General features: G+C 38.0%; 1 long non-coding RNA gene across 2 annotated transcripts; it reads right to left on the reverse strand.

Moving 5' to 3' along the window:
- Positions 1–12,431: 12,431 nt before the first annotated feature.
- On the reverse strand, positions 12,432–102,071 carry LOC140595291 (uncharacterized). Of its 2 annotated transcripts, none has more exons than XR_011996789.1 (4): positions 101,989–102,071; positions 75,023–75,200; positions 23,522–23,614; positions 12,432–12,558 (listed from the first exon to the last, which is right to left on the reverse strand). It is a non-coding gene; the product is annotated as an uncharacterized lncRNA (long non-coding RNA). The 2 variants fall into 2 exon arrangements; XR_011996788.1 differs by having other exon boundaries at positions 23,522–23,617.
- Positions 102,072–144,179: the final 42,108 nt, after the last annotated feature.

Consider the following 144,179-nt stretch of genomic DNA (forward strand, 5'->3'; position numbering starts at 1 on the left):
ACCATCTGCAAATTATTTTCTGGCTCTCTAACTAACTTTGTGGCATTATCAATGATGCAATCTTTTGAAATTACTTCTTTTTTGTGACCTTTAGCATCTTCTGAGGTAATAAACCTGATATGTTTATGAATCACAGAATTTATCTCCAATACTCTCCAATTTGACTTTTTAAAATGTTGAGGGTAAACTCTGTATTCTTGCTAGCCAAACACATTACACTTTGAGACTCTGGTATATTCTCTTAAAGTCTTTGTCTTTCCAAACTGAATAATACTATTTCTTAGTCTGTTCTCATAAAGAAGTTCCTTGTCCCATTTAATAGCTCTTCTCTGGTTGTCTCCATGCCAGTTCTTGGTTTTCTTGACCTATAATGACCAAATGATACTCATGACTCCAGGTGTGGGTAAACCATGTTTCCATGGATGAGATGGATTAAATTTTCTGCTCTGTTCCCAATACTCTTTCTGATGATGATCAGTGTTCTGTAGCCTTCTCAGCCACAAGAGCACATTGTGCTGATTTCTTAAAGTCTGCAGTATGACTCTTTTCTGAGTCATAATTGTTCAGATTATTTTGAGAGTAAGGTACACTTCTGTCCTTTGTTTACCTAACTTCTGTTGCTGCTGAAACACTCAGTAATTACCAGGGATCTTTGAAATTACTGTAGGAAAACCTCAAGCTATTGATCCCAGATTTATTTTCGCCTGTACAATGTTCCTATTTTAATTGAATCATTTTTTCCATTACTAGCATTTGGTTTTCTAAAGGAGTGAGGTTTCACAGTAGGAAACACTTTATAGATGGCCTGGAAGTCAAAACTTTTTCAGAGTTCATATATTAAATTCACTTGTACCCCATTGTTATTTTGCTCTCCATAGCATCATATGTATAATGTGTCCATTAAGTATATACATACATAAATATTGTATGTTTAATGTTCCAGTGAAGACAGGAATGGGAGGCAGAAAAATGAGATTTTGTTCAAATGAAGTCTGATCAGGGCAACATTAAATTCTTTATTGCTGAAAACCTCAGCATCTCCATTCACAAGTCAAAGAAGTTAACTCTGTTGACATTGTGAAATTAAGAGCATGATACCTATGGGCTATTTGGAGATCTTTGAGAATAAGGAACCATTTAGATTTGATTTATGACAATATCAAAGGAATGGGGCAGATGAAGTTTACATACTAGTTAAGGCACTATCATATACTAGTTAACAGAAAGGCTCCCTGGGTTCAGACTTAAGTTAAACTCTGACTCCACCTCATATAGGCACAATGACCTTGGGTTGAACTTTTAAAGTCTATTATCCATCTGTATTTTGGAGATAATGATAATACAGGCATACTTCATGTTATTGCACTTCACTTTATTGTGCTTTTAAAAACTGCATTTTTTTTTACAAATTGAAGATTTGTTGCAGCGCTGGGTTGAGTCTGTTGGCACCATTTTCCCAATAGTATTTACTCACTTTGTGTCTTTGTGTCACATTTTGGCAATTCTCACAATATTTTCACCCTTTTCAGTATTATATTTGCTAAGGTGATCAGTGATCTTTGATGTTACTAGTATAATTGTTTTGGAGCACCACGAACTATGCCCATATAAGAGGGCAAACTTAACAAATGTGTGCTCTGACTGCCCTACTAGCCAGCTGTTCCCCCATCTCTCTCCCTGTTCTTAGGCCTTGCTATTCCCTGAAACATAATAGTATTGAAATTGGGCCAATTAACAACCCTACAATGGCCTCTAGGTGCTCAAGTGAAAAGAATTACATGTCTCTCATTTTAAATCAACAACTAGTGGGGAGCCTGGGTGGTTCAGTCAGTTAAGTCTCTGCCTTGGGCTCAGGTCTTGGGGCCTGGGATCAAGCCCTGCATAGGGCTCCCTTCTCAGTGGGGAGTTGAGTCTGCTTCTTGCTCTCCCTCTGGTGCTTCCCCTGCTTGTCTGTATTCTCAGTCTGTCTCTCAAATAAATAAATAAAATCTTAAGAAAAATAAATCAACAACTAGAAATGATTGCACTTAGTGCGGAAGGCATGTCAAAAACTGAAAGATGGGCCTCTTGCACCAAGCAACCAAGTTGTGACTGCAAAGGTAAAGTTCTTGAGGGAAATTAAAAGTGCTACTCCAGTGAACACATGGATGATAAGAAAGCAAAACCAACCTTATTTCTGATAAGAAAGTTTTAGTGGTGTGGATAAAAATCAAACCAGACGTAATGTTCCCTTAAGCCAAAGCTGAATCACAGCAAAGCCCTGACTCTCTTCAATTCTTTAAGGGAGGTGAGGAAGCTACAAGAAAAGTGTGAAGCTAGCAGAGGTTGATTCATATGGTTTATGGAAAGTAGCCTCCTCCATAGCATAGAAGTGGAAGGTAAACTAGCAAGTGCTGCAGCAAGTTCTCCAGATCTAGATAAGATAATTAATGAAGGTGGCTATTCTAAATAACATATTTTCAATGTAGACTAAACAGCCTTATATTGGAAGAAGATGCCATCTAGGACTTTCATAGTTAGAGAGGAGAATTCCTGGCTTCAGAGCTTGAAAGTATGGCTGACTCTCTTGTTAGTGGCAAATGCAGCTGTTGACTTAAAGTTGAAGCCAGTGCTCATTGACCATTCTCAAAACCCTAGGGCCTTTGGGAATTATGCTAAATCTACTCTCCCTGTGCTCTATAAATAGAACAACAAAGCCTGGATGACAGGACATCTGTTTACAACATAGTATAGCCTGGTTTACTGAGTATTTTAAGCCCACTGTTGTGACCTACTGCTCAGAAAAAACAAAAATTGTTTCAAAATATGACAGCTCATTGACAATGTACCTAGTCACCCAAGAGCTCTGATGGAGATGTATAATGAGATTCATATTGTTTTCATGCCTGCTGCCACAACATCTGTACTGCAGTCTATAGATGAAAGAGTAGTTTTGACTTTTAAGTCTTAATATTTAAGAAATACATACTGTAAGGTGATAGCTGCCATTGACAGTGATTCCTCTGATGGACCTGGGAAAAGTAAATATGATTAAGAGTTTGGAAGAAGCTAATTCCAACCCTCATGGATGATTTTGGTCATGGGAGGTTCAAGATTTCAGTGGAGGACGTGACTGCAGATGTGGTGGAAACAGCAAGAGAACTAGAATTAGAGATGGAGCCTGGAGACGTGGCTGAATCGCTGCAATCTCATGATATACCTTGAATGGATGAAGAGTTGCTTCTTATGGTTGAGAAAAGGGATTTCCTGAAATGGAATCTATTCCCAGTGAAGATGCTGTGAAGGTTGTTGAAATGACAACAAAGGATTTAGAATCTTACATAAACTTAGTTGATAAAGCAACAGCAGAGTTTGGGAGGATTGACTCCAGTTTTGAAAGAAGTTCTACTGTGGGTAGCTACTATAAATAGCATTGTATGCTACAGAGAAATCATTTATGAAAGGAAGAGAGGATTGATGCTGTGGACTTCACTGTTATTTTATTTTAAGAAATTGCTATAGCCACCCCAACCCCTACCACCCTAATCATTCAGCAGCCATCAACATGGAGGGAAGACCATCCACCTGCAAAATGATTACAACTTACTGACAGTTCAGATGATGGTTAGCATTTTTTAGCAAAAAAGCATTTATTATTTATTTATTTATTTATTTATTTATTTATTTATTTATTTATTTTTAAGTAGGCTCCACACCCAGTGTAGAGGCCACATGGAGCTTGAACTTACCATCCTGAGATCAAGACCTGAGCTGAGATCAAGAGTCTGACGCTTAACCAGCTGAGCCACCCAGGCACCCCTAAAGTCGTTTTTAAAATTAAAGTATGTACGTTGTTTTTTTAGACATAACATGACTGAATACTTAATAGACTGCAATATAGTCTAAACATAACTTTTATATGCTCTAAGAAATAAATTCATTTGACTCACTTTATTGCAGTTTTGACTTTATTACTGTGATCTGAAAACAAACCTGCAATATCTCTAAGGTAGGCCTATACTTACCTCACAGGTTATCATGAGGGCTAAAAAAAAAAAAAAAAAAAAAAAAAAAGGATATGTACAAAACACTTAGCATAGTAGCATAGTATCTGGAATATAATAAGTGCTAAATACACTAGCTATAATAATAATAGTCACTGTTACTATTATTATAAATGTGGGATCTCAGGGTTTTCCAGTAGGAGTAATTATTTAAGTTTATCATCTAGAGTAGACTATATTAGGTAACTGAAATAAAGTTCAAATGCTTATAAATTGAGGAAAAATGTTTTCCAATTGCTATTTTATATATCAAAGTAAAATTATAATTAAACTTGTTAGAGGAGAGACAAATACATAAAACATTACTACAATATAAGGTCTATCTTAAAGGTATGAAAAATGGTGGGGATACCCAATAGTTATTGTGAATAGCTACTACTACTTAACTATGTCATGCTAATCAGAGCATTGTAATCACCTTGTAATTATTTCAGAGGTACACAGCAGTATGAAAATCAGACAGAGAACTTGGTTTAAACTTCTGGGAGAGACTCTTTTTATTCTTCCCAGCCTGGAATTATGAGGATGGAAGCCTGGCATCACTGGCCTCCGTATTGTCATAATAAGGAACGATCCTTTTTGCCAATAGAAACAACACCAGAGGGCAGAAGATGGAGAGAACAGGTCAGGATGACCCTTAATTTCCAACTACTAATTCCTTTATGCTGAAGCTGGCATAAGTTGACTCCTGCCTGCAGTCAAGAATATTTAATTTTACTTGGACAATTAAGGAAAGTTCTATAAGAGTTGATTCTAATGTCATAGAAGAAGGTAGAATAGAAGAAATTCAGAAATGTGCAGTTTCTGAATAGCAGAAATAGCAGGGTCAAGGCACAGATGTGTGAAAAGGGATGTTTAAAGAAAATATCAGCATAGCCAAAACTTGTAACTCTCTGACAGTAATGCTTGGACCACCTGGTTTTCCTCTATCTGTAGGCATTTTGGCATGGTTTAAAGAAAATGAGCTTGAGAGAAGTTTAAATCCAAGATATCTCAATTATTAAGTGGGTGAGCTTAGGCAGTTACCTAATTTCATTAAAACTCACTTTCCCATTCTTTGCTATGAGAATAAAAATACCTACATTTTATAGTTTTTTGAAGAGTAAATTAAAATGAAATATGGAAAGCTTTTAAAACAATTCCTACCTGCCTAGAACATAGGTGTTCTATAAACATATGATCTATATTGACTTCTAATCCTTGCTACTACAGGAATGACATCTTCTGACTGACTTATGTGGAATACTCTTTCTATTTTGACATTTTTTGCTGGAAATATTTATAGAGTATGTTGGTCCACTTTCTTGTCTTACAGTTGAGTATACTGAACACGGATATTTCTCTGATGGGTAAGGTTCTCTTCCTGTTCCCTGCATGATTCCTTAATTTTTGTAGTGTTGTAGATGTGGGTAATTGGGCAAAAATCTCTAATGACTCCTATATTCCAAAACCATGGAATATTTGCAAACCAAAATTGTCCTTGTGTCTTGCCTGCCTCTGATGAAAGCAAATAATCAAGTAGAAATCTTGTAGAGGGCCCAGAACCAGTTGGGTAGAGGTTTTACTATTATCAATTAAACTCTCTTTTTCATTCAAGACTAGGAATATCCAGAAAATGTTTCATGTCCGTGAAATACTAACTTGTGAAAGTCCAGAATTTTCCCCCAGTCTTTGCTTGGCTAGATTGCAACCCCCTACCCAACTTTGAATTCCTTTAATAAATATTTATTGAGCACATATTATGTGCCAGATCATGTTCTGAGACATTGACAATGTCTGTCAGAAATGGGTTGGATTTTTATTAGATAAAGACATCATCAATTATAAATGTGGGAAAGTATATCAGCTGTCATAGTATTGTGATATTGTGTAGGAGAAAATAAAAAGCTACTTAAATCAGTGATTTTTCACATTTTTGTGATTGTGATATAGAATAAAAAATGTGTTATGGGATGCCTGGGTGGCTTAGAAGGTTGGGCATCCAGCTCTTGATTTTGGCTCAGGTCATGATCTCAGGGTCTTAGGATTGAGCCTTGCAATGGGCTCCATGCTGAATGTGGAGCCTACTTGGGGTTCTCCCTCTTCCTCTGCCCCTCCTCTCTCTTTCTTACTCTCAAAAAAAAGTATTATATATGTAGATATAGATATAGATACACACACTCATGTATGTGTATATATATGTATAAATAATGAATTATATAGTACAGTTTATATATACATGTGTATAAATTGAAACAAAAGTTTCTTGAGTTAATGTTTTTTCTTACTCCTTGTCTGATGTTTTCTGTTCTAGTCAGTATTACTTCACTAAAAAATGCTGCAAATACTGGTTAGTAGCTCTTTAAATTTATTTCAAAACCCACTAATAAGTGGCAATCTGTTATAGACAAGCTAAAAATCATCACTCATGTAACAGTTGTATACAGAAAAGTGTTTTTTTTAATTAAAAAATTAAAAAAAATATATGTAGGGCTTGACTTCATGACCCTGAGATCAAGACTTGAACTGAGATCAAGAGGCAGATGCTTAACTGACTGAGCCACCCAGGTGCCCCAGAAGATTGTTCTTTCTTGATTGACTTTTATCATATTCAGGTAGGAAGGCTCTTCTTTGGATGAGAAATTAATCTAACAGATGTGGATCACTTTACATAGACTAAGAGAAGTACTTGGACCCAGATTTGACAAGTTGTATGTCAAGTGCAAACAGGGGTAAATTAACATAGCTGGATTAGTTAGTAAACCACAGGAATCAAGGTTTCTAATGTAACTACTGGGCACTTACCACTAATAAGGCAAATATGGGCATTGAAGGCACAACAGAAACCAGCAGAATTTAATATAGCACTCTTCAGAAATAGTGAAAAGAAATTATGTGATCACTGAGAAAATGTTGGGACACAGTCCTACAGTAAAGAGAAATAATCCATTGGTTTTCTTCTTTGTTTTTGTTTTTTTGTTTTGTTTTGTTTTGTTCTTAGTGCTAACAGTTGGAAGTTTGGTGCTTTAGTTGCAATATGCTAACAATCCAGAAACTTCATGTTTAGCTAGATTATAAAATGTCCACAGAAGAATTCTGCTTCCCTATTAATACTGTTCTTCATAGCCTTCTCTTATGCAAGTACTCATGTTTTCCTATGCAGCCCCGTAGCAGTCCCCTTCATTGCTGCTTTGATGAACTGGTGCTGAAGAGAAAGCATGTTGTACTGAGCTCTTATTTCTTGCACGTGAAAAGCCAAGCAAATTATTGCGGTGTATTGCAATTATAATAGTGTGAGGATGCCATATCCCACTATCTAGAGGGGCTGTTTTGGCTTGGTTCTGGTCTGTTAAAACTGACTGCCTTGGCTAACAGTGGGTTACTGAGGTGAAAAATTGTGGTCCACAGAAGGTCTACCTGATTAACATTTTCCTGGGTTTTAACAGCCAAATATCATAGGATGTACAAATCTTTCAACACAGCATTTTTCAGGTGACTGTTTATAGGATAAATTATATTTGCATTCCCAAAGCTCATTACAACATTAACAATACATTAGACAGGAAAAGTTTTCAGGTCTATTCCAGATACATTTGGTGGAATGCCAGAAGCACACGTGGGGATTTTTTAAAAGTTTTTATTTAAATTCCAGTTAGGTAACATACAATGTAATATGTTTCAGGTGTGCAATATAGTGATTCAACACTTACATTCAACACAGTGCTTATCACAAGTGCACTCCTTAATCCCCCTCACTTATTTACTTGCCCCCACCCTAATCTCCCCTCTGGCAACCATTGGTTTGCTCTCTATAGAGGTTAAGAGTCCGTTTCTTGGTTTGCCTCGGTCTCTTTTTTTTCCCTTTATGCTCATTTGTTTTTGTTTCTTAAATTCCACATATGAGTGAAATCATATGGTATTTATCTTTCTCTGACTGACTTATTTTGCTTAGCATATACTCTTTTTTAAACATTTTTTTACTAGAGTTCAGTTTGCCAACATTTAGCATAACACCCAGTGCTCATCCCGCCAAATGCCCCCCTCAGTGCCCATCACCCAGTCACCCCAACCTGCTTAGCATATACTCTGTAACTCCATCCACATCATTGCAAATGGCAAGATTTCATTCTTTTTTATGGCTGAGTAATATTCCATTGTGTGTGTCTGTGTGTGTGTGTATGTGTGTGTACCACATTTTCTTTACCCATTCATCAGTTGATGTACGTTTGAGCAGTTTCTGTAATTTGGCTATTGTAGATAATGCTACTACAAACTATAAACATTGGGGTGCATATATCCCTTTGAATTAGTATTTCTTTATTCTTTGGGTAAATACCTAGTAGTGCAATTGCTGGATCTTAGGGTAGTTCTATTTTTAACTTTTTGAGGAACCTCTATGCTGTTTTTCAGAGAGACTGCACCAGTTTGCATTCCCACCAACAGTACAGGGGGGTTGCCCTTTCTCATATGTGAGCATTTTTGAAAGTGCACCAAATGTCAGCAAAGAGTGGAAGTATCAGAGCTAGGATAAGCTATGATACTCCATTCATAGCAACTGTTTGTTAATGACTGCATTAATTGTTTTGAGATTGGGAAGTCATTTTTAAAGTATTTACATCCTAACATGATAGTTTGTTATGTATATACAAGCATTTTACTATGCTTGAGGGTTTCAGATTGACATTATATAATTTTTACCATTTATTTGCACAGAGTATCTGAGTTTTGGAAACAGATCATTGATGTTATGCAGGAGATACCTTTGGTTATAAGATAAAAGTAAATAAATTAACAGAAACTAAAACTGAAGTTTGAGTTTTGAGATAAATCAATATATCTAGAGTTTTCATTTATGCTGAGCCTGTGCTCTTTTGAGTCTCTCTGAAATTTATTTTGGTATATAAATATGACATTTGATGTCATTAAATTTATTGATATATAAACACATAATATTTGTTTGTATAAAGATCGTTAAGCTCTAACTGTCCCTAATATCTTTGTTGAAGAGGCCATTAATATTTCATAGATTTGTACTATTTCTTGGTCATGTATTCAGTTACTGCATATTTTCTCAATTTTGCCATTATTGACATTTTGGGCTAGATTATTGAATAATATAGGAGGTTAGCAGCTATCATGGGCTGCACTCACTGGATGCTAATAGCGTCTCCCAAGTTGTATATTCCAAAATGTCTCCAGACATTGCCAAATATCCTGAGACTTCAGTTAAGAACCACTAAGTCATTGTATTAGGGTCCTCATAGAAAGAAGATAGTCTACCTCAGTGGGTAAATGAAGGAGAGTATAATGACTCTACAAAGGTATAGACAGGCATAAGGGAATTCAATAAGGCATGATGGCACATGGGCTAATAAGAATGAGGAAGAGTACTGTTATTTGGACCTTAAAGAGCAAGGGTGGGAGTAAGTACAGCACACAGAGCATATGAGAGAATCCCCTGACAGGAATTGTGCTTCTGTAAGGGGACAGACCAATTGGCCACTCACAGTCTGGTAGGGAGATAGCTGGAAGAATAAATGAATCTCCAAGTGGTTGCTCCCATTGTTTGAAGTTAATCAGAAACCAGAGGAAAAAGGAGCCATTGTTGCAACGGTTAAAATCAGCCTTTTGCGGCCCCAAGCAAGGTGGAGAAAGGTGAAGAATAGATCTGAAAAGGCACAGAGACTATCCAATACATTTCAGTATTCAATATTATGTGCATTATGGCATTCAGTGTAATGTTGATTATTGCCTCTGCTCCAAAATGTTACTATTATTTATAGCTTTATAATACATTTTAAGATCTTATAGACAAGTTCCACCATCGTCAGTTTTCCTCCTCTGTTTCCTACTTATGCTCCTTCAAATGTTGCCTCCTGTTTATGAAAACATTGTTATATTGGTTTTCCTGGTATTTTTTAGAGTCTTTTCTTCTGGGTTTATTCCCTGTGTTCTATAGGATAGAAGACATGTTGGTAGTAAATATTCTCTGTATCAGTTAAGATAGGTTAGGTAATGCTACAGTAAGAAAAACCCTGCATATTTCAATTGCTTAACACAAGGAACGTTTATTTTTTGCCTTGCAAAACCTGCTGTGAATCAGGTAACTCTTCATGGCTGCTGCTTCATGTGAAGGCATTTTTGAAAAGCAACTCACCTGAAGGTAGTGCTAAGTTGGTAGATATTTTGTCCCAGTAGTTTGAAGATAAATGTCTTCTGCTATGCATTTCTGTTGTTGCTGTTGAGAAACCAGGTAAAAGTGTAATTCTCATTTCTTTGTTGTAGGTGATATCTTTCTGATGCACAATATGCCTACCTACCCCCAGTTACTTTTGAGATCTTCAATTTAATTTAATTTAATTTAATTTTTTAAAAGATTGATTTATTTATTCATGAGACAGACAGATAGGGAGAGAGGCAGAGACATAGGCAGAGGGAGAAGCAGCCTCCTCCTAGGGAGCCCGATGCAGGACTTGATCAGATCCCGGGATCATGACCTGAGCCAAAGGCAGGTGCCCAGCCACTGAGCCACCTAGGCGTCCCGAGATCTTTAATTTTAGTGACCTGCAATTTAATTGATAGATCTGGCTATTTATTTCATTTAATTATTCTTTTTTGAGATACTTTCAGCTTCCTGAATCTGAGGAATATGTACTTCATTATTTTCAAAATATATCAGATTTTATTTCTTGAATATCACTTATTCCTTAGTCTTTCTATTTTGTCTTTCTAGAGCTTGGATCAAATACATGTTAGACTTCCTTATATATTCCCAGTGTCCTGGCAGTTGTTTCCATTTTCTGACCATTTCTCTCTCTATACTGCATTCTTGGTGTTTTTTAAAGAAATGCCTTTTAATTTATTTTCTATTCAGTCTATATGTTCATTGAATTTCTAATTTGAATGGTAATATTTTTTATTTTTACAACTTTTGGTTCTTTGTTAACTTTGATCACTTGCTTCAGATAATAATTTTGATATGCCCATCTATTTCTCTGTTCTATTTTTTTCTTGATAATTCTGACATTCTTCATCTTTTTTGGGCCAGATTGTGTGTGTATAAATTTTGTGTGTTTTCCTTGCTCATTCTCTGCCTGGGGTGACTTATTTATTTGTATGTTTTATTTTTGATTGTGAGCTCCTGGTACTTGAGATACTTGAGGCTCTATCTTTGGGAATTGTTGATCCCTTTTGGGATACCAGCTCCCTTCAGAGCTTTTCATTTGACTTACCACATTGTGGAGGCCATGACTTTACCTTCTTCCCCAAATCCCACAAAATCAGAGAACTAAAGACCACTAAGGATTGGAAGATATTACCAGCTTGTCTTTGGTTCATGCTTTCATGTACTATTCTTTCAATTTTTTTCTGTGAGTTTGGTAGTTTTCAAATAAAAGTTGGGGAAAATACAATTAAATTAATTGAAAAAAATAAAACCAAACAAACTAGGGGTGCCTGGGTGGCTCCAGTCAGTTCAGTGTCTGACTCTTGGTTTCCACTCAGGTCATGATCTCATGGGTCCTGGATTGATCCCCGTCTGGCCGCCCCACGTTCAGTGCTGAATCTACTTGCAATTTTTTCCCTCTGCCCCTCCCCCAAATCATGCATGCTCTCTCTCTTTCAAATAAGTAAATAAATAAATCTTGAAAAACTCAGAAAAATGATAATCAAGTTATTTCTAGGCATTCCTCAGCTAAAAATAAAAGTAGAGATGGCTGATTTATAGAATAGGAATAATCTTTCTTTTTCAAGAAAAGGGGTTTTTGTAGATATTTTACTTCTCTTTCTTTAATCTGTTGATTTCTGCTTTTCTTTACTTTCCCCCCTCTTTTTCTCTTGCTGTGTTAGAAGGGTTTTTAGTTCTTATAAATACTTGCTTTGAATTTATATTTCACTGATTTTCATTTTTAAAAGTTTCTTAAAATAATTAATATTACACATTTTTCTTCAAATTTAACTTTAGCTGATCCTTACAAGTTTTAATAGTACTATGATAATTTTCATCTTTTCTAAATAGTATTTTTTGTAACTTTTCTTAAGTGATGAAGTTATAACAGTGTATGCATTTGGACACATTGGTATATGTAGCTAACTACAGAAAAGCACTTATAATATTTGGCCTAAATATAAAAAATGAAAAGTATGAAAATAAATGTTATTATTCTGAAATTCCCTATACTTTGAGACCTACCATTGACATTCTCATGTATATCCTTCTAGTCTTTTATCCATAAGGCACAAGCTTAGATATTTGTTTTAAATAAAGTTGAGATCCCATTACATCTAAGATTTGTATCCTAACTTGCATCATGAGTGTTTTTGTATGTCATGTATTCTTTTAGAAAATAGTATTATTTGTGTTTTTTTTTAATATTTTATTTATTTATTCATGAGAGACAGAGAGAGAGGCGGATATATAGGAAGGGGGAGAAGCAGGCTCCTCTCAAGGAGCCCTATGCGGAACTTGATCCTGGAACCCTGGGATCACACCGTGAGCTGAAGGCAGATGCTCAACTGCTGGGCCACCCAGTCATCCCTAGAAAATAGTTTTAATAACTACATGTTAGTTCATCATGTGTATTTATTTTATTTAACCAGTTCCCTCTTCTTAGTTATCTAGATTGTTTGAATTTTTGCTATTATAAGTTGCGTAGTAATATATGTCCTTGTACCTATATCTTAGTGTAGATCTAGGATTATTGCTTTAAAATTTATTTCCAAACACAAATGGTAGTACAAAATGGGATAAACATTTTTAAGTCTTTTGATATATATTGTTATTTTACTGTGGAAATGTTGTCCAAACTGTGCAGCCACTGGCTGTCCAAGTCAGAATGTGCATTTCCTATTCAGGTGAATAGTTTAAATATAGTCTTTGCTGGCTTGGTTTGTGGTATGTGATACCACCTTGTCTTGATTTGAATTTGATTTCTAGTACTAATGAGTTTTAATAGATTTCTCATGTTTGTTGGTTGTTGCTGTTTGTTTGCTTTTACAGCTCATAAAAAAGAACATTAAAGCACTCTTGTCCAAAGTATAATGAGGGATAAGAGCCCACACCTGCCACCTTGCTCTCCAACTACTCAATCAGGTCATCTGCTCTCTCACAGGCAGCACAGTAAGGATTCCCCTTCGCTAGCAATTTTTCATAATAATCTCTCTGTGGTCAGAGCACTGACTGATGTTTTTCCTTAAAACAAAAAAAAAGTAACTACTAACAACAAAAGAACTAATGAACATCTCAAAACAAAAAACAAAAACAAAAAACAACCCAGAAAACTATCCCAGTATTATAGTCTCTTTTTATATCTGCACCTATCTTTTATCTTTTTGGGGGACTTCATCTTTTTCTAGGTGGTTTACATGCTGTTTTATATATAAAGGATGTTAACTCTGTCATTATGTTGCAAGACATGTTCAAAAAGTTTAAAAAATGTTTTATGATATACAGAAATTTTAAATCCTTATGTAATAAAAATAACCATTTTTAATGGTTTCTTTTTCTTTCCTGCTTAGAGAAATCTCCCCCAATTTGTGATGAGCTAAATATTCACTGATACCCTCCTTCATTTCTTTTATGATATCAATCTACATTTATTTAAACTTTTCATTATTCTGAGATAATTCTTAATATATGTTATGAGGCAGTGGTCTAAATTTATATATTTCCAAAGTTAATCGATGTCCCCAAACCATTTACTTAATATATTAACTAACCCCACTGATTTAAAATGTCACTTTTATTATACTAAAAGTTATACTTTTGATTTCCTTCTTTCACTCAGATGTGTTTAGGAAGGTACTTTTGAATTTCCACCTTTATTAAAAAAAGGTTGTTACTTCCAGAGACTATGGCCTCTGCAGTCTCTATATTTTGTCATTTCTTGACATTTCCATTATAACCCAATATGAACTTAAGTTTACTCAATGTTCAATATATTCTTTTTTTTTTTTTTTAAAGATTTGTTTATTTTAGAGAACAAGTGCATGGGCTAGAGGAGGAGCAGAGAGAGAGGGAGAGAGAAGATCTTAAGCAGACTCCCTACTGAGTACAGAACCCAACATGGGGTTTGAGCTCATGACCCTGAGATCATGACCTGAGCCGAAATCAAGAGTCCATTGCTTAACTGACTGAGCCTTCAATGTTCAATATATTACAATAAAGATATATACTATACCTATGTGATTTAAAAATATACAACTATTCAGTATTCAGTCCTACTTTTTTGTTTAACTGATCTATGGTAATAATTCTAATTCTTCCTTATTAAAAATGATTAAGTTTAATAAAATTTAAAATACTGCTTGGTAAGATTTTTATTTGGGGATAATATCCCAGGTTCTTTCTAGTGGAATGTATCTTATTAGCACTTGGCTAGTGTTAATGATACCCACTAATCAAATTGTCGTGAAATGCATGCACTTCTTGTCTCACTGTGACTTCTCTGGGGGCAGAGTTCATGCCTTCCTTGACCTTATCCTGGCACATGATTTGTAGACAGTAAACACCTTTACAATGCTGTTGAATTTTACCCAAGTTAAACTCAGTGCGAACCTACAGGAGGAAATTCCTAGAGACAGTAAATCCCAGAAATAGTAAAGAAAATCACTGTGTTCTCAATGTCAGACTTAGGGTCATTGAGTGGAAGGTGACAGGCCTTCAGATATGGTTCAGATCACTGTTTCTCTCTCCCAAAACACACAGTTTGTCTACTCCTATAAGGTTGTCCTATGAAGAACTCAGTCTTGAAATCTTGAATTCTTGAATTCAACTCAGCAGATTGAATTTGGTGGGCCTGGGGTAGGGAATTTCTATTCCTAGAGAAATAGATGTCCATCAAATCAACTGTAGTAATATTGAAATAGCCTTCTTCCCAGGAAGGAGATAGTACATTAATCCAGAAGTAGGGCTCAGAGCCCTCTCATCTCCAGGCTGTAAAGATCACTGCTAATGTCCTCATCTGGCTAAGCCCTCATGGGACTTGAAGGACACACATTTACTCCTCTGTGATAAATTTTTTTAAGATTTTATTTATTTATTCATGAAAGACCCAGAGAGGGGCAGAGACCTAGGCAGAGGGAGAAGCAGGTTCCCCCACAGGGATCCCGATGGGAATTTGATCCCAGGACCCCAGGATCATGAGCTGAAGGCAGGTGCTCAACTACTGAGCCACCCAGGCATCCCCTCTGTGACAAATTAAAGTGTAGAATGCTTTACCCACATTAGTAACCCCAGTATCCAGCTTCAGCCTTTTCTTTCTAGATAAGCAGCTATTCTCTGAAATCTTCCCATGATGATCTCAGCATGTGTGGGTCATATGGGCTTCTCCCAGAACCACTGACTAGCCCCACTTTTCCCAGTCTGGGGAAGTCTTTCTTCCTCCACTCCTTTGGCTTCTCCCTTATTTAGAAACTTTCTTCTCTCCTCTCCCCTGTGTACTGAACATCTAGCATTATTACTTCAAGAGTTTAGGTTTTACAAGGATAATTAGAAAGATCATCTGGGACAACTTCCCTTTTCAGCTGCCACATAAAGCCTTAGCATCCCTGAAGGCAAGAGCAAGAAAAGGCTTGGCCAGTGTGAGGGGTGTATATCTGTCTGTGTTTATGTACATTATGCCTGGGGTAGGAAGGGAGAATGGGAAACACAAATGAGTATTTTAATGAATTATCTCATTAAATGTGCTAGATTCTCTTGATTCTCTCTAGAGACAATCTGAGGTAGTTTTTTCAGGACCTATGAGGGTGACAAAGTGAGCTTACTCTGACATCCCAGAGAGTTTGCTCCCAGGGCAGAACAAGAGAAGCCTGGCTAAGACTGTGGAAGTTTGAGGGATCTATTGAGCTTTTCTTGGGCTGCTGACCTGATTCAGATTCAGACTCTCTTTTCTCTATTGAGAAGTCCCTGATTTCTTCTCTCCAAACCTTCCTGTCTTCATTCCTTGCCTGGGTAAGTTTGACCCTTTCTTATTCTTTGATCTTGACTCATTCTTTATTTTTCCCTCCCTTTATCCTAGGAATGCCAGAAGAAATAAAATGGTGGTCCATGTGTGAATCCAGTGTGTAGACATATTTGTTTGGCTTGCCCTATGGGGAAGTGTGTACAGTTTGTGTTTAATTTAAATTAGTGGCCAGTATTTAAATATTGGGAAATTTCATGTAAGAATCCAGATTCCCAACTTCTCTTATAATTTGGAAGATCTGGCCAAATTAGGTCCGTTATGTGGCAAAAATGAGTTGGAGTCCTTGAAAACATTATGCTAAGGGAAAGAAACCAGTGACACAAGACCACATATTATATGGTTCCATTTCTATGAAATGTCCAGAATAGGCAAATCTATAGACACTGAAAGTGGATTCGTGGCTGTCCAGGGCTAGGGGGAGTTGGAGGAAAATGAGGAGTGATTTTAAAGGGTACAGGGTTTCCTTGGCAGATGAAAATGTTCTAAAAGTTAATGGTGGTAATGGTTGCATAAATCTGTGATTATACTAAAAAATCACTGGCTTGTATCATTTGAATGCACAGTGTGTGAATTATAGCTCAATACAGGTATTAATAAATGAATTGGAGCTAAATAGCGTATATCTTCTTTAGATTGGGTACATGAATTCTCATTTATCCCCGTCCTCTTCTGTATTTATTCCCTACAGTGGGGTCCAACTGGCTTCTCTTACTTATGCTCTGTCACTAGCTTCTGTTGGCATTTGACTTTTTGGCCTCATTTAGCTCAACATTCATGAGCATTTTCCTTTTCTAGTATCTTTCTCAGAATTTCCCTTTTCTTGTCCTTTTCCTCATGAACTTTACCTTTAGCTGACTATCTCAGAGCACATCCTCTGTGGAATTTAACATGATAGAATAAAGAAAGGTATTTCCTTATCAGTAACATCACTGTCATATTAAACCCTATCAAACCAGACTTGGAAAAACATACAGTCTGAATTCTGGATTTCTTATACAAGTACTGTGCACTATGCCAACAGAAGAATAACAGGAAATGGTTTATAATCCCAAGTCATCTAAGTATTCTCCCCTGAACAGCCCCGCAGGGTGACCATGCGGGAGAAGCTGCAAGGCTGGAGATGGAGCTGGAAGAGCTGGCATTTTTAAACAGCTTGTTGACGGACTGGCTTGTGAGAAAACCAACATTACATTGAAACTCTTAGGGATACTTTAAATTGGTGGATTATATGGTTGCTTGATTAGGTTTGGGTTATGTAAACAGTGGAGTGTTTAGATTTAGGCTTGGCTGTTGGAGTCCAGGCAGCTGTTTGTACTTAAGTCCAGCAAGAAGTCTTGTTAATCAAAGAAGTGACTGAATTTCTTTCTTGCTCCCACCCCCGCCCGCTGCTTTTTTTGTACCTGTGTTGTTTTTCCTCCTGTCCAAACCCTTTGGGCTCAGGACTGTCAGGAGGCGAGTCAGAGCATTTTGAATTCTCCTCTGAGGACCAGGAACTTATTTTTTTGATTACATGGATGTGCCCCACAGATTTCCCTCACTGTGAGGTAATCACTTCATTTATCCAAGTTCTACAAAGCCTTTATTATTCCGGTTAGTTCATATTTTTGAAGCTAAGTCATCAGTTTGATGCATTTGTTGTAAAATGTGGTTTAACAGCTTGTTAGCACATTTATTTTTTTTTAATGGAACCCAAAGATATTTCATGCTTGAGCAGCAGTGGATTTAAGAGCCGATGAAAAGCTGCGCAAGCTGTGTACATTCATCACAAAACAATGGCACGAGAGAGTTGCAGAGCAGTGCATGGGGCTGGCACCAGCGGTGATGCAGGCTTTCTTCATGAGCTTGGGTTGCTTTTTTTCTGACCATGTCTTATAAATAACCAGTGCTGCATGATGCTTGTTGGTTTCAGGTCGTCTGGGATGCGCTGGATCATTTGAGCAGTCTGAGTTCATGTGGTTTTTCTACCCTCTGCGATGATTCTATTTTATTTTGTCCACAGAGCAAAGGGGAAACTGGGACTGTTGTTCTCTGCCTTCCTCATGTGGCTTTGTAAAGTTGTCTCAGATCTAACGGGTTGGAACTGAGCACTGTTGTAGAGCCTGGAGAGTGTCAGAGAGCCTTTGAAAAGTAAAAGGGGGAAAGCCACAGGCTCTTTCCACAGCCTCATCACAAATACAAACTAGGTCATTTTCCTGGGAGGCAGCAAAAGTGAACATTCTGTGTTTGACCAAAGCCAACCTCTTGGTTGAGAATTTTTGATAGTTTGGGGATGAAGTAGAGGCACACGGTCTCCTTTGACTAAATCCAGAGTTCTTTGTATGTATGGGGCTAGGTGTTTGTTGGATTATATGATCTGCATCCCTCAGGGAGAAACCTCATAAGAGTAGAACTGATGAACATGGACTTTTTGATTTAGCTAAAACATGTTAGCTTATCTGTTTCCCCTTTTGCATTTCTATGCTATCAAGTGCATAAACTGAGCAACAGGGATTTTTTTTTTTTGAAACAGTGACATTTTTTCCCACTGTTAGTTCAGAGCTCATATTTCCTTTATTTTCAAGCAATTAGAGAGTAAAGAAACATATTAAGAGAAAGGAGACAAGTTTCTTAGAGATTGAAGCACTTTTATGGAGGAAGAAGAGAAAACCATATGAGAAAAATTACCAACTATTTTGCCTCGTGATCACCTAGCAATGGATGACATTCATATTTCCAGTCTACCCATACCTCTGATGTTTCTTTGAGGCTGAGAATATGAAATGGAACTCCTATGTGAGTTGATCTTAATTTCTGAAGGAAGGAAGGAAAGAAAGAAAGAAAAAGAAAGAAAAAGAGAAAGAAAGAAAGAAAGAAAGAAAGAAAGAAAGAAAGAAGAAAGAAAGAGAAAGAAAGAAGAAAGAAAGAAAGAAAGAAAGAAAGAAAGAAAGAAAGAAAGAAAGAAAGAAAAAGAAAGAAAGAAAGAAAAGAAAAGAAAGACTGTCATTAACGGTGATGGTAGTAATGTACAGAATGATGACAAATGCTCATCCTGTAAGAGCTCTTTTATACAAACTACTCCAAATGTCTGATTTTGTAGACAAATAAAATGGAACATGGAAACTTGTCTTCTCTCACTTTCCTTCTGATCTCATCAGATATCCCTTAATTCTGGTTATTTCATATACATGGAATCATACAATATGTGGCCTTTTGTGTCTGGATTTTGTTTTACTCAGCCTAATGTTTTCAGGGTTCATCCTTGTTGTAGCATGTATCTAAACATCATTCCCTTTTATGGCTGAATAATATTCTGTTGTATGAATATTACATTTTATTTAACCATTCATCAATCTGGTGATATAGACACTTGGGTTTTTCTACCTTTTGGTTATTGTGAATAGCACTGCTATTAATATTCATATAAAAATATTTGTTTGAACATCTGTTTTCAACTCTTTTGAAGTAGAATTGCAAAGTCATACGGCAATTCTATATTTAACTTATTGAGGAACCACCAGACTGTTTTCTCAGTGGGTATACTACTTTATATCCCACTAGGAAGTGTGTGAGGGTTTCAGTTTCCCCACATCCTCATCAACACTTGTTATAATCTGCTTTATTCTAGCCCTCCTAATGTGTATGAAGTGGCATCTCATTGTGAGTGTGATTTGCATTTCCCTTGTGACCAGTAACATTAAACATCTTTTCATGAGCTTATTGGCCATTTGTATCTTCTTTGGAGAAATGTCTACTCAAGTCCTTTGCCCATTTTTAAATTAGGTTGTTTTATTTTTTAAAAAAAATACTGTGGAGTTCTAAGACTCCTTTTATTCTCTGGGTATTAGACCTTTACCAGACATATTGTTTTAAAATATTTTCTCTCATTACGTGAGTCTTCTTTTTGATGGACAAAGTTTTTAATTCTGATAAGGTCCAATTTCTTTTTCCTTTCTTTTATCTTTTTTCTTTCTTTCTTTCCTTTTTTTTTTTTTTTTTTTTGGCCTGTACTTTTGGTGTCCTATTTAAGAAACCATTGCCAAATCCAAAGTCTGGAAGATTGACCTGGCTTTCTTCTAACAGTTTTGTCCTTTTTAACTCTTATATTTAGGTATGTGATCCATTTTGAGTTAATTTTTACATAGAGTGTGAGGGTAAAGATTTCGATTCTTTGCATTCTTTTACATTTGGATATCGAGTTGTCCCAGGATTATTTGTTGAAGAGAATATTCTTTTCTTCATTGAATAGCTGTGTACCTTTGTAGAAAATTAATTGTCCATAGATGTATGGGTTTGTTTCTGCAAATTTCGTTCAATTTCATTGATCATTATCTATCCTTATGCCAGTACCTAGAAGTTCAATTATAAATTCCTCTTTATCTTAAGTTACTTAAAAACTATTTTGAAATTTTCAAATTGAAGTGTTTTATGAGTAATATCTTTATTGTTAAACTATATTTTTCTTTCACTGATTCAAAGAATGTGGATGTTCATATGATCATTTTATTTTCCTTGAAGTTCAGTAACTGTACTACATATGACTGGTGTTGCTTTTATCAGTTTTTCTTGAATCATGAGAAGTCTCTTTTAAACAGAAGATTCACATATACTTTATTTCAGGCAACTTTTCTTCTATTTCTGTTCATTTTTTTGTTTGATTTTTATTCCTATTCTCTTCTGCAGAGAATTCAGGTATGTATATGTGATAGACCTCTGTTATTTTTTAATCTTTCTTTTCATTCTGTATGATTTAATCAAGCTGTCCTATGTGCCCATTGTCATTGTTTTTTTTTTTAATTATGAATTTTTGGGATTTTTTAAAGATTGCCTCAACTGTGGCTTTCAACATTGTAATGTATCTATATTTCTTTTTTTTTTTGAAACATATTTATGGTAAATATTTTGAAGTCCTTGTCTGTTAAGTCAGACATCTGGCCCCTTTTGCATGCAGTTTCTATTGCCTGCTTTTTTTCCTCCCTGTGTATGGGGCACATAAAAAGAAAAATTACTTGTTTCTTTGAATGTTTCATGATTTTTTTTGGTTAAAGCTTGCATTTTCAATAATATATTTTAGCAACTCAGGATATTGGTCCCTGCTCTAGGGTCTGTTGTTGTTTGCTTATTTATTTGTTTAGTGACTTGTCTGGACTGTGGTAGTGAAGTCTGTTCCCCTCACTCTCAGTGTGAAGCTTCTGGTGTTACTCTACAGAGGGCACACCCACCTGATAGCTCCTCTAGTTGGAGGGATTGCTGTTTTGTTTTCAACATTGCCCTGGTCATAGATGGCACTACAGCCTTCTCCAATTAGTTTTGGACCCCTTTTGGGGGGTAGTTTTATGCCAGTCTTCGAGGTTTGTTCTGGCCATAGGAGGGTTCTTCTTAGCTATCTCTTTCCCTGGTTCTCTCGGGTAATCTAGCTGACCTGTAGTTTAGGTTTTTGCTCTTATGGAGCTCTCAGCCTCCTCCTAATTGTTTACTACCAAAATCTCCACTGTTTTGAAGAGTGTTTGGAGAGGCTTGAGCTTCCCTTATGCTTTGTCTCAAATAACTTATGTTAGATTTTTTGAGTAGAGCTTAGAACCTCTCTATTCTTAATGGCCAACATCTCCCCTGGGCAGATAATGGGGACAGAGTCTTTTTTTCTTAGGATGGCATTCCTGATTCATCAGCAGGATACTAGGTAGAAGCAGGAGCAGCTGGTCTCTTCAGCTTCTCCTGGTCTAGAACTTTCATGCTGTGAGGGAACTGGAATGAAGTTGATCAGGGCTGTAGTATTCTCAGGCACCTGCTATGTCTGGTATTGAGCTTCTGTCCTATAATTTGGTAGCTAGGGGGAGATGAGGAGCCCCTGACTCTTTGGCTGAACTCGCAATTTAGGCTCTGCAGTGTGAAATTGGGAGGGAATGAGAAATACTGATGGGCTAGTCCTAGTGGCAAGATACTATAGACCTTGACTGTGAGCTGGAGTGGAGTTTCTTGTCACGTTGAACTGGAGGTGGGTAGGAAAGTAGCAGGTGATGGCTCATGTGTCACAAATTCTCACTGTTCTTACCAAGACTTAGATTTTCTTAAATAAATGTCTTGGATAATGTTCTCCATTTGCTGTATGCCCTTAGGATAATTTCCAAAAATTCTTTTTTTTTTTTTTAAGTATCAGCTCCATTTTCTTCTCTTTATTTCTTCTTTATAAAAAATCTTTAAAAAAATTCATTTCCTCCTATTATTTGAAGACCTGTATCTATATTTTGTGTCCTTCTTAATTTTTTGAAATTACACATATAATCTGCTTGAGTGTGGGGATTTGTCTGATTCCTTAAATAGTTTCTGTTAGGCTGTGTGTTTCATTTGTACCTATATTCCTTTTTACTTTTTGCTTTTGAGTTTCTTTTTCTTTTCATAAGTTCATAGCTAGTTCTTTTCTCATTATTACTTCCCTTTGAGACAGTGAGGCTATTTTCAAATGTGTTTTGAGAATGGGCAGGAAGGCTGAAAGAGTGTTAAATTTCTGTTTGGATTTGTTTTCTTCAGTATCTCCTCACTGAATCTTGTAAAAAATTCTTTGATGGGGAACACATCCCTTTCAATCTCTGTGTGGCTTAAAGCAATGTCCATCTAGTTATACTCTGTTGCTGTGACCTGGGGATGACTTTCTCATCTCTTCCTCGGCAGTGCCTCATTTCCAGAAGGTCCCTCCAGGTTCCTAGGACAGGCCATACACAATTAGAAATGGCATGTCTATTTCATCTTCAGCTTCACCTCTCCTGCTGTTCTTTGGTTTCAGGTTGGGTCTCTTGAGGGACATTATCTGCCTTTTTCCATGCTCAGTCCACAGACTTCAATTTTGTTACTAACAAAGAATCACGAGACAGGCCTTCCAATACTGTGCCTTATTAAGCAAGAATCCTGTTTCTTGATCAGTTTCTGAGGGGTTCTGGGTCCCCTTCGCCAAAGTTCTCCTTCAGACCCAAATATCACTGTTTGGGTGTATATCTTCTTTGTAGTTTTCATTTCTGGTAGTATCCTTTTTCTTATTACACTAAAGATGAAGTTGGTTTTTATTTTTTAAATTTTTTATTCATTTTTTTATTTTCTTAAAGATTTTATTTATTTATTTTTATTTATTTGAAAGAGAGGGAGAGAGAGAGAGAGAGAATGAACTGGGGGAGATGCAGAGGGAGGAGAAAGGGGGAGTGACATGTAGACTCCCTATGGAACCCAACATGGTGTCACATCCCAGGACCCCAAGATCATGACTTGAGCTGAAGTCAGTTGCTACCCAGGCACCTTGATGATCTTTCTGACATCTTGTTAGCAGTTTTAAAATTTCTCCTTTCTTGGTATTTCTGCCTTCATTTTTGTGTGTAATCTCTAACAGGATTGATACAATATTTTGTTTAATGTTTTGGATTATCTGTTTCTTTTGTCTTAGATACTACTCTTAAATCGCTTAACACTTTTCCTAATGTCTTAGTGTCAATCAGTATTAATTGCTTCTCTAAAGAGATCAAGCTCCTGATAGTCTTCTCTTATTAGTTCCCCCTCCTACCCCCAAGATCTTACCGTGCCTTCCATATTTTGTTGCACTCATCTTGTAGTTAGGATCTAGATCTGCCATGGAGCAGGCTTCACAGACAGCTGTTCTGAGATTGGATTCTGCTACAAAAAATATGGTTCTTTAATTAATGCTCTCCTCCACCTGCACCAGGCTAAATACTCCTATTTTATTCGATTTTTACATTAAAAATTGGAATACTTCAAAGAAGGTTGTGTTCATGAAGTTTGAGTACTCAGATGCTTCTGGGTACTAAAGAGCAAGGAATTAAATCTCTGTGCATTCAAGGAATATTGATAGAAACCTTTGAGACATGCTGCATTATATCTGGCTGCTTTTTCACAAAAGTTCACCTTATTGGTGGTACATGTTGAATAATTGAATAAAAAATAAGTGAATTGCATAGGACATTTACATCAGTAGAAATAAAGTGCTGACTTTCTATATTTCTCTGAGCTATAGGGTATAGCTTTAGGTCAATCGCACTTTTGGTTGGATGTTGATATACGGACTTTGAGGTTGTTTTTCTTAATATTGGATAAAATTGATGACCATTTTCTATTTTAACTACTGGGCTTGAAGTAAGGCAGGTAAATGAGATGACAGTTGAATATAAATGTATATAATTTTCCATTGAAGACTGACTCTGAAAAGGAAAGTTTCTCTGTGGCAGGAAGGGTTACTGGAGGAGGTGACAGCATGGAAATAGCCCTGAAATCACAATCGGGTGATTTGCATTTGGGTCTTAATTCTGTTATTTTCTAGTCTTTAGGCCTTGGATAAATTCTTTTATCATGTTAACTTTTAATCTGTAAACTGATGAGAATACCTATTTCACAGAATTATTTTAAGGATTATTTGAAAGCCACTGAGTTAGAGACTGTCATTGAATGTTAATTGATCCTAAACCTACTAGAAAAATTATATATATATATATATATGCCTATATATATAGGCATAAATAATATATACATATATTATATGCATATATAGGCATATATATAGGCATATATAATTTCAAAAACTATAACACAGAAAGGTATATTTGTATAATTAAATTTTGTGGCATATAATGATCGATAGACCACTAGCTGAAATGATCATTTCCCTTTCCTCTTTACTAATAGAAACCTTGAATTATTGAGGGCGGTAATGTACCCAGCTAAACTCCTATGTTTTACAAGCCTCCCTTCAGATACAGGTGATAAATAAAACACAAATGGTTACTAGGGATGGGACTTCTGAAAAACAGTTGAGTGAATGACACAGTTGACACAGGGTGAAACAGATAATACATGAAATAGATGACCACTTGAAGAGAAAATGGAAAGATGTCCTCGAAGATCTAAGAAAAACTGTTGCTTTGCATAGAGGCTGCTGTAACTAAACTATAATTCCATTATATGTGTGGAATATGTGGAGGCCGAGAAAAATCAAGGCCATTCCACCTCAAGTTCAGCGTTAGCACAAGTTCAGCCATCCCAGGCCCCTGTGAATAAGAGCTGAACTTTACCTTACTTCGGTTACACGAAGAAAACAGCTCACAGCTTAAAGTCCTAGGAAGCCCCGTATTAGAAAAAGAACAGAGCTCAATGCCCTTGAAAGCCCCATATCAAAATGTAAACAGAACTTGAGAAATTCCTCCACCCCTTCTGAAAATCCCCTAGACCAGCCTATAAAAAACCCAGCTGTAACCCACTTCGGGGTCCAAGTCCCTGCTCCGCTGTGTCGGGTACACTTGGACCCAAGCTCGAGCTTGCTAATAAACCCTCGTGCGCTTGCATAGGTGTCGGCTCCTTGGTGGTTTCTCGGATTCGCAATCTTGGGCACAACAGAATATAATTCAGGTGTGACAGCAAGTACATTTTCACATATTCAAGATCTCAGAACTTGCATAATGATTAGGTCACTTGAAGGAGAATATTTTTCTTTTTAAAGGTTTTATTTATTTATTTTTTAACATGATCTCTACACCCAACATGGGGCTCAAACTCACAGCCTTGAAATCAAGAGTCGCATGCCCCACTGACTAAGCCAGCCAGGTGCCCCAAGGAGAATATTCTTAACATCAAGATCAAATGTATATTATTTCCTTTAATTAATGAAAATCCCCCACTTAAAGTTTTTTTTCTTAGTATTGTGATAATTATTTTGTTGAGTGTTTTGTTTTTCTTAAAGTTTCTAAATTCCTTTATTTTTTCAGAACAAGTTTTTGTAGGTCTAAATTAATGCAAGCTTTTGATTATACAGGATATCCGAATATTACAGGGTTTCTGTCTTTCTCATTTAGTCTCTCCTCCCTCCCTTATCTCCTTTTTCCTCTTTTTTTCAACTTTTAAATTTTTTAATTTAAAAAAAATTTTTTTAAAAATTTATTTATGATAGTCATACAGAGAGAGAGAGAGAGAGAGAGAGAGAGAGAGAGAGAGGCAGAGACATAGGCAGAGGGAGAAGCAGGCTCCATGCACCGGGAGCCCGACGTGGGCTTCGATCCCAGGTCTCCAGGATCGCGCCCTGGGCCAAAGGCAGGCGCCAAACCGCTGCGCCACCGAGGGATCCCTAAATTTTTTAATTTTTAAATTTTCTACTATGGCTTCTCATATTTCACCATGTTGCCTCCCCTCTCTCCTCTCCAGGATTGCCCCAGAGTTTCTTGGATCCCATATTCTCTTTTCTGGGTTTTCTGGCTCCTACCCAATTTCCCAGAAAAGCTATTTTCTTTCTTATATGTTTTGTATGCATTAAAATGTCTTTGTTCTGCTCTCACACTCAACTGATAACAAGATTGGCTGTTAAATTCCCCCGTTCAAAAGTCATTTAGCCTTGGGGCTTGAAGGCACTGCCCCAGTGTTTTTTATTATTCAGGATGTTTATTTACATCGTGTGTGATCTGGGTGTTTTTACCTACAGGATTCTTTTAGAATCTTTTTTTTTTTTTCTTTCATTGATGTGCTGAAATTTCTTGAAGATATATCTAAATGAGGGTTTTTTTGGGGGTGTAGGGTTGGCTCATTTATTTTCCTGGGGGCTCATTGACATTTCTCATTCTAATTTTTCTTCAATCCAAGGGAATTTCCATTGCTTATTTGAAAATTTCCTTTTACCTCTTTCTCTTCTTATATTTATGAGACTTATTTGTTGGCCATTGGATCTCTATAGTTCATTTCTTTTCACTGATAATTTCCACTTTTATTTTGTTTTACATTCTTTGACATTTCCTCAAGTTCTTCTATTATTTCTATTTTATAAAATCACAATTTTATTCCTAAACTATTCTTTCTTGTTCTTTGATGGAGTGATTGCCAGTGGGTATGGGGTTTCTTATTTGTAGTGATGAAGTATTCTAAAATTAGGTTGTGCTGATATTTGCACAACTCTGCAAATGTACTAAAACATTTAATTGTATACTTTCAACGGATGATTTTTATGGTATGTGAAATATATGTTAAAGTTGTTAAAAAGAAAAATACAGACTGTAGAGGGATGGGATAAGATCCAGATAACAGATAGAGGATTTATTCTTGGTTAAGAGTTTCACTGTAATCAGATAAAAGACATTTCTCAGGTTAATTTTGCATTAACCTATAAAGACCATCATTGCTGTTGATCTTAACTGGATTTCATTTGTACAAAAATATACTGTGAATCCTACACTATGTAATTTTCCCTTTGGCCCCATTCTCCTGAGTGATAACTTCTGCTGGTGGTCATCAGCATTTTGAACATGAAGTTTTAAGCCCCATCTTCTAGATGACAACAGTCTTTCTTAGTCTGCAAACAGATCCCAGCATCGACTTCATTATCTTTTCCATCCTCCCTTTCTGCCTGAAATAATTTTGAGTCATTCCTGCCCACAGACTAGGATGTCCAGCTGTGTGGACTCCTACGTGGAACTCTTTTCCTTAGAGCTGTACACACATTGTTCCCATCATTTAGCACCTGGAAGTCAAAATGAGCTATACCTGGGTCTAGAGGCACAGCCACTACATCTTCTCAAGTTATGAACCTGTTGTATAATTACCTCCTATCAGTGAGCAAGTAAGAAACAAAACAAAACAAAACAAAACAAAACAACTTAAGAAATGCTAGGCCACTCATTGCATAATCCTTGTTTATTTAAAGAAGGTATTTAAAATATTTCCCAGTCTTTCTTGTTAATACCTACTTTCTGTTTTATTTAGAAGTTTGGGATAGAATACTATGGAAGAGAGAGATTATTATTTTTTTAATTTAAATAAAATTAAATTAAGAGGAGGGAATGGACTACACACTCTTCCAGAAATATGCAACCTAAAACCAGGCAGAATCAGATGTTAAATACTTCAGACCTACAGATGCCTCTGCATTTATACTTCATTATAAAGGAGATGTCTCCAGTTTTCTGCAGGAAGATGCATTTACAACAAGGCAGTTAATCCATAGCAAATATTCCTAATTAGATACTTCAGATACTAGCTAATCAGGTAATCACAGGGCAGAAGGGTCCCCTCTCAGAAAACAAAGTGAAAAGGACCAATTCCAAAGATAAAAGTGTAAATTTTATCTTTATGATTTTGGGTAGCTTTTTGTGGTACTGGTTATCATGAACTGGTTTTCCTTAACACATACTGGGCTTTCACATCTGTGTGCTGATTTTTTATATTTTACTTTCTTTGGGCTAAAATATTTTTAATATATAGGGGTGAAAACTGTAAATGACAGTAAAATGGATCTTTGGTAGTTTTCGTAGTGACCAGCACTTTTATAGTAATTTTCTGCCTCCAAGAAATTCTGCCTATAATTGAACTTCATGGAAGCTCTCCATCCTGGTGGAGGATACCTGCACTGTTGAGTTTCCAACAAGGCTGAAATCTTGGTCTTAGGCAATGAGGCAATTGCTAGTAGCTATACTATCCCTCTCCACAAAAAGGATTCCCTCATTTCTGTCTTTTTTTTTTTGCCTTTTTGCCTTTTTTCTTCTTTCTGTTCTGATTGATTTGATTGGTTGATTGATTGAAGTCCTCAGTTTTCTCCCAGCAGACCAAGCCAGTCATACCTAGAGATATTAGATATCAATAGCTTTTGCCTCTCAGGGGACACATTTTTGGGGTAAAAGTGGCCAGTGACAGGTCATTATTTTTATCAGGAACCCAAGATTTATGGCATATATTCAGTGTCTACTATTTGGCACAGAGTTGTAAGGAGAGACATTCAAGACATATGAAACAAGATTTCTCTGCTCTATATCCAAAGGAGACACACATCCATGACACAATTTGAAAGCAACAGAAAAGAAAGAGAATTCAGTGCCAAATTGTGTGATAAAGGTTACAAAGAGCTGTGGTTCGCCGTATGTAAAATATTTATCTTGATCTGACCCTTGGGCCTACCCTTTGACCACTAACGTTGTTTTAATCCTTTATGTTTAATTGCAGGCCTGTCAGGCCCAAATATTTATAAGAATCAGACAGGCACTAGATAACTAACTAAGGGACCTTAGAGATGTTCATTTTCACCAAAAGGTTTTTAAACTCAAAAGGATTTATGTCCATGAACAACCAATCACAGTGGTAGCATACTAAGCCAAAAGGAAAATGACATACAAAGGGACACTGAAGAAATTCCTATTTTTTTCATTTAAACTGACTTATTTCACATCTACATGAAAGAGAAATGTTACCATAGGTTAGCGTTAATAATGATTTAGGAACTATATGTATTCTTGCTGGCAGACTTGGGGCTTTGTCCTCTAAGAAAGCAACCGAAAAACAGACATAATAAGAATGGTATTAAGCAGAGCTAATGCCAGTTGGGATGGTGACTTTTAGATATAACCTAAATAAATGTATTACATATCCTATGGTTATGAGACAATGGAAAAACAGGCAGTACTTTTTTCTGATAATTTTTGTTATTATATTATAAGCACAAAGCTAAGAATTCAGTTCAAAGTACAACGGAAAATGATTCTCTTACTACTGCCAATCCCAAAGAAGGCCCTTTTCTTTATTTTTAAAAAGACTTATTTATTTATTTTAGTGGAGGGAGGGCAGAGGGGAGTTACAAGCAGACTCTGCAGAGTGTGAGGCCCTATGGGGGACTTGATCCTATGACCCTGAGATCATGATCCAGGCTGAAATAAAGAGTTGGACGCTCAACCACTGTGCCACCCAGGTGCCTCAGAAAGTCCCTTTCTATACGTTCTTGCATATCCTTTTAAAATTTTGTCTGCTTATACATGTATCAGTGTATATATATATATATATATGTTCTTTTAAAATATTTTTTAGCATAAATAGTTACATATATACTGTGCTGATCCTTCTTTTTATTTAACAAAATAGCTTGGAGATTATTCCATGTTATATGTATGATTATGCCTCTTAGATTTTAACTATGCTTTGGCTTTTGGCCAAGATGGAGTAACAAAAATTGCATTGATCCTTCCAACTGAAGCAACCCTCCTCTTCTTCCACTCCACCACCCCTCCCCACTACACACACACACACACACACACACACACGATTTGAGACAACACTTTTCAAAGACATTGGGCATCAGGCATTAAAAGACAGTGATCTTTGAGAGATGAGAAAACAAAAGAGGTAAACCCTGCTCTTGACCCAGCTTACTGCCTTGGCTTTCCAGGACATCACACAGCAGGAAGAACCCAGCAAAACCTAGCTGACTCTCTGAGGTGAAGAGACAGAGCTGCATGAAAGAAGCACCGCAGAGATCTGCATAGGGTCCACCTGGAGTATGCAGCAGTGCCCTGCAGTACTGAGCTTAGCACTGATGAATGTGTCTGAAAGGATGGGAGGCAACAGTGCCTGGCACTCATATAGGACAGGAAATGGTGCCTGTTTTCATCAGCCACACAGGGTATTGGAGTAAATTACTCAGAAAGGTCTGACTTAATAGTGGGAGAATAATTAGCCAAGGACTAAGCATGGCTCTGGTTCCAGCTAATGAATCTTAAACAAGACCTAACAGGATCAAACTCTAAGAAATTTAACTGCATTGTAAACCAAAACTAAAAAAATATTTGCAGAAACACACAATATCCAACATCTAAAAAAGTAGCATTCCTAGTCTCTGGCATCCATGTCAATGATTACAAGCATACAAAAAGCAAGAAAATATGACCCATAATGAGAAAAATTAATCTATGGAAATCAATGCAGACAATAGAAGTCATGGACAAAGACCTTGAAAGCATTACTGTAACTTTTAATATAAAAATTGAAGAAGTTAAATACAGACATGGCAGGCATAAAGAAAAATTCCCAAGCCAAACTATTAGAGATGAAACTACAACATGTGAGGTGAAAAATACACTGGATTGGGTTTGTAACAGACTAGATATCTCAGAAGAAAAGAGTAGTAAACTTGAAAACATAATAATAATAATACTTTCTGAAAGGAAAACAGATTTTTTTTTAAAGGGAAAAAGTGTCAGGAAACTATAGGACAACTTCAGATGGCTTAATGTACATGTAATTGGAGCCATAAAGGAGAGTAGAAAGAATTGGAACAGAAAAAAGCATTTGAATAAAATAACAGTCTACATTTTCTTAATTTTATGAAAACTACAAACCTGCAAATCCAAGATTAACAAACTCCAAGTACAGGCAATTTGAAGAAAACACCAAAGCACATCATAATCAAATTGCTCAAATCTAGTGGTAAAAAGAAAATCTGAAAACCAACCAAGGGTAAAAGCTCACTAATTATGTGCAGGGTAAGAAAGATAAAGATGACATATTTCTCATCAGAAGCAATGCAAATAAGAAGGCAGTGGTGAAGCACTTTCAAAGTACTTAAGAGAAAAAAAAAAATTGTTAATCCAGAATACTAAATCTATTGAAAATACCTTCTAAAATGAATGTGAAATAGATTTTTCAGACATATAAAAGCTTAAATAATTCATCACAGCAGACTTATTATAAGAAATGGTAAAATCCTTCAGTGAGAAGGAAAATTATACCAGATAGAGGTCTGAATCTACTCAAAAAAATGAAGAGTACCAGAAATAATGACTGCATAGGTATACATATGGCTTTTCCTTATTACAGTAGCCTTGTATACCATAACATCTGCCTGGTGATGAAATCACTATTTATGTGAAAGAAACACAAAAGAGGGACAACCTGGTACAGTGAACGCTATGAAATGGTGGTCACCTTCTAAAATGAAACTACTTTCACTGCAATGAAATATCAAATAGTTATCTTACAAGTTCAATTTGAAGTAATCCTTTCTATTGAAGTACAGAAAAAGCACACAAATAAAAATTTAAAAAATTCAGCTTATTGAATTCACAGAGTACACTTGTGTAACACCCAGTGTAGGACCCAGATCAAGAAACAGAGTATTATTAACATTCCAGAAACTCATCTTGCACTTCCTTCCAACAGCTAACTCTTCTCAAAGGGCACCCTAACTTCTAACACTATAAATTAGCCTTGCCTGTTTTGTAATTTTATACAATTAGAATCAAAGTATTTACTTAAAAAAAATCTGACTTCTCTCATTCAATCTTATGTTTAGAAGATTCACCCATGCTGTCCTGTGTAGGATTGTTTAGTTTCATTGTTGTGTAGTGTTCCATGGGGTGATATGCAATTTACCTATTCTACTCTGATGGGTATTGGGTTTTTATCATATTTTGGCTATTATGAATGGCACTGTTGTAAATATTCTGTGTGTCTTCAGATGAACATATGTAGACATTTCTGTTGAATGCATACCTTGCAGTGGAGTTGCTAGGTAATAGATACATAGTTCAGCCTCCCCATATAGCTGTATCATGAACTATACTAGCACTATATGAGCATTTTAGTTGCAGTTGTTCAACATCAACACATAGTATTTTACATCTTTTTCTTTTTAGCTGTTCTAATGGGTGTATTGTGGAGGTTTAATTTTAATTTTCCTGATGGTTAATAAAATTGAGCTACTTTTCATATGCTTTTTGACTATTTTGATATCTTGGGTGAAGTGTCTGCCCATGTCCTTTGCCCACATCTCTACTGGGTAATTTGCCTTTTTCTTATTGATTTGTAGGAGTATATGTACTCCTACATATATATATACACACACACACACACACACACATATATATCTACATATAGGTATAGATCTCTCTCTATATATATTTATATATATATATATCTGTGTGTGCATATATATGTGTGTGTATATGCATACACACACATATATACATAATTTACATAATGTAATATTTGTTTAACCCTGTCTTGGCTCATTCTGTTATTTGCTTTTTCATTTTCTTATTAGAGTCTCTTGACAAACAGATGTTTTAAATATTAATGAAGTATCATTTATTAATTTTTTTTACTTTTAAAATTTCTTGAGCTCAATAGAAAGTAAATATTTTGATGTGGTTGTTAAAATAGCTAAAGATACTATTAATACAAAGTGAGTGACAGTCCCACTCCTCTGTATGATGTTCATATCTTACAGAGAGGAATTAATTTCTTTTTCAGTAGTGCATCATATGGAAGGTTTGGAACAACTAGGGTTCATTCAGGAAACAGCATCTTGGATGTTGAAAGATTTCCAAAGCTTAACGTCTGAGGAGGAGTTAAAGGATATGGAGACATTTAGACTGAAAACCTTACACAACAGGTGCGAGGAAATATTGCTTTGAAAGCAAAATTCAACTTATTTATTACTGCAGGAAGAAGAACAGGTTGTGAAGACTTAGGGTGACAGGGATATCAATTTCAACTTGTCAGGGGCATTCGGGTCTCTGTCATAGTGGTCCAAAGATAGATTGGTAAATGGAGTTGATACAATGTAAGAGTAGTGTTAAAAAGGATTTTGACATTGAGTGGAAAATGGCCTGAAGGAAATTATCCTTTTATGAGCCTGTATCATCTTAGTTCCTGTCACAGGCCAGGTTTCCCAGGAAGCAGACACTGCAATTAGGAGGGGAAGTTAAGAATAATGCAGACCCAGTGATGGCCTTGGTCAACCATTCAGGGAACTCTGGAGCTAGAGAAATCATTCACAGTTATACTGTATTGGGCTGAGATGGCCAGGCCTTTATTCCTTCATATTGATCATTCATTGGATGTGGGCTGTCCTGGGGCAGGTAGTAACCTGGTTCAGAGCAGTTCTTTGCAACTGAGGCAGTTCCTAAAAATGCTAAGAGCTGAAAGCCCTCTGTTGACCATATTTCCAGGAGCTGGACATTAAGTTCTTGCTCAAAGGAGAATCATGTTGTCTAGAGCAATATGTTATACAGCTTTGCATGGATTTTCTTTTTCATATTTTTATTTATAATTTTTATTTCCTTTGTCATATATATTTGGTTTAACTTTATCAATCCAAGCGACACCTGGGTGGCTCAGCAGTTCAGTGCCCACCTTTGGCCCAGGGCCTGATCCTGGAGACCCGGGATTGAATCCCATGTCAGGCTCCCTGCATGGATCCTGCTTCTCCCTCTGCCTATGACTCTGCCTCTCTCTCTGTGTCTCTCATGAATAAATAAAATCTTTAAAATAAAAAAAAAAAAAACAACTTTATCCCTCCAAAATAACAACTGACCACCATTCCGAGAATAGCAGCAAGAACTCTAGAAGCCACCCGCTTTGGTCCTGGCCATTGCTCACCACTGTAGAAGCTCACCTGTGCCTGGGCTCATGTACAAAGAATTGGGGCTCCCTGTGCTTTTGTGTCCAGAAGCAATGTGCAGCTTGTAATTTAATTGCATTTCACAAATGATAAGGCAATTTCATACCCACTGGGATACAATCTTCTAGGACCCCCAAGACTGCTCTCACCAAAACCCAAATTGCTATCTACAGAATTCAGCTCTGTTACCTAGAACTGTGGTTCTCTATAGCAATAAGAGCCAGATGTTGAAAAGATTCACAGAAAATTAGGATGCTAGGTACTTAAGTAGAATTTTATTTCATATTTAAATCTCTGTTTCAAGTATCAGGAGAATTTGCTTGGATGTGACTACTTTTTTTTTTTTTAAATTTGTGAAAGGGAGTGGGGGAGCAAGGGACATGTGTTCTGATGCTGAACTTCCAAACTGAACCTGATCAGTTGATAGCTCATTGATGGGAAAGACCAGTTGAGAGATGGTACTGAAAAAACAGGATGTATATATTTTTTATATTACTGTTCATTTGACTATTTTGTTTATTTGAATATTGGTATTTTTTAGGAAGAGGCTTCCTCACAAGTAGTTTGTACTTTGGTAACAGGTGTTTCATGAGGGCCCAGAAGCCTGGGGGCATGGTCAGGTTGTAGGATAGTACATTTTTTCCTTAGTATCTTCAGGTACTAATCACTGCTAATCACTGCTACCAAGCCCACAACTAAAAAAAGGATGGCTCTATTCTGCTATAAATTCTGTTTACATGGCTTGATCATATTGAACCTGATCAGTAGTCTTTGAGGATGAGTGTCTCTGTGATGTGGTAACCTTAGAACAACCGTGGGGTGAAGACTGCAATATTTCTTAAAGATCCCCCTTCAGAAATGGAGAACTTAATCCCCAGCTGCTGGGATATTGCAGAAAAGGACCCTTAGGTATTTTTCCCTGGAACAGATCCCCTTCTGAAGGAAGACTGCATCCTGTGATGGATCACTACTGGGATACTGGGAGTAAAAGGACTTAGACCTCTCTCACCCCAACTAAAGGGCCACCTCAGTTCTTGAGTTCTCCAAAGGCTGAGACCTTTGTTAGAGCTTCACTGCAGCTCAATTTCTCCTATTCATTCCTGTTTCCTTCCCCTCTTTTCTAGAGGTATGTATCCCAAGAGCTATCCAGAAGTTTCCTAGAGGTGGACACAAAACACTGATGCTTAATTTTAAAGAATTTGAAAACACCCCATCTGGTAGCCATAGTTTGTTCATGATGCCCTTGTGTCTGTAGGCTCTGAAGTCAAATCTGGATTCAAATTATAGTTCTCTCATCTGTTCACTATAGGACTTTGGACAGGTAATTTAATCTTCCCTAGGTGTCAGTTTATGTATTTGTAAAATGGGTATGATATTTGTGCCAACTTCATGAGTGTGTCCCAGATGGAGTTCCACAAGAAGCAGACTGACATTAAACTTCATTATTAGGACATTATTAGGAGGAAATTGACATCCAGGACACTTAAACTTTAATGGGTGGTGAGGGAGATAAAGAGAAAAAGATCCAGAGATGACATGCTAAGAAAGACTGAGCCTTGTGACTTTTGAGCACAATGGAGAAAATGTAACAAAGATAAGGTCACAAGAAAGATCAAAGGCACCAAAACAAAACAAAACACATGGGGAAAGTTAACAGATGATTCTGTTCAATGGAGAAAAGCATGGATTATCATTCTTCATTATACTCCAGGAATGAGTGGATGTGGCTTATGAATTTGAGAATAATACATGACAATTTGTTTCTGAATGAAAAAAAAATTACAAAGAGCAAAATCATAGATATTTCAGGTACCTGAAATGAAAAGCTCATTTATCTCATCTGATTAATGAAGTATACCACTTTCTGGGGAAAAAAAAAGAAAAGGTGACGGCACTTGGGTGGCTCAGTTGGTTAAGCAACTGACTCTTAATTTTGGCTCAAGACATGATCTCAGTCCTGAGATCATGCCCCACATCGGGTTCTGTGCTAAGTGGGAGCCTGCTTGAAATTCTCTCTCTCCCTCTGCTTCTCTTCCAACTCTTTCTCTTTCTCTCTCTCAAAAACAAAAAACAAAAAACAAAACCTACCTTTTTTTCCAGGGATATAATCTAAGGAGAATTTTTCATGTATGTTAGTTCATGTCTTCAGTGTTACAAAATACCCACAGCAGAAATATTGTTTGGCTGGATATTTTTATTTACTCACCATTAAAACCAAGAGCATAACATTGCATATTTATTCTCTGATGGCATTTTTATGTGAATCTTAGGAAATATGGTCCATTTACTTTGCTTAAGCTTACACTGCTAACATAACTAAGGGATAATGTTTAGAGAGTATAGAGCTGTGATTCTCAACCCTGGCTGTATATTAGAATCATCAGGGGAGCTTTAAAATTCCTGATGCCCATGCCACATCCTGGACCAATTAAATCAGGATCTCTGCTGGGAAATGAGACATTTAAAAAAAAAAAAAACTCCCTGGGTGATTCCAATGTTAAGTCAAGGTTGAGAACCACTGATAAAAAGGCCCAAGTAGTTACTGTGTTTATTAGTCTATCCTTTTTAAATATATTTTTTTCTTAGTGGCACTTTTGATAAGTGCTGAAATGCAATCAAATAATATACCAGTAAATATCTAAAGTGCTAGAACTATGGGAAATTGATTAAATTGATTAAATCACTAAAGTCAGCAAAGGGGGCCCAGGAGTGACTAAAACCAATAAGCTGTGTGGGACATCCAGTTATTATCTCTAGGTTTACAAAGGAGTCAACCAATCAATTGCTCATATTTTTCAGGGGTCAAAGCCCATGACCAGGTTACCTTTCTCAGTTGTTGGCCTCAGAACTCCAGGTTGGTGAAGGGTGAAAAAAATTCCATGGGGTCAATGGCCTTAAATATCTGGAAACACTAGCCTGATTCAGGAAATATTCTGGGTTCCAACAGTGCAGTTCCTCAAAGTGACTGAGTTGGAGTTGAAGTTCCCAGGAATTAATATGAAATGTGACTTCATGAATCGAAATGTGTTTGTAAATGACTTACAAATAATACTTTCATTCTTCACCAGTGTAAGGTGGTGGCCTTGCATCTTATCATAAGATCTAAGACCCAAATGGAATTGCAGATCTTTCCAAGAGCTTTCATTCTTTTCACTTTGGAGAGAGCTCTGACAGGCTTGTAACTCCATGCCTTTAATCCCAGGCCTTTCTGAGTCACTTTAGGTCTGACAGTTCACCTTGGCTATAAGCCATTACTCTTTCCATTCCTGTGCTATTTGGGGTGATGTTTCAGAAAGCTCAGCTGAGAGACAGACCAATGTTTGGACCCACAAGCTTGTTTTTAGCTCTGACACTCTAAGCAGGTTGATTTCTCTGAACCCATTTCCTAATGTTTATTGTAGGTTAATAGTCTGTTGCTAAAATGCTTAATAAGATGCTATATATTCAAGATGTTATATACAAAAAAAATTTGATAAAATGTTCAGTAAGCACAATTAAGGGAAAGAGAGTGATGGTACCAAATGGGATAATACTGTTTTTCTAAGTCTGTGTTCCACTAAAAATTTGTTAATGTTTAGTAAAATATGCACATACAGAGGCCTTTAGCAGACCGACTAACTAGAGCAGAAAAAGATGCTTATTTATCAGCTCTGTGCAATTTGTAAGTCATCCTATGACTTATAGAATGTTCTATGCAATATAGAAGTCATTCTATGACTTCTACAATGTTCTGTGAAATATGGAAGTGACTCTTTACTTGAAATGTAGGCTGAATCAGGATGTGCTGCAGATAGACACAGACTGGCTTTCAAAGAGTGTGAAAATAAGAATGTAAACTATCTTATTAATAATTTTATATTGATTACATGATTTATTTTGGATGTATAGAATTAAATGAACTATATTGTGAAAATTAATATTCTCTCTCTTTACTTTTTTGAAACAAAGTGGGGCTAATAAAAAACTTAAACTTGCATACCTATTTCAGATTGTGCTTTGTGTATATTTTTAACAGTGCTGTTCTAGAGCTTCATTGTGGACCAATACAATTTAATAGGAAAAAAAACTAAGTCTTATAATGATTACATTTTTTTTTCCTGGAAATCACTCTATTTTTTAATACATTTGCTCTGGTGACACCATGATGTGAAATCCTGCTCTTGACTCCTGTCTTAAAACCATGTTGGTTTGGGGCGTTAGAAATTAAACATTCTTGAATAAAGACTGTCAAGATTTTTAATCTTTCTTAAAATTAAACTCCTCTTTATTGTGAACAATATCACTGCCAGTGTTTTACAAGGTAGATTCTTTTCTTCAATTTTTTTTCCTTTTGCTGATGACACTTTTTAAAGATTCTTGATTGCTCTCTGGATCACTTGAGATATTACCTGTAATTCCTGTCTTACTATTTATTGGATATTTGAGGAAGGGGGAGGAATTCCATGTCTGTGTGGGATTCAAGTGACTGCAACTAGGATGGTGACAGTCTGATTTTACTAGGGGAAAAAATGGCAGAGAGTAGAGAGAGTACAAGTAGCTTTTTGAAGTGGAAGTCTGAAGTTCATCTGCATCTCACTGACATTGTTTTCTGGTGATAGCTCCAAAGTCACAAGCTCCTCAAGGCTACAGAATAATAAGGGCAGGTATCAGAGAGGGGCATGGTACATAGCCTACTTACACATACTTGGTGGAAATGGCTGTGAAATTGCTAAAGTTTAGTAGTTGAGGCAAAGATTGAACTATGCTCATAGATAAGTGTACCTAAAAAAATTGTGTATCAGCTATGCTCAAATCTATAGAATTGCTATTTTGTGGGGATAGCTTTGAAGATCATTAGCTGTAAACTGTTTGTCTCCATCTGCAATGTTCTGTGATATACTTATACAATAGTCACGGTACATGGTCACGTTGTCCAGAGAGGAACTCAAAAGACCCATGAGTGTACTTAAAACCTCTTCTCCCACATTTCGCATTTCCTTGTAGAACAGCATTGTCATTAGAAATACACAAGCCATATGTAATTTTAAATTTTCTCATAGCCACATTGAGAAAAGGGAAAAGAAGAAAGTGAAATTAATTTTAATCATATGTTTTATCTAAAATTTATTTTAACTAGTAATATTTTTTTTGTATTGAATCTTAAAATCTGATGTGCATTTTCCACTTACAGCACATCTCAGTTTAGTTACATTTCAAGCGGGCAAAGATGACATGTAGCTAATGGCTACTGTATTGGATAGACCTAGAAGCATTCATGTGGGGGCATCTGGATGGTTCAGTTGGTTAAGCATCCAACTCTTGATTTCGGCTCTGGTCATCATCTTGGGGTTGTGAGATTGAGCCCCCTATCTGGCTCCCTATTCAGCATGGAGTCTGTTTCTCTCCCTCTGCCCCTTCCCCAGCTTGTGCATGCATGTGTGTATATATGCATGCATGCTCTCTCTCTCTCAAATAAATCTTTTTTTTTTTTTTTTTTTTTTTAAGAAGCATTCATTTGTTCATAGGTGATCTGTCTACCTTAACATTTTGGGAGGCCTCAGGGTGTCTGCTGTTGATGGTAGCAGGTGGACAAGTGAGAGGGGCTGAGTCTTGATAATGGGCTTTAGGCTAAAATGGTCATTCTTAAGGCAGGGCTTAGGATGGCCCCAGAAGCGTCTGTCTAGGGGCTTTTGTAGAGACCCCTAGGCTTCTGGAGAACTGTTTCTAAACAATTCTGGAGAATGGGGTCCAGAAGAAGGTATATGCCATGGAGCCAGGGAGAGGATGTGGCATCCTGTACACTAAAGCATTAACTTTAGGCAATCCAGGCGTGGATTACCTAAAACCTGCATATTCCAGATGTGTTCATTACTGGCCCTTGACAAGCTGGTGAGATAACCTTGAGTCCCTGGAATATCTTGCCTGATAAGAATGTCTGTTTGTGTCTAAGGCTTTAATCCATGCCAAATAGTTTATGCTAATGATATGATTTATACTGAATGGTTTTTATATTCTTAGAGCTATGGGCCATACTGCATCTGTTGGGAGCTGGAGATTGGAACATCTAAGATCAACTCCATGCCTATGTGATTGACCCCAGTAAAAACCATGAACACCAAGGCTTGGGTGAGGTTCTCTGGTTGTCAATGCTTCTCACATGTTGCCATACATCAGTGCTTGGAAAATTAAGTGCATTATTGGCAAAGGACAACTGGAAGCTAGTTTCTGATTTCTTCTGGACTCTGTCCCATGTACTTTTCTCCTGTGCTGATTTTAACCTGTGTTCTTTCACCATAATAAACCATAATCACAAATATGACAGCTTTTCTGAGTTCTGTGAATCCTTTCAGTGAATCATCAAACTTGAAATTGGTCGTGGGGAACCCTAAGGTGCATTATCTATTATACATCAACAGCCTTACTGAGAAGGAAGTGGGCATAGAAACAAGATTGGGAGAATAAGGACAGGGCTCTAAAAACTGTGGTGGGGTTTATTATAAGCCAGGCACTATTCCAGATACTTTTCATGCAATTATTACCTGATTTATTTTTTTATTTTTTTTTAACTTTTTTTTTTTTTATTATTTATGATAGTCACAGAGAGATAGAGAGAGAGGCAGAGACACAGGCAGAGGGAGAAGCAGGCTCCATGCACCGGGAGCCCGACGTGGGATTCGATCCCTGGTCTCCAGGATCGCGCCCTGGGCCAAAGGCAGGCGCCAAACCGCTGCGCCACCCAGGGATCCCTATTACCTGATTTAATGCTTGTAATGCCTCTCTCATACCTGTCCTATAGAAGAAGAAATAGACATTCAGTTTCTAGTCCCCAAAAGGTCAAACTCGTAAAGTATGGCCCCAAGCACCAGGCATACAAAAATCCTTTGCAATAAATGAATGATAGAACAAGATTCAAGCTGGGTTCTCCTAGAGCCCAAGCCCTGGTTCTGGCATACCACAGCACAGATTTAGCCACATTCCCTGGGACACACTGGCCTTGATATGTGGAACAGAGTCTATGGTTTCCCTGCCTACCTCCCTTCAACCTCAACTGGAGTTCACTTCAAAGAGTTCCTAGATATATCTTCCTCATTTCTCTGTCTGATAGCTCCTTCTGGCAGCTGGGCCATATTCAGTTTGCACAGGGCCTGGTAAAGCTCCAGAAGTGGCCCTCAAACAATGAGGGAAAGTTGTTGTGAATAAATACCTGCCTTTCCTGGCCCCTCAGTGGAGACATGTTTCACACAGCCTCTCAAATGATCCCAACTGGGATTGAGCCCCAGCTGCCCACAGCTGTGTCCCTCTCCATAACCACACCCTTTATGGGCATTCTTACTTACCCATCTCACTTCTCATTCCTTCACTGTATGACCTGTGATCCCCTCCTGAATAAGCTGCTAGAATCCGAATTCTTAAACTGAGCATCTGTTTTTGGTGGGGACCCAGAATAAGAAGAGAGAGAGGATCACATCCGAATGGGTATATACAAAGCAAAAAGCAAAATGTTTGAAGGATAGTGACACTGGTTACACCCTGTATCCTGTATTTTTAAGTGTCATATTCATAGCACATATATTATTCTTTGTCCCATATTTGAATTAATTTGAATCACTGTGTTCAATTGTAGCATGAAATATGTACGTGCTGCAAGTCGCCATGCATGGTTGCATATTATAATTCATTCTTTGTACTTTAGTTTACCTGGCTAATTCTTCTTGTTTTCCACCCTTAATACCATTAAAATATGTGCCTAAATGAACCATCACTTGTAAAGCTGAAAGCTGATATTTACCTAATCAAAATTAGACTTCCTAATACCTATTAAAGGGAAAACCTGTTGGGGGTGGGGGGTAGAAAAGAAGATAATGCTCATATTATTTTTCAGACAATAAACAACCTTGTATAATCCTATTATGAACATTAGCATACATTTCACAGCCCATCTGGCAAACAATAAAGGTCATGACTCTATGTATTTGAAATGCTATCCAGGGCATTGTAGTAAGGAAAAGGGTAAAACCTACAGCTCTGTCAATGGGTCAGAAAGCGGTCATAGGACATTTCTCAGACACCGTGGATTACTCAAAGAGACTTTTATGAAGACAAGCTGTGTGTTAGGAAACATGTTTTTCAAAGCTAAACAGGTCTGAAAGAATAGTTATGTGGTAAACAGTGGAAGCGGGGTTGTGGTGGGGGATATTACCTGCTTTTAGTGATTCATGGTTAAAACTGTTACAAAACTCCAGTTGTCTTATGAAGTGCAGATAGTTATTATGGTGTCCTTTATGGGACAGAGAAATTATAGTATCTGCTTCTAGTTAAAAATTCTTATTCCAGAACTTCAAAAGAAATCACTCTAATGAGTTTTACTGAGAATTTCTAACGTGGAAAAAAGATTGGATTTTTTCCCCCTAGCTCATATTTGATAATGGTAACTTATTTTATTGGTAAACTTTAGAACCCAATAAAAATATTAAGAGTAACGTAGGTGTTAGAGATCCATTGGGCCTAGGTTCCATGTGCACACTGCCCGTTCCTGCTACATGGATTGTTTTGTTTTGTTTTGTTTTTCTGCTACATGGATTGACCTTTATTTCCTCTCTCTGTTTCTGTTTCTTTCTGGATGAAACACAAAATTTACATGAGGATTAAATATAATATATGAACTTGTATCTCCAAGGATTGTGATATCAGTGCTACACAATGTATTCTACTCCATTTCTGTCTGAGCAAAACCTTTAAAGTAGATGGACGTTAAACATTGTTTTATTAGAGTGAGCATATGTCGCAAGTATAGTATACTATTTAAAGTTAATAGTTACAGATACATTGACATTATCATTTAATTACAAGCTTTATAAATGTGAAAGATTTGTTGTTCTAAACTATTTCTAATTATTTTTCATGCATGCAGTTCACTTAGCTTGTACCTGAGTCTGAAAGTAACCTTGTTTGTCACATTCCTTTCTCTGACAATAGGATGAAATCACTATTAATTTGAAAGAAACTTTAAAACTCAAGTCTGCCTGAATGATAGTATTCATTGCATGCCATTATAGTGTAACATTAAGTGTGAAGTTGATAAACAGTCAAACCCCTAAACTACTCCTTTCCCTGAAAGTGTCATGGACCTATTGCATCTCTCTCACTGAGCATGCATTTTTATCAGGATCCACAAATGGTAAGTAGCATTTCTTGCCAAAACGCTGGAGGGTAAACCCTCCTTCCTCAGGCCAGTCCATCAATATCCTCTCCTTATTCAAAAGAACTTGGAGTCAGAGTCGGAATGTAGAAGCCTCCATCTTGATATTACAAAGCATTATAGGTCTTCCCAAATAGAGAGATGCATGCCTGGCTAAGCCCAAGATTGACAACAGGAATTTGTAGGGTACCAGAAAAAGTAAAGCCTTCTTCACATGCCATAGACAAAGTCACTCTTTTTTAAGTCACTCTTTTTATTGTAAAATTTGAATAACTGTAGATGGGAAATAGAATTTCCTATGACTTAAAATATGTCCTAGTATAGGGAAGTTACCAGCCCATGGCAAAACTTTATGAAATACACAAAAGAAAGTGAGAAAAATCCAAGATACTACTAGAAAAAAAAATACTGCATCAGTAAAGAGGCTATTTTCTAGTTTCATCAGGCAAAAGGATTTTTGTTAATTTCTTAATAATGAAGAATATTGGTTAAGATACTGGTGCGACAAATGGAAGCTTTAATTCAATGGGATGTATAATGGCTCCTATCTGTGGTTCTAATTAGTAGATGTTTCTTCTCAACACAGAAAATGGGGAACCAGGCTCCCTCTACTTTACAGCTCTGCCATCCCATAGGCAGTTGATGGAAATGGCAAAAAGACTGTAGAAGGGGCACATCTGTTCTCACTGACTCGGCCTCGAAATGTCACTCATCACTGCCACTCATTTTTCATTGATGAGAAATCCCAGAGCGAGACCCAGCTGCAAGAAGAGTAAGGAATGTGACCTATGGTTGGGCAACCACCTCCTGGTTACAACTGTGTTCTATGGAAAAGGAGAAAAGATAGAAATGGGCACCTAGCCACTGCCATAGGAAGAATTGGGAATGCCAGAATTTCATGAGTAATATCTGTAGTGTTTATTGTCTAATATCGAAAGAACATGGAAGAAACTTTCCAAATAGATCTCTGCTTATGGTGGTTTTATTTATCCTTCAAGATTCAGTCTTAAGTGCTACTTTTTCCATAGAGCCTCCATTGCCCCATAAAGCACATCCCATCCTGTCTAGCCAAGAATAATGCATGCATGGATGCTTCAGTTGATTCCCCACTTAGATCACCTTCACCAGGCTAGTGTACCTGTCTATAAGTTGTTCTGTATGTTGGCTGCTAAAGGCTCATTGTTGCTCTCCTCTCTGGAAGATTGCCCTTGGCCAAATTGAAGACATTTTGCTTTGGAGGTTAAATGACCTTTCTCCCTCCATGGGAGCAGATAACAGCCAATAATTGACTGACATATGTGTAAAAGAGGTCATTCCCAAAATGGGATCAAGTCTGTGGTTAGTTCTCACTCCCGAGTTTCCCTAAGGGATGAGGCTAAACTTTAGCTGAACCCCTTCCTTGCCCCATCCTGATTCTCTCATTCTCCTTAAGAGCATCCTCCCCAAACTTGCAATAAACCATGTGCACTGGAATCCCAAGAGAACCAGGCCTAAGACAATGGGGTACCTTGCTTTCTAGAATTGAGAGACAACATAATTTTCACGTATTCCCTTCTGCTTAATTCTTTCAGAGGTGAGGCAAACATTTAAAAAATAGGGCCATAAGTGCAATTCGATAAAAAATAAAAAATCAAATTCCAGAATTTTCCCCACATAAATGAATGTTCTCTTTAATTTCTAATCTTCTACATTTCAGGACTTTGTACTGAGAATGACCTAGGGGCCTTTTGTGATCCACTACTGTAATGGCAGGTTTTCTCTTCCATGTAATAAGCAGGAAGATGGGGACAAAAATTTTATGTTTTTAACCATCAGGAAGTTTTCCTTAACCAAAAAATACAAGTGAACCATAGCATTTCATCCAGGAGCAGTTAGCATAGGTAAGCTGGAGCTCAAATAATATATTAATTGGTGTACTAGCGTAGCATAGTATCTGTGACATGGCAAAATAGTCATGACTGTTGACTCTCGTTCTCCTTACTTGCATTCCGAAGCATTCCCTGAGCTAGGAAGGGAAAGCTAGAATTGGCCATATTTCTCAGAAGTACGATTTAAAATATCAGAGTCAGCTTCAGACCCTGATTCTCCACAGCAGCAATTTGAGATGTTATTGATTTGGTTTGAATGTTCCCAAAATTTGCTACAGGAACCACAAGGGAACCTCTATTTGGTTTTTATAATGTTCATGCTTTGAACATTTGTCATTTGTCATTGTCTTATGACAATAATAACATTAGGTGCTGGAATGAATTAATGCTTCATAAATATATTTAATAAGAATCAGGCATGACATCATTGGTGTGTTCTAATTCCTGTGGATATCATCTGTATGGAAATATTTCTTGAGGGGAAATATTTAGAAACACATTTTAGGACTTCCCCAATGGTGAAGGATAATGAGTCTTTTGCCTCTACTGCTGAGCAAATTGTCATAATTTTCTAGATTAATGCATAAATGTGGGAGCCCAGCTTTTTATGCAGACATCCAAGCATCCCTATAATCTTCTCATTAGAAGGCTAATGGGTTTCTGTCTCCTAATCAAATTATACTATTTTTTGCCTAATTTTATTTAAACTGTTTCTTCTCTTGAAATAACTTGACTTCTCCATTTAGCAGATCCACATCCTTTTCTGTCTTTTGAGCCAAACCTTTACCATGAAAACTTTTCTGAAAATTCTAGGCTACAATTATATTATTATTTTCTGACTACCCAAAGTGCAACTTGGTTATGCAGTTTGTTATTGGATTATATTCAAGTTATTACTTAATTTCTTTAATTGACAAACTTATCTAGATCATACCCTTTCTCTGACAGCATGCTGCATGATTAAATCATATCATACACTGCAATTGAATCCTCATTGTGCTTAGCACACAGCTGAGCATACAGTTGGTGCTCAATATATGCTTGAATGTGTGATGGAATGCACATCTCATATTTCTTGATGCCATCATTACTGGGTCTCTGAGATGAAAGGGGTCAGGAATGTCACATGTTTCCTCAGCTCACTTCCTTGACCCAGTGTGACCCAAGGGTGTTCTACAGCCAAGTGTAGAAAGGAATTCACTCCCTTGCCCTCCTCTCCCAACACATCCTGCCTAGAGACAGCTTTAGACATTGTTGGCAAGAGAATGTCTATAATCAGGTCAGACGAAAAGGTCATTTCTACATTAGAAAAGGTCTGTGATATCTTTCCCTCAACAAGGAGCAAGACCTCATTAAGTGTCAATTGAAGCACAGATAACACATGAGTATGAAAGAATATATACATAAACAAGTCTGCATGTTGTTGAGTATGGGAAAATGTGTATATGTGATATATTTATCTTGTTATTTTCTAAGGAGGCAATTATAATGTATATACACAACATGTTATAAAGTGGTTTATTTCTAAGGTGGTTAATCTATGTCACTGTGGATGTTTGACAGATATTTGGAGTTCAGGCAGCATAGCAATGAGTATTAGGAGAGAGATGTCTGCTTCTTTATGCTGAGCTGTAGAGTGCTATGAATTGTGTTGCATAGGCTCACATACTGCTCTAGAAAAGTGCTTCATTTGTCTATACTTTATGTGTCACCCTATTTGGGAAGACAACCTTGACATTCAGCTTCTCAGTGCAGGGGAAAGTGAAGAGGCTTAAAGAACATGGGCCTTGATATTCATCTCTTGCTTTCTCTAGCTTAGTGAATTTTGGAATGTTATTTGATTTTTCAGCTATTGTTTCCCTTTCGGCACAATGAAGATAATAGTATTTACATATCCAAACTATTTTGAGCATTAAATGTCATGTGTATAATCCACCTTGCACTGTGTTCAGGAAAAAAAAAATCTAGCCATTTAGTCATTTATCCATTCATGTAACAAATGTTTATCATGTACCTTCTATGGGTCAGGTTATATTCTAGCAGAGCTTTGGGGAGAGGATGGGAAATCCTGGAATAGAAATTTTTGTACAGGCCTCACTGTTAATGTAAATACAATAAAAGATCTGAAGGGGGCAAGGGAGTTAGCCATGTGCAAAGATGGAGGAGAGGAGTAGAAGAAACATCAACTGCAAAGGCCTTGGGATTTAAGTGTGTTTAATGAGTTTGAAGAATACCCTGAAGGTCAGCCTGGTTGGAGAGGGTTTGCCACGGAGGAGAAGAGAAAATAAATGAGCAAGGCAATGGGGAGCTTGATCAAGTAGAGTCCTGTGGTCATTGAAATAGCTTTTACTCTGATGAGATGGGAAACCACGGGAACATTTTGAGCAGTCAACTGACTTATGTTTTAAAGCATCACTCTGGCTGGTGGATGAGATTAAAATGAAAGGCAAGAACCCAGTTTTCAAGCTACCACAATACAGAAGAGGATGCTAGCTAAAACTGGGGTGGTGCCACTGACATTAGTGACAGTATTAGATTTTGGGTAATAATAAGTAATTACTGTTTGAAAAAAACATAAAATATGTTAATCATAATTTTTGATAACAGTATCTACTTGATACAGTGGTAGTTTTTGGTATTATAGCAGTGCTTTGGGAATTAATAGTGCTTAAATTGCTTCCTCCATACCAAAAATGCCACAAGAAACAACATGGATTTGAATATTCCGCATGTGAAATGCCTTAAAGGCTTTGGCAAGATATTTTTATCCTTTCTAATGTTTCTAAAACTGAGCTAAATCCTAAAGTTTTTTCAATTTTTAATTTGAAGACTTTGATTTTTTCCAAGTAGTTTTAGGTTCATAGCAAAATGAGAGGAAGTTAGAGATATCCCAAACACCACTGCCCTACCCTGCACATAGCCTTGAGCTTTTTCATTTTCTACCTGACTATTTTTTTTTTTTTTAGGATTTAAAAAATTCATTAATTTATGGAGTGCAAATGGGGCAAGGGGTAAGGGGAGAGGGAGAGAGGGAATCTTAAGCAGACTCCAGCACAGAGCCCAATGTGAGGCTCAGTCTCATGACCCTGAGACCCTAGCCAAAATCAAGAATTGGATATTTAACTGATTGAGTCACCCAAGCACCCCTCTACCTGGCTATTTTAATGGCTTGTGACAAAGTCACAAGTCTCAAATGTACAGTAGGTAGAGATTGGGAGTTTCAGGGTGGTAGTGTCCAATTCCAGACAAGGAGCATTTCTCATTAGCAACAAATGATAATAAGGTAATTCAAAGTGTGAAAGAAAATTAACTGTTAACCTTGGATTATACTTGGACTATTACTTTCACTCAAGATGTAGGTGAAACAGAGACTGACATTCATAAAAAATCCATAGCCCTTGCAGAACAAACTGCATGGATGTGTTTTGGTAAGAAAGAAAAGATTCTATAGGAAGGAAACAGAATGCAAGGCATAGTTATAAGCACAGGCATTGTGGAATATTTTGGTAAATCCATTGCAATTGGTAGTATCAATGATAATAGTAATAGCTGATTTTGTTTGCACTTAAAACCAAGTGAAACTAAAATATTATGCATCTTAAACATGGAAGACAAAGGAGGGGTGTTGGTGGTCTCTAGGGTACAGTCAAAATGTTTTGTTATTGAGCAGTATTTGATATCAACATGGATATCAACATGTATATAACATATGCATATGTCAGTATATATGCATTTTTTAAAAGATTTATTTATTTGAGAGCAAGTGAGCATGTGCAGGATGGGGAGAGGAGTGGAGGGAAAGAATCTCAAGCAGACTCCCTGCTGAGTGCAGAGACCAACACAGGACTTGATCTCACAACCCTGAGATCATTATGGGAGCTGACACCAAGAGTCGGACTGCACCACCTACATGCCCCAATATGCATGTGTTTCTTATACATATACATGTACATTTCTGATATTGTTGGGAGAAGGATAGAACTGCTGATTAACCATAGAATTTGTTAAAAAATATGTAAAGCTAACCACATATGTTAATAAACAGATTAGTTATATAACATTTATCTTCCAAACTAACACAGGGAAAACTAAAAGTCAAACTGAAGACAAGGGAACAAAATAGGTAGACAAATCTTAGTAAGTATATAGTATAAAATAGTTTAAGTCTATCACTAATTAAAATAAATATAAACAGATTAAATTCACTTCTTAAAAGACTCTAGGTTTTATAAAGAGTATTTGTAAAATCCAAGGTATATAAGAGACACACTCAAAATACAGCCCAGAAAATTTGAAAAAAGTAGGGTTTATATGTTAACAAGACATAATAATTTTTTAAATTCTTAAAAATTAAGTAATTAAATACTAATACAATTAGCATTATTTCTTTGCTCCCTGATCTCACTTGAACTGAATTCTATAGAATGACTCCAACTTAAAATAATACTCTCTATGTATTCGTGTTTTTATATTTTACATATATTTATTATTTTTAGTTTTGTTTTTCAGAATATATTCACATCTTTCATGTTATGTTACTCTTCAAATCTTCCTAGAAAGTAGAAGGGAAGAAACTATCTTCAATCTTATCTCTTCTTATTCCTGACCCATACAATCAATTAATATTATAAAAATATAACCTCACAAGAAAATCTAATTCTCTCCTACTTAAAGCTCTTCAGTGGTTTTCCATTGATTTTTAGAATTACTCTGTGTCCTGTTTAACTTATTGATTTCTTTGCACCTTGTTTTCTATTTCACTCTCTAATCGCCAGCTATATGCATTGATTTTCAGTTTGGGGGCATAGCAAATGCTTTTTAACTTAAGGTTTTTGTACACATTGTTTTGTCTTTTGTCTTCTGGGTTACTCTTTTGTGCAGAGTTTGCATGATTGAGCTTTTTTTTTTAGACTGGTGATGGCTAATTTTATGTGTCAACTTGGCTGGGCCAGAGGTGCTCAGATAGTAAACATTATTGCTGAATATACTTGTGAAGTGTTTCTGGATGAGATTTATGTTTGTGGTAGTAGACTGAAGAAAACAGATTGTCCTTCCCAATGTGAGTGGACCTCATCCAATCTGTTGAAGGCATGAATCAAATAATCAAACAATAAGGTTAAGGGATGGGGAGTTTGCTCTCTCTGCTTGACTATCTTCAACCTGGAACATTGGTCTTCTCCTGTCTTTGGACTTGGACTGGAACTAGACCCTCAGCTTTCCTGGGTCTCTAGCTTGCCAAATGAAGGATTTGGGATTTCTTAGCTGCCATATTTTATGTGAGCCAATTCCTTACAATAAATCTTTTCAGTTATGTTTTTTTCCTATTGGTTCTGTTTTTCTGGAGAACCCAGACTAATACAAGCCTCAATTTAAATGTTACCTTCTCTGAGAAGGCTTCTTTTCTTTATTCTCTGTTTCAATCATCTCTTTCCTTCATAATACATATAATAATAGAGATGGTCTCATTTGTCTGGTTTCTTATGTTTTATCTTCCCATTTATGATGTACCTCCTGAAGGCAGAGACCAAATCAGACCTATTAATTCCCTAAACTGTGCCCAAAGCCTGATGCAAACTAGGGTCTCAATAAATATAAATAAATGAATAAGAAGAATAAATGAGTGGATCAGTAAATGAATGCTTGAGTGATTGGCTGTTTTGCCCAGGTAATTGCACTTTTTTTTCTCATGGGTTGAAAAACTGTCTCTGTATTTCTGACTTTCAAACCATAATCTTTATCTTGAATTTTCATCACTAGAACTTAAGATTCAGATTTCCAAGATTTCTCATGTGTACCTCAAAGCTAAACTCAATTTCTTTTACCCTCCAAATTGTCCTATTATTAGACACCTATTTTGGTTAATGGCCCAAGCAATCACCAAGTCACCCATGCCTAAGACCTAAAGTCATCCTCATTCATTCATTTATAGAGCAACTTTTATGTGGCCCATACTGTATGAAGCACAACATACATAACATGTATAATGGAAAACAAACATAATTCATGTTCTCATGGAGTTTATTCTGCCATCATTCTCATGACTCTAATTATGTTGACTGCTAAGATTTGCTTAATCTACTTTAAGAATATGTTCTGGGCACTTCGGTGGCTCAGTTGGTTAAGCATCTGCTTTCCACTCACGTCATGATTCTAGGGTCCCGGGATCGAGTCCTGTATCCCATTCCCTGCTCTGCAAGGAGTTTGCATCTCTCTCTACCTCTCCCCCCTGCTTGTGATCTCTCTCTCTCTCTCTCATGCTCTCTTTCTCAAATAAAAAAAAAAAAATCTTAAAAAAAAATATTTCAAACCAGCACCTCTCTCTCCCTCCCCACAACCCTCCTCATATATGCATATACCTTTTCTAGATCAAGCCAACATTGTATCTTATCTGAACCTTGGTAACAGTTTTATAATTGGTTTCTTTGCCTTAAGTCTTATCTCCCTTGAATTTATTTGTCATACTACTGTTTCAACTTAAACACAAATTTAACTACCTCATGGCCCTATAAAAACTTTCATGTTTCACTGTCACTTGCAGGGGAAGTTCAAACTCTTTAGCATGGTATGCCATGTCCCTTATCATTCAATTCTATTACATGGAATTCAGATCTAAGCATATGACCTTATGTCTTTGCATATGTGGTTCCCTTACTCTGGAATCTCCCCTCTCTGCCTCACTGTATCAGCCTGAAAAATTCCTTTAATCTTCTCCTATTGTGTTGAAGCTCTCCTGATCCTATGCCATCCAGGCAGAAACAAGAGCTGGGGAACCATATTTTTACAACTTATAGGGATTTGTGCCTTCTGACTTAGTAATGAATGTCAAACATGTTCACATGTCTGAATTCCTCACTGGACCATGGGCAACTTACAAGCAGAAGTTATGGCTTATATAAACATCCATCTGTACAGAGCCTGAAACATTAGAGACTTTACTGAATCTTTGCTCAGATAATGAATATTGACTAAATGAAGAACATAAGTTCAGTCATTTGCCTAAACTGACCCAAGTGTCAGAACTAACCCAAATTTCCAAATTCCTACTCCACTGGTTTTCATTAGACCAGAGCACCTTAGTTATTTATCCAGTGATTTTTCAGTTGACCCAGGGGATAAGAAAGCAATAGGGCATTCTCTGGATCAAGGAGTTGGTTCAGAATCACCTTGGGTCTTTTTGAATCTGTATGTGCTTTGCTTAGAAATTCTGAAATGCACTCCCTGAAAAAGATCACCATTGGGTGATTTATGTCCAAATATAGATATAAATATATAGATATATTTTATATATATAATAAATATATAAGGGCACCTGAGTAGCTCAGTCTGTTAAGTAACTGACTCTTAATCTCCGCTCAGGCCATGATCTTAGGGTCATGAGATCAAGCTCCTTGTCAGACTCTTCACTCAGCATGGACTCTGCTTGAGATTCTCTCTTCCCCTCTCCCTGCTTGCTTGCTCTCTCTCTAGAAATAAATAAATAAAATCTTAAAAAATATGTTTATATATATGTATATGTGTGTATGTATATATAAGCATATATCTATATATATCTATATATCTCCTTGCTAGTGGGGGAAGAATGGGTTTGAAGTCAGGCAGCTATGGTTTTGAACATGTTTCTTCCTTGAGCACCCTTGTTTACAGGTGAAGAAATTGAGGCACAGACTTTACATCATCTAACTACTCTGTGCCTCAGTTTCCTCACCCGAAAACATGGCACCATACCATTGAAGTTGTTATGGGGATTATATCCGATGACTGACCCTTGATAAAGAACTAGAATATTGCCTGGCACACACTGGATGTTATAAAATTTAGTGGCCGTTTCCCAGCTTTTACCCTCAGACTTTAATAAAAATTCTGAAGATACCAAAATGATTTTTCCATTTGTGCGGGGAGAAGATTATTGCTATGCTGATGAATGGTCTGCATTTCACACACACTTTAACAGCTCCAGGGTGTCTTCAAATTAGAGCTCCTTATCACTCATTAGCACCACGGCAGGAAAGCTGATAAACCTCACCTCTCTCTCAGTCCTCTAACATAACTGGGGAAGCCTCGGTTCTTTTTTATCATCTGAATTCTGACCTAAAAGGCTTCACTCTAACCCGAGGGCTTAATTTATCTTCTGTTAAAAGCAGCTGTTTGCCCTTACATGGAAACTGCCATGCCCTGAGTGTGCATGGTGAAACCAAGAAACAGTTCTGCCTGTTTCATCTCAGACGCAAAGGAAGGCCTCTTTCACCCTCCCCGTCCACTGCGGGGCGATGGGGCTTTGATTAAGGGCAGCGTATTAAAGCTTTAGGCTGCTGTTGTACAGTTCGTACTGTAAAGTTTTAAAAGTTGATAGAATGCCATGAATGCCATTGTGTGAACTCAACCTCGTGTTTGTTTTACTTACTGTACATCACAGTATACTTCCTGATAGCCGAGAGTTTGTGTTGTTTTGACTAAACCTGGACAAATATGCATAAAATGTGTACTTAACAGATATTTCACCTAAAAACAAAGAAAGGTTTGTGTCTTTAGATTGCCCCAGAACCTGAGGGCTACTGAGAATTATAAATAAATTTGGCTTCACAGGCCTGCAGTCATAAATGACATTTTTTTAAATGATGGAAGGAGGGAGATTTCAGTCATACAAGAACCTTCCGTTTAACTCCCCTCCTCTCAAATATGTCCAAAATTTAAAGAGAGCTCCTCTAAATATAACTCTCAGTTGAAAAGGAGCTTTTGATTCCTAGTTATTGGGGAAAGACCTGTTTAACTATTTATACCTCTGCTTTGTTTTCTTAAAATCGATGCAGAAGGAACATGGGGTCCAGCCCCTTTAAAAATCCTATGTTTTATCACTCTCTGGCTGATGGGCGCAATCCAGCATGAGGAAATTAGAAACAGCTGGAGTAGACACAATAACTTCTTTTTCAAAAACTGTTCACAATTACTCAAGAAAAATAGAGATGGCACTAGAATCTCAAAATGTGGTTTCTGGACCAGCCGCACTCGCATCACCTGGGAACTTGTTTAAAATTCTTATTATTGGGCTCACTTGACCTATGGAATTAGATTCTGGGGGACAGGGCCCAACAATCTGTGTTTTACATCCACCGATTGCCAGATTCTGATATACAAAAGGGGCTAATCAGGAGACCTAGACCATGGGAAAGAGTAGAAAACAAGAGGAACCATGAAAGACCAGAGGCTAAGAGGAGTGGTTTGGGGACAGTTAATGATCAATAACAACCACGAAAGGTGCTAATCAGGTGTTTAACATCTATACTCCAACATGTGTCTGTTTCTAAATCTGAAATTACAGAACAGACTATGAACAGTTTTTCTGAAGACAGTGGAAAATACAATCCAAACAAGCTAGAGTTAGGAAAGATGTGGTTACAGAGTAACACTAACAGGAATATCACTTGTACTTAGATTTTTTTTTTTCTGGTAATACTTAGTCTGTATAGTGATTTTCACATTAATAAACAAGACACAGAATTAAATGCATATATGTAAATTATTAAAATGTATAAAGAATGTACTTTTGCTTCCTGTATGAGGGAGGAACTTGTGGCAGACAAATGTCCTGCTTAGAAAAACTATAAAAGCTGAATAAAATATGAAAATCATGTGTGAGGGCCTTCAAGAGCTGTCTGAGCAGTCAGACCCTGAAAAGAAGGGAGCTCACTGAGGGAAGGCTACCTTTGGCATTCAAGTTTCCCCTGAAGGCGTGTCTTAGCAATATCATCCCTACATCCATACCCAACAGAAATACAGACATAAGTATAGAAAAAGACATGTACAAGAAGTTCCATAAATCTACTATGTGTTGTAGACCCAACCTAAAAACTACCCAAAAGTCAATGAACCACAGAGCAGATAAATGAATTCTAGCATATAGACACATGAGACAATGAACATGAACTAATTATAGCTGTATGCAGCAATATGGGTGATTCTCACACATGCAGTGCAATATATTCCACTTACATAAAGTTCAAAATCATGTGGAGATAATCTATGATGTTAGAAGCCAAGATACTGGTTACCTGTGAAGATGTTGGAAAATGGAAGGGGTGATGTTCCAGGTTCTGGTCATGTCCTCATGGTGGAAGCCTTGCACTGTGTGTTTGCTTTGTGGAAATTCAGCTACCTGGACATCCATGATTTGGGCAGTTTTCCTTATATACATTTATAAAAACTTTTATACCTTTCTAAAAACTCTTTAAAAATGTATTAAAAAGACTTCTTTTATTGTTTCTCTGCCATCTTTGAAGACCATCAAATATGTCTCTGCCATCCTGTGACGGAAACATGCATTCTCTGGGAGTAACTGGGGACAGGAGGATGTGGTCATTAAGAATCTTAGATCGGGAAACAGACAGACCTGGGGTGCAGTGCTGTAACTTTGGGAAGCTCTTTAATCCAAGTCATGTTTTTCTCATTTCAGAAGTGAGGGAGATCATTCCAGTAGCAGCTAATTTGTAGAACTGAGTGAGGATTAAATGAGGAACTCTATCTAAAGTGCTTGGCTATTAATGAGGGTCTGGAGGGAAGTGAGTGGCCTGATGGCCAAGAATGAAGGTTGTGAATCTAAGATCAACTGAAAATAACCTAAGACCCCTGTCTTCGTGACTATACTTCTTTCAAGTAACAAATATCATGCTTACTCACTTGGCAGAGTAGATACTTATAAGAAATCAAATGAGATTTTTTTCAAGGGTGTCCAAAGAGAGAATTGATTGAAGAAGAAAGCATGCCACCATGACTAGGAACTGTCTAATGGATGGCCATGGGAACTTGATTAAAATATCATCTGTTCAGGATAAGCCAAATGTGCTGAGAAATTAAAGTTCTCTAGGAAAATCCTTCAGCCAATAACTAATGGCAGTTGGTGGATACTTCCTTGCCCCTTGAGCAAGGTAACACTGCTGCGTACATTTTACATCATCTCCCAGAGATGCCCAGTGGAACTGAGCTCCAATTGCACACAATGGTGATTTGCTTGGCAGAGCACACGAACTGACTACCTGCCTTTCCCCGTCTCACTTTTCCCTTCCTATAGCAGTGTTTTCTGACATCACCTTCCAAATAAATTACTCGTATTCAAAACTTTGTCTCATTACCAGTTTCTGTGGGAATCTGAACTCAGTCTTAGCCCTTATACAACTAATAGTACATTCTTAGTTGTGTTTTTCTAAAGACTTCTGTCAGCCAGCACACCATGGCTGCCTCCTTTGAACACTGTAATTACTACCCCCCATGCTGTTAAGGATACTGCAGTGTGCCCCACTGCTCTTCAGAAGACTTGTCTTGGCCACTGCCCCAAGCCCACTGTGCAGCCCTTTCCCCTTCACTACACCAGGCATCAGGAGAGGGATAGTTGTCCGTACATTACCTAGACTGTGGCCGCTTCGCTTTACTTCTTTTCTTTGTATCTTTTTCTTTGTATCTTCTGAAGATCCAGTAAGTCCAGAAATAATCTTGTCTTCCAGGGACTAAGGCCTCTGGCTATTTCTTTCTATATTTCTTTGCTTGGCAAATAAACCTCCTATCCACTTTGTAGTAGCTAAAGTCTTCTGTCACTATCACCTCCTCTAAGAAGTTTTGCTTCTTCCCTTCTCTCTCCTGAGGCTGTACTTCCTCACAGTATATCTGCATCTTCTTATTGCTCCTTCCTCACCAGAATCTCTATTCTTGATCTACAAGATTAGCCTTTCTGCTTTGGATCCTAGGCCATGCCTAGAATCAGAGAGTTCCATAAGAATCCTCTCATGAAAACATTGGGATATTTCGATACATGTTATTATGCCAAATCTACAATAATCTCTCCAAAAGAAAGACTCTTCTGTGTTACGGAGTTTTCAGGGTTTAATTTCTTTTCTCCTTGTGCAACATCTTAACACAAACTAGATTGAAGATGGCTTATAATCATCCACAGTCTTAAATAGAAAGAATGATCTAAATGTACTAATTAGTCTAATTGGAACTCATGAAAATGCTCCTAATCTTACTTTATCAGCTTCTACTTCCAATCATAGAATTTATCAGGGTGCCTTTTCAGTAGCAACACAATGAGTCACTAGTCTCACTTCCTCTCTCTAGGCATGCTAAACCAATACAGAGACACTGATAAAGATGGACAGTTGGGTAAAGAAGACTAGGACAGCACTAGCCTGGCATCTGAGCCTTGGAAGAAACCTCGAGGGCATGTGGTATGACCTGTATTTCCTTGGTGTAAAGCATTTTGTCTCCCAAAAGACAGGGAAACTTTGCCTGTGGTGGCGTGGGCTGCAATTCTCTGAGGATGCTTCTAAGAATCACATTATTAAAATAGCTTCTGAGCAAAAGGCTGCGATTCCCAAAGCCACTTTGAACACATGTAATAGGCAGAGATGAGGTCATCTCCCTAAAGGTCAGCTGCATCCCCAGATGTGTTCTTACCTCAGCCTTCACCCGCAGAGAGCCAAAGAATGGCTCATCTCGGGGAAAGTGCGGGAACGCATGCCCACATGTCTGCAACAGAACCAGCACCTGGCCAGGCCTGGCAGCCAGGAGTAGCCCCACCCCTTGTTCTTTGCCAAACATTGTTCCTTGTACCTGGCCAGTGTCCGGGTTTTGCAGCCTCAGACACTTAACCACCTTTTCCGAAAGGACCTCACCCACTTTACCTCAGCCCCACCCCATCCCATCCCTTGGCCAGACCTGTAATTACCGGACCTGAAAAGCAGCCTCAGAGATACCACACAGGGGCAGGGCAGCCCCCAGCAAGCAGCCAAGCTGTAAGATTTTCTTTCTACACCATCCTTTTACTGTGGCCATCCTGTGTCATCCACTTACCTCCCACCAGTGGCCTTGCCAGCCAGGCCTGCCCCTCGCACTTTGAGCCCAGAACAAGAGTAAAATGAAGCCCCCCCCCCCCCAGTCTGTGGCCTAGCTCTATGTCTTTCTACTTTCTGGCTCTGTCCTCATGCAACGGCCTACACTTGTGTATACACACCCTATCCTATCTTTCTATCCCCCACCCCTCAGTTCCCCCAAATAGCAGCCTCTTTTTAAGCCTTGGGCCTATACCTGTACACACCAGTCACTCTTAGAGAGACAGAACCTGGAAAGAGACACCTGTAGGTCCTGAGTGCAGGTGCAGATCTCTTTGGTCAGGGAATTTTCATGTCCCACGATTGCCTAGGGTGTGGTCCAAAAAGAAAGGGTAGGCTTCTAGAGGGTATATCCACTTGGCCCTGCAGATTCTTTGCCCTGCGCAGAGGGGTTCAGCCACAGAAAGGCCAGGGTCGAGCTCGCTAAAAGGAAGTATCCAGGGCAGAGGCCTCCACTTCCTCATCTAGGCTTGGTATTGCCACCAACTTACCAAGGGGTTTCCTGGCTTCTTGTGTCTTCCTTCTTCCTACTGGCATTGTTTGTACTAGATTCAATCGAGGTTGTTTATGGCTCCCATTGTCCTCTGGAGTAAACACAGCTCCTCTGCCAGGTCATCTACAATCTGAACCCAATCTGACTTCGGAAATCCTTTCCTTCCTATGCCCGAACATTCTGTGACCAGCAAACAGGATCTTAGAAGAACCAGAATGCAAGGGGACATGAATGAAGTGGCTGCTATGTCTTCTGAGAATGAGGAAGTCACCTGCCATCCCTTATGGCCTTCAGCTTTCCTGGTTTTGCTTCACTTAGTGAGTGGAATTTGGACAGAAGGAGTTTATGTGGCAAATCAAAGTCATGTGTCTTATCTGCCTTGCTGGAGATAATATTTTGTCTTTCCTGACACTCGTGGTGTTTATCCAATTTCTGCCTTCCTCCCACAGGCACTTTAGCCATGTGGAAGTACAGACCACGCCTTTAAGGACTTGCTCTCTCCATACTGATACTTCCCCTAAGAGCTTTGGCCCTGAGGTAGTTCCTCCAGGACAGTGGGCCAATACCCATTTCATTTACACCATCAAAACAGCTGCCTTGCCTCAGTTTTCTAAGGTCATTTCAGAGGTTCCTCTTCCCCTCCATTTTCTCTGAGGAAGGCATTGTTTCTGCCCATAGTTTTCTTCCCAGATCAATTTCTATTTCTTAACCCCTCCCAGCCCATCCAGGCTGCAGAGCTCTCCTTATACATGTTCTGCCCCTCCTGGAGCTTTTTGTGTCCAAAAACACATCTCAAAATGGCGAAACCCAGACCCTTTCTCCTTTCCCTCACTCATCCATTTCTTAGCTGATAGCCTGAGTTACATGCTCAGTGAGAAGAGGTTGGAGGTGGAGACTGCCTCTTCCATCTCCTTCGCCAACTTGAAGAATCCCCCTTGAACTTGGTAAAACATCTGTGTTTTCCCTTTGGGTGGTCTTCACACACCTCAACCATTGTCATGTCTAGGCTACTTTAGGGGAGCCATAGTTATCTCTCACCATGCTGTCAGCAGGGATCAGAAAGTTCTTTTTGTCCTTCTGTTTTCTACAGGCAGGGAGAGCCCTCTGGGAACCTCATAGCCTGGCTCTCACCCAGGTTCCAGCAGCACTGGCCTCAGTTTCCTTCTTCAATAAAGGTCTCTGCCCAAAGGTTTTCCCTTGCCCTTCTCACTTTCCTGGGAACACTAGCTCCTTGCTTCTCTGATACATAGGGCTCTAGCTGAATTCCAAGTACTCCTTTAGTAAAGGCCTCTTGGTCATCGATTGCGTTGAAATGCTAACTTTCATTATGATTAGAAAGTAAAGTCTTTTTTTTTTTTTAATCTGATCTAAGGAGAAGGGGTGAGATGCAGAAGAGTGTTTCAGAAGCTTTGCCACTAACCTGTAGAACTGAGGCCAGCTGACTCCAGGAGTAACAGCCTGCACTCATGCTGGCCCCACCACTCAATATCTAGGTGAATAACTGCTGTGTATGTTGGTCTTTTCATCTGTGGAATGGGAACAATAAAAGTTAGATATCCAAGGACATGAAAAGGCAATGAGATAATGTAAGAGTCATAGCCAAGGGCCCGATACACAGTAAGTGTTCAATATATGCTAGATGTCTTATTGTCTTTTTCAATTATTTAAATTATTATTGTTGGAAGAGAAAACTGCCCTTCCTGAAGGAGAATCATGGATCCTCATATGAGCTCACTTTGCCTTATGGAGAATTATGAGGGGAAGTCTTCACTGGGAATATGATTGTGCCTATGATGCAGAAAACTTGTAATTTAGAAGGATCCACTGAATCAGCCAGAAGATGAGGGAACCAGTGCTGAAATGGGTTGCCATTTTTTAAAATAATAATGGCTGCATTTATTGAGAACTTAGCAAATATCAAGTGCTCTCATAAGAGCTTGACATTAATTCGTTTAATCTATGAACCAGCAACTCTAAGAGGGTGGTACCATTATTATTCCCACTGAAGAATGTAGAACCACAGAAGGATTAAGCAGCTTGCTCAAGGTCACACAGCAACAAGATTCAAGGGCAGGACTCACACCCAGGAAGTCTGACACAAGAGACATCACTTTTAATACTGTTCTAGGCTGCAGATCATAGCTTAAAAGCCAGAGGCTAGATGAACAGAGTCTACATGTCTTCACATGAAGGCTTTCTTTTGTTGTGGGCAGCATCTGACCAATTCCATTACATTTAGGGAAATGTATTTCTTCCTTAATGTAGATTTAACTTTAGCATTCTGAGATATTGGTTTGGCAGATATTTGGTCTTATCCCTGAATGACCAGGAGGAATTCTTATTCTCTTCTCTAATTGGTGAAGAGATTGTTTGGCATGGAATACCAGTGCCCACCTTGGACTATCAGTCTCCAGCCTCACCAACTCCTCCACCTTGTCCCTAACTTGAATAACTGAGATTTTGGGGGAACGTCCTTTTGAAGATTATCATATGACCTGAGGTGAGAAATAGTGAACTCAACCTAGAGCAGCCCTGTGAGTTAAGGTTTAAATTCTTTTGTTTTGAAGAAAGAAGCACTTTCTCTGAAGGGGCAGATGAGTATTTGGGGGAGCAATACTCAGCACTCTTGGGGTTTTTTGGTTTTTGATTTTTTTTGACTATCAGAATATTATATAAAGCAGACAGTTTGAACTTTTCTGAATATCCACCAACCAAAGTTTGCTACTTACTGATTTTGGTCTATATCATGGAGGGACCAAAAGCAAAATGTATGATTTTTACTGTCATAAGTGGACAGCATTGTTGAAGAGACAAGAAAAAATGGATGGAAGAATATGTGGTGTTGGGTCAGAAGACATGTCACCAAATCCTAGTCCTTTCATCTTCCTGATCCTCTTTTTCTTCCCCACAAAATGAAAGGACTCTATTAAATGACTTTTTAGTCATTTAGGTAGTTTCATTCTTAGGAGAATGGTATGGATGGTAATCATTTGCAACTTTATCTTTGATACAAGTATCATTGTTGTATTTCATTTATTCGTTCAACAAAAATTGATTGAGTGCCTAATACATGCCAGACACTTCAGGGAACAGAAGACACAGTAGTCAAAAAAGTGGTAAAGAGCCCTCCCCTCAAGAATTGAACATTATAACCGGGAGAGACAGATAATGAACAATAAGCAAATGACAATGAATACTTATATATTTGAATGTGCCATAAAAATCTGTAAGAACAGTAACAAATTGGGAGTTTGCAATTTTAAGTGTCGGTAGGCTTTGTTGAGAAAATGACATTTGAACAAATGACTGAAGGAAGTGAGGTAGTTGTCTGTGGATATCTGGGGGAAGAGTCTTTCAAACAGAGGGAGAAGCCAGTGGAAACTCCCTGAAGTGAGGGCTTATTTGATTAGAGGAAGATCAGGGAAGTCAGTATACCTGGAACTGAGTAAGTAATGGGGAAAGGATAGGGATGGCATGGTACCCATATGGTCTGAGGCTTTGCAGAACATTGTAAGGGCTTTAACTTTCACTCATTGATGAGTGAGATGGAGGCAAGGGGCTTTGGCAGGTCATAAGCCCAGTAGTTGTAACAGGATGATTCTGGTCGCCATTGATGACAATAGCCAAGATTAGAAACAAGAAGACTAGTTGGGAGGCTACTGCAGTGATCCAGGCAGAGGATGGTGGTGGCACAGGCCAGAGTGGTAACAGTGTAGGGGGAAAGAAGTGGCCATAGTCTGGATATATTGTGAACATAGGTTTAATGAGATTTTCTGACTTTCTCCATTTGAGGGATAATGTAGTCATTCTGGGGTTAGTCCAAGTCACTAGTACTCATCCAAGAACAAAAAATAATTAGTGGAAACTGCTTCCTTCAGAGAATGCTATTGATAAGAGGTTAGTGTGAGGCATAGTTTTTTATCTTCCTTCACCTCCCAGTTCTGCAACACCTTTCGGTCTCAAGACTTAAGCTCTCTATATGCCCACTTCCTCTCCTTACGTCTCATCTGTAAATGATTTTGGTGCCACTCCTCACCTTCTTCTCACTTAGCCATTGTGAATACTTTCTGCAACAAATTAGAAAGTGAGTAATTATGTGTGCTCCTAGATTGATAGATGCATAATTCTCAAGGAACCAAAAATGTAAGTATAATGGTCTTTGCATTTGTTTATGTGTTGGCTCAGATGGAGTGTGATATAAAACAGTGCACCAGAATTGGCCAAAGGGTATAGTTCTGGTGTTATTACTTAGTAGTTGAGTAACCACAAGTAAGTTATTCAAATCTCTTGGACTTCTACTTTCTACCCTGCAAAATGGAACAAGTGGGAAAGTTGCTCCCTAAGGACCATTTGGGTTTATCCATCACACTTGGCTTCCACAATGCCACCCATGCCTTTGTTATTTCCTTTCATTTCCCTAGCCCTGTCCCCATTAGTAGCTTAGCTTAAGCAATATCTTTTGTCACTTCTGATTTCTTCTCATCCTTACTGGTGTCAGAAGCTTTTTCCACTGTGTGCCTTTTTCTCCCAGTAGATGGCAGTATTCAGTTTTGTTTCCCAGTAGTACTTCTTTCCACTGCTTTGAGGGACTTGTCCAGCTGCCCTTTTGCAAAGCTTGTGTTCTTTTTTCCCTTGAGGTGATCACAAAAGAAGGAATCAAGGGAGGAATTGATGACTGATCAGAGGCCCCCTCAAACAAAAATTGGGGGGAGGCCAAGGAGCCTCGCCTTGCTTCTGAAGAAGGTTTATTTTATTTAGCTGCCAGGTTAGAAATAAAACAACAGCAACTGTCTTCCATATTTCAGAGTTATTCTAACTCATCTGATCTCTTAACCCTATGAGAGAGATAATACAGATCTCACTTTTTTTAGATCTTGAGGCCAAAAGTTGTAACAGGATGACTCTGGCTGCCATTGTTGAGAATGGTTAGGGCTGGAAACAGGCTATTTAGGAGGCTGTCTGCAGTGGTCTAGGCAGGTGATGGTGGCAGCTACAGGCCCGTAAGAGTAGCAGTGGGGAGAAGTAGTGTGGAGATGGAGAATGGTAGAACAAGCTCTAGGCTTGTTACCTGGAGAACCAGAGTGTCCTCCAGCACTGCTATGTACCAACCTCAGGCAAGACTTAATTTCTCTGGGCCTCTGAAGTCCTTCCCTCCTCTAGGATTCTATGGAACTATGAAAAAAAAAATTGATCTACATGTAGCTTTCAAAGCACTTGAAAAGGAACACACCATTAGTTGGTAGAGTGAGAACGAGAAGACCAGGTCTTTAGTGGGTGCTTTACCTTGCCACTGACTGAGGATTGTGAGAGGATGTGTATTTCGGTAGTCAAGTTTCTTTTCTTCCCAGAAGAAATTTTGAAGAGGCAAACGAATACATATAACAAATCAAAGCAACTTGCTCTGGTTGAAGATGAGTAGACTCTTCAGCCCTCTTAGGCCCCAAGACCACAAGAAGCAGAGTAGAAACCCCCAAGATAGAAAAAGGAACAAGACTACTAATGGGCCTTCAAACTGCAGATGTTATATGCTGACCTATGTTAATTGAAGAATTCAGGAATCTCCTTTCTTCCACTACCTTGGGAAGATTTTTCAAGGAGGAGAATATAATGGAGATGTGGAGAAATTTTGTCTGGGGTAGCAAAAGCTGTCTGGGTGTGGGTTATGTGGGAGGGGGTGGTATCACAGTCCAATTCAAAAACCTTTTATGGTTCTTAATTGCCTTTAGGGTCAAGTTCAGTCTCGTTAGCATAGAGAAGAGATCTTCAATAATATATCCCCCTCTGACCTCTCCAATTCTGGAGGGCACACAGTGCTCCTGGCATATCATTGAAGGTGTCATGCCCCACCCCCCCCCAATACTCCTACTCATTCTGGAACATATGGCTCCCAGACTTTTCTTAAGTAATACTCCTGCAAGCATTTATAGCATTCTGTACATAATTCTGTTATAGCCCATATCACAGTGTTTGTCTTCTTACTAGCTTCCTACCTTGTCTGTGACTTACTTAAGAACAGAGATCATGTCTTACCCATCTTCAGCATCAAGCATAGCACATGATCCAAAAGCAGGTCTTACTATGATGTATCAGTGAATAATAGAAGATGTTTTAGAATGAGTTACACTGTGAGAAGGTGAGAGAATGCCATAAATGAAGAAGCTGGGAGATGATTTAGAAGTTTAGTACAGACAATGTAGTCAAATAGAGCCACTGTTGCCTCACAAAGAAGTATACACATATACAGTTAACCAAAATATTGACTGTCTGCTGGCTTCGTAACAGAGATTTTTGGTTTGTTGTTGTTTGTAAATGACCTTGTCAGAGTTCTTTTACGATCCAGTGGGCAATAGGACTTCAGAATAGTCAAGAATACTAGAACCCATGAGTTTGGCATACTTGATAGAGCAATCAACCAGGCCCATTTAATGTTACCACCCTTTTTGGGGAAAAAATAATCATGTTCAAATTAATTGTGAAAACAGGATTATAGTAGAAACTGTGACCTAATTAAAGAAAATTAACTACATTATTGCACACTAACAACACTAGTTTGTATGCACATAAAAATAAGCTTTATTCACATATTTACATTTAATCACTTATTTGTCTATTCAAAGGTAATGCAATATTTTATATTGGAGCTTTTTATTATTTTTACAACTGCTCCAGTTAAATTTATCTTATGATTAAGGCTAATATTGAGGAAATGACCTCCTGGCTAATGTTATTGCAACTGCTATATTTTAGATCCTTTAGAATTTAGATTTTTTAAAAAATTAGATATTTAAAACAATTCATATTTGAAAATATGCTCTACACTGGGTGTTATTCTGTATGTTGGTAAATTGAACACCAATAAAAATTAATTTATTAAAAAAATGAAAATATGCTCTGCATTATATGAAAATATATACCAATTTAATCCTAAGTAGCATATCTTTAGATGAGCAGCTTTTAAAGTTTTCTATGGTTTTAAGTTTGATGATATTTTATGAACAAAAGAAGTGAAGTGTGGACTTTAGAGCACAGACTCCAGGACCTTGACTAGATTCAAATTTCATCTCTGCCCTGTCTCTGTGTGTCTCTGAACAGGTCACCTTGACATTTTGTGCTTCATTTTCATCACCTGTAAAGGAGTGGAAATGACTACACCAACCTCCTGAAGTTATTGGGAGCATTAAATGAGTTGAGATATATAAAGGTTATAGCTAGAAAAGGCAAGGAAGTGAGGCCACTGGAGTCTCACAAAGGAATCAACCCTGTTGACACCTTGACATTTGCCCAGTGAAACTGATTTTGGGATTCTGGACCACAGAATTAGGAGAATAAACTTATGTTTTTTAAGCCAGTGCATTTGTGGTAATTTTTTACAGAAGCTATATGAAACTAATTATTCTGTAAGAATAGATCTCCAATATTACTATAAAAACCAGTAGAAAGATACAATTTCATTTGCAAAAATTGCATTTGAAGTCTATTTTAAAAAATCCTATCAGGGGTGCCTGGGTGGCTCAGTTGATTAAGCATCTGACTCTCATAGTCATGAGATTGAGCTCCATGTCAGGCTCCCTCCTCTACAGGGAGTCTGTTTGAGATTCTCTTCCTCTCCCTCTTTTTCTCTCCCCTCCTCCTTCACTCTCTCCCCCTCTCTCTCTAAAATAAAGATAAATAAAGATAAATAAATCTTTTTAAAAATCCTATCAGTTTCTGGTGAGTAGAAATTAAGTAATATGTATTTTGAGGTTGACTTTCTTTACATTGAATACATAAGTATAAGATTCCGATATCTTCTGATTACAATAGGATATTCCATTAGGAAGATAATGAAATCTCCCAGTTTAGTTCAAAAATAAAATACGATCTTTGAAATTCTTTATCATCACAGGATTTGGTCTGATGCATTTGGAAGACTGAATGGCCCTTTACTTTGGGGCATTATTACAGACCATGTTCTGGTCACTTTTATTTTCCACTGAAAAGAATTCACTACCTTGGAAAGTGAATCAAATGAAAGTAAGGAAAGAGGGAAGAAGGAAAGGGAGGGAGAGAGAAAGAAAGAGGGGAAAAAGAAAAGGAACCCTGTTTACAGGTAAGAACAAACTTTACAACCATCACCAACAATTTACAACTCTACCTCAAAATACACGCAGACTTATAATCTTCTTCGATTAAGTTGATAGAAGTTTAAAACACTACAAAGGATTTGAAACATTAAAAAAAAAAAGCCCTCAAAGTGTATGCACACACATGCACATTCTCCAAGTACACACATGCCCATAACCACTGCCACCATTAAATAATACTCATTCAAACACTACCCCAGGGGGCATGTGGAATTTATCACCCATCTCCTTTAACTAATTTCCTTTTCTTCATACTTTCTACTGCCTGTACATAACCTTGGTTCATAATCTATGTCTAAAAGGGATTTGAATCTCTCTCTCTCTCTTTTTATTGCCACGATACAAAAAATAACCTTTCTGGTCTCAAATATATACAAACTACCAAATACATGTCAAGGCATCTCAAACTACTTGCAAATAGTTTTCAGTAATGATTTTAAGAAATAATGTTGAGCTGGCAACATTTGTAACTAGCTCATTGACATTTTCTAATTATCACCTTTTTTTTTTTTTTTTTGCCTGTATAAATCATGCTTATAGTATTTGACTAGAGTTGATATCAACAGTCTGATTAATGCTAGACAGGCCTCCTTGGGGGAGGGATTCTGGAAAACAGCTGATTCTTTTCTCATTTCCCAAGCCCCATCTATTTCAGCAAAGTAGAGCATTATTTACAAGGATTGAGGAAAATATTGTGTATAAATCAACACAGGAGTTAAAAGCATAATTTTAAATTTATATCCCAGCTCTAGGCAAGCTTATAAACTCTTTTTGAGTCCAGCTTTACCATGTGTAAAATTAGGAAAATAATTTTCATTAGTTCTTCTTAAAGAAGTAATGAAAATTAAAGGGCTAATGTATCTATGATCAGTTCTCTCCACTGCCAAGAAAAACAACCACCAGTAGCAATAACACTCAATGCACAAGCCAGAACTGTCTGAACAGTGCTGTATTCCTTATCTGTGCAAAGACAGATAATTCAGATGGTGTGGGGGTGAAGAGGGCGGATGCTGGTATCTACAGATAAAGCAATTTTCCATATAGATAATAAGCACAAAATGGAGTAAAATATTTCTAATGAAACTATTGGAAGCTATCAGTTATATAGAATCCATTGACTCTTTTATATACATATTCTTCATCAAAAGTGCATCATTAAGTTTCCACGGTCTGAAAAGTGGCCACAATAGAGAGGCTGACTGTTGGACATGAGCTATCTGTCCACTCGGGTCTCAACTCTCACTTTTAAGCTATTTAGGTAGGTCTGTTTCAATAACATTATTTGCTCATTTTTGAGACTATATATATTCATTTGTACTGCTTTCCATTTTAGTGTGCATTTTCCCCCCTCCACTTACCAAATTCCTTCCTGTTCCCCAAGAGTCTACCTCCCACCCCTGGCTCTCATAAAGAACTTCCTGGTATTGCCCTACATGTTGATAATCCCTTTCTCTGAACTGCTTCTCAGTCTGGCATTTGATCAGAGTTTGAATGATGTAGATGTAAACTTTCCAGAGACCCACTGATCTGGAAGGGGCATGAAAGAGCATCTAGTCCAACCTTTTTGTTTTATAGATAAAGAAACCATACTCCAGAGAGTGAGGGCATCTCACCAAAGATCATTCAGAGAGAGTAGCCAAGCTAGAACAAGGGTCCTGGCTTCTTGACTCCCAATCTACACCTCTTAGAACTTTGCCAGTCAGATATTATGTTGTTGCCACTGTTTCATATTTCTTATGGGTCTCTCCTCTTGGTTCTAAAACCTATTTATAATGTTTTGATCCTGTCCTTTTCACTGGGGAGTACAGTGGAATATAGCTGCTTTTTGATTATTTGCATGTAAATATGTGTCACACTCACCTCAGTATAGGAGTTATAATTCCTGGTCTTCCTCAATTTGTCTCCCTAGAGGCAAGGATGTAGGGAATAGGCTGTCAAACTATTTGTTAGTCTCTTTCTTCTTCACATAATAACATAATATCTTACAAGTGCATGCCTACTTTTACAAACTAGATGTTCAGCTGATAATCAAAATATACACAAAGACTATACCTATAACTTCGTGCAATATGCACACAGTGAAGGGGATCCCTGGGTGGCTCAGCGGTTTAGCGCCCGCCTTTGGCTCTCTTGTACTAGTCATGAATAATGAGGCATGTAAAGTTTCAAGAGCTGCAGGCTCCATACTGGAACCATAGGAGAAGCAGAACTCATTTGCATATGGGTTGGTAGGAATTTTAACTTTTAAAAACTCTTCATTTTAGCCTATTTGCATTATCATTTATTCTTTTTGTCTCTCTTTTCCTGGCTTTAATATCTATCTCTCTATCTATCTCTACCCATCCATCCTATTTGAGAGTAAGCAATAGACATGATTCCCCTTTACCCTAAAACTTTCATCATGTATCTAAGAAAAAGGACATTCTTTTCTTTCCATACATAACTGTCCAAATTATATCTTTTAGAGATACTTCATTTTTCCTATTAATGGAATTCACTGTGTGCATATTTTATTTATTTATTTATTTATTTATTTATTTATTTATTTATTTATTTATATTCATTCATGAACCATACAGAGAGAGAGAGAGAGAGACAGAGGCAGAGACACAGGCAGAGGGAGAAGCAGGCTCCATGCAGGGAGACCGATGTAGGACTCAATCCAGGGACTCTGGGATCACGCCTTGAGCCGAAGGCAGACGCTCAACCACTGAGCCACTCCGGCATCCCAACTATGGGATTTTAGATTGTCTTTTTACTTTTCTGAGCTTATGAGCACAGAAGTGCCCTTATTTTTATCACATGGACGTTATTATAAAAAGAAAAAAATTACTTTTGGGAAAGTCAACATGTATGAAGCTTTGATTTATAACCCATAGGTATAAAAATATTTCATGAATTTTGTTCAGATACTTAGGAAAATTCTGATTCTGAAATTTACTTTGCATACTCTAGCCCATTCTTTAGCATGAGTCGAAAGATTCAGATTTTTGGGCTCTATCTAGATTTCTACTAAATTAGCACATCTGGAAGTATGGCCAGGAAACCTGGATCTTTAAATGATCTTTAGATGATTCTGAACAGCCAGATTTGATCTAACCTAGTGGTAGAACTGGCACTTGGCATGGAAATCAGAAACCCCAAATTCTACTCTTGGCTCTGCCATTTATTACATAAAATTGGAAAATTGCCGAGTGATTTGGACCCTAATTTCTTCTTCTATAAAATGAAGAACTAAGGTAGGATTATTTCTAAGTTTATTCCAGTAATAATGTTTATGAATTTATGAATGATCCTTTTGGTTATTTCAAAACAAGTTGTGAATTAGAGAATGAATTGGAGGCATTGATAATAAGAGGTTCTGAGTTAAGAATATGCTCCCAAGGCTGCAAACTCTGATATGAAATGTCTCAGAGTTACTCTATCTGTATTCATCAGCTGAGGCTCTGTGACCACAGCCCAGCAGATCTCTTATCAGAGGCTGCCTGGCAAAGTTAGTGTTTCTGATCTAGTACAAAGAAGGACCATATAAATGTTCAGGGCTCCCACTTCTGACCTGTGCTCGGGGAATTTTCATGGGAAACTCCCATACCTACAAATTAGGTTAATGTGTGAAAACCCCACTGTGTTAATGGGGGACAGTCAGTGGAATGGAATGCCAAAAGAGATGAACCAAACTGATTGACTGGCATATGTGGGGCATGAATTCTGCTCCAAATATAGGCACCTACTTCCCTTCTCCTCCCTTCTCTGCTTTACTTTACCATGGCAAAGACTATTTAGATAAGACACATTTCCCAGAGCTTATTAACCAGTTGGTATTAATGACTCCAGCCAGTTGGTTACCTTTATCCTCAAGAAATCCTAGTCCTTGGGAAGTGATCTTCAGCTCTGAACATCATGCCAGTTACCTTGTTTGGGTCCACTGACATGGGATGATTGAGTTAAAAGAGTAAGGGGGAATGGAGGAATTCATAAGCTGGGGCTCTTGCCCTTGTCTGCACTATTGAGTCATCACCATAATGTGCCAAATTACTCAAATAAGTCTGGTCATGTTCACATTCAGCAGTAAGGAGGATACTCTGTATGACTTGCATGAGGACATGAAATGCCAGCGGGATCCATATAATCAACATCCTGACTTGTGCCAAGAAGGGTGGGTGGAGTCGTGTGCCACATGCAAGGGATTCCTAAATGTTTACTCTAATTTGCTGCCTGGTTATATTTGACTTCTGTGGGTTGGCACGGCAACCATTCTATTTAATTCTGGCTCTTCTAATTGTAGGAGGAACAGTCAGGGGCTTTTAAACTAATGTTTAAAAAAAACAGTTGTTTTGGGTCATTGTTCCTTCTCCTTTAGAGTAATTGTTGAACATAGTGATGTGGTTAATAGCCCAGTTTCCAGAGAAAGATGGGTTTGGATTTCAGTTCTGGGTCATACTTCTAAGCTGTGTCTGACTTTCTATGCCTCTGCCTCCTTCATTTCCATAATGGGGATAATTAACAGCACCTGCTTCATGAGTTTGTAGGGAAGATTAAATAAATTAATATGTGTTGAGTACTTAGCATGGTGCCTGCTTGGCCCACAGTAAGCACTCAGTATATGTGATTGGATTATAAACACCCATAATTCATTATTTTGAGTTATGTATGTGTGGATATTTTTGGATGGCCTAGTTTTCAAACACTTTCAAGTAGAAAAGAACTTCACTATCCAACAGTCAATAGATGCCAAAATTCATGGAGTCCTTTCTATGCTATTAACCAAGGAAGCCATTTGACCTTGAAAGTTAATTTCTGGCCCTGACCAGAAGTTTTATTGAAAAGTCTTATGGCAAAATACTTTTGACTATATGCTAATATATATACATGAACTATAAAAAAACCTACAAAAATTGATTTTACTGCTGTACTCTATAAACCATGCTCAGTGCTCTCTCTCTTAGGCTGGGATCTCTCAGACACTAATGTGGACAAAAATCATGTGGGGAGCTTGTTAAAATACAGATCCTGATACAGTAGGTCTGGGTGGAGTTTGAGATTTTTTATTTCCAACAAGCTACCCTCTGGGGGATGCAAACTTCATTCCAGGAACCACACTTGGAATAATGAGATTTTGGCTGCTAGGCTGGATATGACGCAACCTTACCACATTGTCCTAGGGGAGGCTAGAGGCACTGATGGAGTGGCACTAGACCAATGTCCATTTTATCAGTAATTTTATGTGTTTATGGTAGAGCTCGAGATGAGAAATGTAAAATCAAGGACAATGATTCTCAACCCCAGATACATACCAATATCATTTGGTGAGTTTAAAAAGTGCTTTAAAAAGTACTTCAGAATCCACACTAACCTAATTGAATAAAATAATCTAGGGGGGTAGTTCAAGCATTAAAAAAAAACCCAGATGATTATAATGTGCAGCCAAAGATGAGTACCACTGCCTTAGAGCAGTGGTTTTCCAACTTTAGCATGCCTCAGAATCGCAGGACAATCTGCTAAAATAAAGAGTGCTGGGCCCTACCCCCTGAATTTCTGATTCAGTAGATATTCAGGAGGTCCTAAGAATTTACAGCTGTAAGTACCGAAGTGAAACTGATACTGTTGGTCTGTGCACCATACTTTGGGAACCTCTAGTATGTAGAAGGTATTTCACTCATTCATTCATCTATTCATTCAGCAGATATTTGCAGAGCCCTTATTATGTAACATACAGCATTCTAGATACTGGGAATATAACACTGAATAAGAGGGTAGCTTAGAAAGGGAGTTTACAGTGAGCAAGCAGTTCAGGCACATTCAAAAATACATAGGAGAGGCACTGATTTCAGGAAGTGATGTTCAAGTGAATTAGAATTAACCACAGGGTAAGTCCATGTTGGGCGAGAGGGGCAAGACAGGAAAGACTGTAACAAGTGGCAGACTCGTGTGTGTGTGTGTTGAAGGCAGGTCAGAGTGCATCTGAACTTACTAGTGGAGAATCGGGTACTAGGAAGGGTGGGAAGTGTTTGAGAGACAAGGCTGGGAAGATAAACAGAAGCCAGACCATAAAGAACTTTATATGCCATGCAGACTTTATTTCAGGGTCAGCAGCGTTTCAATGAAGGATTTTAAATAGGAGAGTGACAGCACTGCTTCTTGAAAATACCTTTTTGGCTCACAGTGGTGGATGGAATAAAGTGGAAGTAAGGAGATTGGTTGGTAGAAGAAAAGCAAGGCTATTGTTATTCTAAGATGTTTACTTGTACATTGTCTTAGTGGCCTTTTTCCTAGACAACTAGATGTCACCCTGGTCCTTTCAGTGTATGAAGTCTGGAATGGGCATAGAAGAGTAAAAGGAGAAGAATGTAGCTTCTGAAAGGAGAGGGGAAAGGGATGGGAGTAGAACATCTACATGAGGCACTTGCGTTTAGGCCAGAGTAGAAGTGAACAGAAAAGAGAAAATTTATTTTCAATTCAGTGTTTATCTGGAACTTATTTTGAGGAATTACTACCCACTTCATCAAACATTTAGCGATAAACTCAGTCCAGTTCTGTATGATTCGCAAGTTCTTTTGAGCTTGAAAAACAAATGGTTGCAGGGATGAGTGTTGTAGCTACTTAGGAATGCAGCCAAGGGAACATGGAAGGTGTCATCTGGGTAGCTGGGCAGTGGTTCACCCCAATGCCTATCTCACCCCGTGGTCAGAACTAGTGTTCTTTCTGAAACTCCTCCAAATGTAATTAAGGAACACAGTGCTGAAGGGATAATGGAGATCAACTTGTTTTCTTTCCTTGTTCCACAAAGAAACAATAGTAGTATACACTTCTAAGTGTGGAAAATGCAACGGTCCTTGGTCTTCCTGATGTTTCTGTGGATTCACAAACTCTTGAAGCACCATATTATTTTGAAATTAGAGATTTTTGAACAGATGGAGGATTCAGAGCTCTTACGGCTAAATGCTAAGGAAATATTTATTGATGTCAGGATACTTTAAATTATGGTTTTCTCTCTCCCAAAATATGTCCTAGCTGTCAAATTAGCCACCGAAGGAAATCCTTCAGTATTTTTAATGCTTGCTCTACTCATAGTAGCAATAGGCTTAATAGGATTTCAAGCTGCTCTGGAGATAAAGATGTTCTACTTTATTTCCACATTTGGAAGGACAGATGCATTTATTGGTTTATTTAACTTATTATTTAATTTGTGTACATACTTGATCTATCCTTTAGCTTACTTAGGACTCAGAGAAGTGCTGTGAAATAGGTTTTTATCGTTCCAGCTTTATAGAAAAGAAAATGAAATTTGTAGAAGGGAAGTGTGACATGTCCACAATGACATGGTTGTTATGCCAGAGCACTGGGTTCAGGTCTGTCTGATAGCAAACCTTCTCAGAGAGTTTACTTCCAGGTGGGGAGGTCACTCAACTTGGAGAAAACTAAAATTAAATTCAGCCATCCCCCCAGGCCCTTCAATTGAGAGTGAAGTGAAACCTGGGTTATGTGAGGAGCTACAACTTGCCACAAGTTTGGATCTGTTAAGACAGGACTTTTTGTGCTTTGAATCTCATTGATTTGATCTTAATTTTAGTCCCATGGAATGGTGCCTTAAAAGGTTACACCCCAGTAGGGATGGCCCCTTAAATGGACCTGTAATACCTCCTGAACTTTAAAGTCACCCTGGAGCAGAGCTTAGCAAAGAGGAAATAATCACTATTCCTTTTTAAAATTTGAATTGAATACAGTTAGTAAGAAAGTTCTCTTCCTCTGTCTTCTCACCTTGGAGATACACACCTTTCTTGCCCGGATTCCTCCGTTTCGTTGGGACTATGGAGATTAAAGCTATGGTGTATTGTTCATCACAACACTGAGTGGTAGGTGTTTGAATAACCACCCACTTAATTGTTTCCTATGTGTTTATTCACACTGCATCCGACCTGATGTCACTGGGCAAGCACACAAGATGCGTTGTTGGATAACTTTTGAAGCCAAAGCTCACATGAGTGGAAACGCAGCTATCTTGACTTTAGTCAGATTCCCAAAGGATTTTTTAGGTCTTTGCTACTCAAAATGTGGCCCAAGGACCCAAAGCAGTAGCATTACCTGGGAGTTTACCAGAAGTATAGAAATACAGACTTGCAGCCTCCACCACTATGTATATAGTCAGGATATGCATTTCACGAGGTCCCCACATAATTTAGGCACACAGAAATGGAGAGGTCTAGAGAAGTTTTCGCTAAGGGAAGAGGGTCTCTCATCCTCTCCAGGATACACAAGCAACAAGAAAGAGCCTTGGCCAGAACCTCTGAAAATGCATTCCTTTCAGAGCTTGTTTCCTGTTTGATAACTCACCAAATCTTTATAACTGGAATGTGAAGTGAGGGTTCAGCCAAGGAACTGGGTGAGAGTTAATGGATCAATCTGCTCTCCCCCATCAGTGCTTTTACTGCTGACTTCTGGAATGTGTTTGATGAAAAGAGAGCGACTTCTTCAGACAGAAGATACTGATGTGGACTGCTGAGGTTAGGACCTGCAGGAACAATACACCAATGTTATCAGGACTTTGCTTGCCTCCAACTCCATTCCAAAACTGACAACAGGAGAGAAAGCCTTTTTTTAAAGCCTTTGCTGTCAGTTGTCTGTATTATAAATAGCCATTTGCTCTGCTTATCCCTGGGGAGGGGGTGTATAGACATCATTGTTTCATTTTTATTTGGATTAAGAGTTTCTTTTCAGTAGGTTTTTAGAGCTGGATCTGAAAAATGGAACTAGTAGCAAAGTAACATTGCTTCCATTTATCTTTCCAAAGGCTTGGGTAAATTCAATGTCAAAATCAGAGAAGGAAGTTCTTACTTTTTTTCCGTCACCAGAAAGATTGCTCTTTATGAGTGGATAATTAAAAAAAAAAAAAAAGAAGCTCTATCTAATGCTGTGTTCACCACCAGAATTTCAGTAAAATAAGTGAGGTGAAAAAGTAAGGAAGTCAAAAGATTCCTAAATCACTGATAATCTCCATCAGTCCAACCTCTAGGTTGGTCTGGTGACCTCTAACACCAGCTGATTTTCCAAATAAAACATTTTTTGTCTTTCTCATTATGGCTAAGTGGGGTTATTAATACAAACAATTAACTTGAGTCTAGGTTTCAGAATGTGACTCTAAGAGTCAAGACTAACCAATGATTTGTGGGTATATTACAGTAAAATAAGATTTGTTGGCTCCATCTGAAATGGGCTATTTTTTAGAGAAAAGAAGGTCTAGCATCTGTAATGGCAGATGTAAGTGAGATGTTTGATTATAAAGAGGCACTCATGACCCATTCACAAAATAGGATTTACCTTTCAAGTTATATATCTGGAAGTGAAAAAGTATTTGGGTCTATTGACCTGTTTCTATCAGATTCCCTCTTTTGTTAGTTTGGCAAGCATTACAAGGCAACTGGAATCAGTCAGTTAGCAAACCTACTTGAGGATTATAGAGACACCTTTTACTTCATTAGCACTAATGAAACCAAGTCAGTCAATAGCTAAGGTCAGTGAGTTTGTCCATCTGGCTTGGAAGGGTGAGCCGATCAGAATTAACCAGAACTGAAGTATATAAATGACTGTCCTGAAGCCATGGGACAGCTAGTGTGAAATTGGCATGTTAAGGCCCAAAGCAAAAACCACCTGAAAGAGTCTAGCTCACCAAGGGACCCTGTTGGCTTTAAGAAGGAATTTCAAACTTTCCCACTAGCTAAACCTATTAATGTCAAGAGCTTTATTAGATTAGCTGGCCTCTGGTAGAATTTTCAAGGCTCAGGTTCCACAGCCCTCACTGTCAACAAAAGTTCCCGTTATGAAATGGTCTATTTCTGTGTTTCCTCAACTGAAAAGGTAAATGTGGTTCTCAGAAGGGTGGAGGCTGTTGTGAAGGAATTGACAGCACCCTGGTTTTGGGTCTTCCATTGTGTGACTCTTCCTGAGTACAGTTGGGAAGCAGAGACATGCCTTTATGCAAACAAAATAGTTCCCCTGGAAGCACACCTGATCACACTCAACCTGAATTCAAAGAGCCATGCACCATGTCAAAGGAAAATCTAGCATAAATCTAGCATAAATCTCCAGAAACGGAAAAGGTCAAAGTCACTCTTGGTAATTAGCCTGCTGAAATACAGTGGTTCTGCTTTTTGTTTAACCTTTAAAGAAAAGGGCTATACTCCCACACGTCTCAACAAGCAGCTTTTTATTAGGCACATCCTCAACACCCCTGCCCCTCTTCTTAACCCCTTCCTGACCTGCAACTCTGATAGAACATGTTTTTATTTTGTTGCTTAAATTCCTTAACTTTGGGTGGATGAGTGTTCCCTTCCTAGTACACTCTATGCATTCCTAACTACTTTAAGTCACTTTAGTATAGGCCATAAAGAAAAGCCATCATTTTAAATATCCAGAAAAATCTTCAGGCATATACCAACAGTTAAAAGAAAATCTTGGCCACGCAGGTTAGCAGCAGTATGTATGTTAATATTAGTTAGTGTATAGAACTGCTCTGTCCAATACAATATCCATTAGGTATGTGAGCCCTGGAGCACTAGTCTGAACTCAGATATGCTGGAAGTATAAAATGTACACTAGATTTTGAGGATTTAATATGTAGAAAAGAAGGTAAAGTCTCTCATTAGTAATTTTAATGTTTATTACATGTTGAAATAATATTTCAAGGGAGACAGAACATAAAGACTCCTAACTCTGGGAAACGAACTAGGGGTGGTGGAAGGGGAGGAGGGCAGGGGGTGGTGGTGAATGGGTGATGGGCACTGAGGGGGGCACTTGACGGGATGAGCACTGGGTGTTATTCTGTATGTTGGCAAATTGAACACCAATAAAAAATAAATTTATTATTAAAAAAAGAAATAATATTTCAGATATATTGGGTTATATAAAAGATACAAGTAAATTTGACTTCACTTGTTATTTTTGCTTTTTATAAAGTGGTTATTAGAGAATTTAAAATTACAAAGGTGTTGGATGTAGTGCTGATGTACCAGATCAAGGTACAGGTAAAGTAAAAGGAGCAATGTGATAAGTTTGATTTGTGTATCACATGATTTCGCACATAATTTTGCCTTACTTTATATTATTTTTGTAGTTTTCCCTTAAAAAGTTTTAAAAATTTTTTCTTGGTTCATCTTCCAGTTATATTGGAACCTTTTAGAAAACATATAAAATGTTTTAAATTATTCTGTGACCCATGTTACATGTAGCACAGTGCTGGGCACATGGTAGGGATTTAATCAGTGCTTGTGAGTAGAGTACCATTCAATGGTAGGAAATTCTTTAGATGGATAGATTTCTTTTGGGGCTAGTCTAAGGGTCACAGTGCAGTTTTTACATTAGATTAGAGACTGTTCCTGTTAGCTTGGGTCCCTAGCTGACCTGAAATAGACGTGTAGCCTGTACAACAAATAATTCCTTATTATTTATAGTCACCGAGGCTCAAGGATTCTTTGTCATGGCAATACAACATGCTGCTGATTTGCCCTTGGTTTGGCATGAATCCTTGCCCCTGCTGACTGATAGAGCATGGCTATTTGACTTTAGGTTAGTTTTCAAGCCAATGCTCAAGCTTTGTACACCTTATATTTTACTAATGTTTATTCTTGATAGTCAAAAAGAAAGAGGGTCAGTATTATATTCATCTCTTGAATTAGTGTGATCTTTAGTTTTAATGGAGTCAGAGTGTCTGCTATTAAAACATTTGTTGAATCTTCAATAATAGTAATAAGTTAAGAATGCCAATCAAACTGCTCTAGGTAGCTTCCCCTTTGAGCAAAGGTGGCAACTGAGAATGAAGCAACACATTTTAAAGGACATTGTGTAATTCTCCGTGCCTGGCACCGATTGATGTTTGTTGGATCATTTAGTTTTCTGTTTTTGAGAACTAATTGTGCCTCCTGCTTTACCACACCAAACTCATTTAACAAGGTTGTAGCACTGCCACAGGGGTGTCTTGGGTGAAGAAGTATGATTGAAGGATTCTTGAAGAGGGAAGAAGTGGAGGAGAAAGATGATAATCCCAGGGAGGTGTCCCCAGGCAAAAAGTGAAAACTTTAAGCTAATCTCATCACTTGGTTGACAAGACAAGTCCTGAATTTTGAGATGACATCTCTTACTTGCAGGGAAACTCCAGTCTGCTATTCCCAAACATGGCCTGTTACTGTCTTCCTTCTAAATAAAATACATGTTTTCTCTAAGTATTTCAATTCCTGTGTCTCATCTCAACTTGAGAAGAGTTTCCATCCAGGGCACTAATTAATAAAGCAGAGATGAATGAATCATTTTACTCTAAACTGGATGGGGCAGTGTGGCTAATGGGCTGTATTTTTAGTCCTTGAAGGTCCTGGGATTCCTCACTCTGGAGGCATCATCTAAAATCTAGACTCAGTGAATGATCACTGTGTCACCAAACAAAATGCAAACCCTCCTTTGGACCTAAGCACACACCTAGTATGATAGTATATTAAGGGATGAATTTCAGACTCTGTAGGTCTTTTCCTGGCTGAAACATTAGAGAGAGGAAAAGAGAAAAAGAGTCTCCTTCAGGTCAGTTATTAAGTCAGCCACGAATTTAGTTGCTGCTCTTCCCAGTCACTGTCCTGCTTGTTTTTGGTTGGCTTTCCTAAAAGCAGAGTTTAAGGCAAATTCAGCTACATATGATTTATTGAAGGAGTACTCTAAAAAAGAAAGAAAAATAAGGGAAGCAGGATGGTGCAGTGATAGGAAATAAGCAAAGAAGTGATGTAGCTATCTATAATCCAGCCTCAGCCTGATCCATCCGAAGCACAGGATTATGAGTTATACCACAGAAATGGTCCCACCTTAATGTAAGGAAGGACATTCTTTTATATTCCTGTCTCAATCAGTCATTAGCTCTGGGCTGCCCCAGATGGGGTCATAATCTCTTGGGCAGGGTGGCTCCTGTGGTTCACAGCAATTTTCTAGAGAAAGTGGAGTGAATGGCAGAGGGTAAGCCATTAGCAGCCAACTCTCACAGTAGCTGGGTGATATGTGCACCTGCCCAGTAAAAGGGCAGGCCACCCATAACACCCACTGCCCTGCTCCAATTATTCCTTGGGTCATCCCCCTAAGTGTTCAGGCCACTAGATCCCATGCCTCTGTGTCTCTGGCTTTCTAATTTCACAGTTCACTAATCTAAAACTCAAGCTCCAGCTACTTTGCCTCAAAAATGAGAGGTTGGACTCACTGTTCTCTAAAGCTCCTTCCAACTTTGTGAATCTACTCTGTTTTCTTAGTAGGTCAAAGGCTAGCAAAAAGCTTATCCTTTCCTGATAAACAAGTGGCCTTTTGTAGAAAGAATGTCACCCCCAATGAACAATTCTCAAGGTGGAGATTTCAGGGCATCTGACCAATTAGGTCAAAGAGAGCTGGGTATGGAACCTGTTCAGTGCTGCTCAGACACATCTTGTGAATTGCCACCTCTGCTGGTTTGCTAGAGGGCTGACCTTATCAGGCACCTGCACACCATCTGCTCTCTTCTTGGTGTTGCTGCTCTGAGCCCAGAAATTAAGGAAACCTGGTATTCTTGGGGGAGGTTGTGGTAGAGGGAAAGGATGTCTGAGGATGAAGTCAGGAGATGGAGCCAGTTCTGTTCTGCTGTCCTTGACATATGTAGTAGCCAGAACCATATCTGCTTCTATCAGACTGCATCAGTACCTCGGGTAATTCTCTTCTGCTTCCTTTTGACCTGTTACTTTTGTCTTTCCATTTCTTCCTTCTACTTACTTTTTCTTCAAAGGAATGCAGTACCACAATGATTAAAACCCACTGTGTCCTTTCTCTGGACAGTGACTTACAAATGGTGAGGGACTATCTATATACTCAGTGCCTGCCAAATGCAGACATCCTTAGAGTAAACTGTGTATAGGCAGTGACTAACTGGCTTAGAGAGGAAATATCCAGCACAGTTCTTCAGGACAAGCTGTACTATAGTGACTGAGGGTTGGGTTCTGGAATCAGACATCAGGATTTGAATCCAGATCCTGCCATTGATTAGCTATGTGATTGTGACAAGTTACTTAACATGTGTGCATCTTCAGTTTCCTGAACGTTTTCCTAAGACTTGAACTTCAGATGTAATGGGTATGTGTTGTCCAAAACAAAAAATGGTATAATAATCAACACTAAGGTAAATCCTAGTGAAGTTATTAAAACACAAATGTAAGTAAAGACTTTCATAAGTATCTAGACAGAAAAAACAATCACTAACTGGAAAGATGTCAGATTATCTGAAAAGATCTATACAGAACATAATGTTGCAAGACACAATAGAACAAAGTCCACAGAATTCTGAGGGAGAAAATGTGAGCTGGGAATTACAGATCCTTCAAGGATAAGGTCAACACATGAACATTTTCAAATATGAAATAATTCATATACTAGAACACTCAAGAGCACCTCTTGGGAAAAAAAAGGGCCAAACTGCTGAATTATTTAATGTTATTAATAGATCAAAGAAAATATTTAAAAGTCAGAAATGAAGCAACCACGATAAAAAATTGGTGATGGGCACTGCACTATTAACATACAGAAATAAAAAGGATCAACTATTGGAATTGTTGTCACAGAACAAAATGTAACTATTCTAAAACTCCACTATTAAAAAGAATATACATAATAAAATTAGGAATGCTATTTTCCACGTTTTTCACAAAAGAGAGTCATTAGATACTAACCAACACAATGTTTTTCACATTGTTTCTTTTAGAGAAAGAATTTAGGAAGCCTTCGTTTTTGTGAAACAGTGTACTTTTCTGAAGTTGAATAGTCCTTTGGCTTTCTTTTTCTTTTTCTTTATTTTTTAGAGCTGTCGAGGAACAGGGGGAGGAGAGGGGAGAAGCAGAGGGAGAGGGAGAATCTTAAGCACGCTCCATGCCCAGCACAGAGCTCAACTTGGGGCTTTATCTCTCAACCCTGAGATCATGACCTGAGCTGAAATCAAGAGTCAGATGCTTAACCCACTGAGCCACTCAGGCACCGTTTGTTGTTGTTGTTGTTGTTGTTTTGATTTTTAAATTCAAGGAAAATTATAATTAAAGCTTTTGTTTCAAAATGCTGTTATAACATAATCCCATTTTCCTATCTGTATATCTACAAATTGATTTATCAACCTGTTGACCTCCCTCCCTGCCTGCACTGCCTCCCTTCCTTTTTTCTTTCTCCCCTTCCTTCTCTCTTCCCTCCTTGCCTCTTTCTGCCCATGTATATACATAGAAAGATATCTGTGGTGAAGATCTTCAAATGTTAGTAACCACTGCTTCTGGATGAAATGATTTTAAGTAATTTGAGATTTTTATTATCTTTTTTGATTACTTGAGTGATTTGCTATCAATGTGTATCTCTTTTTTGGCTTTTAAACAACAGAAACTTATTTCTCACACTTTTGGAAGGATGTGCATCATTTTTACAAATCAGTAAAGGTAACTTTCAGAGAGGAGGATGAAAAAATATATATGCTAATATTATTAAGTAAATATGAGCACGCTATAGCCCCATATATGTAAGACAATGGATATAAGTGTATGTAGATGACTAGATATTTTCTAGAAGGATTCACAATTAACAGATCTAACAGTAGTTGCTTAAGAAGAGGAGACAGGGTGGTGATACTGTAATGAGAAGGGAACTTTTTTCTTTTTTCCCCCAAACTTTCTATAACATATTGGTATCGTAATAATTATGGAAAAGAAATACTAAGGGAATAAAACAAAACTGCTAAAGGTTATCTTTGGACTGGTGTAAGAAGACTGTTGAGAAGTCTACAAGTTTATTTCCTTGTATAGTCCTCAAATCTTCGCAGCTGTAGATCCTGCTTTCCCTATTCCAGAGAATAACAAGAAGGCCAATGGTCAAGTAATAGCAGTGTTCTCAGACCATTTCCTCTCTTTGTCTACCTTATAAAATCTCTTTTAATTTAAAAATCAAGTTCTTGTTTATAGTAACTCTTTCATACAGGGCATAGCTTTTCCTCTCATTTCTTAAAATATTCCAGGTTAGTAGCATGTAGAAAAGTCTAAGACTAAAGAAAGTTTAGAAGCAGGGACCTAACAGAGCAAGTGCAGTGATACATATCAATGGATTCCCTTGATGCTGGGGAGCAGGGGGCATTGTGATGGACTGGAGGCACATACTGTTGAGTGAGGGCAATCCCACTCAGCTGTGACCATTTGTTGCCATGTTGCAATGTGGCATAGTATGGTAAGAACCTCTGGAAAAACTAAAAATTAGATTTCTAAGTGAAATTTCCCAGTTTTAAAGGTTGTTCAACAAATTCAGATTTTCAAAAAGGTACTGTAAAGACCACTCAACATATCCATGCAGGCTGGATTTGGACTGTGAGTTGCCACTTTTTGACTTCTGCTATAGCTTTTGAAAGGTATATATTTGAGCTCCAATGGAAATTGTTGCAGGCACACCAGCTCATCATAGATAGATGTGCCTCATGGCTGGGTAGGCATTAAATTATGTGGCCCTAGGGACGCCTGGGTGGCTCAGCAGTTGAGCATCTGCCTTTGACTCAGGGTGTGATCCCGGGGTCCGGGATCGAGTCCTGCATTGGGCTCCTTATGAGGAGCCTGCTTCTCCCTCGGCCTATATCTTTGCCTCTCTGTGTTGCTCATGAGTAAATAAATAAAATATTGTTTAAAAAAACTAGAGACTGATGTTTATACTCTTCCTCCTCCTAGCACTTTCCTTAGGAAAATGGAGGGCAAACCAGTGGCCACAGAGATGACACCTGGTGTCACCCATGGGTCAGGATCACAGAATTTCTCATGCTCCTTGGGTGGAAGCAGCACTGAGCTTAAGTTGCAGGAAACAACCTTCAACAAAAGAAACTCAGTCCATTTTTCCTTTCTGGGGATCTAAAACATCCCAAGGGCAAATGTGGCACTCTGAACTGAATTTGACTTTGAAATCTGGACTTGCCGGCTCAAAGCAGAAAAGGCATGAGGAGGTAGAGTGAGAGGTGAGATGGAGAAGGAATGATACCTTTGGGCTGTACAAAATAAAGAGGCCCACGTCTGCTGCAGGATATGCAAGTAAATGAGGGACTGACATCAAGCACTGATTCAAAGGAAGTGATCAGGCTGTGAAGCGCAGAATCAGCGAACAGCAAACCTGTCTCCTGAATGTCCTTGGCTTTGCAACTTCATGGTTCTGTTTTCTCTTAGGTGTTGTGGGCACTGTTGTGAATTGACTAGAACTAGGGCTATTTTTTCTTTCCTTTCTTATCCAAATGTCTTCACTTTGTGTCCTGCTAGGCCAGCCTTCCATGGGGGAATCAACTTTTCACCCTCTCCTATTTAGTTCCTTCCAGAGGGTTAAGAACCCTTGCTATGAAAATGTGGGTGGCATAGTTTTGCATATTAGTTGGCACTTTAACTTCTCCTGGCCATGTATACCACCTAAGGTGCAGCTTCAGTAGCTGCTCTGATTTATTGCATCCACTTTCATAAAAATGGACATGGCAAGCAAGGTGTCAGCATGCAGGGCAACATGCATTTTGCCAAGATCTTAGGATCCTATTACAAGATAAGGCCCAGGATGCCTCTTGCTTTAAGGATGTTCTGTAAAATGGCCCAGCATGCTAACAGCAACTTGATTAATAATCCCATTTGTTTCACTCCTTGAATTTATTTCCAGGGAATATGTGCCTTTGATCACTAGGTGCTGACGAGGGTATAACCTGACCTGAGGTGTTTCCCTGGAGTGAAATATGCAGCACTTCTCAACTCCCAATTCCATTTAATTTATTGTTTGTTTTTGCTCAAGAAGAGGCTGTTTTTATAGCTGAGCAGATTTGGAAGCTGGTTTGGGGTGTTTCATTTCCTTACATAAAGAGTTATAATGCAGGGGATGGTAACCAGCTGTTTCTACCTTCACAAAACACAAAGCAAACAGGAATGAGCCCCTATTGCAGCAAAAGAGATTTAGGTTAGTTGTAAGAAGGAACTGCCTGAGAGAGTACAAAGGGATGCTAGCTAGGCCTCTTCCTTGGCGACTTTTAAAGGGGTAGTCTGTTGTTTCTCTCTGAGATGGATTATATGAGACTGAGATTAATAGCATTAGACTTTGTTAAACGACCTGGCTCTGTTCCTTCCAGTATCACATCTCTGTAAATGATAACTATGAATCAGGGCTGCGCTTTTGTGGATAGTTGAGTGATTGGGAGTAAGAATATTTTGGGGGTTTCTTATGAGTCTTGGAAGAGACGTTATTCCTTTACACGTGATTTTTAAATAAATGTTGTAATAGTGACATGCTTGCAGTAGCTTCCAAGAGAGTCAACTGTTGAATGTTTAGGAGTTTTTTTTTGGGGGGGGGGGAGTAGCAAGTCACTTGTTAAACATAGCTATTATTAAAAGTTAAATTATGCAAATGTACAGTTAAATTGTATTAAAAGAATAAATACATATAACTTGCTATTTTCTATTTATTTTATTTTCATATATGCTTTTGAGGGTATTTAGATTTATTGTATCTGTATGGTGGAAGTAGTATATAATAGTGTAATACTGCACATTTCTTCCCAACTTCTGTGACATTGGGGGGTACTTTAAAGTATGTCATGGAGGGAGTATTTACACCATAGGAATTGGCAGACTCTATTAATCAGGTTTTTCTCAGAGCTACACCTACATGGATGAGAGAGGGAGAGAGAAGGGTGAAAGGAAGGGAGAGATAGAAAGGAAGGAAAAAAAGAAAAGAATAAAAGAAAAATATTGTCATGGTGACTTTTATACCTTTTCAGTATTTTATATTTTCTTAATATTGTCCCAAATCTTTTTAGAGGTGTGTATGACAACACTGATTTGAAAAAGAAAATGCTCAGAACTTCTTATTTCCAGAAATGCTCTTTTCTTTACCTTGAACTAAATTAGCATGAGTAAATCTATCTGTGATGATAACATTTACACATCAGACCCTCCTCTGCTACACCACTCAACCTCTAAGTCAGTACCGCCCAACAAAAATATAATGTGGGCCTTGTATGCAATTTTAAATTTTCTACTAACTAAATTAAAAATAAAGTCAAAATAAATAGGAAATATTCATTTTAGTAATAAATTTATTTAAACCAATTTTTAAAAAATTACCATTTCAGCATATAATCAATATAAAAATATTAGGCATTTTAGCTTTTATTTGGTAATATGTCTTTGAAATCTAATGTAGTTTCTTACAGCACATCTCAATCAGACTAACCACATTTCAATATTCAATAGCACATGTGGCTGGTGGCTACCATGTTGGACAGTTCAAGTCTATATTCTCAAGGATGCAAAGGCAGAGAAGTGGCTATTGCCAGTGTACATTCTCATGCTTTTAGTGTGCACAGAGAGTATATAGAGGTTTATCTTGTGTTAGTGCTAGATGAACTCTGGAGTTCCCACTCAGTTTGTAGATACAGGGATGACTGAATTTCAGGGATGTTATTGACTTGTCCTGATATGCTCTGCTTTTTGAACTGGATCTCAGACCTTGGGTTCTGAATTGCAGTGCTTATGGACCTGATTCATGAATCATACTCCCAACTGTTATATCCCTGAGACTCCATCACCTACCAGTTGAGTGGCTTTGGGCTAATTACTCAACCTCTTTGTGCCTCAATTTCCTCATATGAAGAATGAGAAAAATGATTGTATCTTCCTCACCAGGGTGTTCATAGATATGTTCATTAAAAATACATTATAGCATAGAATACTTAGACTAAAGCTTGGTGCCTAATAAGTATATAATCACTGTTTGTTCATATTATGATAATATTATAAAACTAACATTTTAATGGCTTGAATAAAGAGAATTCAGGTGCTGGGAATAGAGGAAACACTATTGGACAGTTCTTAATCTGGAAAAGCTAGCTTGCTTAATAATTCTTTGTGCATTAGAAATGCAATTTCTAATTCAATTAGAAATGCAATTGTGCATTGCACAAATATATTATTGTGCAAGAATGTACAAGTTATGGATTTGATGGTTATTTCTTGAATATTTCGATAGTTTTGATTTTTTGTTTAAAAGACAAGTATTTTGCTTGTCTTCTGCTTAAATTCACTTAGAAGTGAATTTATCTGCGCCACCCAGGGATCCCTATATAATTTTTAAATGACACTTAATGGTGATACATAATCATGCCAGTTTAATATTTTTTGGAGTTTGAAATTCCAAAACATTTTAAAAGGAAGCTGTCATCTATTCTCAACATTCCACCTCCTAGGTTCTCTTGAAACACATGTATAAAAACAGAGAATTTCCACTTTACATTGAAAACTTCACAGGAAAGTTTCAAGAGGAAATTGATAGGCAAACCAAAATGTGAATATACAGCTTCATAACATTTATTCACCTTCATCAAAGGTGAAGTTGACCAAAGGTAACTGATGTGGATTTCTCAGTAGAATTTTAATGCTGCTGTGTCATGTCCATGTGGGCCACTATTTGATCAACATAAGCTTCGGTGTATTTTAAAGGCACGATAATTAATATAGCTATGCTGGAGTTACTTTAGAAGTGGGAATGGCATTTTCATTACACAGAAAGGTGTTGTAATTGATGAGAACAAATGCCAGTGGAATAAAAATTGTGATGAGGCTACTACTTTAGGATGCCATTGATATTTTAATATCAATGTAATTTTTCTGCTAAAGCATATTTCATGTTTGGCCAGGAAATTATGGAAAACATTTAATTCAGTCGAAAAAAATCAAATTCCCACAATACATTCAGCACTGTTGCAGTTAGGGGATACTGTAGAAAGTGTATATAATGTCTTTCCATTAAGTATCTTTAAATGTTATTAGATAAGGCTGGACATGCAAGAGTTGGGTAACAATATAAAATAATAAGTGAAAAAAATATAATAATAAGTGAATATGTCCTCAAATGAGTATAGAAAGTGAATTCTGTTTGGGTCTGAGGATGGGGAAATTAGATAATACACACATCAGTTATATTTTTTAAAGGGATTATGCCTTGGAAGAAAAGTGTATTCGTCTCACATGCTGGTAATAATGAATTAGAGCCAATTTGATTTAAAAAAAAAATAATGCCATTTGAGATTTGAGACCTTGGAGTTAAAGTCTTTCAAGAGCTCATCTATTGACTCCAATCCCATATGTCCAAACCAATGGGAGTAAATCCATGAATCACACTACTAAGTAGAAGTCCAACTTGTTATCCCATTTCTGCATGAAACTTAGGGGATATCAGATTTAGCAATTGCACTGAAGTTAGAGTAATCAACTTTTCAATCTTTTCTTTTTTTAGAAAATATTTAATTAATTAATTTATTTATTTATTGACAGAAAGATAGAGCCAGAGAGCACAAGTAGAAGGAGGGGCAGAAAGAGAGGGAGAAACAGACTCCTTGCTGACCAGAGAGCCCAATGCTAAGCAGGACTTGATCCCAGGACCCTGGGATCATGATCCATGCCAAAGGATGACACTTAACCAACTAAGCCACCCAGGTGTCTCAATTGTTTTTTTCTGAAGTAACTAAAATATTACTGGATTCATGTCAGAAGCTGGTCTTTAAAAAATACGAGGACTTTAGTCTCATTGGAAAAACTAAAGATGTTGGAGGGCAGATGACTATTTTTTATAGGGGGATGAGAAAAAAGTACATCTTGCATAATATTTCTTAATAGTCAATCAAATTTTATAGTTAGTTTTTGTTCTTATTGTATATGGGAGCATGTCTTATCTGTCAGTGTATTCTTAGAGATCTATTATGAACTTTCTACCCCAAGGTAAACAAAAATACCAAACAGAAGTGTTAAAGTATTGTATATTATAAATTGAAGAACCTTTTAAACAATTGTTTTGAGAAATCAGTTGCCTTTTATTGCATTGGCATTAGCACAGGACAAAATTATATTCTTTCTCTTTATTTCTCATAATGAGATATATATTCTTTAGAAAACTTTAAGTAATATCAGTGTGTCTTTTTTACCACCAAAGTTCCTTTAAAACTTTTCATAATTATAAAATAGTTTTGGCATTGTTGGTTTTCTGGGATCACAGAGGGGCATTTATCTATGCCTTCATTATATTTATGGCATGTATCCTTTTCATGTAAAGCAGATGCCTGAAGTACCGTCTGTCTCCAAAAGATAAAGGAGTCTTCGTTAGCTTTCTGTTCCCTTAATATTGGAAAGAACAAACCTGAAACTCTAGGAATCTCCATTGTCTCATTTTGTTTTCCCCACAAGTAAAGTTTAGAGTGCAAATAATATATTTGGAAGGTGATCCTGGGAAATACTGGTCAGGGGAGGGAAGATAATAAAGAATACATTATCAAGCAAATCACACTGTGGACAACTAGAAATTAAAATCCTGGGGAATGCTGGGAAACAATGTAGAACATGTACCTCAGAATTCTCCTTTGAAGGAGATAAGATATTTACCTACCAACATTCATTAGTCACTGATAGAGGGGTGCTTCTTGGGGGCACTGATTACCTACCAATTCTGGCCTTCCCTATACATGGGCAGAACAGGTTTTGGAGGTAAAAATGGGCTTAAAGCGGAGTTGCCAGTACTGAGAGCTGGAAGTTAGGCTGTTATGCTCAGAAATACTAAATTCCAAGGAGATAGAAGGGGAGGGGGATAAGTAAGGAAATTATGCACAGTGTTATAGAAGAGACTATATCCACACAGATTCACATGTAAACACACATTCAGTAAATACTTATGAGGACCTTCATACACCTTGTACTATATGTTAAAGAAATATCCGGTCCTTAAGCTCATAGACATGTCACTCTAACTGACATACGTTTATTGAATTTTATATACAGTATTCCCAGAAGGCCTAAAAACTCTCAAGAGTTGCCTAAGGAGAAAAATCTCAAATATTTTTCACAGGCATATTTCCGTCTCCACATTAGTTTTTCTGTCCTGTTAGTTTTTGCTGCATAATAAATAACTCCAAATGTAGTGACTTCAAATAACATTTTTTAGTTCATGAGTCTGAGTGTCACTAATTTGCTATGGATTCAGTGAGGTGGTTCTATTGATCTGGATGAGGTTTTCCTGGTTTTGGCTGGGCTTATGTACATATCAACTGCCTTGTTGATTAGGGGTACTTCAATTCTCCTCCACATGGATGATCAATCTCCAGCAGGTTGGCCAAGTCTTGTTTTCATGGTGGAAGGGTTCCCAAGACAATGTAGAGCCTTAAATGTGTAAGTGCTTGCATCATGATTGCCACTATTTCATTGGCCAAACCAAGTCAAGAGGCCAGGCCAGTTTCATGGCTGAAGAAAGGCTCCAAATCTTGATGGAAGGAGCCACAAAGTCATGTTGCAACAGATAGGGACATAGAACAGGGAGGAATCTGTGGCTGTTTCTACAGTTTACCACAAAGACAACATACATAGCCCTCCATGTACAGAAAACATCATATCAGGGAACTATTTAAAGAGAGAACATATGGTGCCATGAGCACTTGCCCTGGAGAATTCACCATTGCATTAGCTGTTATGGTCTGTGTGTCCTGGCAGCATTTCACAGTTTTTCATTAGAAAATTGTGCTTCCTGAATTTCTGGGATTTGTAAATCCCAAGCATATTTGAGAATCAAATCAAATCAAATCTTATGATCAAACCAAATCAATATGTGAGAGTGTATCAGCACTCTATATTAACAATGGCAGGCAGTTTCAAGTGCCTTCCCAGGAGTCATCAAAACTATACTACAACAGAATGAGCCTGTAAGATAGCAAATTACGTTTATCTTGCTTTATTGTTAGAGAAAGTGGTACTAACTGATCAGCTATATATTCGTAGAATATGGCTTAGAATAATGCTGGTTTATCTACATTTTTCGATTGCTCTGATAATCACCACTCCATCCTGTCACCTTTATGAATAGGAATTCCCCATTCACTGATTTCCCTATTCTGGACATGCATAAGAAATTTGTATTAGTGAACAATAATTTAGTGGTCCTGAAAATGTCTTAACCGATGGAAATGTGTTGAATAGTCAATGTTTTTCTGGATTCTAAAGGTCTGATTTAAATAGCCTAGGTATGCAAAAGTGTTATACAGATTTCAAATGTTAAAAAGTCGTCAAAAATCCTAAGTATCTGGATTTCTAACTTCAGACCACATCACCTAAAGCAGCCTCTCCAAATATTCTAAAATATTTCCATCTCCAAAAAATCCAAAATCTTACTTACCAAAAACTATATTTTTTAAGCTGACAGACAACTCATCATTACAATCTTGATTTACTTAAACTGGGCTAAAGTGAGAGACGAATAATACCCACCTCCATCCTCAATCAGACTTACGGACTTAGAGCACTCCTTCCTCCTGTTCCCCCTTCCATTCCCCCCTACACTTTGGTGACAGATTTACAAGCACCGTGGGAAAGAAAGCATGGATCCTGCTGGCAGATGAGGTGAGGTGGTGGTGGTGGCAAGTGAAGAGTGGTCCATCCCAAGGCTTTCAGGCTCTTTTCTGATACGCATTTCCTAATCTATTGTCTAAAATCACTAGAAGGGGCATAAGCTAGGGCTTGTCCTAGCGCCTCCCCTTGGCATACACTATTGATATTCTCCAGAGAAATAGATCACAGAAGAGATGGTATATATGTGTTTATTTATATTTATATTGAAATAGAAATATCAAGATGTATATGTGTGTATATAGAGAGGCTACATATGTAAAAAAGAGAAGCAGAAAAACAAAACTCACTGACTGGCTTATAGCGAACAAAACAGAATTAATGTATTAGAACAAGAATTTAAAATGAGTTAAATGAATATACTTAAAGTGATATGACCAAGCTTGATAACAAGGAACAGAAACAGGCAGTTATAAGGAAAATCAAAGTATAAAATAGGGAGTATAAAAGATAGAAGAGTTGTGGAAAACAGTGGCTCCTAAAATGTGATCCCCAGACCAACAACAGAATCAACATCAAAAAACTTGTTAGAAATACAGATTCTTTTATCCACTTGAGAACTGATGAATCAAAAACTCTGGGAGTAGGACTCAGGCATCTGCCTGTTAAGATACACTCCCAAGTAATTCTGAGGCAGTCAAGTTTAAGAACCACTACTGTAGAGCACCAAATTTTTCAATGGGGTTGACCCATGGAATGGTTAGAGCCAAAGAATTCTTAATTGAGCCTGAAGATGAAGTCGAAGAACTCCAGACTGTATCAGGATTTGAGAAGGAGATGGAAATATGTATGTAAATGTTGACAGTCATTAAAAAAATGTTAACAATCTAATGGATAGAAATAGAATGGCAACATCCATAAAAAAAAAAAAAAGAAAAGAATGGAGAGAAGGAATAGTCTAAGACCTGTTGACCAACAAGATTCCAGAATTAAATAAAGATCAGTCTATATCACATAAAAGTCCAGATTTTCATCCTTTTGTTGATAAATTGGAAGGTCCAGAAACACTGACCCACATTTTTTATATAACAGCACATCCAAGCTGACTAGCAATTGTTCTTTTTAAATGAGGCATTCATAGGGGTTTTTGTCATAGACTGGCTGGGATTCTAGTCTAACTCCACCATTTACTAACAGTGTGACTTAAGACAACCTTTTGAATCTCAGTTTCCTCATCTATACAGTAGAGATAGTAAGATACCCTCCTCATAGTTGTTTTGGAGATTAAATGAGTTCATATATGCAAAGACTCAATGCAGTGCTTGGTACTTAGTGTTTTAAAAGTGGCAGCTGTTAATTTTGCTGGTCATAGCCCTTACCCACCTCTAGTTGCTCAGATTTTTATACCCAACTTGGTTGCTTCCATTTGTCTAGTTACCTGCTTGCTCCCTTTCGGAAACTCAGTTTGTGATATCTGTCCTATCCCTTAATAACCCTGATACTTATTGGTTTGGTAACCTCTCTGAACCTCAATTTCCTCTTCAGTAAAATGGAATAATGATAAAATAGAATAATGACCTGCTTTGATCTCATATGTATATCAAGTGAAGTAATATTTGTGGACATGATTTCCATAGAATGGGCACTTAGTAATGTTTGAATATTTCTTTAGTCATTCATCTTCATATCCTGTACAGTAACTAGCACAGGATGGTGTGCTGCAGCCAGCCCCTCATAGCTCAAGAGAGCCAGTTGCTAAATTTTCAGGAATTTTGAGAGCTATTAAACACAGCCATTATTAAAAACTAAATCATATAAACTTACAATTCATTATATTAAAAACTAAGGTAACAAATTTTCAAAAATCCAGTTCTTGTTAATTTTTTACTATGTTTTACCATAATCTAGACTATTGAGGTGAATTAAGTCTATTGTGCCTTTACACTAGAAATACTAAAGAATGGTGTTCTGTGCATTTCTTCCTAAGTGCTGCTTCAAGTGACATCATATTGGTAGTTTGAAACTAGCTCCCATGGAATTTAGCAAAGCTTCAAATCAATGCTGTATTTCTCCTCAAAGAGTCCATTGTAAAATATTTACCAGGGCATCAGTAAGATCTTTAAAATCAATTTGGAAAACAAAAGAAGTATAACATTATGTTTATTACCACAGAACCTTAAAGCATTGTGAAGTACTCACAGTGACCATAAAAAAGACACCTGTATTAAATTACAAATTTGCCCTAAAATTTACAAGCTAGGTATTACATTAGACATTCAATATATTTATTTTTAAAAGCTTAAAGTGCCAAATGTCCTAGAATTCTAAGAGAGATGCTACTCAAAGATATTTTGTTTTTTTCCCTCCTGTGATTTAACTGCTACAAACAGCATCCTCTTTATCATGCAAGAAGAAGGTTTGTTTTCATAGTAATAATACTATGATGCAAAAATCACAGTAGGTTCTTTATATACATGGACAGTTCTCACAATGACCTTCTGAGACAAACACTATTCTTTCCCCTATTTAACGGATGAGAAAACTGAGCCTCAGAGAAGATAAAGTATCTTGAATATAAAAGCTTAGAAGTAGCAGGCCAGGAGTCTCTGCTCCTGAGACCCTCTGACCCCAAAGGACACACTCTCCGTGGTCCCTCCCATTACCTGCCTCGGTTCGACATTGATATTGAAGTCTTGATGAAGACAATTTTCTCCAAAGAGAATGATAAAAATCAAGCAAGGTCAATTATTTTTTCTTTTTCTCTGTAGTTTCTTCTGAGGTCTTCAAGTAAAGCTTTCTAGATTTTAGAGTATAGACTCCAATAATCTTTTTTTAATCTGTGAATTTTCCTTTTTTTTTTTTTTTTTGGTCTTTTTTGGCTCTTAGGTCTGTAGCCTTTTCAACAGATCTATCTTGATCAATCTCTCTAGAAAGAGGCTTTTTATATTATGGAAAATGGCCTATCATATTTTTTTGAAAATATATTCAAGTTTAAAGAAAATGATAAAACATAGACACGCATAAACATGTACACATACTATAGAGACCCTTATTACATTTAGCTGAACTTCCCTCCTGTTTTATTTCTACATACATATGGTATAGTATTTGTTTCTGGATTTTTTTCACTTACCATTACATCATTATAATTACTTCTTGCTATTCATATTATTAGACAATGTGACTTTCAACTACATGATTAAACATAAAAGGTTAATGAAGAAATGGATGTTAATTTTATAGGCCCAGATGAATAATGGAACAGTGAAACTTACAATCATGAAAAATATGGTTCACCTACAAGTGGTCTGACTAAAGATTTCACTTTTCAGTAAGATAGTTGATGATTTAACAATTAAATTAGTATTTCAACTGAAAATATTAATGACTTTTAACAAAAGGAACTTCCTTGCTAGAACTATGGCTACAGTGAATTTTATAAAAGAGTTTCATGCCTCCGGTTCTTTACTTTGTGACTTGGACCCAACTTAAACCATTTACTTTCTAGCACACTTTTACCTTTAAGGCACTTACTGCTAAATTGAGCCTTATTGCCTTCCTATGGAAGAGGAGCTTCAGGGAGATTATAAATCACATAAGAACTCAGTGATACAGAGAGGAGCTGCATTTGTGGGTAATCTTTTGCATTTGTGGGTATTTTACATTTTGCATTATATAAAAGATTATATAAGAAGTCCTCAGTGTTAGACTGCAACCATTTTCATTATAGAATTCCATTGTTTCTGACACCTTTACAGGTAGGTGCACTAGAATAGGGAGGATTGCTATTTTGTTTATGAAGTCCAGAGAAAAATAAAATAGGTTGAGATTATGGCATTAAGAATTTGGTTTAAATTCATTTGAGGCTGTATTGTGTGTGCATTTATGTGTACCTGGATTTGCACTGGAAGTTTGGATAAATGCAGATAGAGTGGAGTAAGGTTTCCATGAACAGTTCTTTGTGCTACATGGAGAAAGGAGGGTATTTGTTGCCTGGAATTCTCTAAAAGGAGAGAGTGCTATTTATGTAAAGGGTTTAGATTTTGATCTAATTATAAAGAAGATGGTGTATCCAGGATCTTTCTAGTCCTTTGAATTCATAAACCAAGTTTATCTGGCTGTCTTTCATTCTGAAACTTAATGAGATGATGCAGAAACTTGAATAGCTTCTAAATTCTCATAAATCTATTTTTCTTAGCAATACTTACCCTAAATCTGCAAGTCATTGCTGTTTATCATCAGGAATCTATCCCTAATATTAAAATGCCTTTTTAAAAGAATGTGTATCTATCACACTGCCCAAGGACAACATAAGGGTGTCTATCACCTCATGTCCACACAAAGGTGAAATAAGGGCACAGACAGAGAAGTAGTAGTGCATCTTGGCAATTTCAGTTCAACTGGAATTTTACTATGAGTGAGTGCTTCCTGTGCACAGACATGTTGCTGATTGCCTTTGTCCAGGGCTGTGGTTGACTCAGATTTCATCCCAAGGAACATAGTTGAGTTGTCCTCAAATGCAGTGAGTCCCAGAAATATACACTCTCCTAGAAACATAATTTTACTTCCTTATCTGAGCCTAAAAATATGCACAAATCTAAAACAATATGGCAGAAAGAAATGAAAGACATTACCAAAAATTTTTAAATTTATGACTAAATGTTCTTAGTGATATTACCTTAAAAAAAGACAATGGACTAAGATAGTTACCTATTATTAGTATGTGAAACAAACCACTCCGGTTTGGTAGTTTAAAAATCAACATGCATTATTTCTCACAGTTCTGGGCATTGGCTGAGCATCTCCCCTTGTGGTTCTTATGGCCCATGTGGTGGTATCTAGGATCACTCACACAGATAAATTCAAGTATGAGCTTGGCTTGCACTAGAACATTCAAGATGGTTTCACTGACAAGTCTGAAGGTGGCTTCACTCAGCATGAGTGGCCAGAACAATGAGGGGCTGACTAGATGTTTCTTTCTCCACAACTTCTCTCCAAGTTTCTTTACATGACAGCTGTAATGTAATGTTGCCAAAAGGATGAAAAAGAATGAGAAAGGAAACTTAACATGATTCTTAAGTCACAGACTATTAGCTCATCACATTCACTTGGTCAAAGCACATCACAAGGCCAGCCTTGATTCAGTAGGAGGGAAAGTAGAGAGAAGTGATAATCACATACAAGAAATTGTTTGTAGCCATATTTGTAGACATCTACCACATTATCTATCATCTATTTCTACATTTTTCTCCTTAGTAGCAGAATTCTTATTTTGCTAAGGTATCTGCCCTTCTACTGTGATCAAGGGCTTCAGGTAAACCCAAGGGATTCAGGTGACTCTCTGACCCTAGGAACGTGGACCTAGATTGTCATAAGCCACATACAGTGGTCACATTTTTAGTGCAAATTTAGGGATAGACAAGTGATAAAATTCCGACCAGTGAAATTTGAAAGAAGCATATTGGGAAGTTTCTGGGAAAGGTTTTGTAGCTCTTAAAAAGAAATATGAAAAATACCTAGTCTTTTCCATCTCTGGATATTGCTGTGTCTATTTGATAATCAGTTCTGCTAACTCCATGAGGATAAAGCTAACACATAGGAGAGAATAGAGTCAAAAGACCTACAAGGATTGTCTGTATTGATGCAATTCCTTTATTTTCAAAATTGGGTATTCTGTTACCTTTAGTTGAAACCTCCTTAATGTTGAAGACCATGTGAAGGGACGCATAGGTGGCTCAACTGTTGAGCGTCTGCTTTTGGCTCAGAGCGTGATCCCAGGGTCCCGGGATCGAGTTCCCCATTGGGCTCCCTGCATGTAGGCTGCTTCTCCCTCTGCCTGTGTCTCTGCCTCTCTCTCTGTGTCTCTCATTAATAAATAAATAAAAAGTAAGTAAGTAAGTAAGTAAATAAATAAATAAATAAATAAATAAATAAATAAATAAATTCTTAAAAAAAAAGAAGACCATGTGGAAAGATAGAACAGTAGAAATGTAAGTAAGAAAAGTGCTTATTATCAGCTATGTGTGATGCATACTTTACATTAGACATGAGAAGACAAGCTGTCTGCTAAAAATCCTCAGAGGGTGGTATTTGCTTTCTTGGTGAAAGTACCACAGTCTTGTGTCTAGCACTCAACTTGGCAAACTAATAAACTTGAACTTGCTAATTCACCAAGAACAGTTGCATCTTTGAGAACCAAACTTATGTTATCCCAGCTTATAAGATGGATGCATAAAACTTTTATGTCACTTTATGAGTTATCCAAATTAATCAGATGGCATAAAACTAAAATGCCAATTATAATTTATAATAAGACATATAAGCATTGAGGAATGAGAAACTTTGAGGTCATCATGACCTGCACATTCTGGAATCAGAACAAGAGGAAGTAGACAAATTAAATGTTTAATGGTAGCTAAGATAGCCTGAATCATCTACTTTATAGTGAGAATATTTTTGTCAACAGGATCAAAACATCAAAAATCCGATGGCTAGCCACTCTATGCATCCATTTTCATGTTAAGAGTACTCTTGCCAGTGGGATGGGAAATAGCCAAACATGATTGGCTGTGACCTTCTCTTCCTCAGATAATACTGGGGTAGACATAACCAATGATGGCCTCTGTTTTTCCTTTAGTCCATGTTTCCATGACTGGCCACGCTTTTGAAAAATCCCTATGTCATCTTAGGGTGATGATTTTCAAATGGTTCTCTGAACAAAGATTGATCCTTGATAAAGTTATAAATGGTGTATGACAAGATAAGAATAAGAACACATTTATGCAAACTCCAACAGATATATCCTACTCTGATTATTTGTATATAGCCACAGCATACATCAACTTCTTATTTTCAAGAGCCACCTTTCATTTGAATATCTGTCCTGAGATATCCATCGTCAGTTACTCCTTAGTGCCTTGTACAGCTCCCATTTTCATGTGGACCATGATGTGGGTGGATCATGGAGGATCAACCTCACCGGGCTGCCTCTCTTTTTGCACAAACCACATTTCCCTCTCCTCCTTGATCTGTTCCCTTTTTCTCTATCCCACCATGACACTAGGTTGTAGCTATATATCTGTGTATTTGTTCAGGTGGGCTAGCTGCCAATACCCATCTTAAGTATTAGCAACTTAATACAATAAAAATTTCTCACTCTCATAAAGTCCTGGGCAACTCTACTAATTAGATCTTTTTCATGAGGTACCTCAGGGGCTCAGGCTTCTTCCATAGTGTTCTTTGCCATCTTCAGCACATGACTTTGAGGTTGCCATAGAAGGGGAAGATGAGGAAGAGTCATAAATAACAGATGCTTTATTAGCCTGTCCTGGAAAGGGCTTACCTCACTTCACCAATATTCCATTGGTATGAGCTTAATCATGTGACCTTCACCTGACTACAAGGGGCTTATAATTAAGTTGTGTGCCAAGAAGAGGAGAAAAAGGGATCCTAGTGAACTTCATTTGAGCTTACCTAAGGATTTGAGATTTTTAAAAATAATAACATAAAACTCCCATAAAATTGCCCACTAGACATGATTATCTGTAGAGCTCAAGGGAAAAGCTTATTGGTAAATTATTTGTGTGGTCTCTTATAGACATATATATTACTTAATATTACTGCCCTGATTTCAAATGGAGGCCTTTCTTCAAAATGCTACTCTTTCTAAATTCTATTTTTTATGGTTTCTTTTCCATTGTGCATTATGCACTTTAATCAATTTAGAATGCTATCCTGAGGTAAGTGCTATAGTAAAGTGCTCAAGGTGGTCTTTGACACTGTAAGTCCAGAGGAAAGTCCAATCAAATGATTTACACATACATCCACTTATTCTTCTGATTGGCCAGACTGGTAGTGTATGTCTTCACATACATCAAAGATATATAACATCTTCCAAGATCAAATATTAATTATAGAGAACACCATAATATAGATCAGAGATTTGGTAAATTACAGCCCTGGGGCCAAATTTTTGTATATAAAGTTTATTGGAACACAATCACACTTATTTATTCACTTATTGCTATAGCTGCTTTCATGCTACAATGCCAAAGTTGAGTATTTACAACATAGACCACGTAGCCCATAAAGCTTAATATATTTATTATGTGGCCCTTCACAGATATAGTTTATCAATCCCTACTGTAACCTAGGAGTAGAAGTGTCATACACCTCTTGGACCAAATAGGCGATGTTGATGAATAAAGTGAATCAGCTATAATACACAAAGAAATGTAATTTTTGTTGAGCTGAAAAGTACACTCATACCTGTCTGAAAGTATTAATTTTTTTAAAGTTTTATTTAAGTAATCTCAACACCCAACATGGGGCTCAAACTCATGACACTGACTGAGATCAGGAGTCACATGCTCTTCTGACTACATCAGCCAGGCACCCTTGAAAGTATTCAATTTTTAAAATAATATGTGGTCCAACAGAATGCATTTTCACACCAGGTTAGACCTATCATCAACCAGTTTACAACATATGAACTAAGTCCATTAGGACAAAGAAAAGTATTTTTCTACAGCTCATAATGAGCAAGGCTGCCTTTCTACAACAAGCTTGGTTACTAGATGTTCCTTTATTACGTGAAATAGGGTCACTTCATTTACCTCACCAGCACCTGAACCTCCTGTCCACACCCATCTTCAAATTGTGACTGCTTGGATTTTCTTAAATAAGCAGCTGGTCATACTCAGCTATATCCCGTAATTGCTCTTCCAGCAACACAAAGACGAGGCAGAAATCTGACAGAACAGCTTGTTAGGATTTGATTAAATGCTTAGCAGGGGCCATTTTACCCCTTGATCCCTGGAGAAAGGGATTTCATCCTTCATGATATTTTATTATTTGTTGTTCTAATGTCCTTCCTTGGCAAATTTATAATCTGGCAACCCTGGATTTTATTTCATTTTGAAATTATAACTTGTCTATGAATTCCCAATGTATGGGAACCATTGACCCAAGTGACATTATAGCATTATAAGAAGGCTTTGCTTACTTCCGTTCTCATCCATCATTAGTAGATTTATATAGTGTAGACTCTCAATGGCAAGCTTTTCCTCTTATGTCCAAGTTTTTAGGGAACTCCTCGCTGAAATCAGAACTCATTACTAAGAGCAATACCAAGAATATAGTGCTTGTTTCTGGCTTAAGCTTAAGCAGGGGAAACCTGAATCCTAGAATGTCTTAGGTCTTGAAGGAAATGTCAAACACAGAGAAAGGCCTTCAAAACTATGTATTCAGCAAGGACAAGAAAGCAGAAATTACAAGTGTCCTGCTTTCAGGACAGGTGGATAGAAAATCACCTTTAGTCAATTTCTACCATGTGTAGTTCCTTTAATAAAATGTAAAAAATAGAGTTTGCTATCTCTAATTCATGGATTAATAATTTGAACCCTTCCATGATTAAACCAACATATTCAAGATTAAGCAAGTAACAAGTAAGTGGTAAATTTGGTGCGACTGAAGCAAAAATTATTATTTCAGATTAGAGAAACAGCTAACATTTTTTTCTTTTCTTTCTCTTTTTTCTTGACACAAGTAATAACCTCTAAAGTGCAAAGGGCTTAGAAAACCGTCCTGTCAGTTGAAGTTAAATTAGAGACGAATTTAGGGAAAAAATATAGAATCTCTCTTTTTTAAAAGATTTTATCTATTCATGAGAGATACTTTGAGAGAGAGAGAGAGAGAGAGAGGCAAAGACACAGGCAGAGGGAGAAGCAGACTCCATGCAGGGAGCCCAACGCAGGACTCGATCCTGGGACTCCAGGATCATGCCCTGGGCTGAAGGCGGTGCTAAACTATTGAGCTACCCGGGCTGCTCTAGCATTTCTTTACAACACACTCAAATCTTGAAGTGAAGTCCATCCAGGGTAGAGAGAAGCATGTGATGTGCAGAATTTTCTCACCTGCTTTAAGGAAATCATGGATAGTAAGAGAGATTCCTACATGAGAGAGATTTCCTATAGGAAAGATAAAATGTCTATACATTTTCAAGGAGAGAAAAAGATGAATTAGAGCCACCAGTGAATTAAATAAATTCCTGGAAAAAAATTATAGGTTTTATCATTGAACAGAATGATCATTTGATCATTGGCAAGGTCTTAGAAAACCAGTAATCTTTCATGAATCAATTAGTTTATAGGCAACAGAAAGTTGGAAGCCTGTTTATAGAAGGAAAAGCCTAGTCTGTGTTGTATAACTTAAAAGGGCAAACAACCATACCTTCATCTGAATATAAACTGCTCAAAATTCAAAGTCTTAGGAGAGAAGCTATGATCAGCCAAGCTTAGTCATATCTCAGCCTCCTTGCCCTATAAAGGAGATAAAGGGAAGCTCTGGACCATTGGGTTATTAGGGGTAGGAAGCTAGGTTTGCCTGTTTGCCAAAGCTACGGACACAAGAGGGTGATAGTTCATTTTTTAAAAGAAAATCAGTATATTTTTTTGGAAAGAAAACAGGATTGTAAATTACAAAAAATAAAAAAATAAAAAAATAGATTGGATTCATGATATGCTTGCCTCTTTCATTTTTCAAAAGTGCTTTTGAACAAGTAGATATCATGTAGGTGACTCATTATCAAAGTCCTTGTGAGAGTCTTATGATATTCTTGGAACAAGATAGAAAAATGCAAAGTGGCAGATGATATGTTCATAGCTAGCAGAATAATATGAAAAACAACATTGAATTGAATCTCAACAAAGACCAAACTCTTGAGAGAGAATGCTATAATCTTTTTTAGTTCAACATGATAAAGAAGCATTTGAGTAGGAAAAATAAAGAGGTAAAGTTCTTTTAATTGCAAATGGCAGAAATCAACCAGAAAATTTCAGGAGTGAGGCTTCAACCACATCTTGGATTATAAAAATTTAACTAACGTGATAAAAATATTGTCTTTCTCACCATCTCTTGGCTCTGCTTCCTCTCTGCTGGTTTTGTTATATAAGCTCCTCCATTTGATGTTTTAAGATGACCCACATGATTCCATTCTTATATTCTAACAGGTTAGTAACATCAGAAGAGAATGAATCCCAGCAGAAGCGCAGAGATGAGTCCCATAGCCTGACTTAGTTATGTATTAATCCTGAATCAATAATGATTGGCCAGGGTGATAGAGTATTCTGATTAGCCAGGCCAAAATCACATTTCCTTCCATGGAGTCAGGGCATTAGATTTGTAAAACAAAAAGCTCCATCAAAAGTACTTGGATAGAGAATAAAGAAGAATCGTTCTCAAAAAAAATAATTGAGATTTTTGTTACAAAAGGGGGATTCTGAACAGGCAAAAATAATGAACATCTTTTAAAACATAAATGTCTTTGAAAGCATAAAATTGAGAGAAATAATTAATATTGATAAGCTAGAGGTTCAAAAGATTTCAATAGGCTAGTGGAATAGGCTTAAACTAACAAAATTAAATTTAATTAGGACAGATGGAAAATCCAACGTTGGCACCAAAATCTCAGTTACATAAGTAATTATGCAGTAATTTGCTTCAGTGGTAAATCATGAAAGTTTTAGTTGTCTACACATTCAAGTATTTCTTAATTCAATTATCTAAAAAGCTAATACAATTCTAGGCTGCTTTATGAAAACTAAACTGCCCCAGCAAAGTTGTCTTATTGTATCATGCACTGGTTGGATCATTTCTGGGTATCTCTCTAGTTCTGGGCATTGACATTGACAAACTACTTAACTAGAGGAAGAGACCCATAAGAAGAACAAACAATTTCTTGTCAAGGAAATTAGTCAGGGAATATATTTGAAAGTCAAATACAAACATTTTCTCCATAATTCATATCCTGTTTATTACATATACTAGTAAACTGGCTGTATCACATCTAGAGAGTTACATATATTATCCAGTGATTTATCTAGTTTACTCTCAGACATCTGGTATAAGAGAAGTAATGTATACTTTAGCTAAATCTTTATTGTCTAGGGGCAAAGCAATTTTTTATATACTCTACGAAGCACACACATCGAATTACGTATTCTTTTGCATCAACGCCAAAAGAATTTAGTCATTAAATGTCTTTTTTAACACAAACTCACATATTATATGTATGTGGATGAGTGTGGCTGTGAGTACATATACAGATATAAACTAATGCATGTACTGTACATTTGTTTGGCAAAACTATTAGGAAAGTATTTCTGCATAAAAATAACTAGTACAAAAGCACTGGGACTCTTCACCATGGGAAGGATGTGTTATCTTAGATATTCTCTTTCTGAACCTTTCTTTAGCGACACATTAACCTCTGTACTGTTGACTACAGCACAAACCAGTTTCCCTCACTTCCTGTTATCCTGTTCCTATTTCATAGTAAGGCTCAGAGGGTGTCTGAGGGGAGGGAACATTTTGGTACAAAGGCAATTGGCAAACAGGAAAAGCAACCAGCTTGCTGGTTACAGGTTAATAAGGACAACAGAGAAGTTCCTTAGACTGCCCTTGGCCTGGTCAGCTTCCCTTGAGGCCAAAATGTCTTAGGGAAGCTTTAATTGATTTTTAAAGACAAGGAAAAGTGTTTTTGGCTGGCTGTAAAACAAAAAGAACTTATGGGTGAATCAGGCGACAGTTTCAGAAATGTTCATGGTTTACCAAGATCTGGTTGTGAGGCCTGATGAGGCTGGTGTTAGAATACACTTTGGGAGCCGTAAAGCTCTATAGAAATAATTTGTGATTGTTAGCCAAGGGAACTTCTAGGCAACTTCCATATACTGTATCCTTTTAAATGTGGCTAAGCAGTTAAATTTTCAAGCATGGATGAAAATCAATCTAAAACATATTGCTTATTTTCTTGTCTTTGAAAATAAAATATGTTGAGTAAAATAGAAACTTTCTTAAATAATACAGTGTGATCATTATGAACATTATGTTTTGAAATAACAGGCCAATATACAGCAATTACCATTTGTTGAAAGCTTATTGTGTGCCAGCCACAGTGTTAAGCACTATGAAGAACTTAGATGATTTGGTATGTGAAACAACCTTGCAAAGTCAGTGTTATGCCCATTTACCCATTTTACATATATATAAACTAAGGTTGACAAAGTTTAAGTAACTCACATGAAGTTAACCACTAAATGGTACCCATAGAACTAGAATCCAGGTGAACCAAAATGCAAAATTCATGACTAAAATTTTCCAGGGTTTACTTTACAGCAGTGTTCTCAGAGCAGTGCTCTCCTGGTAACCAGCTTTCACAAAAAAGTATACACACATCTGTTTATTATAAGCTTTATTGACATAAATACTGATATCTTTTCTATAAATTGGATGTAGCCACTTGACTATCATAGAATGCTTTTGATAATTTTTTTTTTTTTTTTTTTTACCGAACTCATATAAACTTTCAGAAGAAAATATGGAAGAAAATCTTTGTGACACGGAGCAGAGTGGGCAACTGGGCAAAGAAGTTTTACAAAAGTACAATTCACAAATGAAAAAAAAAAAGAGGGATGCTCGGGTGGCTCAGCAGTTGAGTGTCTGCCTTCGGCTCAGGGCATGATCCTGGGATCCACGATGGAGTCCTGCATCAGGCTCCTTGCAAGAAGCCTGCTTCTCCCTCTACCTGTGTCTCTGCCTCTTTCTCTCTCTCTGTCTCTCATGAATAAATAAAATCTTTAAAAAAGGAAAAAAGAGAAAAGCAGGACTTTAACGTCAAAAACATGTTTATTTCAAGAGATACCATTACAAAATGAGAAGGTAAGCCATGGATTGGGAAAATGGGTGCAGATCACATATTGGCAAAGAACTTATATCCAGAACATAGAAAGAACTCTCAAAACTCAACAGTAATAAAACAAGTACTGCATTAAAAAAAAAAAGTAGACAAAAAACTTGACACTCTACCAAAGAGGATATAGGGATGACAATTAAGCACATGAAGACGTGTTCAACACTATTAGTCATTAGGGAAATGAAAATTAAAGCTATGATGAGATGAGATACTACTACACAGCTATGAGGCCAAAAATTTAAAAATACAGAAAATACAAGGTACTGACAAAGATACAGAGCAACTGAAACTGTCATGGCTGGTGGGAATATAGCACTTCTAGAAAATGGTTTGGCATTTCTTACATAATTAAACATACCTTTCTTACAAGAATAGCCATCTTACTCTTTGATGCTTATCCTAGAGAAGTGAAAACTTATGTTCACACAAAAATCTGTATGTGAATATTTATAGTGGCTTTATTCATGATTGCCTGAAACTGTAAGAAACCCTAATATCCTTCAGCAAATGAATGGATAAACTGTAGTATATCTTTACAATGGACTACTACTCAGTAATAAAAACAAACTAGCATATGTACAACAACATGGATGTATCTCAGAAGCACTTTGCTGAGGGAAAGAAACCAATCTCAAGAGATCACATATATGATTCTACTTATACGAAATTATCAAAAAGAATTGGAAGAACAGATCAGTGGCTCCTAGCAATTAGGGGTGAGTGGAGAAAGTATGACCACAAAGGGGTAGCATGACACTTTTTATGGGCAACAGGACTTTTCCCAGTCCTGGTAGTGGTCGTAGTTCCAATAATCTACATGTGTTACAATTCTCTTAACTGTATACTAAAAGGGAAAGAAAGTCAATTTTATTGCATGTTGATTTTTAAAATTTAATTAAATTTTAAGTTTAAATTAATTAAAATTAAATTAAAAGTCAATGCTTAATAATATTAAAATCTGACCTATTGAGCCATTGAGACCTATAGCTGCCTGAGTGTTCTGAGCCTTTAAATTCCACCATGCTCTTATAAAACAGAGTAGGAGACATAGTGAAATATTTGTTTTAAGGCAACTATTTGGAGTTCTCGGATATAGGAAGAAAAAGCACTAAAAGGTGAAATTTTTACTTGTTCTAAGGTTTTCAATTTTGAAGGACTGAAAGAAGAGCCATGCAGTTGGTCTCAGGAAAGATGTATGAACCTTGCTTTTTGGATCTGGGATCAAGAGCTGTACTTGCCTGATACCCTTTTACTTATTGCAGTTTTCTTTAGCCTGTGTGGCACCTGTATTGGGATAGTGTATTAGAGTCGAACTAGGGGTGAGAAACCACTTGATTGTTTAAAACAGAAGGAATACAATGCAATAAATCAGTAACACAAGTGACAGAAGCTCACAAACCCAAACAAGGAACAATGAGGCAACCCAAAAATGAGTACGGTTGGAATCCTCTACCATCCCTATGCTAGAAGGACAGAGAGAAGAGGTGGTTTTACTGGCAGCCAAAGACTAGGATCATGTGACAAAAGAGGGAACTACAGCAGACCACATAGAAAGTGTGATCCCACCAGGAAGATAAAAGCCCTGGGAGGGATGCTGCCCCAGACAGAGAAGGAAAGGGAGAAATACCCTGGTTTTTCTCTTCCTGTTTTCCTCTAATCTTCCAGTAATGGCTCTCATTGGCCAAACCCATCCAAAAGCCAGCTGATGTAAGATACTAGGAAATTCAGCATGACGGAATCAGCCCCCTCCTTCCAAGATAAAGAATAGATCAGATGGGGGGATCCTAAGTGGCTCAGTCGATTAAGTGTCTGCCATCTGCTCAGGGTCCTGGAATGGAGCCGCTTTGGGCTCCCTGCTCAACAGGGAGTCTGCTTCTTCCTCTCCCTCTGCCTTCCAACCCCAGCTTGTGCTCTCTCTCTCTTGCTCTTTCTGTTTCAAATAAATAAATGAAATCTAAATTAAAAAAAAAAAAAAAAAAAGCAGATCAGAGAGAGTATAAAGAATGGATCTGTGGTAAAGATCAGAACCGGCCCAGTCAGTCTAAGACTGACTACAAAACAAAGGGGTTACTGGTCCTGATTTTTGGACTCTCCCTCCTGATAATGGAAGATTTGTAATCAAGTTAGGAAGTCCTTTGTCATCTGCAACAGCTATGATGGCAACCATGAGGACGACCTACATAGTTTAGGGGAGCTTTGTAACAGTACCTCCAGATTCTCCACTTTTCCCTATGGGCCACTTCAAGGAAAAGGCCCTCTGTGCTGTCTGTAATCTTCTTAAACCCCCCCCGCCCCGCCCCCAGGTGAGACATTCTACTCTTACAACATTTGCCTAGTATGCTTCAGGTCACAGATCATTTTATTCCTTCCCTGCTCCCCTGATACATGCCATACAAAACCATATGCTTTTGGTACCTAATAGTGTCCCCCACAGGTTGCTTGTTTTAGGATGTCTGGCCCTCTTCTTGATGTGGACAGCAGAATCCAAACTTCCTTGGACCTCTCATCAGCTTTTCTGTCATTTTTCCCAGTGCTCTCTGATGCCTCTCCCAGTACTCTCTAATTCCTTTAAATATATGAAAACAATGGCAATGGAATTCTAAACCACCCTCCATGCCCCTCTTCCTCCAATAACTCTGGAGGGAAATTTTTGTGGGGGAATAGCCTGATAATGACATATGCTATAGCAGAAGAAGGGCTTTCTGGTTTTATCAGTCATGGTTCAGTCATGGGCACAGAGGCCATGCAAGGAACTCTAGTAGAAGGAATTCAATATGGGGAACTAGTTACAATTGTATTTTAAGAACTGAAAAAACAAACTAAGGCCATTGAAACCATGACGTGAAGCTGCCCCTAGTCCTAGTAGGGCCAGAAAAATAAAGTGAAGAATTGGGAGATATTTGACCCTCTCACTGGAGGTAAATGATAGCAGAGGCTTCAGGATAGGAACAGGAATCAAGGAGGATATACAGCCCTTGCCAGAGACCCTGGCTGAAGCTCAGAGAAAAGAGAAGAAATACTCTGATTCCTCTGCCCCCTGTTTTCCAACCTCTCCAGTGCCTTTTATTGACTAAACCAAGACAGAAGCCAGTTGGCAGGAGAGTCTAGTAACTGAAATTTGCAGAGGAAGGACTGGGAAAGGATTTAAAAGCAAACAAATCACCAAGTATACTAGTTGTAATATTTATTCTTAAACTTTATACTTTCTGATAGCTCTGAGATTTCTGCTGTTACCTCAAAACCTTTTTTGTTCCTGAAGAGTCCACTTTTAATACCCCAGCCTCTTTCTGCTAGTGGTTTAATTAAAAGGCATGCAGATATAGAATGTCATAGGACTGGGTCTAGAGCATCGATTCAGTGCTTCATCTAATGTTAAGTCACAATTTAACAATCTGTTGTGAACTCTATCCTCCAACCCTCACCCCTGGCCTGCTACTCCCTACCCAAATATTGCTATGTATTTATGGCCATAATATGTGGGAGGGCATATTGGTGCAAATGTTGCCAGTTAATAGAGGAGGAATTTGCAATTCTTAGCAAAGGTTGTGTAAGTTATTGATATACCTTTCACTTTCAGTTGCTGATTGGTCCATTGAAGTACTTCTCTAGCTGGTGGAACCCCTCTTGTCTCCTTCCTTCCTCCTCCATGATCTCTTTATCTTTTCTATTGTTGACCTTCATGGAGTCTTTTATGCTTCTTTGCTGATTCTAACCATGTGTGAGGAGCAGGTATGATTATCGAAGTGATTTCTATTTTGTTTGTTTAAGTAGTGGCCACGCCCAGCATGGAGCCCAGTGTGAGGCTTGAACTCACAACTCTGAGTTCAAGACCTGAGCTAAAATCAAGAGTCAGATGTTTAATTGACTGAGCCACCAGGTGCCCTGGAAGTGATTCATGTTTACTGTGAAAGTTTATTAAATGTTTATGAATTAACATTCTTGCTAGAATCTTGAGTATCTCTCTCTCATTGAGTGTATATCTTTAGTTTCCTTCAAATGGTATAACTCTCCCAAATTGAGTCTGTCTTACTTGAGAGGGCTTATTAAATTATGCTTGTTTTGCCTTTATTTGTGGTCCTTTTAGTGTTTGGTTTCCTCTAACTGAATTGTGAGTTTCTCTGAAGGCCCCCCTTACCCCAGTACAGAGCACTGCATTTGGTGGACTGTAAGATGAAAGAGTTCTCAGATCTCCTGACTTGATTGATAAATGAGAGGAGGTGGACAGTAGGAGCAGGAGTTAGTGCTGACCCAAGGCTCTTTAGCCTAGGTGAGCAGGTCCTACCTGGCACCACCCCCACTTTCTACTTTTGCTCAGAAAGGAAACCTGAAGGTGCAGCTCTTGCATTGCCTTCCAGGCCCATGACTTATTTTTCTGAGAACTGTCAGAACCATCAACTTGCTTCCATTTCTGTTGCTCCCATTCTGTCCAAGCCACTTGGACAGCTGTAATGGTTTCCTCTTGGTGATAAAATCATGCGGTTATCACATTGTAGATTAGCTTTGCATTGTTATGTAAGTGGAATCACAAAGCATGAAAAATTCAATCTCTGGAATCTTTTGCTTAACATTATGCTTCTGGAATTTCCCATGTAGTTGTATATGGCAATAGTTTATTCATTCTCTTTGCTGAATATTATTCCATTGCTTTGGCTTGTTTGAATGGATTTCTCTTTCTTGCAGTCAAGCAAGCCATGACTAAGGAAGACAATGAAGCATGAAACTGTCCTTTCCAGAGAAATCACAGGCACGGAATAAGAAGTCCCTGAGGAGGTCTTTCCCTCATCAAGCTGGGATATTCCTTTCATATCCAGTGAACTTCAGAGCAACACTGAGTTTTGCTGAGTAGGTAGAGTTCCATATGGCAGCTGTCTCAGGTTCTGGCACCAAGCCAAAAGATGATATTTTTCTCCTTCCATATTTCTTTACCATATGGTTGCTCATATCTGAAAATCTTACACTTTGCAATCTTCCCTCAGCTGAATGCTATGTAGTATTAATGCTTTGCATGCTGCAGTGTTGAACTTCAAAACTACCATTTTCTTGCTGTATTCCCAAGTACTAGATCCATAAAGTTCGGAGAAAGGTAATATGTATTTTCATGTAATACAACAGATCATTCACTGGGTCTTTGCCAATATTTTCAGGATTGTGACTGCTTTGTAGAAGCAAAATGTCTTTTCTCTTTTTTCGTAATTAGCTGAGATAAAGGACCAGGTGAAGCCACTATGATTTAGGCAAAGATTCTTCATGCATGTTTTTGTCAGATACACAATTCTGTGTGGTAAGAGTAGCCTAGTGTGTGTGATACATGCCTCTATTATGTAATTGCATTCTGTTTTCCCCAACTGGAATAACATTTTAAAGAGTACAAGAAGGCAGGAAGAAACATTGCATAATTTTTTTAATGACAGTAAATAAATTATTCTTAAGAAAATATCTGAGAGATGGTTGGCATTTCCAAAACCAGTAGAAACCAGGATAATGGCCCTGTTTTTCTTAATATTCTATAGAATCTTAGTTTTGAAGGCCTACTTGTTAGCCATCTTAATCTCCTTGATCCTCCTGCAGCTCTCCTCATAGGATGCCTTGTAATCCTACTGACTCTTGCCCAATAATGGGGACATTTTCTAACTCCCTTAATGTAGCAGTTGAAGGTACTTATCCTGAGAAAGTAAAAAAAAAAAAAAGGCTGCAGTAAAGTAACTATTGGATTCTCCAGCCCATGGGCCAAACAAAATGGAAAATGAATTCACTGTCAGAATCCATTTTTTTTTTTTTTTTTGTAGAGAAAATCAAAGGAAAAGAAGAAATGGGCATTTGTCTGCTGGGAGACAAGAGACCTACTCAAAGGTGAAGATATTTAAATTGGTTGATCCCATCAAGACTGACTCTTGTCCTTGTAGGATCTTTCTTCTTTCTTTCTTTCTTTTTTTTTTTTTTTTAAGATTTTATTTATTTATCATGAGAGACACACAGAGAGAGGCAGAGACACAGGCAGAGGAAGGAGAAGCAGGCTCCACACAGGGAGCCCGATATGAGACTCCATCCTAGAACTCCAGGATCCCGCCCTGGGCCGAAGGCAGGTGCTTAACCGTGGAGCCACCCAGGCGTCCCTCTTTCTTCTTTCTATTTCTGTCTTTGTCCCTCCACCATTTCCCTCCTACCTTCTCTCTTTGCCTCTACCCAGGATATAGGTACAGGTTATATGGGGATGAAGTTTATATAATATTTTCTAGAGTAGAAAAAAAAATGACAGAAATAACTGTGAAGTAAACATTTATTTAGAATTGAAAACTAAATTATCAGAAATTACAAATTCAAAAAAACTGAAAATGTCTCAAATATCATACCATTACAAAAAAGTAACACAATGTTTTAAAAATTAACTGCTTTATATATTTTCCTATACATTTCTACTTATTGTCTCTGTGTGTAGCAATGGATTTGGAATGTTTTTCTTGTAAAAAAAAAAAAAAACCCAGAAAGATAATCTAGTCCTTAGCCTAGCATGCTTGATCAAAATTTATTTTTTATTATTGCTGAAATGTATAGAACATGCCACCTCATGCATAAGTATACTCATTCCTTTCAGTATTGTGAAAAGTTTGTGTCATTCACACATTGGAATTCTGATAAATTTCTATTTCATTTGAAATAGAAGTGAAAGAGAATAAAAGATTATATAGGCACATTTATCATTGTATTTGTTGAGAAGCAGAGTATATATTCTGATAAAACTTGCATTTTGCATTTTTGACAGGTTCTCAATGAGAATGGAATCCTCCACTTAAAACTTCACAAATCCACAGTATGTCTTCTGGCTGCCTACATTCAAGCCCTGTTATCCTCCAGTGACATAACTCCAGTGTCAGGTGCCATACACCATAGGACCATAGGATTCTGTGACATGACCTAGATCTTGTACCTTATTATCATGGTACTAGACAAGATTACGTAGGGGACCTTGGGAATATTTCAGGGGCCTATTCCTATGCTGGGGAAAGAAATAATTTTACACTATATAAGTGACTATGAACTGCTTAACTATTTCCCACTAAATGAGAATGGAATATATCCCTACTCACCTTTTCCATATGTAGACCCTCAGAACCTTCACTCAGTGTCACCTAACACAAAGGGAAGCATAAAACAGCAGAAGTTAGAGTAGGAAACAGGTATTAGTCTTTATTAAGATTACTCTCTGTTTCTTTTAAAAAATTTGCAAAAATCAAAAGACAATGCAAATCACTTTTGAGGTCTGTTCCAGGGCTTGGAGGGGCCTATGGGAGTGAGGGCCCTTATACATAAACTTCCTGGAAAATCTTCCTCTAGTCTCACTGTCAGCTCTAAGCTTTGTGCCTTGTTGACTGTTCTTCCATTTGCAGCAGTGTCAAGCTTTCAGTCACTGAGGAGGGAGGTCCAGGCGTTCTGTGGGATGATACCATGTGTCCTGGAGGCCAGATGCCCCAGGGCAGATAGGTCTGACCACACATGGAGATGGGCATTGCTCCTGGGCTTTCTAGGTAGGGGAGTTGTCACTGATGGCCAGTGAGGTTGGGCTTTGGACATTTGGACATTTGGTTTCAGTGTTTGCAGCTGAGAGACCCTTGTCAATGAACTGATAAGAAGAATTGTACAATGCATTTAACTCCTCAAAGTGTTTTTCTTTTTTCTCATTTGATTGTCCTGCTGGAGACAGAACTAAAAATTTGGATCCTCGATTTTTGTTCTGAACTACCTATCATCACCCATGTGTCCTTAACATTTCTGAGCCTCTGTTATCATCTATAAAGAAAGTGAGTGAACTTGGTTCCCCTCCCTTGCTCACATTGGATTTTTCTAAGCCTTAATATTATGCCAGTTTCATCTGTAATATTGTAATCTGTGAGGTTATGTTCTAACCACTAGATTATGTCCACTGAATATTAATACATCAAAGCTATCAAGTATGTATTATGGGGGATCCCTGGGTGGCTCAGCGGTTTAGTGCCTGCCTTTGGCCCAGGGCGTGATCCCGGAATTCCGGGATCGAGTCCCACATCGGACTCCCTGCATGGAGCCTGATTCTCCCTCTGCCTGTGTCTCTGCCTCTCTCTGCCTCTCTCTGTGTCTCTCATGAGTAAATACATAAATACATTTTAAAAAGTATGTACCATGAACCTGGAACTACACGAAGTGCTTGACATGTATAATTCCCGAACGGTTAATGTCTTGGGGGAAAATGTATTGATCACTTCAGATATCTCAGTTACTGCAATAAGTTCCTTTTACAAAGCCCATATCATGCCATTGGACATAATATGTCATAAAACTGAACAAAGTGTATAATTAAATCCTCTTAAGAGAGATGAGTGATATTATAGTCTTTCTTATTTTGGAGAAGAGGAAACTGAGGCACAGGAAGTTTGGTGACGTGTCAAAGTCATACAGCTAGTGCATGCCATGGTCATTGCCTCAGATGACCCCTGTGTCACAGATGAGAGCAATTTAATGATTCCCCAAGATTACACCTCCTCTAGATGTCAGAGAGAAGATCTCATTGCCTCTAGATACTGGGACAACTAAGAAAAACCAACTAATTTGAGATAATTTCTATTTACCACATAATTTTTCCAATTATTACCCAACAAAGCAAATTTTACCCTTGCTTTTGGATTTATCTGTTGTTAAAAGGGAAGATAAGAAGACCTACTCTATATAAAAAGCTAAGAAGTGAAAACAACCTTAAGTGGCAATCACTTAATCTTTGAATCTGGCTTTAATTAGTGATTTATTCAAAAATCAAGAACACTTATACAAAAAAATTGGATAAAACTGCTCTCCTGGCATCAGATATGAAAGAAATGGTCACTGCTACTTTCTACATCCTAGGTATCTTCCCTTTATTTAGGTAGGATTTATTGCAGCGCTCCACCAGGTGGTGCTCTAGTGAAGACATGGCTCTGAAGCTCTCCAACCCCAATGCTTACACTTGGAAGAATTTCGAGTAGGTTAAGTGGTTGCTCCTAAAAAGAGGCTGCTCAGTCCAAGGGATATAGTTGTCCATCTTGCCAATAGGACACAGCCTGTAGATAGGAGAAAGTCCACGAATAGGAATCATCAGACAAGGACAGTGGCTTTAGGAAAAGTCAGTCCCCAAACATCTTACAAGGACATGTTACAATAGTGGTCTTGGATAAGTACTGTGGAACTAGTATCAGAATTTTGAAGCTTGTGTCTCTGCTAGTAAATTGTGACTTCAAAGAATCTCATGCCTCTCTGGGCTGCAGTGTCCTATCTACAAAATGTGTGTGTGGGGGCGGCAGTTAGTCTATATTAGGACTTCTCAAATTAAGGGGTCATGGACCCAGTCCATGGCATTTGTGATTCAACTTCCTGACGTCTTGTGAAAATCTTTGTACACACATTTTTCTGGAAAGAAGATCCATTGCTTTCAACAGATTCTAATCAGAGGCAGTGAGTCCCAAAATGTAAACCATATCTGCATGAGGTAATTTGTAAGGTCCCTCTAGCTTCAGTATTCTATGAAGCTATAATTTTTCTGGAAAGGAATCTATGGCTGTCAAGTTAATTGGATTAAGTCCCTGGATAAGTTCCAGCTACATCCTTTCTTATGCTCTCTCTAATGGTTTTGTTGGGGCAGTCACACCTAGATCCAAGGAGTCCTGCAATACCCTGTCTGGTAGATTAGGTGGCATGTCATGTGACTGGCGTGGTTCATTAGGGAAAAGTGGCAAGATGAACCAGAGGAACTATAAGAGCAACATGCCAGATCCCACAGGAGTTCAGTGGTGGAAGCAGGTGCTAATTATCATCCTTTGGACGAACAGGATATGCATTTTTTGGGAGTGGGTAAGAATTTCTGGTTAGACAAGCTCTGAATTCTTTGGCCTACTTAGAAGGCACTGCCAGTTCCATCAGCGAGGATGAGATTTTGTTTCCTGATGAACACCTGCTCAGCCAAGAAGGAAGGCCCAGCAAGGAAGTGGGAATATTATTTTCAAAGGCATTGTCATTCAAATAAATGCTCCTTCCAAAACCAGGCTATAACTGTTAGGGAGTGTCATGGTCCCCTCCTTTCTGGCTCAGGAAAAAATATCTCTTAAGTCTTTTTTACAGGAGTAGGTTTAGTAGCTGAGTAATATAATTATATAGATTACCAACAGAAACTGAGATTTCAGCCTGTCCTAGATATACAGTACTTGTGAAGGGAGGGGCTTGGAGAAGAAGAGCAGAGATATTGATTGGGAATGCAACCAGTGGAGAACCCCGTTATTAAACAGAAGACATTGCCCATGCTTTGTATCCTCAAGAGAGCTTTGAAATATGGAGATGATGGGAGTCAAGATTAGTGCTTGAGGAAAGGAGACAGGAATTATTCCAGAATATCAGAATGTTGCCCATAATGTAGGATGAGTATAAGAAAGGACTTCCTTCCTAGGAATTTGGAAGATCTAGACTGGTTACCTTTCAGAATGATTTGACATATTGCCTAAGCCAATGGTCTCAGTCCTCACCACACATTAAAATCACCTCTTAAAAAATTACTGTTGCCTTGGGCCCACCCAAGCTCAATAAATCAGAATTTCTGAGGGTGAAAAAAATTTCAGAATTTTATTTTTTAAAATCTCTCCTGGTCACTTTAATATGCTACCATGGCTGAGAACCACTGGCTTGACCAGTGGTAGAAAATATGGGACATATATGCCATTAAGCCCTTCCTAACCGCAGCATGTTTAACAATTAAAGAAGTCTTTGTGCAATATCAGGATTGTGCACAATGCCTGGTACATAGTAGGTGCTCAACAAACATTCACTCAATTGAGTGAGAGTGGGGGGAGGGGGCTGGTGATACCTTCCATCTTAGTGTCAATGTTTCAATTACTCTTTTTCATGAGAAGGCCAATGAAAAATTATTATTTCTACTAACTATTCTTCTGCTATTTAAATTTTTTCCTCTCTTTTTTGTTCTTCTCCCTTCTCCTGTTGTCTCCTTTCCTTGGTGTCCTATATGCTAACCCCAGGAGGTTGGTGTAGAAGCCAAATGCATGAGAGAAGGAAGAAGAGAAGAGAAGAGCAAGAACACTGTCACGGTTTCTTTGACTATTTGTCTTGGGGAGCACAAATCTTTCTTCCCCACTGCCCTTCCAACCTCAAAGAGAGGGTGTGCTCTCTATGGCTCTTAAGAAAACCAGGCTGAACCAATGAAGTGAGTTGGCTTGCAGAGGTGGTAACACCTTCAGAGTGGTAAGTAAAGGGAATGGAAATAAAATTGGGCCATGAAAATATCTTTTTCTAAAAGGACCCCTCTCATATTCTCCCACCATGTTGTCAGTGATGGCTTGATTGTGGAAATTCATATTGGATTTAGGCAAAGGAACTACAGTCTGTGAAGAAGGGTAGGCTTACTCTGGAAAACTGTGTGGAGGTTCCTCAAAGAGTTAAAAATAGACCTGCCCTATGACCCAGCAATTGCACTGCTTTGGATTTACCCCAAAGATTCAGATGCAATGAAATGCCGGGACACCTGCACCCCGATGTTTCTAGCAGCAATGTCCACAATAGCCAAACTGTGGAAGGAGCTTCAGTGTCCATCGAAAGATGAATGGATACAGAAGATGTGGTCTATGTATACAATGGAATATTCCTCAGCCATTAGAAATGACAAATACCCACCATTTGCTTCGCCATGGATGGACCTGGAGGGTATTATGCTGAGTGAAATAAGTCATTCGGAGGAGGACAAACATTATATGGCCTCATTCATTTGGGGAATATAAAAAAATAGTGAAAGGGAATAAGGGGAAAGGAGAAAAAATGAGTGGGAAATATCAGAAAGGGAGACAGAACATGAGAGACTCCTAACTCTGGGAAACGAACTACCGGTGGTGGAAGGGGAGGTGGGCGGGTGGTGGGGGTGACTGATGACGGGCACTGAGGGGGGCTCTTGATGGGATGTTATTCTATATGTTATTCTATATCCAGCTAAGGACACCTGCCTCCTCGGGGTTCTCTCTGGATCCTCAGGAGCACACCCCACCCAGGTGACCTCCAGGAACCACAGGCACAGTGCTTCCCCCCAGAAGGCAGCACGGCCGGCCCTGGGGTGCGCCCAGACCCCTGCAGGGACGGGCCTCAGCCAGGGGTGGGAGCACGCCCTCCACCGGTGTGTCCTCTAGGAGCCCTGTCCCCTGCCCGCATAGATGCCCTCGTGCTTACCTGTGCTTGTGTGCAGAAAAAAACCCAAAACCAAAACAACAACAACAACAAAACACCTTCTATTCTATAGAAGTGTTATTCTATATGTTGTCAAATTGAACACCAATAAAATATAAATTTAAAAAAAAAAGAAGGGTAGGCTTACTCCAGACTTTAAGGAAAAGGGGCATTCCTCATACCATGAGGGCATTTTCTTTGGAGAGTCAAGGCTAGTGTTTGGAGAGCAGAGAAAGAGTAAACTTCTTAGATTACTTCTCATTTAAGTATTCAATTAAGAGGACAGAAGAAATCTTTTAATACTCGCACAAGAGCCAGTTCAATTCTTGAGGGACTCAGAGAACTTCTAGAAATAGAATGTGCATTTTTCCTCTTTCCAGAAGATCCTTCAGGAAGGTTTTCCTTTGTGCACTTATCACACCTTTATGCATGGATTTATTTATCGTCTAGCTCCCTCATTACGCTTGTGATTCCATGAGAGCGGAACATCTGTTTACTACCAAGCCTTGTATATTGTCCTGTGGTAGCCATTCAAAATTATGTGTTGAATGAATGGAAAGGTGAATTAATGAGGTGAATCTAATGTGTCAGTCATCTGTTGGTCAGAGATTCAGGGATTTTTTTATTTGGCCACATCTAAATGAAAGACATAATTAACCATCTCTTTCTTCTTACCATGTCCTTTATTGTTTTATGCCATTGCATAAACATTCTCACAGCATTTACTGTCCAAAGAGGCAGAGAATGAGTAGTAGAGCTATGATTATCCCATTTTGTTTGTCTTCCGTTTTAAATATCAATTCTTTGGCTTCCCCTCCTTAAGGTAATTTTCTTAATCTGATGAGGAATTTTTGAATCCTGCTGTATGTGTGATGGGAGAAGAGACAGAAGGCCCAAGCTAAGTCCTGGAGTCCTGTGAACCCTCCTGGAGCCCACAGTCTATAAGATGGGACAATTTTGAGAGTGTTGCTAGGTTTCAGGTACTCCAGGGACACTTAGAGAAATTCCTCACCTAGTTGGGAGTGGCTTCCAAGAGGATATTTGAGAGGATAATTAGGGCAAAAAATGCTTGGAAAACCAAGGGAAGGGTCAACTCCAAAAAGGAGAAATGCCTCTTCCTTGAGAGTGGGTAGGAAGGGATTGGAAAGGAAACCGAAGATAGGAATGCAGGTTAGGTAACCATTGCTAAATAATTGGTAATAAAAATGAGGGCTTAAAATGTGGGAATTAGGAGGAGGGACAGATAAAGTTTAAAGCAGAGTGAAGGAAAGAATATTGAAGACAGAAGCTAGTGATGAGACACATTGTTGGGATAACGGAGAAATAGGAGCCCATGGAGGAGAGACTGAAAAGGAGCATCTGTAGCACTGAGAAAACCAGGAAGAGAGGAACTAGGAAGTTAAATTAGCAAACTCTAAGAGGAGGGAGTGGTCAGCAGTGTCAGACAGTGGTGACTGGCAGAAACAACAGCAATGGTGAAATGGGAACAGAAGAAAGATTATAGGTGAGAGAGGAGTAAAGTGCAGACAACTTTTTCTAGATGCTTCACTACGAAAAAAAAGGAGACATATCATGGTAGGTAGAGGGATATGTAGAACCAAGGTATGGATTTTAGAATAGAGAGTATTTTCCATTTATAAAGGTGAGAGGAAGTGTAAAGAGAGAGATGGAAGACAGAGGAGAACAGAGTGGGTGTTTTATCCTTTTCACTTGGGTTCCATCCTTAAACACTTTATTATCATCTTTATTTTTTATTTATTTTCTTAAAAGATTTTATTTACTCATGAGAGACACACAGAGAGAGGCAGAGACATAGGCAGAGAGAGAAGCAGGCCCCCTGTGGGGAACTTGATGTGGGACTTGATCCTAGGACCACGGGATCACAACCTGAGCCGAAGGCAGCCGCTCAACCACTGAGCCACCCAGGTGCCCCTTGTTATCATCTTTAATGACTTCTCTCAGGCATTTTGAGTTTCCTGCTGCAATTAATCCTAAATTAGAACACAAGCATCAGATAGCATCTAATCAGATCTGATCTGTCATTTCCACTTAGCAGATTCTGATAGTTGGATTAATTTGTCCCTTGTTTCAAGGATTCTTGATCTGGTGTTCACAGATCCCTAAGGTATCCATAGATATAATTATATTTTAATATAATTCACTTATTCATAATCATAAGTATTTTATTTTATGCTTTTGGAAAACAATGAGTCTGAGAAAGAATATATTACTTGCTTCTTGGTCTGCCAAAGAAGTCCATGGAACAAAGATAATTTGAGAGGCATGATAAGCCTTGTATCTAGGACTACCTTTCTTTGGCCTTCTTTTGATCACCCATTCACCTCCTTTGTTTCAGACTGACTGATGAATCAAGGAAGTGGATAGACCTGAAAAGCCTAATGCTAGCAGTTCTCCAACTATGGGTAAGAATTAATTTGAGAAGGAGACAAAAAAATTTCAAAACCCATATTTTGAAATCTCACCCTACGTGAGCCTGATTTAGTACATTTAAGAAGAAAATCAGGGAGCACCTGGGTGGATCAGTGGTTGAGTGTCTGCCTTAGGTTTAGATAGTGATCCCGAGGTCCTGGAATCGAGTCCCACATCAGGCTCCTCGCAGGGAGCCTACTCTTCCCTCTGCCTATGTCGCTGCCTATCTCTGTGTGTCTCTCATGAAAAATAAATACAATCTTAATTTAAAAAAAGGAGATCAAGAATCCACATTTTAAAAACAAGCTCCTCCATTAGTTTTGTTGCATATGGAAATTTGAACATGAGGAAACATTGCACACTTTTCTCTGGATTTTTTTTTAATGTGTCTAAATACTTTTCAATTTTATCAAACATTTTCAGAGACTTTGGAAGGGCCTAGTCCTCAAAATTAAACCTTTTCTAAATTTCTCAAAAGGAATACTGTCGTCTCTAGTATTTATGCATGTGGATGAACCAGTCTGCACCGGTATGTGTTAAGTATTCATCCATCACAGTCACAGAACAACATATAAATCACTGGAAATGGGGGAGGGGATGTGTGTATGGAGCCTTACAGGATGAGAGGAAATAGGAGGGTGTTCATTGAGAAGTATAGTTTTAACTTTTTGAAAATAAAAAGGATTGCAAAATAGTGGAAATGAGTTTAGGAGAAGATAAAGTAGGTAATGATGCAGCCAGGAAAAAAGCCTAAATAATGCAGTTGACAATTTTTTTCCTGTGAAAGAGCCACAAAATAGACCATGAATTGTATAATACGAAATCACCAGGCAGATTTTCCAGGGGGTTGCTCCTCTTACAGGCTTAAAATTTCAGATGATCCCAAGGGACATGTTATGTAAAGATGTCCCACCCTGAGGAGAGTTGGTAATTGTAGCACTCTGACAATACTAGTTTGACCTTCAACTGATGGATGAATTTGCCAGATCTGTTTAATGATTCCAAGGAACAGTGTAATCACTAATCTTCTGTATCTGGGAAAACCTCAAGTGGGGCCTCATGTTCCTCTCTTTCTAACTTGAAGAAGAAATTCATCCTTCATCTCCAAGTCAATGTTACAAGCTGGCTTCTCTTTCCAGGTATGTCAAATTCCTGCCAACAAAGCTGAAATGGAATATTTCAGCACTTTGCAGCTAATTGAAGAATTTTTGCACTAGGTTTTGAAGTAGAGCTAACAGGACAGAGGAAGTAAAAGACATAAGATCTGTCTCTGGTATCTGCATTTAAATAAAAGTCTATATTCCAGTCATAACATGTGTTGAGTCTCTGCATCCTTTGACTTCTCGGTACTCTTATACACTTATGAAGATACATCAGATGCTATACCTAATGTCAAGCAGTCTGTGATCCTCAAACAATGGTTCCCCAAACAATATCCATTTATTTATTTATTTATTTATTTATCTATCTATTTTTAAGATTTTGTTTATTTATTCATTAGAGACACAGAGACAGGCAGAGAGAGAAGCAGGCTCCATGCAGGGAGCCCAATGTGGACTCGATCCCGGGACTCCAGGATCATGCCCTGTACTGGAAGGCAAATGCTTAACCATTGAGCCACCCAGGCATCCCAACAATGTCTTTTTAATAGTGCTTATTGAGTGTTTTGGTTGATTAGGTAGATACTTGAAATGGCTTATACATTTATTGGAAATAAAAGAATTGACAAGAGCATGGTATACTGCTTTTCCAGATCCAGCAACACCATTTTGCTATAATGACAGCCACTAACTGGCAGCAACCATCAGTTAAATAATGTCAGCCTATGGATGGCAAGATGAAACAGGATACATTTCTGGCACACTGCTCTGACCTAATAGGAGTTCAGAATTACCTTTAAGGTCATGATGTTGATAGGGTTCTTTTTTTTTTTAAAGATACTATTTTTAAGTAATCTCTACACTCAATGTAGGGCTCAAACTGAACAACCCCAAGATCAAGAGTTGTATGTTCTACTGATTAAGCCAACAGGGAGTCCTGACAGGATTCTTTTTTTTTTTTTTTTTTTTTTACCAGAGATTGAATGTCATTATTCATGAAGAATTTTTGGATTCTCCTGCTTTTCTGCCTCTTTGGACTGGGAAAAGCTATATGCAGAACATGTTCTTCCCATGTTTTTATAGTACAGCAGGGCTCATATTTTAATTATATATTTAAAAAATAGTGGTGAGTGAAAAATACAATCATAAGTGCCTCTGGAATACTCTTGATTGTTACCTAGTAGACATTTGTCTGCCCTTTCTTTTGCTCACAGGGCCCTCCCCTTATGATAGGTATGGAAAATGCCAGACACGTGTTTTCTAAGCCTTCCTTGTGGGTAGGCTAAGGGCATGTGGCTTATCCTGGCCAGTGGGAACTGAGGGAGAAGGTTCTTCAGTAGATCTCTGAGAATTTTCTTCCTTAATAAGAAACTGATGCTTAAGATGTGATCTCTTCCTTCTCTATTTACTGGGTTTTTTAAACCCACTTTTGTGAGGATGTGTGCTTGTAATTGTGGCAGTCATTTTGTGGTGATAAGGGGAAAACCAAGAGACTGACAGTGAAGTAGACTCAGTGCCCTGACATGATTGGACTACTCAATTAACCTACTTTGGAAATATCTGCCTCTGGACATCTTATGAAATTCAGTTGTATATTGTGTTACTTGCAGTCAAAACCTTCCTAACAATGCAATTATATTGTTTAGAAATTAAGAATAGTTTTCTTTTCTTCATTCATTCAATAAATGTTTTCTGAGTGTCCACTAAAGGTTAGGCATGGGGCTACCCTGGTGAGTGTAATAGACATTGTTTCTGCACTTCTGGGGATTCCATTCTAAGCAAGAGACAGAAACTGATGAGGGGCTATAATATATAATAACTTGATTTTGTTGGGAGTTTATGGTTAGAGAAAGCTTCTCTGTGGAGGTACTGTTTGAGCTGCTACCTGAAGAATGAGTGGGAGCCAATCAGGTGACTAGGGTTGTTCTCATTGTGCAATTAAAAAATAATCCCTAAGAACCAGTGAAGTTAATGAATAGAACCACAAGAGAAAGAAAAGTAACCCACAGTGGTCACACTGTGTAGCTGACTATCTCTGTAATCAGTGTTGATCATGCAGGATGTTTGTAGACCCTTGTCCCCATCCTCCTGCCCCAGACCCTCCACAAACCTTATTGTGATCATTTTTATAAATAAAAAACATCATTGTGTTTGTGGTAGCTGGGTTCAGGGATACCAATTTTCATTTGCATGTTGTGCTCATTATAAATGATCTAATAAATTATCCCTTTTGGCTAAGAATTTCCATAATTGGTTTTAGCCCGAAGGCACTTTTTTGTTTGTTTTAAACATTCAGCCATTTTGATTTATGTGAATGTGAAAATATCTACTTTTTTCCTGCTTTTAATCCAATCTACAGAATATTATTTAGCACAAGGAAAACTCCAAAATAGCTGAACCTTTCCACTTATTTAGATTTCACCAAAGAGTCCCCAGGGTAGAATGAAAACATCTCTGAGCTAGGGTAATTTTACAAAAACTGCTTAGAGCTCAACAGCTATTTCTGTACTTTCGGAATTCTGTAAACATATGGGGGAAAATCTGTCCACAGTTATGCCGGAGCAGTGCCCGGGTCCTGAATTCTCCTATCGTTTCATTGTTGGGAAGGGCTAGAGCCCGGGGTTCAGTGTCTGTGGTGGAAAGGCCCTGCAGATTCTGTACCTTAATGCTTTTGCCCTATTAGACAAGGTCTTTTGTTCTTTCTTCCTTACAAAATGATTGTTTTCTTCTTCCTCTTTCCTTCCTTCCTCCCTCTCTGCCTGCTTGCATTTTTTCTCCCTTCCCTTCCCTTCCCTTCCCTTCCCTTCCCTTCCTTTATGTTTTCCTCCATTCTCCTTCTCTCCCTTCTTTCCTTCCTTATCTCCAGATCCCCATCTGATTTCCCTCAGCCCTGGTATTACCTTTGTCCTCTGACTGGGAATCACCCTTAAATGTCATAGATCAAGCATATTGTTTTTTAGGTGGTAATAGAATACCGCTATTTATATCAAAAGGGGTTGTTATGATTAATGCCAGGAAGGATTTTGGAAAGATTTTGGTTTATAGGTGAGGAGAGGGAATGCAGAGATGGAAGTTTGCCTTAACTTTTAAAGACAGGGAGCATTTCTGAAGTAAAATACCCCTTCTCATGTATGGCAGGGTCCTGGGTGGTGACAATTCCAGAATATCAGCCACTTTTCCCTTTTGACCAGGGCATGTTACTAGGCCTCTTCAATGTGACTTCACATTTATACTTTCCACATTCAAATTAGTTTATAAATAAGATATACATTTTTTTACATTTTCTTTAAATGAAGTTGTATACACAAGTGTACTGTTATAGAGGTCAAAGATGAATCCATAGATGTCCATGCTGCAACATCAAACTTGTGTCCTTTTTGCTGAACCATACAATCTCTAAGGAACCTTAAAATAATATTATTTGTAAGTATATATGTTAATTTTATGACTATCACAATTATATTACATTGTATTTTAAAATTAAAAGAGTTACCACATTCAAGGTAAATATCTAAAATATTTTGCAATTTTTAAAATCAAGTGATAACATTTCTCCATTTTTTAATACTATAGGAACTTAAAGGATGTATCTTAAGCTTCTCTTGACCTCTGGAAGAGCTTGATCTTGCCTGTTTCACCCTGGGAAGTATTTTATTGTATTGTGAACATTGGCTTGCTAATTATCTTAAATCTAAAAGGATACTGTTAGTAAGGTTGTGTGAAAACCCCATTAAGTCAGGACTTTCCTATTTGAATTTTGAAAAATCTGGGCCTGTTGGGTATAATATTTATTGAAACAAAGTATTATTTATTATGAGAAAAAGTAATATTTTTAAGACAAGTAATATTTCTTCCTCCATGTATTTTTTTCAATCTTATTATTCTTGAAATCTCAACAACATAGCACAATGCTTAGTATATAGTAGGAACTTAGTAACTGTATTAATAAAAAAGTTTCAAGTAAGGGAAATATATCCTAGGATAGGCAGTTTTTTGGAACCAAGAAAGACTCAAGGGAAACAAAAGGAATTCTAACTATGTACCTCAAATTTCTAAGTCCATGAGTTCATTTTTAGTGTTGGTATAAGACATTTTGGTTAAAATACATCTTTTACTTTATAGGCCCTATGTGATATTAAATGTCTTTATATTGCTAAATAGAAATTACTTCTATCTACTTTACAATGTTCACTGGGCTTCAGAGAATAAAACTGAATTTTTTTATGATTTCTTTTTTTTTTAAGATTTATTTATTTATTCATGATAGACACACACACAGAGAGAGAGAGAGAGAGAGAGAGAGAGAGGCAGAGACACAGGCAGAGGAAGAAGCAGGCTCTGAGCCCAATGCGGGATTAGATCCCAGGACTCCAGGATCACGCCCTGGGCCAAAGGCAGGCGCCAAACAGCTGAGCTACCCAGGGATCCCTAAAACTGAATTTTTAAGTAATATGACCTTTTCAGCAAGTCAGATACATTTATCAATATACTTCCAAATACTTGGTCTAGGAAGAAAAGGGGGAAAAAAACACATGAAGATATGTTGAATAAGGTTCTTTCTCAAAAGAAAAGAATTTCTTCTATACATAAATTTGAAAATTTGATATTGCTTATCTATCCTTGATGGCTTCAAGACCTTCAACTTTACAACCAGACCCAAGTTGTGTGATACAAAATCAACATACAAAAAAATCAGTGACATTTCTATATACAAACAATGAACTATCTGAAAAGGAAATTAAGAGGGCAATCCTGGGTAGCCCCGGTGGCACAGCAGTTTGACGCCGCCTGCAGCTCAGGGTGTGATCATGGAGACCCTGGATCAAGTCCCATGTCAGGCTCTCTGTGTATGATGCCTGCTTCTCCCTCTGCCTGTGTCTCTGCCTCTCTCTCTCTGTCTCCATGAATAAGTAAATAAAATCTTTTTTTTTTTAAAGGCAATCCCATTTATAATAGCAACAAAAGAATGGGACACTTAGGAATATACTTAGTCAAGTAAAAGATTTGCACCCTGAAAATTATAAAACATAGATGAAGGAATTTAAAGGAGACACAGACAAATGGAAAGACATTCCATCTTCATGGATTGGAAGAATTAACGTTAAAATGTTTGTACAAGCCAAAGTGATTTACAGATTGAGTGTGACCCTGTCAAAATCCTAGTAGCATTCTTTACAGAAATAGAAAAAGTAATCATGCAATTCATATGAAACCACCAATGACCCCAAATAGCCAAAACAGTCTTGAGCAAGAAGAACAAAGCTGGAGGCATCACACTTCCTGATTTCAAATGATATTTCACAGAGCTAGAATGGGCAATCCTAAAATTTGTATGGAACCACACAAGACCCTGAGTAGCTAACACAATCTTGAAAAAGAAAAAACTTGGAGGTATCACAATTCTAGACTTCAAATTATATTACAAAGCTATAGTAATCAAAACAGGATGATACTGGCATAAAAACAGATACAGACCAATGGAACAGAATAAGGAGTACTGAATATAATTCACACATTTATGGTCAACTGATTTCCAACAGGGATGCCAAAAATACACAATGGGGAAGGAATAGTCTCTTCCATAAATGGTGCTTGGAAAACTAGATATCCACCTACAGAAGAATGAAATTGTACCCTTATTTCACACTACACACAAGTATTAACTCAAAATGGATTAAAAATTTAATTTTTTTTTAATTTTATTTATTTATGATAGTCATACAGAGAGAAAGAGAGAGAGGCAGAGACACAGGCAGAGGGAGAAGCAGGCTCCATGCGCCGGGAGCCTGATGTGGGATTCGATCCCGGATCTCCAGGATCGCGCCCTGGGCCAAAGGCAGGCGCCAAACCGCTGCGCCACCCAGGGATCCCTGGATTAAAAATTTAAACAGAAGACCTGAAACAGTAAGGAAAAACTTCTTGATATGGGTCTAGGCAGTGATTTTTTTTGGATAAAACCACAAAAGCATAGGCAACAAAAGCAAAAAAACAAAAACAAAACAAAACAAGTGGGATTGCATCAAAGTGAAAAATTTCTGCACATCAAAGGAAACAATCAACAAAGTGAAAGGCAAACTACTGAATGGGAGAAAATATTTGCAAACCATATATCTGATAGTTAATTTTAAAAATATATAAGAAACTCAACAGTAAAAAAACCCCAACCTGATTAGAAAATGGGAAGGAACTAGATAGACATTTCTCAAAAGAGGGCATATAGAAGTCCAACAGATGTATGGAAAGGTGCTCAACATCACTCATCATCAAGGAAATTAAAATCACAATGAGTTATCACCTCATACCCGTTAGGGTGGCCATTATCAAAAAGGCAAAAGATAACAAGTGTTGGTAAGGATGGGAAAGGTAAAGGAAAAGGAATGTTTGTACACTATTGGTGGGAATATAAATATAAATTGGTGTATCTGGAATGGAAAACAGTATGGAAATTCCTCAAAAAATTAAAAAAATAGAAGTAGCATATGATTCAGTGATCCCTCTTCTGGGCATATATCATGAGGAATGAAATCAGTATTTCAAAGAGACATTTGCACTCCCATGTTCACTGCAGCATTATTCATGATATCTGGAAACAATGCAGGTGTCCACTGTGAAATAATGGGTAAGGAAAATGTGGAACATACATTGGCATATTATTCAGCCTTAAAAAAGAAGGAAATCCTGTTATTTGTGACAATGCAAATGAACACATTATGCTAAATGAAATAAGCCTGTCACAGAAAGACAAATGCTGCATGATCTCACTTACATGTGGAATCTAAAATAGTTGAACTCATGGTGCCTGGCTGGCTTAGTAAGGAGAGCATGTGACTCTTGTTCTGGGGGTCATGAGTTGAAACCCCTCATTAAGCATACAACTCACTAAAAAAAGATAAAATAAAATGACAAAATATTTGAACATAGAATTCATAGAAGCACAGAGTAGAATCATGGTTATCAGAGGTTGATGGGTGGGGGAAATGGTCAAAGGGTACAAAGTTTCAGTTATACAAGATGAAGAAGTTCTGGAGCTCTAATGCACAGCATGGTGACTGTATTATACACTTGAAATTTGCTAAGGGTGGATCTTAAATGTTCTTATTACCACCCATACACATAATACTATGTATGGTAATGAATATGTTAATTAGCTTGATTGTGGTGATCATTTCACAGTGCTTATGTATATTAAAATATCAAGTTGTTCACCCTAAATATATACATTTTTTATTTGTCAATTATACATCAATAGAGTTAACAAAAAAAAAAAAAACTAGCCCCAAGGGTACTTGACCAGCTGACTCTTATGTTGAATCCTAAAATATCAAAAATTACTATTTTTGTTTTATCTATGTATCTATTCACAGATGTTTATCCATCTCTCCTTGTCTGTCCCTTTATCTATTTTTCTACCTATTGTATGCATATCTGAAACCAATAACAGTACCATATATGGAAGTCTAAAGCAAAAAGAAATCTTAAAAACAATTCTTTATACAAAAAGAACATAATCAAATATTGCTACATTTTTTCATGATGTTTGAATGCATTTGTCCTTTGCAGTAGTCCCTAAGATGTAAGCAATAACAGTGATAAATGCTACTGAGGCAGAAGTGTCAGGACGGCCCTCAGAGGAAATAGATTTTTAATGAAGTATTTTATAGGAGATTCTAATCAAGTATTTTATAGGAGTTTTTATGGAAAAACACTATACATTGAGCAAAATTGAAGGAAGTATGAAAGAACACAATATTTTCTAATAACACTGAGAAAGAACTTTGGGTGACCTGAATGGAGGGTGATTTTAATGAAGAAAATGAGAGAAGATGCTGCCAAAATAGGTTCATGTAAGATTTTGAAGGATCTATGGGATATCCTAAAGAATTTGTAGTTTATTTTTTGGGTCGCTCAAGTTATATGCTTCATATGTGGTGCTGAGTCCACCATGACTATATTATGGTGTATTGCATGTCATAGATGTTGTTGTAGTTGTTTGCTGTATGAACAGATAGGTGTTTTAAAAAGTGAAGGGATGGGATCAGATCTATGTTTTATTTAGTTAGACAAGAAGCAAAAATTTCAGAGAGCCTTTATGAGCACGTAGGAATGGCTCTCAAGCAATAATGGTGAGAATTGGAAAATAAATATCCCAACTTCCTCCCCCTCCTCAGCAGGAATGAGCCCTAGTTACTATAATACTTTATATTGGTCTTCTTCCTTTTCTGTTTCACTGTTTTACTTTCCCACGAGTGTTTCCTGTGTTAACCTTGCAAATAGACTGCCCAGACTTGAGTCATTATCTCAAGTTCTGTTTTTGGGAGAAACTACTTCAAGACAGAGTCAGATGGTTATTGTAATGACCTATACAGAGATCTTAGAGCCTCAGCTAAAGTAGTGGACCATGGAAAACGGAGAAGGCAGGACTGGTCTCGTAATCTCTCCAACACATGCCTTAGTATACACAGCCTTCTCCCAATATTCTGTCAAGCATTTATCTCAGTGCCACTGTAAAGGGGTTTTGCAGAGATAGTTAAGATCCCAAATTAGTTGACTTTAAGAAAAGGAGATTATCATGAGTGAGCTTGACCTAATGGGATGAGTCCTAAAAAGGGACTAGGATCTCCCTGGTGAGAGAGATTCAAACTGTGAGAAGAATTTAATATGAGGGACCTTTAAATATGGAAGGGCCATTGAGCTTGGTACATGGACTTCCAAGAGCTGAAAGCAGCGCCCTCTTCCCACTTCCCACCAGTTTAATTACCAGTGGGGAAATGGGATTTCAGTTCTACAACCATAAGGTACTAGATTCTGTCAACAGCGTGAAAGAGCTTGGAAGCAGATATTTCCCCAGGGACTTCAGATCAGAAAGTAGCCAGTGAGATTCTGATCAGAAGACTCAGCCCACCAAGACTTCTTACCAAGGAAACCATAAGATAATAAATTGTGTTATTTTAAGCTGCTAATTTTTTTTTGTAATCTGTTATGCAGCTATAAAAAAACAATACCTAAGGCAGCCCAGGTGGCTCAGCAGTTTAGCGCACCCTTCAGCCCAGGGCCTGTTTCTAGAGACCCCAGATCAAGTCCCATGTCAGGTCCCTGCTCTCCCTCTCTCTGTGTGTGTGTGTGTCTCTCATGAATAAATAAATAAAATCTTAAAAAAAAAAAGCAATACCTAAAGAAAAGATGTTAAGTTTAAGGCATAGATAGGTTTATAATTGCAAAGATTTTGAGGCTGATTGTATAGATTAGTGAAAGAAGACGAATGGCTTTAAGGGTCTACTCTAGATTCATAATGATGCCATTAATGGAATACAAAATGTGCAAAGAGGAATCTTTTTAGATTAAGAGATTGTTGTCATTTTTTGAGTTTTCCACGTTTGAGATGAAGAGGTCTAATAAATGATAGAAAATATAATCCAGAGCTCAGGGAAGATTCTTGGTCTAAAGAATAAACGTTAGGAAGTCATTGGAATATGTTGAATGTTGAAGCCATGAGGGGAAGAAGAAAGAGCTTACCTATCTGGTATCAAGATGTTCTTCACTGGTCAGCCTCTCTAATGTTTGATAATAAGGCTTCTTGAGTGAGAAAAGATACAGAGTACTTAGATTAATGGGAATATCTCAGATGATGTGTTATCTAAATATTGTGTTTCATCTTTTTTACAGTAAAATAATTTTTAACATTCTGGTTGAGGAAGTAGGGTGTGGATGCCAAATAGATGGCATTAGACCACTATTACTCCAATTCTGAGCCTATGGCAGATATTATAATCAATGGGGTAATTTTTCCTCAGAACCAGTATCTTTTTCCATCCAGTGCTCCAAGCAGCAACCTATCGGTTAAAGTAAAACACACATTTACTATCCCAGGTTGGTTTCCAAACCATAGCTTTTAGTATCAGATATATCGAATTGAAAAGAACTTGATTTTTAAAAAAGATTTTGTTTGTTTCTATTTTTCTTACAAATGGTGTTATCTGACTTCTGAATGATATTAGATGGCTTCTGGTGAAAGTTGCTAAAATGGCAAAAAGTGGTGCTTGCAGCCTGTAGACTCTTTGGGGGACAACTTTTGCAAAGCTAAATTTAGGTGTTGGGGAAAAGAAGCATAATTAGGAATTGAATTCACTCAGTTCTTCAAATAAGGCTGAATGGTATTCAAATAAGTCATGAAGGTCAAATACTAGGATTTCTAGCTCCTATCCTTAGAAAAGTGAAACTAGGGGCAGTTCTTGCTGTTCTAAGAGTGATGGCATAGAGTTAAGAGCCAACATAAATGCAAAGGAATTGATCTCTTTTTAACAAAAAATGGTTAAGAGTTGCTCAAAGTCATGCATACTAATCATCCATTTGTTGTCCTAATCATGTCCTAATCTGCCACATCATCTTAGAAGACACTGAAAACTCTAGGACACTACCTGAGACACAATTTGTATGACCCAGCCTAAAAAAGTTTAGGCAATTCCATTTCTGGATCACAGGGTGTTAACATATTAGTCAACCCATAAAAACTCCTACTGATTTGTATGGAGTTGTATCATTGCATCACAGGCGGAGGGGCCTAAATTGTTTTTGGAGAAATATAAGGCTTTGTCTTCAGGATCATGACCCATGAGTCACACACACCCAGGATTCCCAAAGACAAGGCCAGTGGGGACATGGAAGGACTTGGCTTAGACACAGGGATATGACTCATTAGAAAAGATGAACTGGTTTTGAAAAATAACAAGAACCACCTTCTATTCTCTGCATACCTACCTTCATTCCATAACCACCCCCTCCCCCCCCCCCCCCACACACAAAAGCAGCCTAGGATATTTGGAAGTATTTATGAGATATATAAACATATTATTATCATTATTTACTTTTAAAGTTCTTGGTCCATTTTGGTAGTAGAAGTGATGTTCAAAGTATCCTTTGAATAATAGGTTGACAAAATGACACTTGCTTTCCTTAAAAAAAAAAAAAAAAAGAAAAAAAACACTTGCCAAATCAATACACTAAGTTGAGTAAGTTGTGACAAACTCATATGACATGATATCCAGGCCCAACTTCCTAATCGTTTAAAGGACTCTGATTAGTAATTTATAAAGCTTATTAACAAAAATTCCAAGGTAATGGCTGACTATGGCTATAGATGCAGTGATAAGTGACCTGCAGGCAGAGAGTGGCACCTCAAATATGGGAAGGGGTGGCCATCCCATAAAGGAAACAGCCCTCTGATTTCAGGCCACCAGTCTCTTATTTTGCAATTTCCAAAAATTAGGTTGAAAATAGTTTTAATATTTTAATATTATTTTTGAAATTTCCTATTTAATATTGATTCATTTCTATGATTGCTGAATTTTATTCTAAATGTTATCTGAATAACTCTAATACCAAATATGAAAAACTTGTCATTTCCTTCTTCAATTTTTGGATTTTTAGGCCTAGAAATGTCACCGCACAGAGAAGATGGAAAAATCCAGCCTATAGGAAAGAGGAGAATGAGTAGAGATGTATATGACATTCTGGAAGCTAGTTCAATTCAACTCTTCTCTCCCTAGAATAAGCTGGGTGAGGAGCTGGTCTCAAGAACAGTCTACCCACAACCACCTGTCTGCTGGCATGGGCCTTCCAGAGCTTAGAGTGCCTTCCTCCATTCCCACCTTGACCCCTGCAATACCCACCACATTTCCATTAACCACTCAGGGTGGAGTCATTTCCTTCCTCTCTCATTCCTTCACTTGGAGGTTCTGATTTCCTCTCCTGCAGTGCCTTTTCCTATGTATAGTTTTAAGCCCACCTCTCATTTTTTCTGTCTCTACCTGAAATTCATGTGCTGAATTTCTGCCTAAGTGGTCCCCTACTTCTGCCATTTGCCACTACAGGCCATTCCATTCCCAGAAGCCAGAGCATACTTTAGAAAGCAAACATATCATGTTTGATAGTATATTCCCTGTTTTAAACCCTGAATGACTTTACATTTAGCATAGCCTATCAGACCTTAGATAACCAGCCACGCCACCCACACAGGCCTTGGGATATACCCTCAGAACCTGATTCCCAGAGGAAGGCCTTAGTACCTACTGCTTTTTCTCTGAGCCTATAGACCAGTCATGTGCTCTGTACTCAGCTCTCACAGAGCCTACAGCACTTGCCACATGGTGGGTACGTTGTTTCCTATCTGCCTTCACAGCTGGACTGGGAAATGCTGGGAGTAATGAGCTTGCCTGCGTTCCCAGGGCCTAGTCCAGAGTTTGCCACATAGCAGGAAATCAATAAATACTTGCTGAATGCTTCCTAGAAATGTGTCCACGGTTGTTTTCTAATTATTAGGTTTTCTTATTTGATCATTTCTAGAAAAGTGGTTGCAAATGCATTTAACTCAGAATTCCACTTGTTTCGTAAATCATCTCTTTCCTGCTTCACGGCCTTTGCACGCTGCCTCCTCCACCAGGACCAACACTGCTCTAGCTCTCTAGGCTAAGCAGTGAAGATGAATTTCAGGAATTGTATTTCCCCAGGGCTTCTGTAGACTTTTGTATTTGCATAGGGGAATGCCCTTTGGGCTGCCAATAAATATTCATTGGATGGGTAGACGGAGGGATGGCAGACAGATATGCTGATAGATGGTACACTGCAATTGTGGACAATTTCCATAGCCTATTTATCTCCATCTGTTTTCCCCTGTCTGTGAGTGAATAGTTAACATCCCTTATTCTCCCGGGAAACTGTCAGGCAAAACATCTCCTAGTGCCTACAAAATAACTAAAACAAAAGGAAATGGCAAAGCAGTCTTCAGGAGGATGAATTACTTTGTGTTTCTAAATATTTAAGGGTCCTAGAGGAAAACCTGTATGAATAAAGCTCAATGACCAGATGACCAGCTGACTCCTGGTTATTGTTGTATACAATTCTTTATAACTCACCTTTTTAATTGGTGTATTTTGAGCAAGATTGGCAAGAGATCTCACTCCCTGTTCTAATAATAATGAATCTTCTCCAAAAGATGCCCGTATCACTGGAGAGACTCTGAGAACCTCAACCTATTCTACTTGGGCTTTCCCTCTGTGATTTATGAGGAAACCTTACTGGTGAGTGAATCGTAAGCCTCCTCCCTTCCTCTCCTTTGGTTCCAAGGTAGTAGATCCTCGGCTCCCTTCAGACCTCAGACTCCCCCCAGTTTAGTCCCACTTGGCATTTCCTAGTTTCTAAGTGAGGTTACGGATACACATTGAGCCCAGAGCTCATTGCTTTTTTGGAAAGGGCAAAATAAGAGAGGGGATTTTCCATATTCACATTTTTCCACAGAAATGTATTCATAAGCTTTAAACTTGCCCAAGCTATGTTAATGTATGTGGTTGGCTTCTGTGCCAATTTTCATTGTGAATAAGATGCTAAATAAAAGGGTTCTTGTCTTTCCCTTCCCTCCTCCTCTCCCATAATTTTAAGTTCATAAGCCCATTTTGTAAGTGAATCAGGTCTTAGGAGAGAATCAGAAACGATGTTGTTCCTCTAGCTGCTTACAGTGTTTGCTTTCAACCCTTGATAGGAACATGGGGCTTGTGACAGCAGCGGCTGAGGTAAACAGATGACTTTATATATAATGCTTTTTACAAGGTGGTTCAGTTCATTTCTAACCTTGGTCTTGGCGTCATGGAACGAGCCAGGGAAATTCCACCTCTTAACCCTACCCTGCATCTCCTCCCCTGAAGGACAAGAAAATGTAGCTTCACAGCCCTTTCCCTGCAGGAAAGTTCACATGGTGTGGTACCCCCAAATACCAGAGAACCCCCAAAGTGTCAGCAGGTGGTATTATTAGCAAGATTGTTTTAACCAAGTGACTGTGAATGTTCACAATGAGAGTTACAACGTTTATGAGCCATGAGCTGGCGTGTCCTGGCATGTCCTGGTTGTCAAGTTTCAGTGCGTTTTGGTTCAAATGTTCCCTTCCTGTGTTTATTCCTGGTCACACCACACCTCCTGGGATTCTCTTTGTGGCTTTTGCTTAGCTGCTGACTCAAGTTGCAGAAGACCTGGGGGGAGAGTAAGGGGAAGTCTGCAAAAAACTGCTCCAATGGCTCTGCTCTTCTGAGATGGTGAGACCTCCCACTCCCTTTCCCTGGAAGTTTCCGTAATACCAATTAGCGGAGCATCTGTATGTCTAGAGGGGCATTAACGTAAGTGGTACAATGAGGACCAGGAGCCCTGATACAAGGAAAATAATGTGAACCTTCTGTCAGAAGCCTGGATTCAGATCTTCTAAGGAATAACTAGTTCCTCTGTGGGACCTAGGACATGTTCTTCAGTCCCTGACTTCCTCATCTACAAAAGAACCATAATAATAGAAGGTTGTGCAAAGATTATATGAGGAAATGAGAGTATAGTATGCCCTCTATGGTCTGGTACATGGCAAGATGCAATATACTTACTATTCTTATTACTATTGGCTATTTCGAATATTATTTGTAATTAATAATGATTATGATTCAAATACTACATGAAACAGTATGGAAGTTAAAATTAGAATCCACATTAATACTCATAATCCACAATTAGTTATTAATAACACTAATAATACATAATAGTAACCGATACTGACCTTGCCAAACCTCTTTTTCTTCATCTGGAAAGCAGAGATATTAACATGGATATTGGAAAAAAATCCCATCTCTGTAATTTTTTTTGTGAAGATGAGTAAATGGCTTTGCACAGTGCTGGCCCATCAGCTTGGAATGAAAGATTGCTCTTTTTAATATGAGTTTTGCATGCCCTTCTCGGGTCCTCTATGAAGGAATTCATCTTTTGCTTGTCAGCAAGTGTGACTATCTCATTCCAGCCTATGGAAATGTGGTGCCTAAGAAGGACGGCTGGCCAAGTGACCACAGGTGGGTTGCTGGCCTGGAGATATGCAGGTCTGAGGCTGGACACTTGGTCCAGTCTCCAGAAGATGGACCCTCAGCTCTCGCGTCCCAGTCTAGGCCTGGCACTGTGGTTTCTGTCTGGCAGAGTGGTGGCCACAGGGTACAAGCTGCAGTCCATACCAGTAGGCACCAAGGAGGAACGGGTTGTAAGCTCATTGCACCTGGAGGGTCCTTCTTTCCCTGTCACCTTTCTTAGCTTCCTCCTGCCTCATAGGTGGCAGCCTGGATCTTTCTGACAGACTTGTAAGGACCAGACTGGCTTCTCCATAGTTTGCCTGTTTCTTTAATCCAGGGCTTCAGGTATCTGGATCTTTGGTAGTCTGGCAAAGCCCGTGGACTTTTTCCTGAGGAATGTATAAAATGCATAGAATATAGTATTTGGATTACAAAGGCAACTATGTACAATTTTTAAAAAAATTTGTAATATTGTAATAGATGTATTTCTGTAATAGTCTGTTAAATTGCAAAATCTAGCAAGGGACCTAAAAACTATCATAATTTTAAAACAGCGATGGGTGAAAATGGTACTATTAGATATCTCTACAATATAAAAACATGTGATTTTTATAAACATGTCATTAGTATAATGTCATGGGTCCTGATAATGCCACTTTGGTTTGTTGCCTATACACAGAATTAAAGGAAGTGCTTCACTCCATTCAGAGATTAGTAGAAACAAGTTGAAATCTTCTCCCTGTCCAGGTTCACAAACCCAATAATGGAGAGCCCTGCCTAGGTCTGCTTTCCTCAGCTGATCTCTTGGTCTCTGTGCAGTTGGAGGTCCTACCTTCTCATTGTCCTGCCACCTCCTTTTCACCATGGACCCCCAGTACAACCTCCACATGCTCTCTGACTCTCAAGTAGTGTCCCTGGATCTATCACCCTGGTCACACCAGATCTGTCTCTGTGATCCCAGGCTTTGATGACAGAAACTACCTTCTACTTTAGCCTCTTGAAAATGGTTGAATGTATTTCTAAAACTGCACTCTGCACAAAAGTCATGTGAAATACTTGCTGAAGTCCAGATTGCTATCCCAGGGCTCAGTCTGGTTGCTGAGAGCAAGTTGGGACCATATTTTCTATATTTTAAGGAACTCTCTAAATTCTTCTGAGGCAGGTGCTCCATGAACAAAAATGGTACTTTGCTAAGGAACAAGCCTTTTCTGTTTTGAAAACTATCATTTTTATTATTCTATATTCTGAATGGGGGATGAATGGACAGCCAATGTACAGTGCTATGATACACAAACAGGGATGCAGCTGCAAAAGTGTGGAGGAAGAAAGGAAGGAGAAAAAGAAGAAAAGAAGGAAGGGGGACAGGGAGGGAGAGAAAAAGGTATCTTAAGTGCCATGAAATCTATGGGAGGCCAAATGTTTATCAGCAGAATCCAGAAATAAATATAAAAATCACAAGAAGAAGGATGGGTTGATTTTGAAATTCAGCAAATATTTATTATGTGCCTATTATATTCTAGGGCAGGGGTTGTGCACTCAAAGCACATACAGGAACCAGGCAAGAAGGTGCTGATATAAAAGATTCAGGCCCTCTGTCTTCTATTTACCTACTTTGAAGCATACAGTTCTGCCGCATAAGAAAAACAAGAGACTGTGTTTAACAATTCATGTCATCAAAACTTAGTTCGTGGTGTCAGGGAGGACAGCTGTGCAAAAACTGGAGAGCACATGTCCCATTGACTGTGATTCCATCTACTAGTCACTGGGTCTGCTACCTAGCTTCTTGCTTTGGAGGTGGAGGGAGTCCATCTATCATGTCCTTCATTTTTCAAGAAGCCCTGAAATAGTATGGGACAGCTCTGTGAATAAATGTTGGAAACTGTTCTGGTTACTATTCCTGCATAAGGCATTAACTTAAAACATCCACTTACAAAACAAAACAAAACAAAACAAAACAAAACAAAACAAAACAAAAAAAAACCCAGTTTGTTATTCACATGGACTCTTTGGGCCAGCATTTGCAGGCAAAGTGGTGATGTCTTATTTTGGCTCCTCTATCTCTGAAAGACTGGAGGGCTGGGGGCTGGAATTTCTAAATGCCCATCACTTACATGTATAGTTCTTGGGTTGGGAAGACCCAATGACTAGGACTGCCAATTGGAGCAACTACATGTGGCTTTCCCATGTGGCCCGATCTCCCCACATCATGAAAGCCTCAGGATACTGGGACTTCTTTCATGGCAGCTCAAGGTTTCAAGTCCCAATGTCCCCACAAACAAGAAGGAAGCTTCATGGTCTTTTGTGACCAGTCTTAGAAATCATGCAATATCACTTCAGCCATACTATCTTGATCAAAGTAGTCATAAGCTCACCAGATTCAAGGCTCTGCTTCCTGATGGAGTAGTGACAAGGTCACATTCTAGAAGAGCTTATGGGCCAGGAGATAGTGTTACCATCATCTTTGAAAAAATGTACTCTGCTGCAGTAGCTATCTCAAAACTTTATTTTTTTTCAAAACTTTATTTTAAAAATAAGCACTGAGTATGTGACATCATATAAAGTAAGTCTGTAGGCTAGACATAGCAGGGGGCCACTCATTTTAGACGTCTGTTCTAGTGTATAAGAACTCAGAGATGATTAAGATTTGGCTCCTCTCTTTAAAAAACATGACCTAGTATTGTGGATTTTTATAATTTCTATGAATTATATATTCACACTTCATGTACCCTTGTTGGAGCTGGAGGGGTATCCGTGAGGGTATGTTGAAACTAGGTGGTACTGTATATGAGAATAACCTGGAAAATGCTTCCCCCCCTTTCCAGCTCCAGGAGGTTTCTTCTGTATCCAGAGGAGGAATACATGGCATCTTTAAAATGCTTCTGAGGTTCAGAAACATGAGCTCCGGGGATCCCTGGGTGGCGCAGCGGTTTGGCGCCTGCCTTTGGCCCAGGGCGCGATCCTGGGGACCCGGGATCGAATCCCACGTCGGGCTCCCGGTGCATGGAGCCTGCTTCTCCCTCTGCCTGTGTCTCTGCCTCTCTCTCTCTCTCTCTGTGTGTGACTATCATAAAAAAAAAAAAAAAAAAAAAAAAAAAAAAAAGAAACATGAGCTCCCTCTTGCTCCCTGTTGAGAAGCACTGTCCAAAACAGACTTCCACATTCTAATTGATACTTGTGAATTCAGAGATCATTTCTATGTGCCGTTACCTAAATTCTTCATTTACTTGTAAATAACATGTAGCTCTAGACCCAGAATAGCCCATTCCTTGCTTCTCTCTGTCACTTACCTCTCTTTATCCTTCATAATCAGTCCCTTCTAAATATGTTTGGAAATTGCCTTGAGGATTAAAAAATAACTTAAAAAGTATTCAGTAGCTCAGATAAGGGCATGTGCTTTATAAAGTTATATTATTGTTCTCCAGGCCCATTCATAGAAAGAGTGACCTTGGAAAAATTCTAGGGGGCCTCCTTCCCATCTCTTTCTCCCTAGCTACCATGTTTATGGAAGGATGGAGGTAAAAATATCTGTCCCTCTTGTCACTTCCTAGGGACTTTTCTGCACTGTTAAATACTGCTTCTTGCCATCTTATTTACAATCTGTTCCCCAACTCACATAATATGCCTTGTGAGGTCTACTCATTCCATAAGGTGATTTAGGAGGTTATGCCTCAAGTATACCAGGAGTTCTGTGCCCTTCACCATGACCCTGTGTTCTAGGCATGTTAGGAAAGTTCAATTTCATTGTAAGAACGTTAATTATATAAACAAAGTGGCAGCCCAGTAGACCAATCCCAGACCCCTCAGCATTGGCAGGCATCCAGGGAGGTGTGCGATTGCAGCCTCTGTCTGAGCTCACCTTTGCAGGTAATGGGGCAGGTATGTGGCATTAAAGAGCAGGAAGGCCGGCATGGGTTGGTAATTGTTTAACTCTTCCAGTGGCACACCTCTGAGTACATGGACCACACCTGCAGACCTGGCAGGACGTGCTGTGCATGACTGGACAGAGGTGCTTGGTACACTCGGAGCCAAGGAATGGGTTTAGGCGGGAGCCCAGGGCTGACAGGGAGCCCAGCCCCTGGCCTACTTGAAATCTTGGGACTCAAAATGTCTGTCTTGGGGGAGGCAGCTGCTCATTAGCTAGGTGAAATTAAACAGTCATATCACTTTTTGGCACCTCAGTGTCCTCATCTCTATAGCAAGGGATTTGAGCATATGATCCTGCAGATATCTTTCAGCTCTGGCATACTCTAGTGCAGTGATTCCCAAACTAGAGGAACTATCAGAATCACTTTTCAAGCTTGATAATACACAAGTTTATGGGCCTCACCCCCAGAATTATGGATTCAGAAGGTCTGGGGTGGATCCCAAGAACTTACATTTCTAACAATTTCCCAAGTATGGTTAAGCTTGTGGTTTGGGACCACGCTTTGAGAACCACCATTCTAATTGAAGATGCCAGGCTATGCATTGAGGATCTTCCTGGGTCCCTCTATAGAGCTTCCAGAGGAGGACTCCTTTGTCACAGAATGAGTGAGACTTTGTTTTCTGAATTTTCCCAGACCTTTGCTATTACTTCTCCCACTAGATTGCCTATCTTTGGAACAAGAGTTTGAAATGAAAAATCAAATGAGGCATAGCTCATTTGGCCAGGCCAAGGGGGCTATATTTTATTCAGCCATGTGTCTTATTGGCTTGCCTAGTATTATTTCTTGAACATGAGAAACATTGGAGAAGTATTTGTTGAATGAAAAATAAGCTTAGTGGAAGGGAGGAGATTAAAAGTAGTGTTCAAATGAAGTTTATCTGCCAATTACAGTCATCAGTTTCAAGGGGTCCCTGAAGTAAAACTGGCAGGGACCAGACAGGCAATGTAACAGTGTGAATCTGCTGTATATAAGCAATAGGGAATGGTGAGTCTATGGTGCAAAAAAGAGGGAAAGTGTTTTAAGGAATTTCACATGTTTTCAGCATTTTATTGGCCAAATTGGAGCTCTTAATGGTTGCAATCTATAACTGTGCCTTTTCAGTGTACCCATTCCATAGAGACAAGAAGGAGAAAAGCGAACATTTATTGAGCTTATTAATTAATTTGCATTGCCTTTGTTCATATTGCTTATAATCTAATTTGAAATATTTGTGTAATGGACAATTTGACATATACTTGAGAGATAATTTTCATCTGTACTATAGGAGCTTAGTTGTTTTAAAAATAGCTCTCAGCAGTTCCCACCTACTTGTATTCACACCTTGTGTAAAGCCCTACTTTTTAATGTGGGCTAAATCCAGTGACTTGTTTCCCACAAAAGGAATATGGCAAAAGTGAAGGGATATTACTTCTGATATTAGATTACAAAACAGTATGATTTCAATCTTTACTCTCACTCTTGCTCTCATTGCCTTTCTTCCATGTTGGATGTGATGATGGAGCAGGAGAAATCCCCATGGCAAGGAATTGTGGGCAGCCTCTAGCTAACTCCCAGCAAGAACTGAGGCCCAGACCTTCTAGATTAAGCTTAAAATGGATCCCTCCCCAGTTCCAGTGAGACCATGAATGAGGCCAGTACATTGATCACAGCCTTCTAAGAGACCCCAAAGCAAAGGAATACCAGCTAAGTCATACCAATATTCCTGAGCCACAGAAACAGACAATAAATGTGTATTGTCTTCAACGGCTAAGTTTTGTGGTAATTCCTTATTCAACATTAGATAATGAACACAGAGCTATTTGTTAATGTTGAATGTTGCTTAGGGTAGTCAGCATTTGGAAAACTCAAATTATAAGACCACCCTTACTGGTGTCCAGGAGCTGGTTTCAATCAGCTCATGACAGCTGGTTATATCCATCTCTTTCTAGCTCTGCATTCAGGGATGTCATGTTAATGACTTAAAACCGGCATGATGGCAGTATTTATTCAATGAAAATCAGCAAACACTATCATTTTGAAATCTAGTCTACTATCATACCCTGTACTTCAAAAACTCCTATAAGCCCTGGAACTCCCTTTATTTTTTTGCAAATATCAGAAGCCTGGTAAATTAGTGTAATGGGTATCAGAGGTAGTTTTTCATTAGTAGAATTGGGGTTCCACTGTGTTCCAGCCATTTGTGGCTTGTGCGGGGATACTATATTGGGCTCCCCACCTTGCATGAACTGGGTGGATGAGTCCAAGAGTCTACAAGCTTTTGAATAGCATCTTCACCTTAGGAATATGAAATGGTTCTGACTCAAGCAGTCTCTAGAAAGATCTCTTGTCTGACTTTGGGCTCCGTTCTGCTACCGGAATATTTTTTTTTTCATCTGTTTCAAGTGAATTTTCTGGGCAAGGCTCTGTATAAGTATTTAGCAGAACAAAGAAAGAAGTCAAGAATTTCTAGCACTTGGTACCCACTTGCAAATAAATACTTATGCTTGGGGCAAATTTCTCTCTGAAAATCGCTTTTATTGTTACATAGTACCTGGTGGAGTGATTAGGGGGAGATGGGCTCACTTACCTTTAATTATTAAGCTACCTACATTACCAAAAAAGGAAGTAGTATTTGTGAAAGGTCAAATTGACTTAGGTCAACTTGACGTATCAATCATTAATAGCATTCATAACACACAGATATTACTATAAATCCTCACTTTGCACTTTAGGAATTTAGAATGTAGGCCTGGCAGTCATCTGAGTTTATGAAGCTCACATATAATAAAGTTAAAGGGCTCCAAATCAGCTCTACCCCCAAAGTCATGTTTCTAACCTCTCTGATAGAACTTGCCCTCCCCTCGTTTAGTATTATAATCTAAAAATCTTACAGGGGAAGTTCTGGGGAAGGAAACCCCACAGGCTCAAATTTCACAGCCTTCCCTGACAGGAAATCCTCAATAACCTTGAACTTCGGGGTCATCTGCTGTGGTTTAACGTCCTTTTTTCATTTCCAGTTAAAAGAACAGCTCTGCTCACTGTCCTTTGCATGCACTGCCCTTAAAGATCTTCATTCCACATTGTTGCTACCTGAAAATCTGATCTGCCAAATAACTCCTCCAAATTCAGATGACATTGATCTTCCTTAACTATTTGCTACGTTGACATTTCTAATACTAGAAAGTCTTCTTTTTAAAGAATATTTGGGCCAATGCCTTGGCCAATTGCCATCTCTGAGTGCCCTAGAAGTTATAATTGTGGCTGTGGCAGGATCCCTACACATAAATAACCAAACTGTAAGTGTTATGCTCTGAGATCTACACACTGTTCCCAGGGGAAGTCATTATTTCAGGGCTTTTCACTGTGTATCTGTGTATCTCTCTCTCAACCAGGCCTCTGAGGAGAAATGCACCTATTTCATGTATGAGGCATGATAGCAAAGAGGTAGAAACAGTCAGTGTTCAAACTCTGGTTTTGTCTTTAACAACCTGGATAATCCTGGACAAATTACTTAACTGTTCTGTGCTTGTCTCTTGTCTGTGAAATGGAAGTATTAGTACTGCCCATCTCATAAGTCACTGTGAGGATTAAATGAGTTAAGACATACAAAGTGTTTGGAATGGTGCCTCATACACAGAAGTGCTCAGTTATTGTTACTTATTACAATAGGTGGTTCTGCTTTCCACTGATGCTTCCTGGAAGTGCCCATGCATGTTGGAAAGAATGGTTTTTTGCTGTCCTGCTTGCAGTCAATCTGTTTTTTAGTTCATTTGGCTTATCTTTCATATACCAGGAGTATTGTGTTAGCTAGCTGTGACTGTGCAACAAACTTCCCCAAATTTAGCAGCTTAAAACATACACACACATACACACACACACACTTTATCTTAAGTTTTTGTAGGTTGGAAATCTAGGAATAGCTTAACTGCATGGTTATGATTTTTGGTCTGTCATGAGGTCATAGTCAATCTGTCCCCTTGATTGGACAATCTCACCTCAAGGCTTGGCTAAAACATGACCGGTTTCTAAGCTCACTCACATGTGTGTTAGCAGGCCTCAGTTCCTAGCACTTTGACCCAACCCACAGGCTGTCTGAATATCTTCCTGGCATGGCAGTTCTCTTGCCTCAGAGCAAGTGATAAGAGGAAAGAGAGAGACAGAATCCAACACAAAAGCATCAGTCTTTTTGTAACCTAATATCGAAAGTGACATCCTATAGCTTCTGCCATATTCTGTTGACTAGAAGCATGTCTCTTAACTCCAACCCATACTGAAGGGGTGAGAATTAGGCTCTATCTCTAGTGAGGACAAAAAAAAAAAAAATAGAGAACATATATTTAAATCCATCACCAGTATCTTTCACAATCCCAGAGACCTTGGAAATCTGAGACCTTAAGTGTACTTGGGAGATCCAGCTAGCATAGCTGCCTCAGTTGACAGATAAGGAAAGTGGAATTCAGTGACTTATCCAAAGTCACACAACCAGCTGACCACAGAGATGGGATTCAGTTCTTCCGTTGCTATATACAACAGTACGTTATTCCCAAGTCATGTTGCTGGAGTTACTGCATTGATACCCTAGGACAGTGAGAGATTAGAATTTATATGTGGTTTCTTTAGATCGCAGTACCAATAGCCACATGTGTGGTAAGCAGCCTGGGGCATAAAATATGTACATCCTATTCCCAAGACTAGGTATGAATAAAAGAATGTAAACTAGTAAGTATTTCTATTTTGATTACATGTTGAAATGATATAATATTTTAAATAGAGTAAGTTAAGTAAAATATTAAAATTCACTTTCCCTGTTTCATTTTACTTTTTAAAAATGTGGTTACTA

This window comes from Vulpes vulpes, chromosome 14 (genome assembly GCF_048418805.1).
Source record: "Vulpes vulpes isolate BD-2025 chromosome 14, VulVul3, whole genome shotgun sequence".
Classification (NCBI taxonomy): Eukaryota; Metazoa; Chordata; class Mammalia; order Carnivora; family Canidae; genus Vulpes; species Vulpes vulpes.